This window comes from Fundulus heteroclitus, chromosome 16, assembly GCF_011125445.2.
Source record: "Fundulus heteroclitus isolate FHET01 chromosome 16, MU-UCD_Fhet_4.1, whole genome shotgun sequence".
Classification (NCBI taxonomy): domain Eukaryota; kingdom Metazoa; phylum Chordata; class Actinopteri; order Cyprinodontiformes; family Fundulidae; genus Fundulus; species Fundulus heteroclitus.
In genome coordinates, this window is record NC_046376.1 from 20,596,357 (window position 1) to 20,713,471 (window position 117,115).

At 38.3% G+C, this 117,115-nt stretch overlaps 2 protein-coding genes and 2 long non-coding RNA genes across 9 annotated transcripts in view; 3 read left to right on the forward strand and 1 right to left on the reverse strand.

The window, feature by feature from the left end:
* LOC110366964 overlaps nt 1–5,409 on the reverse strand; it is a 5,469-nt gene extending 60 nt beyond the window's left edge. The window contains exons 1-4 of one of the 2 annotated variants that reach the window (XR_002427129.2): nt 5,132–5,409; nt 4,980–5,040; nt 1,936–2,064; nt 1–1,777 (exon numbers count right to left, since the gene is read on the reverse strand). The exon at nt 1–1,777 is cut by the window's left edge and continues 60 nt beyond it. This is a non-coding gene — a long non-coding RNA (uncharacterized LOC110366964). Of the gene's footprint in view, nt 1,778–1,935; nt 2,065–4,947; nt 5,041–5,131 lie in introns of both variants that reach the window. The other variant, XR_002427128.2, reaches the window with a different exon arrangement.
* Nucleotides 5,410–39,268: 33,859 nt separating this feature from the next.
* LOC105923088 (nuclear GTPase SLIP-GC) lies at nt 39,269–79,140 on the forward strand. Its single transcript, XM_036148633.1, has 23 exons — nt 39,269–39,354; nt 39,478–39,559; nt 41,009–41,121; nt 41,322–41,366; nt 41,483–41,521; nt 42,246–42,273; nt 42,375–42,473; nt 43,111–43,204; nt 70,748–70,964; nt 71,052–71,267; nt 71,609–71,815; nt 71,902–72,077; nt 73,885–73,975; nt 74,072–74,159; nt 74,271–74,392; nt 75,068–75,241; nt 75,320–75,474; nt 76,493–76,610; nt 76,732–76,840; nt 76,921–77,054; nt 78,194–78,275; nt 78,361–78,442; nt 78,547–79,140. Exons 2-22 carry the CDS (start codon nt 39,493–39,495, stop codon nt 78,423–78,425), a joined length of 2,439 nt encoding a protein of 812 aa, XP_036004526.1. The 5' UTR covers nt 39,269–39,354; nt 39,478–39,492; the 3' UTR covers nt 78,426–78,442; nt 78,547–79,140.
* A 13,831-nt stretch (nt 79,141–92,971) lies between these two features.
* Nucleotides 92,972–110,760, forward strand: LOC105918264 (nuclear GTPase SLIP-GC). Of its 3 annotated transcripts, none has more exons than XM_036148631.1 (23): nt 92,972–93,165; nt 93,346–93,427; nt 94,000–94,112; nt 94,307–94,351; nt 94,464–94,502; nt 98,174–98,198; nt 98,300–98,398; nt 99,991–100,084; nt 101,756–101,972; nt 102,070–102,294; nt 104,552–104,758; nt 104,846–105,021; nt 106,668–106,758; nt 106,849–106,936; nt 107,049–107,170; nt 107,830–108,006; nt 108,085–108,239; nt 108,443–108,560; nt 108,678–108,786; nt 108,867–109,000; nt 110,027–110,108; nt 110,185–110,266; nt 110,367–110,760. In XM_036148631.1, exons 2-22 carry the CDS (start codon nt 93,361–93,363, stop codon nt 110,247–110,249), a joined length of 2,448 nt encoding a protein of 815 aa, XP_036004524.1. In that variant the 5' UTR covers nt 92,972–93,165; nt 93,346–93,360; the 3' UTR covers nt 110,250–110,266; nt 110,367–110,760. The 3 variants fall into 3 exon arrangements, 2 of the variants coding, with proteins under 2 accessions (XP_036004524.1, XP_036004525.1); XM_036148632.1 differs by having other exon boundaries at nt 94,470–94,502; XR_004933031.1 differs by lacking the exons at nt 108,443–108,560; nt 108,678–108,786; nt 108,867–109,000; nt 110,367–110,760.
* Nucleotides 110,761–111,837: 1,077 nt separating this feature from the next.
* LOC105918266 lies at nt 111,838–115,701 on the forward strand. Of its 3 annotated transcripts, none has more exons than XR_004933069.1 (4): nt 111,838–112,141; nt 114,104–114,161; nt 114,560–114,669; nt 114,818–115,701. It is a non-coding gene; the product is annotated as an uncharacterized LOC105918266 (long non-coding RNA). The 3 variants fall into 3 exon arrangements; XR_004933068.1 differs by lacking the exon at nt 111,838–112,141 and adding an exon at nt 113,403–113,472; XR_004933067.1 differs by lacking the exon at nt 111,838–112,141 and adding an exon at nt 113,508–113,922.
* Nucleotides 115,702–117,115: the final 1,414 nt, after the last annotated feature.

Consider the following 117,115-nt stretch of genomic DNA (forward strand, 5'->3'; position numbering starts at 1 on the left):
AATGCTAGTTATAGACATATACCCTAGGTTAAATTGAGAAATAAATTGCACAAATTATTGGCTATTACTAAAACTAAAAGTAGTTTTTAATATAATGAACCATATAACCCTGGTGATATTTTCCGTTTCTTTTTTTGTACCTTTTGTGGATTATCTAAAATTATGACACATTTATCCCTATGAGAATACATAACTTGTAATTTTTTAGTCTGACACCAGCACAACAGCCACCTAAAACCCAGCCTGAGGCATTTCTGTGAATGTCTGAGCATGTATGGTGTTTCATTAAAGAATAGTCATTTCCCAGCACCCCCTTTTCCTTTCCTCGTCTGCTGTTCGAAAGATGAGTGGAAAGTCCATAAGCACAATTTGGAAACTACAACCACAACCAGCAAATGCACAGGACACTTATTCATTGCTCTCCACACACTGAAACACACACATTTGGGGTAGGGGGGGAAGGAGCAGCAGCAATGGCAGTAGCAGTAAATTGGTACAGGCATCTGTCAGAAGCCCCATGAGTCACCCACTGGAAAACGTGCAGCTCTCCAAAGCCAGAGTAGATATCCATCAAAAGTGACTGCGGCCAGCACGAGCTCCTGCAAAAACACAGCTTGATATATACACTCAAAATTATGTCACTTACACATATGCCAACCTGCACACATGACAGCACATGTTAAATGCATATCCATGCGTGCACACGCTCACACAAAAGAGGGGGACTTTTGTGGGGCTGTTGGTAAGATTGGAGCAGGATAACGAGGGGGCGCTTTCCGGAGAAGCAGGGGAGTTTGGGAAGCCATGTGCAACCGCTGAAATGCCTTTGAAGGTTTTTAGTTTTAACCAATTTTATATGTGAGGTCACCTGACAATATATACACAAGATTAAGTACATACTTGCAATAAATCACTTATTCTTTGATATTTTAGTGAGCTCAGGTTGCTAATTGAGAACACAGACAGTACAGCCTGTGGGAACTCTGTGTCTAGCCTGGCGTGTCCTAACAAAGGCAGAAAAATATCTTTTACAAAACTCTTCCAATTTAATTTGTTTTGGATGAACTTAATCTGAATGAAGCAGTCACTTGATCTAAATTTTGGGGTGTTCTTAAGAACTACATAATGAATTGTAGTGGCTACTGTTATACGTGGGCACTAATTACGGGGATCACAAGCAGACGCATCCAAATAACGTTTGTATATCCAAACAACTTCATCTGCTGTGCAGATGTAGATGTACTGTGGTATCAGGTTTTGGAATTCAATAATTCAGAATATCATCATAGAGCTAATTTCTTGCAGTGATTCAATAAAAAAAAAAGTAAAACATGTATTGCATAAACTGATTGCACAGTAAGTGACATATTTCATGTATTTATTTCCATACATTTTCATGATTAGGGCTTACAGCTCCTTATGTTCTGTGTCTCACAAAATGTGAATATTCCAAAAAGACCTACTGAATGGCATGTCCATGTAGTGTACATGAACTTAAAATCTGAAAACCTATATTTAGACAGAAATGAATTGCAGACTTTGTTGGGACTAATTTGATCTTTTCTTAGAGGTCTTAAAAATGTCAGCATTATGTCCTGTGTTGTTCCTGTGTGGTCAGACAGAGCAATGCTGCTTAGATTCCTGAAACGTCTCACATTCTGGTGTTGGTGGGCGCAGCGGCTGTAGTCCTCGCCTCACACATGACCTCTTCGGAGTCAGCAGGTCAGATCCTGATATTCCTGTCTTCTAGCTCCACAGCGGGCCTGCATTTATCTACCTAGTGACACAGGTTCAAGTTGTTGAACTCTGGTGAAGTTTTTGTGTTATTCTTACCCAGTTAGTCACGTAATGGTTAATGAAGATGTGTTTCTCCCCCCCCCCCCAGACAAAGATGGAAAACACACTTCTTGTTTCATAAGACAGATGGCTTCCTACCTCATTTCTCCTGTAGTACATGCTCACGCTAAAGCCTTCATGTGGGCGTTTGAGAAGGAATGAATGTGCAATTTGTCTCAAAGGAGTTTTCGAAGGCCCACACCTGCAGAGGATCTGCAGAGAGCATCACTGTCATGTGAAGAAGAAAAAAAAACAGAAAAAGAAGAGATGAAACAGAGAGCAGAGGGTCGTACTCCTCCCCCAGACATTGTTATTTCAAGCTTTTCTCATCATATTGAGGAAGGGGGGGGAACAATGCACAACAGACAAGCTCACATGGTGCTTGCACAAAGGACCAGCACTCTCAGCTCTTTAAGGAGGTAGAAGAAAGAGAAAAATCAAAGAGCAGGAGAGCAAGGAGGAGGGGGGACTAGGTGGAAGATATAGACAGCACAGAGATGAAGTAGCTTATCCACAGAGGCTTTACTCTTCCCTACTTCTCTAGGAACCGTGTATTGACACATGTAACGACATGACATGAGCTAGAGGCAGTTTTTTCTGGTCTCTTTTAATTTCTGCATTTCATTTTTTTTTCATTTTACATTAACCAGTTATTTTACACACAGGATAAGAGAAACAAGACAGGCTGAGAAACTGGATCTTAAAAAAAGAAATGCTTGGCCACAGTCATAGAAAAATAAACAGACGAAATTTTCACTCACAGGTTATTCTCAGCTAAACTAACTTTTCTCTTCTCTTTTGCTCGGAGTAAAAACATGCCCCTTTCCAGTCACACACATATATTTTCCTCTTTTCAGCCTGAAGGAATATCTCTCCTGGATTTCTGAAAGCAGCTTGCGACAATTGATCTAGCAGCAAAGCCACTGCAGCCGCGATGGCCGATAGTTTATATAAAATGGGTACGCATCTGTATTTGCATGTGCAGGACGTATGTCACGTACTTAACTGTATCACTGTGCTTGTGGTTACACGGTGAGTGTACACAGTTTGTTTACACAGGCAAATTCTTTCTATGCTCATGTGTTGCTACCACCAGGCTATTTGGCTGTAGTGACCCAACACTTGACCCAGTAAACGCCAGTGATGGTCACACTAAAGAGATGCAGTGAGAATACAGCTATTTTAGCTTTAATCAGAGCTCCTAAACGATGGGGTTAGCATTCTCAAAGGGATGCAAGATTGTAGTGTCTTGAAAATGTATCCCTGCCCTGTGAATGTTCCCACATTTTGTGATGTTACAACCACAAATTTCTATGTATTTTGATGGGATTTTAAGTAATGAATCAGCATAAAGTACTGCATGGTTGTGAAGTACAGGAAAAAAAGATACATGGTTTAAAACCACACACTCTGTTTTAGCTGCAACTCTCCTGCAGCATGTTTCTGCCATCTTTGCAGATAAAGTGACAAAAATGCTTTCAATTCTTTGAGAAACAGCTCAAGCCATGTCCGATTGCGAATAGATCTTATTTTAACAGCCATTTTGCAGTGTTGCCCCTGGTTTTCAATTGGATTTAGGGTTTGACTTTGCCTTACACATACATATGATCAAAACCTATTGCTGCTCCAACTGCGAGAACCTCTGTCTAAGTCTCAGTTTTTTTTTAGCCTCAAAGTCCTCTTCCAGGATTTCCCTGTGTTTAGCTATATCAATATTTTCATCAGCTTTGACCAGTTACACCAAATATAGTGTTTTGCATGTAGTAAAGTTCAATGTTGGTCTCATCTGGTCAACTTCTTCAACATAGTAGAAGCAGGGACTTCAGCAAGTCCCTGCTTCTACTACCACACCCACACAATGAAATATACATCCATCAGCTCCACAAAACAGCAAAAAAAAAAAGAAATGTCCATGTTGATATCGAAATTGCAAATTTCAAAATTTTTCGGTGAACCAATGGTTAATGTTTTTCTCTTGGCTTTATGCCTTCCATGTTTGACCACCTAAATGCCAATGAAGCAGGTTCTGCAAGAAGTCTAGTTGATCTACTTCCCCTTTGTGTAAAGTTTAGCTTTCAATATCCTAGTTATTATGTAATAAATAATGGCCAAGACCCATTCAGTAAAAATAATGTCATAATTTATCAACAAGGATGTGTGATTAAAGTTTTTAAATACAAAGGTGGATCTGAGAGAGTCTCGTCTGTATGAAGCATTGGGTTACTTTGAGGCTTAATAGAGCTAGAGGTACATAAATAAAGCCCTCCTGCAGTTTCCCCATCCTCCTTCTTTTTCTTGTTCAATTTCTCCTTTTCAGCTCCAGTTATTTTCTATCCTTTGGGCGGTTAAGCTGGGTCAGCAAGCCAATCTAATGAGCCATCAGCTGAGGGCCCAGTAGTTACAGAGAAAAGCTTTATGACTCAGGTGCATCCCACCCACAAACACACAGCTGATGAGAGCCCATTTGTTTAGCCTGGGTGGAAGGCCTTTGGGACATCAAGACCTGTGCTTCAGGACATTGTGATTGGCTCGCAGTTAAAGAGGCCCAGATCTGTGTTCCTCACTTCGACTCCGGCTGAAGGCTTTTATTGCAGGTCGTCAGTGGATCTCTTGCTCTCAGGTGCCCCTGAAGAACGAGATAGCTGAGACACTTGGAGTGAAAAATATCTACTTTAGGGATGCATAGGAGTGATTGTGTAAATAAGAATGAGAACAACATTTTCTATTTATATCTGAATGGATTTTTTTTCAAGATAGTAAAAAAATGGGGGGTTGGGGTGGGTGGTTGAAAATCCTAGAATTTCTCCCAGCTATAAAACAACAACAAAATGACTCAGTGCAGATCAGTCAGGCATGCTCACCTGTCTCCTCATGCCACACATGTTAACCAGTATCTGTCAAAGTTTAAAGATAGTACAGCCAAGAGGAGAAGGGGAGAGGGGACAGGCAGGTACCAGGTGGCCACAAGCTCACACTTATACAGCAAGGAACTCAAGCGCTGGCACTACAAATATTGATACTATCCATATGTGCGTGCTGCTGTGTTTTCACGATACTAGCGGTAAGATCTAGGAAAGGGTGGATAAATTTCTAAAAGAGGCCATCTCTCACCTCAGACACTCTGTGCTTTAATGGCGCCATACCTTCTTGTCACACTATCGTGTTTAGTTTTCCAGCCAACATTTCCAGTCTTCCCCGGTCTTTCTGCAGCAAAAGGGAACGTGGAAACTGAATCAATCGATTGCTCTTCCCTGCGGTTACCAGTCTGTTTGTGGAGGAGCCGGTAGGAGGATACCAGTTTGCCAGTGGAGCCTCCAATAACACTGCAGCTCCACAGTAACAGCCAGAGAGGAGCTCCCACAGTCAGATATAGCTTTAATATGTTTGCACTGGGAAGATAGAAATCATTTAGCAGTCACTGGAGAATTCATGTACACAAACTGCCAAGGAGAGACGTGTGCAGTCTTCTCTATGTTAAGAACAACGTGTACAAATGCATAAAGGTAATAGGCTTGTGTCCTTTACTTTATTACTGCTGTTATTTTAATCAGCATCTTAAACAAGTGGTTGAAATCAAATGTTATTAAAACTTTACTTTGTCTCACAGAATTTTTTTTCCTATAATAGAAAAGATACCTCCAGAAAGGTTTCAAAGAAGTGGAACGATGTGGGTAGCCGATAGTCTTGGTATGGCGAACAAAACCAAAAAAAAAAAAAAAAAAAAAAAAGTGGCTTGTTTGCTATTAAGAATAATTATTATTTTGCCGAATTCAGTCTATATACCATTTACCATAAATTAAATGGCCTCTTAAATTCATGTTACTAAAACATTTTATACATATCAGACCAACTTTGAAGTGAAAACTGAGTTGCTTTGACCTTCCCACAAAATGCCATGCGTGGTAAACTAACACTGCACATCACCTTATACATACTATCCCCACGATGAAACATGATGGTGACAGCATCATGCTGTGGGAAAGCTCGTCTTTAGCAGGGACAGGAATGCTGACCATGTGGACAACTGTAAAGAAAGCCGTTATTGAAGGAAAAACATACAAATCTTTGCTTAGAGTTGGAAATCAGTCTTGCAGGGAACACAGCAAACATGCAGAAGAATTATCATGCAATGGGGATGCTTTTCTTCTACAAGGATGGGGAAAATGGCTAAAATGAAATGGCTCACATCAAATCTACACAAAACACAAATGAAAATCTTATCCAACATTTCAAATGTACTTTTCATAGAGGTTCTGCAAGCCATTTTAACTGAGCTTGAACTGTCTCAAAGAAGAATGATTTAAAAAAATGGTTAACAGGATTACAGAGCTGGTTGAGACAATTTTCCCAATAAAATTCAACTGTTATGACTGGGAATTGCGCCAACAGCCCCTAACCTTAATAGCAGTACTTTTACTTTCTTACATGCAGACGCACTAACAAATTGCACATTTACAGTTTTGCCTGAAGTTTTCAAATGATTGCCAGACGTTTTGCTTGATAGCTGGTTATCTTGCGCCATCTATTGGTCATAAAAGCAGGTCCTGGACCTAAATTCGTTGCTTCCTCAGTGTTTCTAAGTGACTCTGATTAGAAGGAAATCTTATCTTGAATTGTCCAGATACAAAATATAAGCAGACACAGGGGCTTAGTGACAGTTGCATATAACTGTCTGCATTGTAAACGTCTCTGTAAGTCTTTCCGTTCGCGTGTTGAAGTTTGCATGAAATACAGAAAATTAATTCTGTCTCCTCCAAGCCTTCTGCCTTTACACCTTTAATAATTCACAGCCAGTTTTCATTTTTCCTAAAACACATAGCAGGCCAATGGAAAGTTTCAAATAAAGTAAATGAATGCAAACGCAGCCTAGCCCACAAAACAAGGATTTCTCTCAGAGCACTGAAGCCAACACATTGTGTTTTGTGTGTTGCATTCAGCAGTAAAGTTCCATATACTTGTGTTTTCCCACTGAATAATTTTGGATTTGCTTTCTGTGTTAATGGCAGGAGGAAGGGAATGACAAGAGGGAGGGAGGGAGGAGAAAAGGTCAGACCATGAATAGCCTTCTCAAATACTTTGCTCGGTTTCACTGCTAATAATAAAATGTGTTCTCTTGCCCCATAAAAGCATGTTTTCACTTTGGTGGATTTACGTTTTTTAATAGCCCTCAATAACGTGTCTCATTTTGTTTATGGGGAAAATAACTCTCCCTTCTTTCCTTGCCAGTCCCCCCAACTTTCCCCATATCCATGTGCCAAAGGTGCAGATTAATAAAACCATCACTCAAGAAGGCTTATTGAGAAGAGGTATATTGACAAATGCAGGGACGGTTTCACTCTGATGAGGACAAATACAGATCAAGGACAGTACAACAAACGAATTTAAAATATTTTATTGAGAGTTTATTTGACAGACAAACTCAATGTAGCACATCATTTTAAAGAGAAAGTTAAAAAAATGCTTTTTTTCTTCTATTTTTTTATAAATAAAAATCTAAAAAAAAGGTGGAACATTTTTGAATATAACCCCTATTGATGTTTTTGATCTATGTGTGTCTTAATTCTAGTATGACTACAGCTCTTCTGTGAAGGCCCCATTAGTTTGAGAACATTAGTAAACTAACACCATGGATATTATGTTGTGGGTTTGCTTTTCTTTAACAGAGACGGCAAAGCTAGTCAGAGTTGATGGGAAATTGGAAAGAGCTAAATACAGGTCAATGAATATGTCTCATCATCCCAAACATGAATACATAAATGCAGCTATGAACATGGTGGTGGCAGCTTCATGCTGTGGGTATTACTATTTTTACCAGGAGCAGGGAAGAGGAATGGGCAGAAATTGTCTCTATTTGTGTGTTTTTCAAAAGACCATAATCACCCTAAAAGGGGTTTCAAGGAGTATTGACTCGGGGAGGCTGAATATAAATGAACACCATAATTTTCAGAGTTTTATCAATATATAAAAATAAATTATTTTTGATTTTGCTTTCACTTTACATTTACGCATTTCTTTGCATTGGTCAGACACAAAGTGCTTGTAAAAATGTTTTTTGTGGTTGTAAAAAAAAGTTTAAATGCTTTTGCAAGGCCCTGTATTTGGCCAGGTATGTTCAGTTTTTTAAACAAGCATGTTTCTGTTTGGGATGTCTGGAACAAGATAATGCAGAGTTTTGGGACAAATCTGATAATGAATACACAATCTACTCAGAAATGACAACTGAACTTTGCAAACTTTGACTTGAGGCACTAATAAGTCTTTAACAGGGTTATTTCCACAGGTGCAGAACAAGTGTAAAAAGAAAAATCTTACTTTGTAAAACTTAATGGTGTGATATTGTTTACGCCACTGGTTGAAAAACTGTATCTGAAATACAACAAATCTAACATTGCTGGTAACAATAAGCAAACAGTGACATTGTTAAACAATAGAACTTGAGCTACACACATTTATTCAACACATTAGATGATGTCTCAGTGATGGTTGTTGACTTTCACACATTGTGAGACCTGAGACGCAAAAAGCTATTAAAGAAGATATTAGAAAAAAATCCACACTTCACAGGATCAAATACACTCTTGAACAGAATATGGATAAATTCAGATCAACAGAATCAATCTCCTCAATTTCCATATATTATAAAAGGGAAAAGTTTAACCTTGTCCATTTCCCAATCTGCTCCCTGTTACAACTAAGCTAAAAGTTAGAGTTACCTCCACCATGGACTGGAAATCAAAGTGAAACATTATTTTGATCTTCTCTTGATGTTGAAAGAACAACATAATGATGGATGAGGCGGCAAGGCATTATCTTAATTAAGTGCAGGTATGCACTACATCAGTGTTGTCAGGATAAGTGTTGAGTATTTCAAAAGCAGGAATAACAGGATGTGATTCTAAGTCTGTTAAGTAGGTGTCAATCCTCTCTTGTTGGAAGTGACGAACAATGCAAGATAAATCTCAGCAGTGTGATGTAATGTAATGTGGGATGGATGCTGTCGTTCTGCCAAACACGGGATGTCTGAAACCTGTTACTAAAATGATCCGGTCCCAGGCTAACCCATTAAAAGCGGAGGAATTTCGTTTTTATAAGGCAACATGGACTCTCAGTACAAACCTGACAGCCGATGAAAGTGAAAGAGGTGGGTAAAAATGGAGTCTACTGATTGAGCTCTTACACTGAGGAGACACGGTTAAAGAATAGAATTATGTTAGAGAGACGCACCGAAACTCAACTTTATTCATACCCTCATGCTACTAGACATAAACAAGTCAATCACTAATAGATAAAAATGAAAAATATTTAAAAAGGAAATTTAAACCAGTTACTTCATTATAGTCACTGATTCAAATAAATGTTTTTTTTTAAGGAATCTGCTTTTAAAACACTGACTGGAAGACAAGAGCCTAAAACCTCCTAATTAGATGACAGTAGGACAAAGTAGCAAACTAAGGAAAAGTCGTCAGCAGTCTAAGCATGTAGGTGCATAAATAGCTCTGGAAAACCTAAGCCATTACATCTATAAGCATTATCACAGAGAAAGGTTTTATCAGTATTTATGGGTAACCACTATAGCTGAGTATCAGCAGCACAATAATGAACAATTTATTCTATGCAGTGGGGTAAAAGTCAGGTCTTGGTTTGTTAGGTTTTTAGGTTCTTCAGTTTTGGGTTTCGTTCAAAATAAATATTGGAAATTCATAAATTACTGTCTTAAAGACAAGTTTGTAATGTTAGTGGTGGACTAGCTTCCTAATGAAATTGGGTGTCATCAGCACAACACTGAACATGTTTTCTGGCAGTCAGGTTGAGGTTCTTGGAGATGGACCCAGATTCAAACAGGCAGGCAGAAGTAGCACAGAGTTAAAAAGAGTTTAATAATCAAAAACCAAAAACTTTCAGCTCAACAAGAGCGGCAAAGCAAACAGGCATGGACATGGGTTGGATAGGCATGAACTGAACAGTATAACCAAGCCAGGAGAAAATGAAAAATAGGAGGTTAAATAGCAGGGGAACCAGGTGGGAAGCATGAGTGTGATGAACAGGCAACAGGTGGACCAAATTTGCTTAATAGGATGCTGGCTATGGTTGAAATAGTGAAATAAACATGAATAAGTTGGACAGAACTTAAGGGAAAACCTACAAAACACAAGGAAAACACAGAGACCTAACAGGAATTATTCACAATGTATAAAGAATAAAAAAACTAGGAAGTTTAAAGAATAACTTAATAAGGAAAAGTCAAAATAATAATGAACATTGAAATGAGAACTGAAGAAGACAACACTAGACAGCAAGGAAAATCCCCAACAAATAAAAACAAAAAATCAAGGACCTCTAAATCATGACATCTGATAATGTTTTCAATTAAGGAAACTGTTACAATTTTGTTAGGTTTCTTGAGCTTCATGGAAAAAAACTAAGAAAAAAAGAAAATCTGGACATCAACAGCAAACCAACCAAACATGTTTTCCAATAATATCTTGCATTAGAAATGTAAAGAGTGTGCAGAAGCGGTCCTGATCCCTGTGAAACACCATTCATAATTTTGTTATGATTAGAAGATTTCCATACAAGCTGCAATTTATCAAATACGTATGATATAATCCCAAAATTTTGTTTATGTCAGGACAATAATAGAAACAAAACTTTTTGTCGGAGCCACTGTGGAGGTCTTTTGTAAATTTGACTACTATGTATAGTACAAGGAGCTTGATCTTTAGAAAAAGGTTTTATAAAAATTAAAGGCAAATATAAAAAAGCAAAAGGGAACTGTGGGTAAAGCTGACCTGGCAATAATTCAAAATAATGATTTTGACAATACTTTCTTCTATGTTTTAGTCACAAACTCTGAAAGTAATGCCCATTTTCTGACCTAATATAACACTAAGCTTACCTTATGAACAAAATAAAAATAACCTGAGATTTCTAATTTATGTGCAGAACTTAATACTTAAAATGCATAAATAGCAACAATTTATGTTTGCTTTCCAATCTTTCTTTGTTTGCTTTACAATCTTTGTACCATTTTTTAAGTGTGCTTCCCCCTTTTCACTTGTCAGAACATTCTGCCAAATATTGCTGATAATCATTTGTCTAATTTTTTCTGATTGGCACCTAAGTGGATATTTTTTTTAAATCTTACCTTTATTTAACAGGGATATATTCCCATTGAGATTAAAAAAATATTTTTTTCAAAGGAGTCCTGACCAAGAGGCACCAACAAATTGACACACAAAAAGTTACATGGTTAAAAGAAAACAACAAACTATAAAAAACAGGGAGATGTTACTGAACCAGCCTGAAGAATCTCAATCTGTTCAATTCTCAATTCTCATTGAGATATGTTACTGGCTACTGGATGTATGAGACATCCAGTAATGTATGTAAATGAAGAAAGGCTGCTGATATTTATGGCAATGATGATGAGGCAACCAGTAGTGGTTGGAAGTGGGTTAGGAAAGGAAAGATGTGGAAGGAAAGAGGGGGTGGAAGAAGAGCTTTCAGGAGCAAAGGGGACATTGTTAGTTCTCCCAGAGCCCCGCAGAGTGGTGGGACAGCCACGGCTCCATCAACATTTGTTAACGTGTGGGTGCGGATGTGTGTTTTCCCTGTATGTTCAGAGCTGGCTTTTCCATGCAGTGAAACACTGGCTGTCAACAGGGCGGCTCTCACTTCACGCCTGGCCAGATTTATTAGAGCGAGTAGTTTTTGATTCCACTCAGAATAATAAAGTCGACCAAGACTCTCTGTTTACGCATTAATTGCTGCATAAAACATGCCTCAACTGTCAATGATGTATAACCTAATATTTTTTGTATGTTTTCATTAGGACCGAAAAGCACATTTGGCAGATGAATGAAAATGAATAATGGCCATGAAAATAAACTTTCAACATTTTTGGAAAACCATACATTTGGTTTTCATGAGAGGAAAACATCACTGAGTTTTATCAGCGAGAACGTGATTATAGCTGCAGAGTTTTGGATGATGGGCCCCCTGGCACGTTTGGGTTTGGTTGTTAAGGAGCAGTTTGTCAAACACCATAAAAATATAACAGGGTTACTAGGTCTGGACCTGACGACAAGCGAGGGGTTTAGGGAGACAGGCAGGATGTGGTGCTTTAGGCCGACAGGAGAGGGGTTTTCCCTCATGCTGTCATTTGTGAATGAAGCTAAAGACGAGGCTACAGCAGAAGCAGAGATCAACACCCCAGAAGCCTGTTCATTCAGAGGATCTGCTGCAGTTCATCAAGCAACATTCCTGCCTTTTAAGGGCTGAAATGGAGGAGAAGAATGAGAAGAATGTATGTTTTTTTCCCTCCTGACAGTTTGACCGGCTGGCTTTGTTTACCAGGTGACAACATGAGACGTAATCCCATTTATTTGGATCATACAGGGAGCCTCCTAAGTTCTGCTCATCTTCTTAGTTTATTGAAGCATCATTCCATGGATGCCTCAGTCAGACGCTGGTATACTCCATCATATCTCTTCCAAAATGAGTGGTTCTTGGATCTATGTACACTGAGCTAATCTCTACACCAGGCAGAGATTTGTATTTCCTCCAGTTGCCAGATACAAATCACTAACAAAACAGCTTTCTTGGCCGAATGAAGTGTTTACCTGGTGCAAGAAGACAGATAAAGTTGGCCAAATGTCTGCTCACACACACACACACACACACACACACACACACACACACACACACACACACACACACACACACACACACACACACACACACACACACACACACACACACACACACACACACTCACATACATGGCTGTTTGTTTCTATATCCCCATGGAGACAGTCCAGAGACACACTGCAGTTTCAAGCCTCTTATTCTCTTTCAAGCAAACTCAACACCCAGCCCAAGACCTTTCCCTAAACCTTTGGCCCTAACTTAGAACCAAATTTTCTTTGACCTTATGGGACAGAAATTAAGTACCATCAGTGGTCGTTTTGGTGGCATGGACCACATTTGGATGTTTGAAAAAAAGATGTAAAAAAGACCAAAATGTTAGATCACTGTGAAAGTATTACTAAAAACAAAGAAAATTCATATCAAGGAAAACGAAGAGAAAGAAAATACAGAGAATACTATTACTTTTTCTTACTCAGTAATTTCACCTTTTTTCCCCTGTATTTATCACAGTTTGTTTACTAATCTTATCTAACAAACCTCGGAGGCCTTCAAAGACCAGCATTATTTATGCTGAGATTAAATTAGACGCAGACTCAATTGGCTAATTAGATCATATCTGATGGTAATTAGTTATACTGAGGTTTATACAGAAGCATGACAGTAAATGGGGCTTAATCAAACCATCAGCTATTTTTTGCACATGGTTACTCAGACAATGGCAGGTTCTACTAGAGTTAAAGGGGAGTTAACTTGGTTAACAGCTGACAGTATCTGCATGCTGGGGCATCGGCCACTGTCGCAACATGTTTGTCCTGGAGGAGTGAACGTTGCAGTGACTAGATGCATTAAAGCTGTTTATATAATTGGACTGAATTGTTCATATATTTATTACATACTATGTATATAAATTGTGTGTTTTTTGTTGCTTTGTAGTTTGTTTTTTGAAAAGTGGGTTAAGGCAACATTTGATGTGAAATAAACCAAATTAAATTAAATATATACAGTGCTGGGAAAAAGCTTTTTTTTTTTTTACATATTTCCTATGTTTTTGTTTTGATACATTTTGAATGAAACACATTTAAACATTTGAGGTAATCTAAGAAAATAGAAAATATGCAATTGAGGAAAAACAAAATTAAATTTATTAAAGTTTTTGGTTGAGATGGGACAAAATATGAAAAGTTTAAGGAGTGTAAATACATCTGCAATTATTCATTTTTTAAAGCAGGTCTTTTAAAACACAGTTCACTAAATTTGTGCATGCAGGTATTTAAACTGCAAAACACTACCCGGGTTGTTTCAACGCTCAGACAATGACTTAATTCAATCTCAGTAGTTCAGTAAAGAAGTGCTGTTTGTGTTACTTTGATTAATATTTAGGTGATGATAGCCAGAGCTGCATTTGTTAAGATGTGCAAAGGATAAGATGGAAGTCATTTAACTGGTAAATTAAATCATTGAGATAAAAATCAACATTAGATTTAATTTGGTTTCTTGTTGCTTACAGCAGTTCTTAATAAGTCATGCTCTGAAAATGACCTTTTCTGAGGCTGTTTGGGAGAAGAATACGTACATACACACATGGACTGAGCTGAACAAACAGCCAATAGAGGTACTCTGAAAAGTTACCATTTACATTGTTTTGTTCCACTTGCGCTGTTTACTGTAACTTTTATGGGTTTCCCGTATGCCCTTGTTCTCCTATGACATTCGCTTACACAGAGTGAAAGTGGCCTCTCATGTTTTTCTATCCTTTCCAATGTTTGAGAATCACCTGACAACAGGAAAACACCCTCTCTGCTCAGCACACTACAAATATAGTCCATGGAAATGAAGGGAAATGAGGTAAAATGAGGTAAACAGGTGACACATAGAGGAGCTGTTGTGCCGGGGGAGCATGACACACCTGGGTGGCTTCGGCTGAGTCAGCTTCTCATCACGATCGGGCCTGGCTGGATGTCTGCCTGGGGGGACCTAGTCTTGAAGGAACCATTGTCCGGTTGGTTCTGGGGAGGCGTGCTGTTCCGTAGTGGCTGTGTACCGCTGTCACCACCGAGCGGGTTCATGGAAAGGTCTGGTCAGCTGGGCCTGCCCAGTAGAGGCAGGTGAACAGAGGTGCTCATAAGTGGAGTCATGCTGAGGTTTCAGGATGTCGAACTTGGTACAGTCAGTACAGATGGCCCTTGAGTGTGAAATCTCTTAGGAAAGACACTTTACTGAATCCGACTGTGAGAGGATCAGAAGGAAACAAAACCAGAAACAAAAAATTCAAACCAAGGTCAAATGCACTCTTTGGCTTTTAGATCTCTTTGTGGACCTTACCTGTGCATTTATGCACAGGGGAGTTACTACAATGTTTAAAAACATTGCAATGATCTCTGAGAGGCTTTTAAGTAAATACATAAACAGATAAGTAGGTTTTACATGTTAATCTCAGTATAGTTTTAGAAATGCTTTGAACTTTAAACAGACATATGGCATATGATCACTAGAATATTAAACTGTGTCCAATTGATGTGTTTATTAACTGTTATGACAATAAATGGTTTACAAAATAAATACATTTATGTCAAATAATGCTGTTATCTTTTTCTGTTCTTAATACATGTTGGTAACCCTGATTTTGATTTGTCCCTCTTGCCAGTAATCACCTGACATTAAAGATGTTGGCGGTGGGAGTGGCACAGGTGGTCTGAAAGCTGTCCTGGGGACTGGGGAAACCTATGGAGAACCATGTCAGTGGGTCAGCCAGGAGACTGCAAGAATGGATGATGGAAGGTCTATTAATGGAGCTTGGGGACAGAAAGTCAGAAAGAGGTGAGCCCATCTCGACACCTCATTGGAGAAGTCAGTAACAGGAACATGAGGTTGGACCATCTGGACACTCTCCTTAGAGAACCCAGGATCAGGAGCAGGAGGGGGGTCTTCCTTTACCTGACTCCGCCAGATAGATTTGCTCCGCATATCCATCTGGAAACCTTCCGTTGAAGTAATTTTGGGAAGGGGCGAAAATACTGGTTAGCTGATTGGCCTATGTTGGTGATAGACGGGCCAAATAAACCAATCAGATTCGTCGTCGCTCTGTTACGAGCGACGACGAAAACACAACCACAAGCCAAGCTACTCTTGCTGCTGCAGGTAAAGGCTCGTTAGCTCAGCAAAGAAATACTCTGTAATTCCGATAAAACTTGCTCGATAGCCACGCTAACGCTAGTTTCATCAGCTGAAACCGCCATGTTGTTTAGACTGAACTGACGCGCTTCCCGTTGCGTCACACCTCAACCCGCCTCAAAGCCAACGCTGATTGGACGTTCGTTTGGTGAACGGCTCCAAATTTTCTTCAACGGAGAGTATCCAGACTGATCTGCGAGTGAAACCTTGAAAGCTCGCGAGATCAGGATGGTCTCACGAGGCTAGGTCTTCCTTAACCCTCTCAGAGAATTTGGGAACAGTAACATGAGGTTTAAGTGCAGCCACAAGAGGTGCAGGTGGTGGAAATGAGGGTGATGACAAGGCAGGACCTTCAGATAACAATGATGATGATGCTGATAGGTGAGCAGAGTAAGCCATAGAAGCTGCAGCTGTGAACATGGAAGAACTGCTGCTACAGCTGCCAATGCGACTGCGGACATGGGAGAAGGTGCCCTCTGTACGGCATCACTAACCAGTGTGGGAATGGCTTAGAGATCAGATAAACAGTACATGGCAAGATCTATAGAGAATAATAACAGGGAAACAATGAAAGCACAAACACAACTGAAACCAATAACACCCAAGGATCATGATATGAACAGTCTCCTCTAGAACATAAATAAAAACATTTGAGAAAATTGTGGATGTTGTGGCCATTTATATATTTTTTGGATTGTATTTTCTAACAATTTAGTTTTCTTCTTTTGGGTAGTTGGAATATATTTAAGTTAGTTTAGAACCAAAATTTGTAATTAATTTTTAGATTTGAAATGTTTAGATTACGTTGTTAATTGTTAGACCCTCCCATTAATTTAAGTAATTAAGAACACACCGGGTGCTTGGTGGAGATGTATCGTTTGGTAAATGTCTGGTGTGGACGGGAGGTTTTGTAAATGATTTTTTGACCACTTTTAGAACTTCAAACGGCAAATTTAGATTATTTTTCGTTTTCAACAAGTTGTAAGACATTTTTTAGTCTTTATTTTGTCTATATTTAAAAAAAAAAAAAATCCCATATTTTTGCAAACCAATGAAGTAAGAAGTGCGTACAAATCAAACCACCTGTTACCACCCACGGCCTATATTGGAATTTTGGTTTTTTGGAACATGGAAGGCCGCGACATTTAAGTCAAAAAATCATTTTTTGGACAAGCTTGGAAGATTGGATGATCGCACTTATGAGGCTGAAACTTCACGGAATGGACTTGGAGAAGACGCACAAAGTTCGTGAGTAAATGCGATACTTTGATGGAAAGAGCAGAGACGCTAAACTGTAAAGAAAAAAGTTTGTTTTGGACAATTTTCTTTTGGATTTGGAGTAACGAAATTTGTGTTGAAAATGGATGAACAAGATGAAGGATTTCAAAAGGAAAGAGAACTCTTAAATTTAATTAAAAGGCACAGAGCCAAACTCGGCGTGCTGACAAGAAAAAGAAAGGACATTCATGCTTTAATTGATGCTGGAGAATCAAAATCCTCCATAGACGAGCATATGAAAACTTTTAATAATTAATTAGCGGAGTTTATGGACTTGCAATCTTCAGTTCAAAGACTGCTGAGCGATGAGGAAAAAGAAACCGATCATGGTGATTGGTACGAACCAAAGCTGATCAGTTTTAAAGAGTTCTTGGATGACATTGAAACTTGGATGGATGGAGATCCTGATGCACAGAAGAGCCAAGTATGTTCAGCGTTTGATGTTGAAACCAAGGCGGCATCTCATGACCATAACGTTGATCCAGATGACAGCGTCTCACAGATTGCGCAACAAATCGACAAAGATTCTGAAAGGCTATCTGGGTCCGCAGCTAAACCAGTCAGCAAAGCGCCCAGTATAGTGAGTAAAGCTTCAAGTGCGCGCAGTAAGAGTTCCCATGCAGCGTCAATGGCGCTGATGGAAGCCGAGGTGGAAAGAGCCGCTCTGAAAGCGGAGGTGGATGCGCTGCAAGAAAAACATGCGCTCGAGTTGGAAGAACTTCAGTTAAAAGCAAGAAAAGAAGCATTGGCTTTGAGAACCAACCTGGCGAAGGCGGATGCAAAGAGGAAAATCTACAACTCTACGCAAGATCAGAAAAGTCATGTTTCCAGCGCTGGTGTCGCAAACCAGGATGCATCAGTTTCTGCCACATCTACGGAGTTCATACCCGCTGCTACAGCTCAAAAGGCTCCAAGAACACAGAAACGATTGTCTACTCTTGCACCTTTGCCAATGCCCCAAGAGACACCTAATAATAAAACATTAAAAGTGAAATCAGAAAGGGGAAGCCTAAGACAAATATCTTCTCAGGTTGATGTTCATAGTAGTGCTTTAACAGAGATTATGAAGAAGCAGAATGAAATCACTGAGATGCTTGTGAAACAGCAAAGAATGTCACTCCTGCCATCTGTAGAAATCCCTGTTTTTAGTGGAGATCCTTTGCATTTTAGGTCCTTTCTTAAGGCATTTGAGCAAGGAATAGAAGCTAAGACGCATAACGTGCAGGACAGGCTTTATTACTTAGAACAGTTTACCACTGGTCAGCCTAAAGCTTTAGTGAGAAGTTGTATGCATATGAGTCCACAAACTGCTTATTTGGAAGCAAAAGGACAGCTTGAGTGGAACTTTGGTAACAGAGCAAAAATAACATCTGCATTTATAGACAAAGCTGTAAGTTGGTCAGTTTTAAAGTCTGATGATGCTGCAGCTTTAAGAGCTTATACATTCTTTTTAAGAAGTTGTTTCAACACCATGGATGAAGCTGGGTTTATCGATGAGCTTGAAAACTCAACCAACATGAGAATTCTTGTTTCAAAGTTGCCTTTTAGACTTCGTGACAATTGGCGACTGATTGTGGTTGACATAGCAGAAAAGTATAACCGTAGAGCAAAGTTTAAAGATCTTCTTGATTTTCTGGAAAAACAAACAAAAGCTGCATTAGATCCTGTTTTTGGAGAAGGTCAAACTGCAAAAGAAAAGATGGCTTTAAAACCATCAAAGGTTTCTTTTAAAACTAAAAGTAGCAGTTTTGCCACTTCTGTTGCTGTAGTTTCTAAACAGAACAATGACAAACAGGTCCAGTTTAACCATGAGGTTACAAAGGTAGTTCAAGCTCGGTGCTTATTTTGTGATAGAAATCATTGCATAGAAAAATATGACTCATTTAAGCAGAAAGCCAACAAAGAAAAGGTGACATTCCTTAAAAATAAAGGTTTATGCTTTGGTTGCTTACAGAAGGGGCATATGAGTAAGAACTGTCCACAACGTTTAACATGCCTCACCTGTAATAAAAGTCAGACTACTGTTCTGCATATTGAAATAACAAAGCAGCAGTACCAAGCAGTTAAGGCTGTGGATAAAGAGTCACTAGTCTCAAATGCTCTTGTATCTTTAAATGTTGGTAGTTACACTGGGGCCGGGTCTAATGAGTGTGTTCTGTCAGTCGTCCCAGTAAAAGTAAAGTTGGAAAAGGGGACAAAGATTGTGGAGACTTATGCCTTTCTAGATCCAGGCAGCTCTGCAACATTTTGTACAGAGGCTTTGATGATGCAGTTAAATGCGTCTGGATAAAAAGTGGAAATCATGCTAAAAACCATGGGTCAGGAAAAGCCTGTAAGTAGCTATAGAATATCTGGTTTGGAAGTAGCTGCTTTAAAAGAAAATGAATATTTAAAGTTGCCTGATGTTTATACTCAACAATCCATTCCTGTTACTAAAGAAAACATCCCTAAAGAGGAAGACTTAAGAAAATGGTCTTATCTAAAAGTTGTTGAGTTGACACCAATAGATGCTGGCATTGGGCTGCTCATTGGTGTAAATTCTCCCAAAGCATTGGAACCTTGGAAAATAGTTAACAGTGAAGGTAGTGGGCCTTATGCTGTGCTAACACGCCTTGGTTGGGTTGTTAATGGTCCACTCAGTCAGGGTAGTGAAGAAAATGGACATGTTGTTGGTTCTATGCAGGTGAACTGTATCTCTATAAGAAGTTTGGAAGAAATGCTGGTCAGTCAGTATAACCAGGATTTTGTAGAGCACAAGTGCAATGAGCATACTGAAATGTCTGTAGAAGACAAACAGTTCATGGACATCATGTCAAAGTCAGCGGTGCTTAAAGATGGTCATTATTACCTAAAGTTACCCTTTCGTAATCCTGAAGTAAAAATGCCCAACAACAAACAGGTTGCCCAGCAGAGGGTGCAATATCTGTTAAAACGATTTCAGAAAGATAAGCTATTCTTTGACGAGTACAAAGAATTTATGCATAATGTTGATGTGGAAGGGCATTCAGAAATCATACCACAAGATCAAATGGAACATGAAGAAGGAAAGGTGTGGTACATACCTCATCATGGGGTCTACCACCCCCCGTAAGAAAACACTGCGTGTTGTCTATGATTGTGCTGCAATGTATGCTGGAACATCATTGAACAAAGAGCTGTTACAGGGACCAGACTTGACTAGCACCTTATTAGGAGTGCTCCTTCGTTTTCGGCAAGGTCCAATTGCCCTTATGACAGACATTAAAGGCATGTTCCACCAAGTCAGAGTTGCTCAGGAACATGTAAATTACCTACGTTTTCTCTGGTGGCCCCATGGTGACATCACAAAAGAGCTTGTTGAGCATAGAATGTTGGTCCATATTTTTGGTGCAGTCTCTTCCCCTAGTTGTGCCACATATGCACTTTTAAAGACTGCTGATGACAACCAACATCTGTACCCAGAAGAGGTTATTAATACAATCAGACACAGCTTCTATGTAGATGACTGTCTCAGGTCTGTCCAGACTGTTGATCAGGCCATTTCTCTTTATCAACAACTCACTGAGGTGTGTGCCAAGGGGGGATTTAGGCTCAATAAATGGGTGTGTAGTGAGCGCTCTGTCCTCTCTCAGATCCCTGAGGAAAACAGAGCAACAGGTGTAAGGATGCTAGATCTTAGCCGGGAACAGCTTCCCACTGAAAGAGCCCTGGGGGTGCAATGGGACGTTGAACAGGATGTTTTCACCTTTAGCATTGTAAACAAGCACAAACCACTAACAAGACGTGGTATTTTGTCCATCGTCAGCTCTATTTACAACCCTTTGGGTTTCTTAGCTCCAGTTATTCTCACTGCTAAACAGATTCTTCAACATTTATGTAAACTGAAGTTTGGCTGGGATGAGACAATTCCACTAGAAATAGCACAAGTTTGGGACAAGTGAGTCAAAGATTTAATTCTTCTTGACAACTTAAGTATCAGAAGATGCATCACACCCAAAGGATTTGGGGAAATAAGAAGTGCACAACTGCATCACTTTAGTGATGCCAGTGAAACTGGGTTTGGTGCTGTGTCTTATCTTAGGCTATCTAATAGTAAACAGGAAGTGTGTGTTTCCTTTGTTATTGGTAAAGCAAGGGTAGCACCAGTAAAACAAATTACTATACCACGACTTGAACTTGCTGCTGCAGTTTTAGCTGTGCGACTGGACAAGATGCTGTCAGTTCAACTTGGACTCAATATGAGTGAATCAGTCTTTTGGTCTGACAGTACAACAGCAGTGGTTAAACAAATACCTGTCCATTTGGAAGCTGATCCAGAGGTTAAAGAGCAGGTCTTGACATGTGCAGCTGTGCTGGAAGAAGTGTGTCCCACCACCAAGCTGCTAATGTACTTTTCCAGTTGGACAAAGCTAAAAAAATGTGTAGCATGGATCCTGAAACTAAAAGAAATGCTACGAACAAAGAAATTGCTAACTGCACACTGTGGAAATCAAATGTGTGACAAACAGGACAATAAAACAGATGCTCAGCTCACAACTGATGATCTGTTCAAGGCTGAGGAAGCCATAGTGAGCTTTGTGCAGAGAAAACATTTTGGTACTGAGATGGCTGCCCTGAGTCTGGTGCAGTGAAGAAGTCAAGTCATCTGTACAAGCTTGATCCTGTTGTTACTGATGGTGTGTTGAGAGTGGGCGGCAGACTGAGCAAAGCAGCATTACCTGAAAAAACAAAACATCCTGCAATATTGCCCAAAGAAAGCCATGTTTCAAAGCTCATTCTTCAACACATCCATGAAAAAGTTGGACACAGAGGAAGAAATCACATGCTTTCTACCCTTTGGCGACAGTACTGGATCCCTCATGCTAATTCAGCAGCCAGAAAGATCATCAGAAACTGTATGGTGTGTCAAAAACAACGACAAAAGCCAGGTGAGCAAAAAATGTCAGATCTTCCTATTGACAGAATCTCAACTGATCTTCCACCATTTACGTATGTTGGTGCTGATTACTTTGGACCAATAGAAGTGAAGAGAGGGAGAACTATTGTTAAAAGATATGGAGTTCTCTTCACATGCCTAACCTGTCGTGCAGTTCACCTTGAGGTGGCACATTCTCTCGACACAGATTCCTGCATAAACGCCATCAGGAGATTCATCTGCCACAGAGGACAAGTCAAGGAAATCCGGTCGGACAACGGAACCAACTTTGTCAGCTCAAATCGTGAGTTGAAGCAAGCCATGTTGGAGCTAAAGCAAAGCAACATCCAAAAATGCTTAGCACAAGATGGCATAAAGTGGACTTTCAACCCTCCTTATGGAGCCCATCATGGTGGTGTATGGGAGCGCCTGGTGCAGGAAATAAAGAGAGTACTGTGCTCCATCACAAACCAGCAAGTACTAGACGATGAAGGCTTGCACACAGTTTTATGTGAGGTGGAGGCTATATTAAATGATCGCCTGATTACACCTTCTTCTGAAGATCCCAATGATTTAGAGGCTCTTACTCCAAATCATTTGCTCCAGTTAAAAGGTAAGCCTGTGCTGCCGCCAGGTTTGTTCAAAAAGGAGGACCTGTACATATGGAGACGTTGGAAACAAGCCCAATACATTGTGGATCTGTTCTGGAAACGGTGGGTGAAAGAATATCTCCCCATGTTGCAAGAACGACGGAAATGGAACAAGACTCGCAGGAACTTTGCCATTGATGATGTGGTGCTAATTGTTGACGAGGCTGCTCCAAGAAATTCTTGGCCTATTGGACGCATCACAGAAACCATGGCCGATGCATGTGGATTGGTACGACGTGTTCGGGTCAAGACGAGAACAAATGAGCTGGAAAAGCTGATTAACAAGATATGTCTCCTGCTGGAGGCTGTGTAGAGACAACAGCAAACGTTTGTCTCCAACTGAGCTAAGTTCTAGAACCTCTGGCTCTACATTTACACTGATACTCATTTACTGACATGCTGAACATCTCATTCTGCTACATACACTTTTTTATACACACACAGACCATACACATGGACAAGAGAAGAACATGGAAGTCATGGAACACTGACTGTTTTTGCTTTATTTATTTATTTTTTCACTAAGAAGACATATGGACTGCAAAAATTGCTTTATTTTTTATTAAGAAGACATATGGACTGCAAAAAAAAAAAAAGTGTATCATGGACTGTTGCATAAGTTTGTTTAAATAATTTTTGTAAATAGAAAGATATTGAAGAGCTAATTCTGCTAATGTTGATATAAATTTTGCATTGGTTATTGGCCACTTATGTAGATATTAGACATAATTCTTGTACATGAATTAGGGGCCGGGATGTTGTGGCCATTTATATATTTTTTGGATTGTATTTTCTAACAATTTAGTTTTCTTCTTTTGGGTAGTTGGAATATATTTAAGTTAGTTTAGAACCAAAATTTGTAATTAATTTTTAGATTTGAAATGTTTAGATTACGTTGTTAATTGTTAGACCCTCCCATTAATTTAAGTAATTAAGAACACACCGGGTGCTTGGTGGAGATGTATCGTTTGGTAAATGTCTGGTGTGGACGGGAGGTTTTGTAAATGATTTTTTGACCACTTTTAGAACTTCAAACGGCAAATTTAGATTATTTTTCGTTTTCAACAAGTTGTAAGACATTTTTTAGTCTTTATTTTGTCTATATTTTAAAAAAAAAAATAAATCCCATATTTTTGCAAACCAATGAAGTAAGAAGTGCGTACAAATCAAACCACCTGTTACCACCCACGGCCTATATTGGAATTTTGGTTTTTTGGAACATGGAAGGCCGCGACAGTGGATTTAATTTAAGCCTTGGGATGACATGCGTATTCCTCCCCATCTGCAGACATAATGATTGTAATGCTGTTTGCACTCCTGAGTTAGATAAAGAAGACAACCAGGGTATGATGGGGTGACAAACACACCAAATAACATCATCTGGTTCTATAGCCCCGGCTTAGGAGTTCTTGAAGTATGTTCTTGACATATTTAGGGGTCAGATGTGATGTCCCACTATTATTGACAAACTGGTACCTGTGAGGACTTACCAAATACTCTGCACTGGTGTTTGGGTGCAGCATGAAATGTCCTGGCTAGAAAAAACTGTGCTTTTGTTCTTGCAAGAGAGTAAAAATCAAAACAATCAGTGAATAGGCTCAATGAAGTTTATCAAGACTGACCCCTTTTCTTAAAATTTGACTGCAGTGATTTATAGACCATAACAATGTTGCTTTGTACAAAATCTAACCCACTTTAGAGTTTCACCACGTTTTGCTTTCATGTGCCAGTAGTACAGACCGTATTCTGAGTTGTACTTGTGTCAATCAGAGTTATTTCTCGTGGCGTTCTGCAACTCGTTTCTGAATTCCAAAGAGAGAAACCAATGAAATCCAACACCCGCGGCAGATGAAAACAGCCAGTGTCTGCCAGGAGAGACGACCTTGATGCCTGGTTAAGCAAATACGTCCCTGAAACCCAGGTTCTTCTCCAGGTGACACAAGACCATGGTTAAAAGTAAGGCGTCTTTTTAAATATATACGTTCTTATTTAATGATCATTCAATAAATGATTTGCTCCTAAAGATTGATTATATATGTTAAAACTGATACAATTTTTTATGTATTATATAGTTATGTTGCTATATTTCATCGTCTATCATTAATAAGCCATAATCACTTCCCTACATATTGTTGAACCCAGTTTGTAATATTTAGAAGGCTATTATCCAGTCTCTACATGAACAACATTCTGCTTCAGAGGTTGCTTGACTTTTCTACAGGTGATGTTTTATTGAAAAATTCGTTACATATTACATGTTTTAATTTTGGTTTCAAAAACAAATGAACAAACAACATAAAAAAACAAACAAAAATGAAAAACAATTAAAAAAACGTGGTTATTTCTTCATATTTCTACAAACCTGTTTACACTGGAACCTTAACATTGAAGTGAAGCAGAAAGGTTCTGTCCACCTAGACCACATTCTGTAAAAAACTATCTCTTTGCAATCTTAGAGAAAGAGACAACCTTTCTATTGTGTAGCTATCTTGGACAATATTTATCCACTCATTAATAGTTGGTGATTCTTGCTTAAGCCATCTCCTTGTCAGAGCTTTTTTACTTGCAGCCAGCAAAATCTTCAACAAGAGTTTCAACAAAAGTTTCATGTCTTTAGAACTGGACCAAAGAAAGATTAAATATTATCCACATGTATATTTCCCAAGTATATGGTTGCAAAGTCTAAAGGAAAAATGAGAGTAAAAACATTCCGTACATGGTCATGGATGCAAGACCAATGCTGGGGAATGAATTGGCCCCATTGATGTTATTGTACACTCCAGATTTAATAAGATAAGCAAACATCTCCACAAATCCAAGATCATTTAAGTTCACTTTTACATACTGGTTGAAGTAATGTCTGACCTGAAGATATCTAAAAAAAGTCATCTGCACCTAGTCCATGTTTTCTTTTCAGAGTTTTTAAAGCTTAGCAATGCCCCCTTGTGCACAAATCAGTAATAATTAGTTAGGCCTCTAGAAATCCAGTTCCTGAATCTACTATCTGTCTTAGTTTAGAATTATTCAGTGGTTCCTAGATTCCTTAGTGATCTTTAGTTCCTTTCTTGCCTCTTGATTTCTAGTTCTGCTTTAGTCTCTTGCTCTTGTTTTAGTATTGTAGTTTATCTCAGTCCTGAAGTTCTTTTTTTTCTCTTAGTCCTGAAGTTTTTTGTCTTGGTTCTGTATTTTAGTTCTTTAGGTTCTGTTTTTTTTTTTTTTTTTTCTCCGTGCTCTACAGGTTCCTGCACGGTACGGGTTCCTGGGCTATCCTGGCGCTCTATAAGGTCGCGGCGCTCATTAAGGTCCCGGCGCTTGTAAGGTTCCTGAGCTCCCTAGATAAGAGCTGTGTTACGCTTCTTTGTTTTGTCTTGGTCCTGGTGTTCGTTATTCTGTCTGGTTCCCGTGTTCTTTGGTTTTATCTTGTTCTTGCCCTCTGTGGTTTCAGTTTGGTTCTGGCTTCCCCTGGTTCCCCTGTTTTAGTTCTCCTGAGTCCTCCTAGTTCCTCTGTTTCCCTAGTGATTTAGTATTCTAGGTTTGCCTCTAGTCTTGCAGTTTGCTTTAGTCTTTTGGTTTTGCTTTAATATTCTATTTTTCTATATTATCTTTCCCGTCTTTGCTTTTGCTTTCTTATTTTAGCTTTAGTTCTCTAGTTTTTACGTAGTGTATTTGTTCCAGCCCTAGTTTTCTTGTTTTGCTTAATTTACTAGTTTTGCTGAGTTTTATTGTTTTACTTTAGTGTTTTATTTTGATTTTCTAGTTTTTGCTTTTATGTTGTTATCCCTGCCCTAGTTTTTTTGTTTTTGCTTCATTGTTTAGTACCTGAGCTCTATGGGTTCCTGCGCTCTATGGGTGCCAGCACTCTATGGATTCCAGCAGCAACAGCGCTCATTATGTTCCAGTGCTCACTAGGTCCCAGCGCTCATTTAGGTTTCTGACCCCTGGTTTTGAGCTGCTTCACGCTCCTGAGTTTTGTCTGGTACTAGCACTCCTTAGTTTCTGTTTTTGGCTTCTCCTAGTTTTCTCCGTTGTTCTGGTTCTCCTGTATCCTCCTAGTTCCTCTGTTTCCGGTGTTTAGATCCGCCGGAGCCCTCTGGTGCATCCGTGCTGCTTTCTGTGCCCTCTGGCGCTCCCGGTCTGTCGCTGCCCAGCGTGCCCTCTGTTCTTGTTCCCTGGCGTGTTAGGACGCTCCCCGATCTTGTTCCCTGGTGTTTTAGATATCCCCGTTGTCACACGCCTGTCCCTTCCCTCTGGCGTTGTCGCACGCCTGTCCTTTCCCTCTGGCATTGTCACACGCATAGACATAATATAAGAGTAGACGCGTCGTTGGGCGGGTTCTGCCTATGCTGCGATGCGTCAGAGCGTCCGCCATCTTAAATGTGGCAAATCTGCAGTTACTCAGTCACTTAAACAGTATCAGAGGGACTTTAATCTCTGAATATACTTTGTATTCGTAGTATTTTTTTTGTAATATTACAAGTTTATTTTCGTATCCCTTTAGCTTAATTCTCCTGAATTTATTCTCGTAAAGAATAAAAATATTTAAAATAATCTAACCTGGCCCTATTACTCCAGGAGTGAAATAATTCTGCAAACTGTGACTATTCTGGAAATGTTCCCCCTTAATTCTCATAATATGATGTTTTTATCATAACATTATCACTTTTGTGTTTGTTTGTTTATTTTTACTTTATTCACCTAGGACTTTTTTTCCTCATGTTATTAATTTTACCTCTTTAATACTCACCCAAAAAGTCTGTTCCTAAAGGTTCACATGTGACATGGTTTTATGAAATAATGAAGACCACAATTTTATATTTAACAAATTGATCCTTATATTCATAACACATACACACAAATATATATATATATATATATATATATATATATATATATATATATATATATATATATATATATATATATATATATATATATATGTGTGTGTGTGTGTGTATTTATTGCAGCACAGGAATGAGGCATCTTCTCTGATCCACGTTCACAATAACAGAACTCAACTTTTTTCTGCCACATACAAAATGGCGGTGACGTTGACGTGCGAACCTGCGCCCAATGACGCGTCTACTCTTATATTATGTCTATGGTCACACGCCTGTCCTTTCCCTCTGCCATTGTTGTACGCCTGTCCCTTCCTTCTGGCGTTGTCACACACCTGTCCTTTCCCTCTGCCATTGTTGTATGCCTGTCCCTTCCCTCTGGCATTGTCACACGCCTGTCCTTTCCCTCTGCCATTGTTGTACGCCTGTCCCTTTCTTCTGGCGTTGTCACACGCCTGTCCTTTCCCTCTGGCGTTGTCGTACGCCTGTCCCTTCCCTCTGGCGTTGTCGCACGCCTGTCCCTTCCCTCTGGCGTTGTCGCACGCCTGTCCCTTCCCTCTGGCATTGTCACACGCCTGTCCTTTCCCTCTGCCATTGTTGTACGCCTGTCCCTTCCCTCTGGCGTTGTCGTACGCCTGTTCTTCCCTCTGGCGTTGTCACACGCCTGTCCTTTCCCTCTGGCGTTGTCACACGCCTGTCCTTTCCCTCTGCCGTTGTTGTACGTCTGTCCCTTCCCTCTGGCATAGTCGTACGCCTGTTCCTTCCCTCACTCCCCTGCCGGTCCGTCATCGTACAACTCCAACTCCTTGCCTGTCTACCTGTGTGCTCTCTCGCTGCTGGAATCCTGCCACCTCTGCTTCTCTTTTACCTCAGTTTGCCTTGGATTATTCCAGTTTCGTCGGTGCAACTTTCCTGTTGTGACTCAGACCTGCTAGTATTCACCCTGCCAAGCTAATCCTATTGTGCCTCAGACCTGCAACCAGTATTCTCCCTGCCAAGCTAAATCCTGTGGTAACTCCGATCTGCTACCAGTATTCATCCGGCCAAGCGAAGCTCCTGTAAGGACTCTTACCACCCAATATTCGTCTCTGCTGTGCTGTGGGTCTCTGCCATGCTGTGGGTCCGCTGCGTTGCTCTGCAACTCCTCCACTATGCCTGTCTGCTCCAGTCCTCCCGTCTTGGTTCCCGTTTTGGTTCTCATGCGCAGCACCTCCGGTTCATGGACTGTTACTCCGTTCTGTACCTGCCAGTCAGCTCCGCCTGGTTACAGACTCTGGTTCATCATGTCATCATCATTCACTTTTACAATAAATTTTCTTAAGACCAGCTCTGTGTTTGCGTGCTATGTCCGGGTTCATTCAAAGACGAATCCTGACACTATCATATTGATTAAGGGTGAAATCGGTGTCATGTGCACACTATCATATGATTTTTGAAGCATGTTTCAGGCTGCCAATCTCAATTGCTTAATTCCACGCCATTATAATAATTTCTAATATGGATTCATCCTTTCTTTTGTTAAATAATTAAAAAGCTGATGTTAAGTAATGCTCCTAAACTATGAAGAACAAGACTAGTCAAGTCAGCTGTTGATTACTGGTGCCCCCCAGTGCCCAGAGTAAGAAAGTGGATGGAGAGATGTACTTCATGTGATAGTAAAGAGAAGCAGAGAACCTTTGCTGCTTGTTCTTTTTAACATCCTCATAAATAGTTCAGGCACCTGCCCTCTTGTGCTCACAGTGTGAATCTGACAATAAAAAGGCTCAATGTTTTGATCATATTGGTGCTATTGATGGTTATGGAGGTAAAGTCAAATACTGAAAATTACCTGTAAACACTCAGTTTTCTGGAGCCTCTGCAGATTCACTGTCTAATCAGAGTTATTTCTGTTGTGCAAGCAGCCAAGGGGAATAAAATCAGACTGTAAGTGAAAGCCAAATGAAATGTGAGTTTTACAGGCCCCCAGGGGACTGCTCATCACAGCACGGGGAGCCAACACTACTATGTACCAAGCCCCCTCAGCACAGTGCAGAATTGCAGCTAAGTAAAGCCTGCTGTTCAACATTGGAACCTAAGCAATGGAAACAGGCTGGTTGTAACCATTCCTCAGCTTTTTCTGAGAAAAGCTGAGCAGCTGTGCAGGGAGCCTAAAAACGGCATGCTAGGAAGGCCACGCTGTGAGTGCGACCTGACCACCCTTCACAGGCCAAATGCAGACCACAGGAGGACCAAACAGGGAAGCTTCATCCTAGGCCGGGTTTCACAAGGAGGGAGAGTTGCTTGCTGCACCGAACCAGCTCCACCCTGTTCCAACTGCTTTCTTTCTTTAAAATTGTATTTCCTCAAATAGTGTTTTGTCTAACTCAGGACTTGCCTTGTGAATGGAATGAAATGTACCAAATATTGTACTAAATTAGTTATGCTAATTTAACCTCATTCCATATTATTTAAGATGAACTTTGGTTCTTTAACTTAGATCTGCAGTAAACCAGGATTTACTCAATATTTCTGATGATGCCTATCAACTATTTTATTTTGGTCTTTTGTTTATTTTGTATGTGGGTCAATGACGTGACGCTCATTTTTTTGTGTACATATGGGTTAGATACATTTAAAATGGTTAAAATTTGAAAATAATTTGATACATTATTTTCAAACATAATTTTTATCAAACCCTAATCTTAAAGTTTTGGATTTATTCAATTTTGAGAGTGTATTAAGAGAATTTGGGTAAAAATGTCAATGCGGTGTAACCACAAAAACATGAACCAAATAATTTCACTTGCTGAAAAAAATGTCTATTTCTCTCCAAAATCCCTTCCAAAATTATCTGGCATGATCTTGCACTAGAACTTGTCTATATTTAATAAAAGTAACGAAACCCCATTATTCTGAATGTTTTTATTAATATGGGGAATCAAGTCTGTCACATCAAACACTTGAAATGTCAACTGGTGTAACCACCATTTAAGGAGCCATTTTGTCAGTATTATGTCAGAGGATAGTGTGACAAGAAATGATGTCACAGAGAAGGACCCTTTAAGACCCTGTCTGCCGTGTGTCAGGTTAGTAGCTCTCTTAAAAATGTAACATAATTAAGTGTTTTTAGGCCATGGTCAGGCAAGCTAAGGTTGCATGTCAAATGGTATGACCTCATTAAAACATTGATAAATCATAATGATCATAAAATATTTAATTTAATGCAAAATCTGTGTTTGAATATTCACATAAAGGTCAAGTGTGTACATAATTGTCCATAATAATGCCTGCAAATTTTGATTTTAGATAGAAATGTCAAATGGTGTAACCGGTTACACCATTTGACGTATTTCTGTTTGAGACCAATTTGATCAGATCCAGGGCCAAGAGTATGTCATATTTGGTGCCAGTTATATTAGTTTTATAATTTAAATAGATTAAAAACTGTTTAGCATGAACAGCAGCTTTATAGGGTTTAATTAGATTTTAATTTATGTGATTTTTTTGAAAAGTCAAAGTTTTTTATTTTTAATTTAAACTTCCATAATACATTTTTAATATTATATTATGATGTATGTAAATAGTATGTTGAAATTATAAATAAATAATATAAATACATTTATTATAGATAAAGTGTACCTCTTGTCCCCCAACAGATGCCACTTACAAGCAAGGAAAAAGTGTCTCGCCATAGAGCGCGAGTGAACACACTCTATGGCGAGACACAAGGAAATTGTATGAAAACTTAACTGAAATCACAACACAAGTCAATCCTGTTTGTTCATGGTTGTTAAGAAATGATTATACCCACTATTCACTCACTCTTATTCCCTCACACACACACTATATCGCACTCTCTTTGAGCTGAATGAGCTGAAATCAAAATGGAACACAAGTTACTGTAATCCTGTGTCTTCATTGATGTTATAAAATGTTTATTGATTTGGAATATGATGAATTACATGAATATATATTGAAATATCCAGTTCAGTTTACCTTGATGCCTATTTTCTGTGTCAATTTCTTGCCCTATTGCTGTAGACATTATATGGTCAGTTGGTGTAACCGATTTATGTCAATTGGTGTAACCAGTATTTTGTCTAAAAGACTAATATTGTACAAAAAAGTTAATATGGATAATGATTTAATACTCTACTACACAGCATTAATGGGTGTTTAAACCATTTTTACTTAAATGGTCAACGAATAGACAAAAAACAAGATGTTTATCAGCATATGGTCTTGCTCAGTACAATGAAAAACTCATATAATTTAAATTTAGAAATAAATACAATAAAACATATTCTCATAGGATATTACAAAATAAACTAATAATTTCATCCGAACAATTGCATGACCTCTAGGAGGTGTAAAATATTAGATATTTGTCATTTTTTGTGGTTACACCATTTGACAATTTAACAGGCTGTTAGTTCTATTTTTTGTTAAAAAATAGTATAAACGTCATATTAAATAATATGAATACATCAGAAATACAAAGTATACACTTTAACAAACCTCAGGCATGTTTTGTTTTAAAGGTTTAAACATATTTTTGATTTGCTCATTTTACCAATCCTTATCCGTCACTGACCCATGTACATAGGCAAGGCAAGGCAAATTTGTTTATATAGCACAATTCAGTACAGAGACAATGCAAAGTGCTTTACATGATTAAAATATAGGAAAATAAAACTGAACAAAAGCAAGTAGGAATAAAATGTAGAAACAAAATAGAACATTAAAAACAGTTGGACTAAAAAAAGTTGAACTAATGATGTTTCAGAAAAGTTTAACTAGAACAGTCAAAGGCAATCCTAAACAAATGTGTTTTTAATCTTGATTTAAAAGAACTCAGGCTTACAGCACTTTTACAGTTTTCTGGAAGTTTGTTCCAGATAAGTGGAGCATAGGAACTAAATGCTGCTTCTCCTTGTTTAGTTCTGGTTCTAGGTATGCAGAGCAGGCTGGAGCCAGAAGACCTTAGTGGTCTGGAGGGTTTATACACTGATAACAAGTCTGTGATGTATTTAGGTGCTAAGCCATTTAGGGATTTATAGACTAACAGAAGTATTTTAAAGTCTATTCTCTGAGATACAGGGAGCCAGTGTAATGACTTTAGAACTGAGGTTATGTTCTTTACTTTCTTAGTCTTAGTGAGGACACGGGCAGCAGCGTTCTGGATCAGCTGCAGCTGTCTGATCCACTTTTTAGGCAGACCTGTGAAAACACCGTTGCAGTAATCAATTTGACTAAAAATTAATGCATGGATTCGTTTGTCCAGATCCTTCTGAAACATTAGTTCTTTAATCCTGGAAATGTTCTTCAGGTGATAGAAAGCCAACCTTGTAATTGTCTTTAGATGCTTTTGGAGGTTCAGGTCTGAGTCCATCACTACACCCAGATTTCGGGCCTGATCAGTGGTTCCTAGCTGAAGCAGCTGAAGCTGTGTGCTAACTTTTGATCTCTCCTGTATTGGTCCAAATATTATTACTTCTGTTTTTTCTTTTTTTTTCAATTGAATTTTTTTTTTGGCAAATCCAGGCATTGATTTCTTCTAGGCATTTACTCAGTGCCTGAACTGGTTCATAGTCACCTGGTGACATGGTGATGTAAAACTGTGTGTCGTCTGCATAGTTAGGGTAGCTGATGTTGTTTTTTATTATCTGAGCAAGAGGGAGCATGTATATATTGAAGAGGAGGGGACCCAGAATGGACCCTTGGGGAACACGACATGTGATTTTTGTCATCTTTGATGTAAAGCTACCTACTGATACAAAAGATTCCCTGTCTTTTAAGTAGAATTTAAACAAGTCGAGTGTTGTACCAGAGAGGCTAACCCAGTTCTCCAGGCGTTCTAACAGAATGGAGTGATCAACAGCCTCAAATGCTGCACTGAGGTCCAATAGAACCAGCACGGTGGTTCTTCCACAGTCTGTGTTTATATGGATGTCATTAAACACCTTGATAAGGGCGGTCTCTGTACTGTGGTGAGCACGGAAGCCAGACTGGAAAACATCAAAGCGGCTGGTCGTTGTTAAGAAGGGGTTTAATTGTTGAAACACAACTTTTTCAGGTTTGAGATGGGCCTGTAGTTTTAGAGTAGAAGTTTGTCTAAATTGTTCTTTTTCAGGAGTGGTTTGATAATTGCTGTTTTTAGGGACTGGGGTAAAACACCTGACAGAAGGGATGTGTTTATTATCTGAGTCAACTCAGACATTATGACAGGTAAAACTTTCTTAAAGAAAGCTGTGGGGAGAACATCAAGGCAGCAGGAGGAGGAACTTAGCTGCTGAATGATCTCCTCTAAGCTTTTGTGGTTTATTTGGCTGAATTGGGACATTTTGTCAGGGTAAGTTCCAGCTGAATACAGCTTTGGTTCTGGTGTTAATATGGAAGTACAAACTGATCCTCTAATTTTTAGGATTTTCTCAGTAAAGAAGTTTGCAGGCCCTGGTGGAATGGAGTTCGGAAGTCACGGACACAGGAGGATTTGTTAACCTGTCGACTGTGGCAAATAAGACACAAGCTTTTTTAATGTTCTTCTTGATGATCTCAGAGAAGAAAGATTCTCTTGCATTTTTCAATTGTAAGTTATATCTGTAAAGTCTTTCTTTATAGATGTCATAGTGAACCTGAAGTCTGATCTTTCTCCACCTGCGTCCAGCTTTTCGACACTGCCTTTTTTCACCTCTAACTGCTGGAGCATTTCTTCAAGGAGATTTTTTCTTCCCGGAAATAACCTTCACTTTAACTGGAGCAATGCAGTCAATGATGTCTGAGACTCTAGAATGAAAGTTATCTACTAGCTCATCTACTGAGTTGCAGCCCAAGGTTGAAGTAGCAGAGTAAGCTTGAATAAAAGTTTCCGTGGCATTGTCATTAAAGGTGCGTTTTCTTACGATGTCCCATTAGCTAAATGAGTCACTGGAAATTATGCTTTCAAAAGTAACAGAAAAGTGATCTGATAGAGCAACATCAGTTACATTGACCTGTGAAATCTTTAGACCTCTAATGATGATCAAGTATAAAATATGTCCCTGTTTGTGCGTTGGCTGTTTAACATGTTGAGTTAAACCAAAGTTTCTAAGTGTGTCACACAGTTCTTTTGCACTTCTGTCTTCAGGGTTGTCAACGTGAAAGTTGAAGTCTCCAACAACAATAATTAAACAGTAATAATCAACACATATCACAGCGGGAGGTCACTAAAATCCTTAAAAAAGTTTGATGTGGACTTAGGAGGCCTGTACACATTCAGAAACATAGTTCGTACCGAGCTCTTTACCTGGAGAGCCAAATGTTCAAAAGTCAAATTTTCCCAAAATCACTTTTTTACACTTTAGTGAATATTTAAACAATGTTGCCACTCCTCCACTTTCCCTTTGCTGTCTGCTCTCACAAAGAAAACTGTAGTTTGGAGGTGTTGACTCCAACAGAATAGCTGCTTCATTAGATTCATGTAACCATGTTTCTATTAAAAACATTACATCAAGATTATTGTCAATAATTAAGTCATTAATTAAAAGGGATTTTCCTGACAAAGATCTAATGTTTATTAAACCCAGTTTATATGTTTTGGTGGTTGATGATGTCTCTGTGGAAGGTTGCATCTGACAGTTTATGACTTTTAAGTATTTGTTCCTGATTATCCTTTTGTTTTTCTTATTTCTGCCATGTATCATCACAGATATTCCATAATCTCTGGCAAAAGGCCCAAGCTGATGCTGTAAACTGTCATGACTGATAAACGTGTTGCCAGGGCCGATCTGTATCACAGCGAAGTTATCTGGAGGTCCTGAGCATCAGGATGTTCCGTGATATGTAGAGGAGGAGGATCTGAGGCTCTGAGTCCTTTGGAAAATGCTGGTTTAGTCACAGCAGAATGGCTATGTGGAGAGGATGTCAACTGTAGGCCAATCTTAAATACTTTGTTCATGTTGTGAGTAAATTCCATAAAAGGAACTTCTGGGCTTTGTGGAGAAGAAGGGGAGACGGGTGCAGTCTGGACCAGTGTTCGTGACGATGGAGGTTTTCTGTCCTCTCTTTCTCCTGCTGAGATCTTGGATGAATCCTTCTGTTGTTCTGGCGTAGCCTCTTTCTGTGTCATCTTTCTGGCCATCTTTGTCTTGGCTTGTTCGGGCTTTACTGGGCATATCATTTGTTTTGGCACTGGTTGAGCTTTGTTTTGGGACAAAGCTGATGTTGCATGGTTCACAGAATAGAAGATGTTTGAAATCAGCCGTTTTGCATCTGACCTATTTAGATGGAAACCATTGCAGCTGAACAGATGTCTCCTCTCCCAAAAGATGTTAAAGTTGTCTATGAAGGTTACAGTTGTTTGTTTGCATGTTTTTTCCAGCCAGTTGTTTAGCATCAGAATTCTGGAAGAAATATCTCCACAATTAACGGGTGCCTGAGGGCCGCTGAGAAATTGACATTAAGGCCATCAAGTTCAACAGACAAATGTAATCCTCGTTCAATACTTCTGATTTTCTTATCCGGGTGACGTCGCCCAGGGCTTCAGTTTGTATTATGAGTTTTTCCAAGGTCGGGCGTTCTTTCAAGATCCTTGGAAGGATGTCTGATACATCAGACACCAGGTCACAGTTCGAATCGTGATAAAACAGCACCTCTGTGTTTTTCTTGTTACAGAAATGTTTAATCCCACTTACATATCCATTGAATAATATCAGGGTCCTTGGCCCTGTGGCATGTCTTTTCTCTGGTAGCTTAGAGAAAAGTTTTTTGACATACCTCTGATTGTTGTCATGATCCTCCTGGGTCACATTTTGTATGGTTTTTATAACATTTTTTGCTCCCTTCTCCTGATGGATAATCTTATGCAAGGCAAAGGAAAGTTAAGGCAAATTTTTATGCATAGTGATTTATATGATTAAAACAGGAAAATAAAAACAGAATAAAAGTTGGAATAAAATATCGAACAATTTAAACAAAATAAAACATGGGAAAATGGGAACTTAAAACAAATATTAATGATTTTAAAACATTTGGACTACAAACTTAAACTAGAACACTCAAAGGCAATCCTAAACAAATGTGTTTTTAATCTTGATTTAAAATAATTCAGATTTTCAGCACTTTTACAGTTGTCTGGAAGTTTGTTCCAGATAAGTGGAGCATAGGAACTAAATGCTGCTTCTCTGTATGATTTAGTGACATGCGATAGGGTTCATCGCTGGTGAGGCACCGACGTCATCAGAGTCAGATTTACAAATATATACACTCTACAGAGTAGACTCATTGCAAAGTGCCTAAGGGGACTGATTGAGCCAAATAAATTCACCAAGAGACATGGAAAAGTATTGATTCTTTGATGAAAAAAATAAATAAAACTAAATAATTTGTCATTTGATTGGTAACAGTTTATGAGTTATGATGGATTTCTGCATTTGTAACACATTCAAAAACTATAACCCACATTATGCATATTTCATTACAAAAACAAAACATGAATAATTATCGCTGTCTTACCTGTCTACTTATAAATTAAATCCATGCAGTGCTCTTTCTGAACAAAAATATTGGTCATTTTCCACATACATTTAATTACAGAAAATCGTTTCATAACTGTTTTAACAATTGAATTTATGATCTACAGACAGGAAGATACATTCACAGAATGGAAGCCAGCGCAGTCAACGTGGGATTGCACAATCCCAGGGGAGGCCAAGCTCGCTGCGGCCTCACCGGCTTCGCTATCAAGCGCCACCAAGGATTTACATGGAAAATAGCGAAAAGTCTGCGATTTTAAAGAAAATATGATAAAAAATTAGGAATTTAAATTAAAAAATAACTTTTTATTACAAATGACTGAGTGAATCACAATTTATACTATGTTATCATCATTATATATTTTCTTTCTCTCCAGTAGGCTGGAGTCAAAAGACCTGAGTGGTCTGGAGGGTTGATACACTGATAACAAGTCTGTGATGTATTTAGGTGCTAAGCCATTCAGGAATTCATAGACTAACAGAAGTATTTTCAAGTCTATTATCTGAGATATAGGGAGCCAGTAGAGGGACTTTAGAAATGGGGTGATGTGCTCTACTTTCCTAGTCTTAGTGATATTTGGAAAAATATCCCAAAAGCACTTTTGTAATGTTCAATTTGTCCTATAGTTTCAATGTATCATGGTGTCAGTATCAAACCATGGATTTATTTTTTGCTTTCTTCCCCTGATGGATACGCTTATGCAGTGAGTTTGTTTGATCCATTGCTGTGTCTTTGCAAACTATGCTTTTAACTAAAAGGCATAAATAAGCGAATGCCAGGAAAAAAATCCCACTTGGACCGCTGAGTTTTTTTTTTTTTTTTTTTTTTTTTTTTTTTTTTTTACATTTAATCAGATTTAGTATGGTTGATGGCAGATGTCAACTCAAAGAATAATAAATCTTAAAATTGAATCAAAATGTGTTTAATGAAGTATTAGATTAAATATATGCACATTTAAGTCGATGCTTTTTTTTTTTTTTTTTTTTTTCCCCCCAAAAGATTATTTTTGTTTTTCAGTTGAGCCATGCAGGATAAAGGTCACATTGTATGTGAAAAGTGTATAAAAATTATTTACCAAAGGATAATTTCAAACATCACATTTAAACCAGGATTTTCTGGAGAGCCACTGTTTCCACCTACTACAGTATAACACACCCGGTACATAAACAGAAAACTTCCTTTACCTTCTTCGTTATAGAAGGATATTACATATCCTCTTTTGTTGTGGGTTCTAAGAATTTTTCTTAATCTAACAGTTACACCCTCCAGTTTTCTGTCTTCCCAAAACACAAAACAAACAAAAATAATGGAAATGTAAGCTGCTGTATCACAACATTTCCAGCAGATGGGGCAAGAAGCATTAGATAAGCCCGGCCACATCACTTCAGTTTTCCAAGTTTCTACGGATGCTTTGGTGCATTTTTTAGAAAATTAAGTACAAACATCAAAATTTTCTAAATCCAGTCCCCTGTTATGAATTCTTAGTCAGTCAGGTAAAAGTAAATGCCATCCATAATACTTTCAAAGAAAATAAATTATTGCCAGTGGAACAAACAACAAAAAGCATGAAGCCATGTGTTGCTGTGTTTCAGCAGTGGCTGGAAAGCTGGTCAAATGTTATGGTAAGATGGAAGAAAACGAGTTACGTTTAATATTAGGACAAACAAACGACATGCTGAACCGGTTCATTCTCCATATTTAGAGAATACATGGTCCATATAAAGCATTTTTACAGTGGTCCAATATAAAATCATTGCAGCAAAACAACAATCAAAATATCCCGTACTTTAGCCACTGAATTACCTGATAGTTCATGTTTATTATGATAATGTTCAGTCTAGTTGCACTGAAACAATGTTTCTATGGCTAAAGCAATGGCATTTTGTGTCTTAAACAACACTTTATGATATCCCTGCAATGAAGTTGTACTCTGATGCAAGTGTTCAGATTTTATTGTTGTTTGCCTTTCAAATCTTCCCTGTAACTGCTGGAGAGGGAAACGAAACTTACAACCTTCAACACTCTGATAAGATCAGGATATCAGTTTACAGGTTTCACGCTGCCCAGTTCTTTTTTTCCATTGCAAATTACTCTTTCTCTCATGTTCATATATGACATTTTACAACCATATCTCTGTTTAAGGTCTCTTTGGTGATGCCATATTACTTAAAAGGTAATGTAAAAGCACTATTGAAACTAGTGATGCAAATGATTAACAAGGAAAAAGAAGAAAACAAAAGCAAAACTTTATAGGAGGTACGAAGCCACACTTGCATATTATTAAGCCACGCCTTTCTAACACGTACAAACCTTTTCGCTCCTTTTTTGACAAAGGTATTATAGTCCATATCTTACTGTTCACAGAAACAGGGAAGAGTTTCTTTACAAATAATCTGGTGGAATTTCACTTGACTTTTGTTGCAAAGTTACTTGGATCAGTGATAATTTCTCATTCTGGGATGGTTTTACAAGCTTGATGTTGCTGTATTTTATTTGATTGTGACCTTTCTGATTTAACTCTGTTTACCTTCATCATCTTCAGTAACAGGTAAGACTATTCTTTTTGAAGTTTTAATTTTCATTTTAAAGTATATGAGTTTAACTATATATATATAAACTATTTCATATTAAGCTATATTTGCTGATTCAGACATTATGGTTTCTCTTCCAGTTTCTTGTTTTGGCGATGGATGAATTTGTTTGCATGCTATTGATTGAGTGGGGCCTGGAGGACTGGATAGAAACATTTAGAGGTCAAGTATATTTACTTTCTTGTCAAGAGAAAATACAAGACCTGTATACTGCAAAGCAAGTTAGACAAAAAGCAAGTCAAATTAATAGATAAACATATTAATATATAAATATGGAGCTTAAAGCCATGGTTATTCCAGCCAGCACTATCCATATACTCCACAATGCCCTGAAAGTCAAGGAGAGCTGAAATAAATCTGAAAGATTAACCAATGCAATGCAAAGCAATACTCACAGCAAAGTTAATGTGGAGCACATATCAGCTAACATCACAAACGACACCATCCCAGATAACTTCACACATGAATTATTACAGAGTCAGGTCTCCTGGGCATACCAATTGTGGCTGGTGTTAAATAGGAAGGTGGCCATAAAAGACCAAACAAAATTTAAAAAAGTAGTTATCCCACATTCACAAGACACACTCAGGTCTTCTGATCTAAAGTTCGAGCAGACTAACAAAAAACAATTTAAAAAAACCCCAAAATCAACCCAAAAAGGACAGCAGGACACAGTACATCTAAAACTCTAAAAACGTGAAGAAAGTGAAATTAATAACGAGAAACTTTAACATACAACGTGTTGAATGACTATTAAAATACAAACCAACAATTGACATTTTGCAGGTGAATGAAATACAAGCACCTTCTTAAACACATTGGAATATCCATAAATACACAACATTAAAAAAGTGTAACTGAAAAATGTTCTGGATAATCGTCTCCATTAGACTTTCGAAGCAAGTCAAGTCATGTTTGCCTTGCCCATAAAACTGGCTTGTGTGGTTATTTTATGCTCGTGTTATTTTATGTTCCTCAAATGTTCAAACCAATTCAAATCTATGTTTTGCGTGCTCCAAAAAGAAATGTGAGCACATAAACACCTGGATGTCAGTCTGGGGACTAAAAAGATAGCCATGGGAAAGCACAATTTTGTCCTCTATATTAATCATCTCCATGATTATTTGGGTGTATATTTTGAATCATTATACAGCGGATGCATCTCTTGATTGCCAAAAGCCACCACATAATAGTTAAAATCTTTAGTTGAGTAGTTGGACTCTAGCATGGTTAAAGGTTGTAGGTTGTTATGATTACACGATGTGGCTTAGATCTCACTTTTAGGTGCAGTTTTCGTTCAGTGAGAAAGAAAACCCTTAGCATCATTGCTCATTGGCTACAGATTAAAAGTCGCTAGACTATTCAAAAAGTATAGATTTGAAAAATACATGAGGTAAAATTTAAATATGATTTGTATTGGTGCCAACAATTGCAAAATCTGTGATTTGGTAAAAACAAAAACATTTCTTGATATCGTATCGGTGAGTTTTTAATGCTCAGACATTTGTCCACCATTCTTATTAATTTATTTATTCTTATTAATGAAACATCTGTGTCAACTTTAAAAATACATTTCCCATATATTGTTAACAAAACACCTTTTTGTTACAGATCAAGGCGTTGACATGAAATATCTGTTCGAGCTTGAGGATCAAGACATTAAAGAATTGATTTCCAAAGTGGGCCCAAGATCACATTTCAGAAAACAACTGAAGCAGCTAAAGGTAATTTTCTGCGCTATATGACACACTTGTATGTTTTAGCCATCACATTGTATTTAAACATATGAGTGTGCAGTGCAGCTTGTGGTAAAACTATGATTTTGCTTATTCAAAAAAAAAAAAATCTTATAAACACACACCACTCGCCATAATTTTATGGATTCTTAATTACTTGCTAATTAGATAAATCTGCTTGTCAACAGGAAGAACAAAACGCAATTCCGGGGACATACCCATTCCCTGTACAAGTAAGATAAACATATTATTGCTTTAATTGTCACATGATCAAACAGAAATTTTAGAGTTTGCTTGACATTTCACATTAATATTTGATCTATATTTTACTACTTTATTCTTTTTTTAGACTAAACAGGTGCAGCAAAACACAACTGATGAGGCTGAGGTAAGTGTGACATTTTTAATATTTATTTTTCTGTCAGTAGCTAAGTTCAGCTTCTTGGTTAAATACGTCCCCCAGGGTCTCTGCAAATCAAAGCAGATAAAGACAAGGAAGCTTATTTATTCTTGCCTGGCTCCCTAAAGTAATTATTGAGATTCCTACACTGTATATGAAGCCAAATAACATGCTGCCTATTCTTAGAAATTAATGTTTTGATGACTGATTTTCTTTGGAGGAACAAGCAGTTTTATCAAATCATTTTTTTATCAACATTATCAGAGTGGATCTGTTGTTTTTATTATTGTTGCTTTAAAGTGACATTGATGCTTCTGGTCAGCCTCAAATTTAGAATTCTGTTTTCTTTGAAAAGTAAAGAGCAGATCTGCTCCATCTGTTCTTTTCCCAGCAAAAATAGAAACAAAGGGAAACTTGTATTAGTAATCAGAACCTGCATCTGTAACAATAAAGTCAATCTGTGTATATTAATTCAAAATAAAAAAAGAAACAACTAACCAACCAAACAGACAAACAAAAAAATCAAAGGAATGGTATTATGTGCTGCGATACTCTCCTCTGCCACTCATCAATACTCTAATCTAAGGGTTTAGGAGGTGTGAAACTTTCAGAAGGACTGGGTTACGAGAACTTTATGTTGCATTAATGACTGAAAGCAAAAGGGGTACATCACAATTTGTGAAGAAGGTGAAATAAACATTTTCATTCTCAGGCACTACCATCCACGAGTGAGGTGAGAGGTGAGAAATATATTTCCCTATATTTTAATAAAATTTGCTTGTCAAAAGAACAAAATGTAGTAAAGCAACCTATTTAAAACTTTTTGTCTTTATTTACGAAGATTTAAAAAAACTAAAGCGGAAGCTGGATGAGGAGGAGTCTGACGAAGGGCGGCGAACAGCAAAACGGCCTCGCAGGAGTGTGCCAAAATCTTCTCCAGGTAATTCTTTACCAAAACTGGCAGTAAGCTTATACTTTTTAAAGATAAAATTATTCTCAATAAAATGTATACGGCAGTATATCGAGTAAGGAGAGACACAGATCTCAACAGCAAATCTAATATTTTTGTTAAAAAACTGACATTCAACCAAAAAAAGACAAAAAAAAAAGAATTTTTCATTAAATATGATTAAATTGATGACATAGGTTTTTTCCCAGTCATCTAATCCAAAAATAAATAATTACTCAACTAACAAAACAAAACTTCCAACCATGTGTGACGTTGTGTGAGAGCAAACTCAAATGACGATAACTGAAACCTCCCCGTTTAAATAGAAAGGAAACATTGGGTCCAGATGATCTCATGTAGAATTCAATGTTATACCACTACTACCATATCAGAAAACATAATATATAACATCAGGGTTAGGGTTATCATGGTTGGTGATGCATTTGTTGTCTAAAGTAATTTCTTTGATACAGAGAATGTTTTATTAAAATGTCTTGGTTGGTTGGTTGATTATATTCAACTATGTATCACTGCTATGTGGAGTATCAATGTCCTGGTACCCAAAATCCTTTGTTTACATTAATGGTTCATGCCAAAATTTCCATTTTCTCTTATTTTTTACTAACAGAACTAATGATACTTTCTGAGGTGAAAAATGTAATGACACACGTTCTTGCTAAACTACGAAGTGAAGAAAAAACAAAGCTGAATGAATTCCTGAGGTGAGTACCTACATTTTATGTCTTCATGCACCATTTTTTACAGTGAAATCAGAAAAGTTCTCTCCCTCCCATTGCTCCCGTATATTGAGTTCATTCCATAAGTACGGAGCTCCATTAATACCTCCCATCCATCTCAATTCTCTCATTTGTAACAGAGCACAAAATGTATCCAAATCTTTGCTGGACCACTGTATTGTTTTGAGAGCTCCATTCAGTATCTATCGATTTACTCAGAATCTGCTGCGGCTATTGTATTTTTTTTAAACATGGCACGTCTGATTCTAGTTATGGAGTCGCTGTTGTTCTGCAAACAGTGACTCTACTGCTGTCTCTGGGCTGCTGTCCCTCGGTTGCCTCTACCTAGACTTTTTTTTATTTGACGCACCGTGATGTAATGTCAGTGATCTCGGTCAATGATTGAAAGATGGAGAGTAGAAAGAGCAGGTTGTTGTGCTGGAGAAAGCTAAAATTAAAAAGAAAAGCTCTTAAACTGACACTGCAAAATATGCTAAAAAATTTGCAGCTTTTTTACTAAAATGAGCTTGAGGTTTGTAACGTCATGTTGTCATGTTATATAGTCTAAATAATAGCACGATGTGATGCTACATAACTGGGAATTCTTTTACCTACAGCCTCTCAGAGGGAGAAGCATCAAGTGCCGGCAAAGAGCCCAAAAGTCCCTTGAGCCCCTTGATATAACCCTGTAACTAAAGTGTGAAGCACTTTTGAGGTCGTTAGGCTAGTAAAAAGCGCTTTACAAGTACAAGCCATGTACCATTTCACTAATACTGTCATTAAAAAAAAAAACATACATTTTCTAACACCTATCCCTTGTGAGGATGCAAGGAGTGCTGGTGGCTATTTCCAGCTGTCAATGGGCGAGAGGTGGGGTACACCCTCGACAAATTACAGTATATATATATATATATATATATATATATATATATATATATATATATATATATATATATATATATATATATATATATATATATATATATGAATACAAAATTCAAAATATGCTTAATCAGGACTGTAGTATATACTCCACTTACATATTCAAGTGTAATTTTTCTATTACCAAACTACACACAGTAACTGCATTTAAGTATATTTTTATATTTAAATTTAAATTACTGTAATAAGTGTTTTGCAGTAACTATGTGCAATAATGTGCTGTGGTATTTTGTCAACATAAAGGTCATTCATTCCTGCTACCTGATCATACTTCGCTGCTTTATAACTGTAACCATTATAGTAATTACTGCAACCATGCACCATAGCTGCAACAATAACTGTAATAACTATGTGCAATAAGCTATTTAAACAAGGTGCTATAACCCGTGCAATAAGCCTGTGCAATAATCATGCATAAAGTGTATAATAACATATGTGCAATAACCTATTTAAACATAGGAGTGTATAGAATTGTATATAGCTGTATAACTGTATCTAACTGATTCTACTTACCTACTTTGGCACCTTCTTTTGACTTTTGACTATTGAGCCGATGGGACGAGTCAATTTCTCCATTGTGAGATCAATAAAGCTTATCTTATCTTATCTTTATTGATATTTATCGATGCTCTAAATAAACCAACAGTGGGGAAAATACCTAAAATCACAGTCCTGACAATACTGGCAGTTAGGGGGTTTTTCAGGCACCACAAGTTGGATTTTATATTAGTATAAAACTATACATTAAAGGCCCAGGCCTATTTAAAAAAAAGTGATTTAATGTCAGAAGCAGAGCCAGTAGTGATGAGGGGATTGTTCCTGTTAGTCTGGAAGAAATAGGTAAACTGTTGTAAAATAGTTTGTAAAAAAGAAACATTAGTTCCAATATGACTGATTTCTATACACAAACAATACCAGTGACCAATTTTTTTTATCATTAAAAGTAAGATAGTATATACACACAGCCCACAAGTGAGGGCTTAGGATTAAATATTAAATAAATCTGACAATTTTTTAGAATAATAATAGGTTACTATTTTAAATGGGTTCGTCTGAAGCATGGAACTCTAGGGCTAAAAATTAGTCCCACTCCGGCCATGCACAGCGCCACTTTCAGTAACATTTGCGTACTGCACAAATCAGTTCGTTCACGGCGTACAGGGTTCACAGACTGAGTCACGTTCACGCTGAACAAATCAGTTCTAGTGTTGTCCAGTAGGTTTGTGAACCTTGACTCGGTGACAACGTGAACAAAACACCACTGATTCTCATGCAGTACAGGAGTGAGTGACTCACCAGCCAATACTGTGCTGGAAGTGGTGGCGATGTATCTGCCAGTCACTGATATGAATCAGGACTTGAATGAGCATTATATGTGCACACATATCCAGTGAAAGAAAAAAATGTAATGTGATTAAATGTATGTTTTTTAAATTAGATTTATTGCATTCAAATGAAAGCAATACATCAAAACAATAAATGTTTAAAGTGGAAAATAAAACAAAACAAAATAAGAAACCAATAAATATGAATACTGTGCATTTTTATATTGAAATTCATACGAATTCCAATATGGATCTTGGATACCAGGACATTGATACTGGCTTCCACATTTTTATATGAAATGTAATAATAATAATAATAATAATAATAATAATAATAATAATAATAATAACTAGAATCGTTCAACTTCTGAAGAAGTTGAAGAAGGCGCCCGCCTGGTGGTGCGCATAACCGTCAAAGGCAAAGCTTTCTTAGTTCCTTGGTCGTAGGCTCTCATCGCTTGAAGATTTTAAATCAAATCTTCTGAATGAAAAGGATTTGTCTTCATCAAAACCTGCCGATCGGGAAAACTTTGTGTCTGCAGAGATGCAAACTGCGTATATCGATCTGAGACGCAGCTAATGAGCAAATTGGCGACAGCCGACAGTCAACGTTTGCCATTCATTTGCTATGGTAGTCCTAAACCACTACTGACATAATACACTTTTTGGCCACAAGCGTCATTTTGGGGGCGTTGTTTCCACCTCTTCTCTTAGAGCCGTTTCTAATAGAAAGAAGAAAAGGCAAAAACGGTCCAAACAAAAGGTTGTAACGTTTACATTTGTAAACTCTGCCTTAGATAAACACTAGAATTAAATCTTAATAAATAAAAGTATAGACAATTATTTCAGTAACTCAATTCAGTAAGTGAAATACACCATATACAGGGGTTGGACAATGAAACTGAAACACCTCTCATTTTAGTGTGGGAGGTTTCATGGCTAAATTGGACCAGCCTGGTGGCCAATCATCATTAATTGCACATTGAACCAATAAGAGCAGAGTGTGAAGGCCCAATTAGCAGGGTAAGAGCACATTTTTTTCTCAAAATATTGCAATGCACACAACATTATTGGTGACATGGGGGAGTTCAATGGAGGACAAATTGTTGGTGCACATCTTGCTGGATGTGTCAAAACTTTCTTCAATTGAATAAAAACAAAACTGAAGTAATAATATTTGGACCAATAGAGGAGAGATCAAAAGTTAGCACACAGCTTCAGTGGCTTCAGCTAGAAACCACTGATCAGGCCTGAAATCTGGGTGTAGTGATGGACTCAGACCTGAACCTCCAAAAGCATCTAAAGACAATTACAAGGTCGGCTTTCTATCACCTGAGGAACATTTCCAGGATTAAAGGACTAATAACTCAAAAGGTTCTTGCTGTTGCAATTTTTTCATCATTCATTCATTTATATCAGTTGTTCAAATTATTTATTTGTTACTTGTAAAAAAAAAAAAATATTGGGTACCCCCAGCAGGTTGTGAACCTGTGACCTTTGGTGCACCAGCCCAACACCTAAACCACTGTACCAAAAAAAAGTGCCATGCTGAACTCTGCATTATGGAGAGGTCAACTGTGTCTAGGAAGTGGTTTTGAGAAGTGGTTTTTGGTTAATTTTGTCACCACGGTAACTTTAAATGGCGTCAAGTACAAATAGCACACTTCGCGGCATCAAGACGCACTTTTTGATATATAGTTTGTGGGGGTACAGCCTACGGTTTGGGCTGTATTAACGGTGACGGAAGAATAAAAAGGAATTTTAAAGAAACCCTTATTAGGTGCACAGTATAAGGCCTCCGCCATATATTTTCAATGCAGAGGCGGGCGCCTAATAATAATAATAATAATAAATTTTATTTCAAGCACCTTTCAAAACACTCAAGGACACTAGAGGTAAAAACAATAAGTGGTAAAAGCAACATCATCATAACTAGAATCGTTCAACTTCTGAAGAAGTTGAAGAAGGCGCCCGCCTGGTGGTGCGCGTAACCGTCAAAGGCAAAGCTTCCGAGTTCCTTGGTTGTAGGCTTTTAACACTTGGGGATTTTAAATCAAATCTTCTGAGTGTGAAAAGGATTTGTCTTCGTCAAAACCAGCCGACAGGAGAAGGTCTGCATCCAAGCAGCATGGAAAATTGGTGTTATTAAAACATGATTAAATACTTCAATGTAGCATGAAAAAATGAAATATGTGAATAAAAATGTTAAAGGCATTACAAACTACTAAAGGAAGTACCAGACCTCTCAACTTTTATCAAAAGTTAGGAGTGAGATTATGTTAATTTGGGGGCGGGGCTAACCGGACCCTGGAAGAGCCGGTGGAGTCATCTCCATCTCATTTTTATCCCACCAGACAATGAAGTAGACATGTATTACTTGTGTTAAAAAGAGAAAGAGACATATTAATACTTTACAGTTCAGTTAATGGATTAAAACCTAAATAATACACAATTGTTCAAATAATACTGAATAAAATTAAGTAGATTTTAATTATTGACCGAATTATTATACTGTTACACATTCATCAATGGGTTGTTTATCATTGTAAATCTATAACCTGATTGGTGAATCAGGCTGAGTTTCATCAAGCCTTTATGATCCCCCCAGCAGCAACACTGAAGCACACAGAGGTTCCCGCTGCGTCTTTACGCACGATCCAGCTGCTGATGTCTCCCTCTTTTCAGCTCAATGCACTTCTAGACTGTTACAGTTTATAACCATTATCACCTTTCACAGTGACATGTTTCTCAGTCAGTCGCCGCGCTGACCAGACAAATCTCTATTGCTCTCGTCAGTGCTTTCTGGGCACACTGACGCCCAAAGCGCACCTGCTCCGAGGGAGAGGAGGGGAGGGAGAGGAGCAAGCGCGGAGGCACAGAAATACGGTGCATGTAGTTAAAAAATGCAGAATTAATAAAAACGAAACTTATAAACTGACCAAGTGGCGTTTTAAACTGCATCTGGTTAGCAGAACTGTTTTTATGATCAGCGTGCAGCCATGACTGGTTCTGAATGAACCGGTCATCTCGCAGCAGCTCCGCCCCCTCCCCTCCTCCTGTGTACGCGGTACAGGACCTTACCGGCTCACTTTCACCACTGTTAAGACTAAAATTATTCATAACTCTGATCACTCTTCCTGCTGCTCTGTTAACACGAACTGCAGCAGGAATTACTGATGGCCACAAGCTGTGAAAGAAGCCGAAACAGCTCAGCAGAAGGCGGAGTTTTGTCGTCCGCAGCCCAGATGGGCTTTGTGATTTTTATGCGTGAGAAATTCCATGTTTGCGTGTGAAATGCCATGTGTTGCGTGTGAGCGTGTGAAGTTCGTGAAATGCGTGTGTCACACGGTCAATGCGTGAGAGTTGAGAGCTATGGGAAGTACAAACTCTGTGAAGCAGAAGTTGGTGAGACCTTCCTAGAGCTACTTCCGGTTAGCAACATGCTAAGCGTTAGCCGCTAACATGGTTGTGTCCAGTATCACGGGGTGATTGTACTCTGTTAGTTTGGTCCAAATCCTGTACTGGGAAGTTCCTCAAAAAGGGTGCCAATACTTAATGTCACCAAAGCTCACCAAAGGCCATGTGTCAGATGCTGACACCCCACTCACAGAAAAAACTCAGTTAAATAGACGGAATGGTTAGTGCTTGGTTTGTGCACGTTTGTGCCGTTAAAATTAGCGTTTGTGCTGTTTTGGTTTTGAAGATATTAAAGAATATTTGTTAAGTTCATCTAGAGTTCACCATCCCATCATTTTGCTTTGAATCCAACCAAGCTGGTCAACTTCTTTAGTGCTTCGTTTGTGCAGGTTTGTGCCGTTAAAATTAGCGTTTATGCTGCTTTGGTTTCGCAGATAATATAAGTTTTAATTCCGGCCGGTGACGTCACCACAGGTCGCCGCTGCAAAATAAAGCGCTACATTGTTATTCCTTTGCTGGTGCTGAGCTGGAGCCAAAGCAAACCAGAGTGGTCAACTTCTTTAGTGCTGTGTTTGTGCATCTTTGTGCCGTTAAAATTAACGTTTGTGCTACTATGGTTTCGGAGATATTATGAATTTTAATTTCAGCCGATGACGTCATCCCAGACCGCCGCTTCAAAATAAAGTGCTACGTTTTTCTTTCTTTGCTGGTGCTGAGCTGGATCCAAAGCAAACCACAGTGGGCTACTTTTTCAGTGCTTTGTTTGTGCAACAACAACCTTGGAATAAAATAAAATAAAGTTTTCATTAAGATTTGCAGCCCAATAGTTTTTGGGGAGCGTTAAGTTTTTGATATTTTGTGCTGAGCTCAATACACAACAAACCAAATTGGTCTATATTTTCAGGCATTTCTAATTCAATCTATATGCTTTATACTTTCAGCTGATAACAGTCAATATATTCATAGTTGAACAATATTTCCCACTTCATGCATAAAGCCAATAAAAAGTGGAATGGTCCTTCAGCCTAATTAAAGGTTTAAGCTTAGGTGGACAAAGGAACGTTTTAGGAGATCGTTCCTTACAGTGTTGTTATACCTTATAGGCTGACCAGTGTGATTTATTTTTTGCAGTTTTTCTGTTATTGATTTTAGTTTTGGTATGTTTTCTGCGTTATATAAGCCTGTATACTTTAATTGCCCTTTTGTTAGGTGCAGACACCCCCAAATCTCCCTATTGTAGAGCAATAAAGGTTTGCTATTCTAATTAATTCAGAGGAGTAATGAACTATGACTACTAAGATCAACTATAACCAAGTTATTGTTTGAAAATGTTATAAACATTATACTCTCGAAGAAGAATAAACCCTTCTGATTAGGAAAAATAGACTTTATGAAAACAGTTGAACATTCTAATAAATGAAATGCCTTTTTTGGTGGCTCACTTGACATTGCTATCTAAAGTAAAGTTCTTTAAATGAGACAAAATAAATCGCAATATTTATTCAGGAATAAAGTACAAAACAATATAACACACATTTTACAATAGCAGCTAAAACAACTTGCATGATAAAAGAAAAATATAAAATTAATAACTGCTTTCTTGAGAAAAGTGTTGAGACCAAACGGTAGATCTGACCACATCTTTTTACACAAATGAGGAACATCATTAAGGACGCCAGCCATCCCACTGCATGAAAAGTGTGATTTTCGTCACTATGCGGCACTGCAGATTGTCGTGGAAGTTCAGGTTAACGGCTGTTCACGGTAATTTGCAGGCAACACCGAAAACTGCCGTGAATTGTCAGAAATTGATGTGGGCCTTGCTTGGCGTGGTCCCCCCATGACCCCCCCTCCTCCTAATTCTAGGGGAGGCTTTAACATGTAAATGAAAATGCTGTGAGCTATACAAATGCAAATCAGGGTTGCAGGGGGAGTTTACCCATGTCTCGCATTCAACTCCCCTTCAACTCCTCTTGGACGCGATCTACAACTTTCAGCCAGTCCGCAGACTGACGAGAAGAAACTGCTGATTGCTATCAGTGGACTGTCTGATATGAGTCAGTCGGTACTGAAGCAATGCCAAGAGCGTGGAAATGTTCAAGTCAGAAGTTTAGGTTGGGTCATTCAGGTTAAAGTAAATGAAATGGGGTTTAATGAACTAAAAATAAGTCCCACTTTAATGGAGAGGTATAGTGAGGATTTAACTATATATACAGATGCATCTAAACTAACTGATAAAAGAATGGGTGTTGCTTATGTCATTCCAAAATTAAACATTAAAGTTGGAAAAAGAATGAGTGATGATTTAGCAGTTTACACAGCGGAATTGATTGCTGTGTGGCTAGCTTTGCTTTTGGTGGAGGTCAATAGGCCAAGGAAGGCAGTAATTGCTTCAGATTCCAGCTCAGCTTTAATCAGTATTAAAACATTTCAGTCAAAATCCAGGCAAGACATTGTGTATGATATACTGCAAGCTGCAAATAATCTAATAAAGTCAGGAATTAATATAACTCTGGTATTGTACCAGCTCATATAGGAGTAATAGGAAACGAGTTAGCAGATAAAAGTGCTAAGCAAGCAGCTAGACATTCTAATATAGATGTTGAAGTGCACTACAGCAAAGAAGAAATTAAAAGTATGGTCAAAAACAGGGGGTTAAGGGTAAATGGCAAACATTATGGGACGGTGGGCAGACTGGAAGACAGTTCTATAACATTCAGAATAAAGTGGGAAAGAGCAGAAATACAAACAGAAGCAAGGAGGAGGAGGATGTATTTTCTAGAATGAGGTATGGACACACACGTCTAAATAAAACTTTGTTAATAATGAAGAAGCATGCTGATGGCAACTGAATTCTGTGGTAGTCCAGAGACTATAGAGCATGTTATTGTACACTGTAATAAATATCAGGAAGAAAGACAAAGACTAGTCTTACAATTACAAGGAGAACAGATGAGGCTAAACTTAGAAGAAATTCTGCAAAAAAACACAGGGGAAATGAGTGTAAACTATGTAATTGGCTTCCTGAGGAATACAGGACTAATTAAAATAATTTAGTGTGATCTTTTTGTTTGTTTTGTTTTGATTGGTTTGTTTCGTTATGTTTGTTTGTGTGTTTGTTTTATTTGTTTGCAACCTATTAGGGAAGGTTAGACTCCAGTACCACACTCCAGTCCAGTTGGTGGCGGTAATGCACCATTAAAGTTAGTTGCCAACCGCCATAAAAACCGAAAGAAGAAGAAGAAGAAGAAGAAGAAGAAGAAGAAGAAGAAGAAGAAGAAGAAGAAGAAGTGGACCGTCTCGTCAGCTAATAGTGCCGATATGAATGAGCGGTTCACTTAACTGCAGAATTCGGTAAACTCCAGGTTGCTGTCCATAGAGGACAAGTTGGCGGCTCTGCAGTCGAACAACTGTGCGGGAGAGACTAACTCCAAGAAGAGAAGACGGGTGCAGAATCCCAAGCTTAGGTAAGAATATGTTCGGTGACTGCTAGCTAAGCTAAAAGTAGCCTAGCCTACAACCAAATCTAAGATTAGCCTAGTAGCCTTGCAAAAGAACAAGCTTTATTAAAGTGTATTTTCATTCACAGGTAGCAGTATGCCGTCTTCACAACTCAGAGACAAATTGCAGGCGCTATGAACCGGAGCGAGGCGGTGACCTCCTATTTGCTCGGAGCAATGTCTGCAATTCCAGATTTACACGATGTTGATAAAGACGACATTGTCTGTAAGTGACTGGTTTTTACTGCTTCTCCTTCCTTGTTTAATGTTATTGTGACTTGCGTTTGATTTTTATTCATACCACTCTCATTTAATTGTTTTCCAGCCTGGCGAAGAAGATGGCGTTGTTGGCGTGGTCTCTGGATGGATTGGACGGCCGCCGCCATTTCGTAGGCCGGTGTTGTGCGCAATTCTGTTTCCCCCGTGTCGGGGGCGCACTTTGCAGCCGTTTTCCCGGCGCTTCTAGTTGATTTCTCGGTAAAACAAATCCTATAATCATGTCTAGGTTGTAACATTCAGTTTAATCGGCAGCTGTTTACAAAATTGTAAAATAAAAATAAATAAACGGTCTTTCAGACATCTCCCGAAAACTTTGGGAAATAAAGAGCAAATGTTTCTAAATTCTCAAAAATTATGTGTGATAGGATGTAGTATACTAGAAATTTCCTTAATCCAGTAAACTATCATATTTTATATTACAAAGGGATGTACTGGGAAGTCTACACTCTTGTGTTTTCAGGAAGTCTTAGGCTGTTTCTCAATTCACGAGAACGCGCTCACATTCTCGTGAATTGAGAAACAGCCATAATGTTTGTGTCCTGCTATCAGCCATCCCATCCTCCTCTTTCAGCAATGTAAAATCATAAATACACAGTAGGTGCTGGAATAGTGTTTTATGGCTTACTTTTATTTGTCAGGTTAAAGTGACAAAAGTTGGAAAAAGACCATTTATCTTGCCATTTATAATAACACAATACAGCGTAAGAAGACAGTTTATTTATTTTTATTCTACAATTTTGTAAACAACTGCCGATTAAACTGACTGTTACAACCTTGACATGAATATATGAGTTGTTTTACCGAGAAATCAATTAGAAGCGCTGTGAAAACGGCTGCAAAGCGCATTCCCGACACAGGGGAAACAGATTTTCACGGGGGAACAGAATTGCGCACAACACCGGATTTCTCTGAACTCTGTGTGAAGCTGCAGTCCCGGTTAGAGGCGACGCCGAAGTACAGAGCCACGCACAGGAGGCGTCTGCACATCGGACCTGCCTCAGAAAGAACGCCGCCAGCAGTTACCTACAACCCCGAGGAGGCAAACGGACAGTTCACGGGGTTGTAATTTTTGGATCCTCGCGTTGTATATAGGTGTTTGTTTTAATAAAGCTCTTTCTTTGCATAAACATCTTCCTGGCAAATGTTCATTTCCTGTATAAATTCATTCATGTCCTTGATGGTAGCCTAATAATAGTGTAGTAGCCTACATAGGATAACATGAATATACAGCATAATATGAATGAATAAATAAATAAATATATATATATAATAAATAAATATATATAAATAAATATATAAATATAAATATATATATGTAAATAAGTTATTGGGGATCTGCGAACCAATCAGGAGTGATTTTACTTGTTTGAAAGAAGTGATTCCATCCAGTACTCAGTAAGAACGTTCAAGCCTGGCCTGGCCACGTGTGGTTTTGCTGCCAATCAGGAGCGATTTTACTTATTTAAAAATAGTAGTTTCAGCCAATACTGAGTAGGTTATTCAAGCCAGACCTGGCCAGCCGCGCGGGTTCGCTGCATTCATATGCTAATTAGGGCCATTAGTACAGCTGATCGCTCTCCACATACGTCAGAGTCCGGTTCCGACAATTTGTGGCACTGACAAACGGCGACAAGCGCGGGTTGCAAATTGTCGTTAACTGCCGAAAAGGAGGGAGATCTGCGGTAGTTTACGGGGACGAAAATCTCACTTTTCATGCAGTGTCCTGCACAGAGACTGTTCCAGCCTCTCCCCTCAGTCAGGAAACTAAAAAAACAAACAAAAACATGTGTCCCAAGAGATCTTTGCCAATAAGCAGGAATATATAAATCATTTTATAAGAATGCTGTGGGGGGGGGGGGGGGGGGGGGGGCTCGGTAGATGACACAACTTCATAGTAATTACTGATTTATCAGTAGAAATATATTAAAAAGACTTACGTTTTTTCCAGTGACGGCAATAACATATGATTTACCGTAGCACTTTATTTTGAAGCGGCGGGCTGGGATGACGTCATCGGTTGAAGTTAAAATTCATAATATCTCCGAAACCAAAGCAGCACAAACGATAATTTTAACGGCACAAACCTGCACAAACGAAGCACTAAAAAAAGTAGCCCAGTTTGATCGGATTCGAAGCAAAATGGGGAGATGGTGAATTCTGGATGACCTTAACAAATATTCTTTAATATCTTCAAAACCAAAACAGCACAAACGCTAATTTTAACGGCACAAACCTGCACAAGCGAAGCACTAACCATTCCGTCTATTTAACAGAGTTTTTTCTGTGGGTGGGGTGTCAGCTTCACGCAGCTCTTTACCGGCGCTGCAGCGCAGGAGAGATCGCGCTGCTGTTAGGCTTTTACTGCCATCCCTCAGTGCCGTGTAGCCTAGCCACCGCATTTCTACCATAATATAAAACCGACATTAAATAAACGACTCACCGTCACGTAGTTGCAAGGAAAACACCCAATGGAACACCCTTCGTCTGGGTAAATTGGACTTGATTCAACAATATCCTTGAGTAATTTAGGAAAAACGGCAGCACAGCACAGCAAGCCACAAGATGGAGGAGTTCACCTCTGACCCGGAACTCAAAGAGTACTGCTTGTTGTCTGCTCTGAATAATACACAGCGCCCCTCGAATTACGGCCGCCATCTTGGGGCGGTCGACCTGCTACCCTAACCTGCTGATTCAAGCTGAACACACTAACGATACCCCGGCACTGTGCGGCATATTTTTGTTTAAATCGACGGACTATTGACGTCAGGGCTCGAGGGATAACTTTTCATATGTAAGATTAAAGAGATTGTGATAAATTTGATTGTTTTATTGTAGTATTTGGTATATTTAAGATATATGCTGGATAAATTAATCTGGCTATTGATTTAAATAAAAAAATCGTTGTGAAAAAAATGTAACTCTCTGAAATTGGCACAGCTTGGAGTCGAACCTACGATCTTCTGCTTTGCAGCTCGACACCTAACCCACTCCCCCACAACACCAGTGCCATGCTCAGCCGCGCATTTTCAAAGGTCAACTGTGTTGAAGAAGTGGTTTTTGGTGAATTTTGTTCCAACCGTAAGCCGAAACGGCGTCAAGTACAAAAAGCCCTGATCGCGGCGTCGAGACCAACGTTTCGATATATGGTATGTGGGGGTAGACCCTACGGTCTACCCCCACATACCCCCACAATCTACAATCTATCATTGTGCACTTGTGAAATAAACTCCTAGTTTACTTAGAGACTTGCACTACTTTTTCTGTTTTGTTACATTTGTTGTTTATTTGGATTTTTAAGTTGCTTTCCTTGTGGTTTTCCCATAATTTAGCATGTATATTGTAATATATAACTTTTTGCAATGGAGTACTGTCGATCACAGATCAACAGCTTTGGTTCTCCTGAATGCACCATAGCTTTCTGACGCTCGCGAACGCATCACACTGGTCTGAGAACCAGCGCTGAGTAGAGGCACGTTTCTGCTTAAAGGAGAAGTCCGGTCAAAATCAGAAATCAAACTGCTGAAAGTACTTTAAATATAAAACTACTACATACTGTGCAATAAATTATATGTTTTTTTTAGTTAAGAATAATTTTCTTTTAATCTTGTTTATGTGGAGGAACCCATCTTGTTCCAGAATAGTACTGTCACCTCCCATTTTGTGATGTCACTCAGCGGACCCGCTGTTGAGCAAGTCCCAACGCTCTGTTTGTCACGATGCACTATAGACCAGTTCACGTGTGACGTCATGCGTGACGTCCGCGCTACATCCGGTCCCGCGGGTAGGCAAAAGCAGAACTGTTCCCGTCTACTATCATTACAAAACGGGTGTTTAGAACGTACTTTTAGTTAGTTTATTTTTGGAATCTAAACAATGTCTACGACTTGTTGTGCTCCCGGTTGCACACAGAGGCATTCCAAATCGTCGGATGTACGTTTCTGTCATTTATCAAAGGACGAGGAAAGAAGAAAGAAATTAATAATATCCAAGAAAAGGATGCAGGCAGACAATCTCAATGGACTGTGGGAGCCATCATACTACAACAGAATGTGCAGTCTACACTTCGTCTTCGTAAATAGAACTTAATTTTGCACTGGTCATTGTTCTACTTAAATAGCGGCGGAGGGGAGGTGGTGATCGCTAGACGGTGCCGGGAGAAGCTGAGTCAATGCGCTGCAGCAGCAGCACGCCACATCATTTTAGTTTTCTTTGCGCTATCAGTGTGCAATAATGTTCACCCGACAGCGGCTGCATTACGCCCCTGTTTACGCTGCAACGTCGCCGACACCCCAACCAATTTTAATAAGACAAAAAGAAAAAATTATTTAATCTATTGATGTGGTTGCATAATTAATTTAATATAGGCCTTTACATATCTTAAAGATTAATCTGCTGTTCTTTAATAGTCTTACTAGTATATCCCAAGAGTATATTAATATGTTCTCATTTCAATAATGAAATGGACAACCACTCATGTGACAACTCAGTCTTGGTGTCACTAATCTTACTTAAAGTACAGTATTGGGTCCTCCATGCTCCTTATGTATTAAGATTTACTGCACATTTAAAATCTCACTATTGTTAGGGAAATAATTAGTTGTCTGAGAGGATGTAGGTAAGGAGAAGCTGTTATCTACACTTCAGATATATGATGTAAGAAATGTGTTTGGAATGTTAAGATAAATTACATGAAATGGGCTAAAAAGAGTAACTACATTGCAGTTGTACATTTGTTGAAGTTTGAATTTAAAATTTGAAATGCTGTCAGTGTCAGTGACACTTCTACTTCCAGTGCAAAGTAAATACAATACATTTATTTGCAGTCCCTTGAATGTATAATTTTGCTGTGTTTTATGATGCTGACAGAGTTTCTTAGATTTAAAAAAAGAATAAGGGTGGGGTTTATCTCTGCACATTTCTATATCTTCAAAATAAAATACAGGATATATCTAGACAACAGACATATTTTGAATATATTTGGTTTAATAGGCACGTATTTACCATCTGTCTCTGTTGCTGGTAAGTTCAAATGCAAACTTTTTCAAAGTGGGAAAAAGTCCCAATTCGACATTGATCAGATCCTGTGATGCTTTAAAGATAAACAAACAGCATATAGTGTGTGTCGTGCTTATAAAATTTGTATAAATGTAGCAAATAATGCTGCCTTTTCTTTTTAGACAGGCAAAACGCATCCTAATGCTCAAATCAAGCATCAAAAAATAGGAGCATGCATATTGTGTAGGACCAATGAAGCTTTGGACCAATAGTGTCCCTACCAAAGTTCAAATCAAACCTACGCCCTTGATTCCATGTTACATTCTTTATAGTAAGGGTTGGTACAGTTCAGCCGGTTGTATAGCAAGGTATGTTTCTGTATCGTGTTTTAAATCCGTGCCCCATGTTCCCTCTTTTAACTTTGAGCACCTGCCCCTCCAACAGTCTCTTCACGTCCTTGCGTGGAGCTATCATCATCTGATAGCGATATGGATTTTTTTAGAAGAGTTTCTTGACAGAAACCGGACTTTTGACGGAATCCAGCCGTACTTATTTCCAGGGCAAACTCTGTCGGGTCCTACAGTTTATATGTATACGCGTGCGTGCGTGTGTGTGTGTGTGTGTGTGTGTGTGTGTGTGTGTGTGTGTGTGTGTGTGTGTGTGTGTGTGTGTGTGTGTGTGCGCGCGCAGCGGAGGAGAAATCAACTTACCGAAAATCCTCACTCTCATGTCATGTTCAAAACATTCTTCTTCGAAATGGTCACTGCGTGTTGAAAAAGTAGCCCACTGTGGTTTGCTTCGGATCCAGCTCAGCACCAGCAAAGAAAGAAAAACGTAGCACATTTTGAAGCGGCGGTCTGGAATGACGTCATCGGCTGAAATTAAAATTCATAATATCTCCGAAACCAAAGCAGCACAAACGATAATTTTAACGGCACAAACCTGCACAAACGAAGCACTAAAAAAAGTAGCCCAGTTTGATCGGATTCGAAGCAAAATGGGCAGATGGTGAATTCTGGATGACCTTAACAAATATTCTTTAATATCTTCAAAACCAAAACAGCACAAACGCTAATTTTAATGGCACAAACCTGCACAAACGAAGCACTAACCATTCCGTCTATTTAACAGAGTTTTCTCTGTGGGTGGGGTGTCAGCTCCACCCGGCTCTTTACCTGCAGCGGAGGAGAGATCGCGCTGCTGTTAGGCTTTTACATGTAACATATAGCTCAGTGGCGTGCAGCCTAGCCACCGCATTTCTACCATAATATAAAACCGACATGAAATAAACGACTCACCGTCACGTAGTTGCAAGGAAAACACCCAATGGAACACCCTTCGTCTGGGTAAATTGGACTTGATTCAACAATATCCTTCAGTAATTTAGGAAAAACGGCAGCACAGCACAGCACAGCAAGCAATAGCAGCCACAAGACGGAGGAGTTCACCTCTGACCCGGAACTCAAAGAGTACTGCTTGTTGTCTGCTCACACAGCGCCACTTGTGGACAGTATAGGAACTGCAGGAACGAAGTACGTCTTTTTCAGTAATCATTGTTGAATGATGATAATGCATTTTTCTAGCGATGATTTCTGTCACGAGGACATAATGCAGTGTTGTGCTGGCAGCCATCCCAACTAATAAAAATAAGATTTAAGATTAAAATAGTACATTATAGTAGTAAAATAAATACAATTATTGTGGTTTAAGGACAAGTTTGGTACCTGCATTAAGGTTAATTTCAAAAGGTACTTGTCATTTTCAGACTAAAAAACATTCTAAAAAGATGTTCTAATTCAGTGAATATGACTGGATATTTAAACAGAAAATAATAATGAAATTAATTATTCTTTCAACTAGCAGTTTTTGAGTATGACTAAAATTCAAGGCAGTGAAGGAGGGTAACTGATAAGTGATGGCTGATGGTGGAGAGCTTGCAGGCCTGGCTTCGGTGGAGAAGCAGCAAACAACTGTGGCAGGAAATGTGACTTTCATTTCAATGCAATGCAATGCAAAACTGGAGAACAGTAGAAATCAGTAGAGTGAGAAAAACTTGCCCCGATGTCCTCCAGTAGCCTAAGCCTGATTGTAGGATGTCCCTGAACTCTCGTTACATTACAAATTTTACAATAATAAGGAGAGCCAGCGAAATGCTTGAGGCAGGATTATACAGGAAAAGGAGGAGATTAAGTATAATATAAAATAAATTAATAAACAATACATAAAATACTTTAATGTTTTCTTAAAACGTCTGAATACAAACTGTCCCAAAACATGTTAAATAAATTCCTTTATCATCATTCATTTATACCAGTTGTTCAAGTTATTTAATTGTTACTTGTAAAAAAAAAAAATATTATTGTAAATTAGAAATGTCCCATGCTCCTGAATGCACCATAGCTTTCTGATGCTCGCGAACGCATCACACTGGTCTGAGAACGCAGCACGGAGTAGAAGCACGTTTCTGCTTAAGACAAAGCTTTGCTGTTGGTAAAACCCATGTTGGCTGGCACGGTTTATTGTTCTGTGTGAATGACAAGAGACCACAACAAATGAGGCTGCTAATGAGCCAACAGCCAACAGGAGAAGGTCTGCATTGAAGCAGCATGGAAAATTGGTGTTATTAAAACATGATTAAATACTTCAATGTAGCATGAAAAAATAAAATATGTGAATAAAAAAGTTAAAGGCATGAGGTGAACTGTATTGATTTAAATTGAAAAATCGTTTTTTAAAGCCAAAGGGAAATGAAATATTGGGTGAAAATGTAATTCTCTAAAATTGGCACAGCTTGGATTCGAACTTTCAATCTTCTGCTTTGCAGCCCGACACCTAACCCACTCGACCAAAACACCAGTGTCGTGCTCAGCCAAGCATTATTGAGAGGTCAATTGTGTTAAGAAGTGTTTTTTGCTAATTTTGTTCCAACTGTAAGTCGAAACGGCGTCAAGTACAAAAAGCCCTGATCGCGGCGTTGAGACGCATGTTTTGATATATAGTTTGTGGGGGTACAGCCTACGGTTCGAGCTGTATTAACGGTGACGGAATATTAATAAACAATAATAATAACTAGAAACGTTCAACTTCTGAAGAAGTTGAAGAAGGCGCCCGCCTGGTGGTGCGCGTAACCGTCAAAGGCAAAGCTTCCGAGTTTCTTGGTCGTAGGCTTTTATCACTTGGGGATTTTAAATCAAATCTTCTGAGTGTGAAAAGGATTTGTCTTCGTCAAAACCAGCCGACAGGAGAAGGTCTGCATCCAAGCAGCATGGAAAATTGGTGTTATTAAAACATGATTAAATACTTCAATGTAGCATGAAAAAATGAAATATGTGAATAAAATGATAAAGGCATTACAAACTACTAAAGGAAGTACAAACTCTGTGAAGCAGAAGTTGGTGAGACCTTCCTAGAGCTACTTCCGGTTAGCAACATGCTAAGCGTTAGCCGCTAACATGGTTGTGTCCATAGACATAATATAAGAGTAGACCCCGCATTGACTGTCGCTGCGCAGGAATTACGGGCGCCACCTTGGGGCGGTCGACTTGATACCTAATCCTGCTGATTCAAGCTGACACACTAATGATGCCTCAGCACTGTGCGGCTCATTTTTGTTTAAATCGAGGGATTATTTATGTCAGGGCTCGAGGGATAACTTTTCACAAGCAAGATGAAAAGACATTGTTTATATTTTTGATCAGAATGTAAGTTTTCTAATACTAGGAGATACAAAGTTGTTGTTAGACATTAGTGAATAAACAGCATATATATATATATATATATATATATATATATATATATATATATATATATATATATATATATATATATATATATATAGTGAACCCTCGCTATATTGCGGTTCACCTTTCACGGTCTCGCTGCTTCACGGATTTGCATTGATGAGCCGTTCATTACAGTTCTCATCAGGTGGCGTGTCGGTTTATAAGAATCTTTTTTGAAAAAAGAGTGACAACTACCGATAAAAATGTGTTCTTCTCCCAAAAAAAAAAACTCACCTGCACCGCGGGCTTTAGAAGAAAAAAACGCTACAGAGCGGAGTCACGGATGCAGCGCCTCAGTCAAAAGAGCAGTGAAATACACACGAGTCACTATTTGTCCTACTGTACTTTGTATTTTTTTATAATAATTTTTAATTTTCTCCCGTTCTAATCCAATGACTCGGGTCGCGGTGGGCCACGCTGATCTCAGTCAATATGTTCATAGTTGAACAATATTTCCCACTTCATGCATAAAGCCAATAAAAAGTGGAATGGTCCTTCAGCCTAATTAAAGGTTTAGCTTAGGTGGACAAAGGAACGTTTTAGGAGATCGTTCCTTACAGTGTTGTTATACTTTATAGGCTGACCAGTGTGATTTATTTTTTGCAGTTTTTCTGTTATTGATTTTAGTTTGGGTATGTTTTCTGCGTTATATAAGCCTGTATACTTTAATTGCCCTTTTGTTAGGTGCAGACACCCCCAAATCTCCCTATTGTAGAGCAATAAAGGTTTGCTATTCTAATTAATTCAGAGGAGTAATGAACTATGACTACTAAGATCAACTATAACCAAGTTATTGTTTGAAAATGTTATAAAGATTATACTCTCGAAGAAGAATAAACCCTTCTGATTAGGAAAAATAGACTTTATGAAAACAGTTGAACATTCTAATAAATGAAATGCCTTTTTTGGCAATGTCACTTGACATTGCTATCTAAAGTAAAGTTCTTTAAATGAGACAAAATAAATCGCAATATTTATTCAGGAATAAAGTACAAAACAATATAACACACATTTTACAATAGCAGCTAAAACAACTTGCATGATAAAAGAAAAATATAAAATTAATAACTGCTTTCTTGAGAAAAGTGTTGAGACCAAAAGGTAGATCTGACCACATCTTTTTACACAAATGAGGAACATCATTAAGGACGCCAGCCATCCTGCACAGAGACTGTTTCAGCCTCTCCCCTCAGTCAGGAAACTAAAAAAACAAACAAAAACATGTGTCCCAAGAGATCTTTGCCAATAAGCAGGAATATATAAATCATTTTATAAGAATGCTGTAGGGGGGGAGGCTCGGTAGATGACACAACTTCATAGTAATGTTACTGATTTATCAGTAGAAATATATTAAAAAGACTTACGTTTTTTCCAGTGACGGCAATAACATATGATTTACCGTAGCACTTTATTTTGAAGCGGCGGGCTGGGATGACGTCATCGGTTGAAATTAAAATTCATAATATCTCCGAAACCAAAGCAGCACAAACGATAATTTTAACGGCACAAACCTGCACAAACGAAGCACTAAAAAAAGTAGCCCAGTTTGATCGGATTCGAAGCAAAATGGGGAGATGGTGAATTCTGGATGACCTTAACAAATATTCTTTAATATCTTCAAAACCAAAACAGCACAAACGCTAATTTTAACGGCACAAACCTGCACAAGCGAAGCACTAACCATTCCGTCTATTTAACGGAGTTTTTTCTGTGGGTGGGGTGTCAGCTTCACGCAGCTCTTCCATCCCTCAGTGCCGTGTAGCCTTGCCACCGCATTTCTACCATAATATAAAACCGACATTAAATAAACGACTCACCGTCACGTAGTTGCAAGGAAAACACCCAATGGAACACCCTTCGTCTGGGTAAATTGGACTTCATTCAACAATATCCTTCAGTAATTTAGGAAAAACGGCAGCACAGCACAGCACAGCACAGCAAGCCACAAGATGGAGGAGTTCACCTCTGACCCGGAACTCAAAGAGTACTGCTTGTCTGCTCTGAATAATACACAGCGCCACTGGAATTACGGCCGCCATCTTGGGGCGGTCCACCTGCTACCCTAACCTGCTGATTCAAGCTGAACACACTAACGATACCCCGGCACTGTGCGGCGTATTTTTGTTTAAATCGACGGACTATTGACGTCAGGGCTCGAGGGATAACTTTTCATATGTAAGATTAAAGAGATTGTGATGAATTTGAATACGGCCGCCATCTTGGGGCGGTCGACCTGCTACCCTAACCTGCTGATTCAAGCTGAACACACTAACGATACCCCAGCACTGTGCGGCGTATTTTTGTTTAAATCGACGGACTATTGACGTCAGGGCTCGAGGGATAACTTTTCATATGTAAGATTAAAGAGATTGTGATGAATTTGATTGTTTTATTGTACTATTTGGTATATTTAAGATATATGCTGGATAAATTAATCTGGCTATTGATTTAAATGAAAAAAATCGTTTTTTAAAGCCAAAGGGAAATGAAATATTGTATTTGGTATATTTAAGATATATGCTGGATAAATTAATCTGGCTATTGATTTAAATGAAAAAATCGTTTTTTAAAGCCAAAGGGAAATGAAATATTGTATTTGGTATATTTAAGATATATGCTGAATAAATTAATCTGGCTAATGATTTAAATGAAAAAATCGTTTTTTAAAGCCAAAGGGAAATTAAATATTGGGTGAAAATGTAATTCTCTGAAATTGGCACAGCTTGGAGTCGAACCTACGATCATCTGCTTTGCAGCCCGACACCTAACCCACTCGACCAAAACACCAGTGCCGTGCTCAGCTGAGCATTATTGAGAGGTCAATTGTGTTAAGAAGTGTTTTTTGCGAATTCTGTTCCAACTGTAAGTCAAAACGGCGTCAAGTACAAAAAGCCCTGATCGCGGCGTCGAGACGCACGTTTTGATATATAGTTTGTGGGGGTACAGCCTACGGTTCGGGCTGTATTAACGGTACTATAATAATAATAATAATAATAATAATAATAATAATAATAAAGAAACCCTTATTAGGTGCATAGCATAAGGCCTCCGCCATGCATTTTCAATGCATAGGCGGGCGCCTAACTAGAAACGTTCAACTTCTGAAGAAGTTGAAGAAGGCGCCCGCCTGGTGGTGCGCGTAACCGTCAAAGACAAAGCTTCCGAGTTCCTAGGTCGTAGGCTTTTATCACTTGGGGATTTTAAATCAAATCTTCTGAGTGTGAAAAGGATTTGTCTTCGTCAAAACCAGCCGACAGGAGAAGGTCTGCATCCAAGCAGCATGGAAAATTGGTGTTATTAAAACATGATTAAATACTTCAATGTAGCATGAAAAAATGAAATATGTGAATAAAAATGTTAAAGGCATTACAAACTACTAAAGGAAGTACAAACTCTGTGAAGCAGAAGTTGGTGAGACCTTCCTAGAGCTACTTCCGGTTAGCAACATGCTAAGCGTTAGCCGCTAACATGGTTGTGTCCAGTATGACCGGGTGATGGTACTCTGTTAGTTTGGTCCAAATCCTGTACTGGGAAGTTCCTCAAAAAGGGTGCCAATACTTAATGTCACCAAAGCTCACCAAAGGCCATGTGTCAGATCGGCCTCCTTTAGCAACTAAGCCTCCCCAAAAAAAACAGTCGACAGGAGAAGGTCTGCATCCAAGCAGCATGGAAAATTGGTGTTATTAAAACATGACTAAATACTTCAATGTAGCATGAAAAAATGAAATATGTGAATAAAAATGTTAAAGGTATTACAAACTACTAAAGGAAGTACAAACTCTGTAAAGCAGAAGTTGGTGAGACCTTCCTAGAGCTACTTCCGGTTAGCAACATGCTAAGCGTTAGCCGCTAACATGGTTGTGTCCAGTATCACCGGTTGATGACCCTTCTGGACCATCACCAAAGAAAGCAAGGGACTCGATTGCTCCCCAGGCGCCGCACAGTGGCAGCCCACTGCTCCCCAAGGGGATGGGTTAAGATGCAGAAGTGAATTTCTCCATTGTGAGATCAATAAAGTTCAATTATTATTATTATTATTATTGTGCTCTGGCTGATCTTTTTGGAAGCGCATATACAACTCCAGTAGCAGTGTCCAGAACCACAGATACCAAGGCATTGGATGAGGTGGTGCGTTACAAAGGGGTACAACCACTGCCACTCTCAACAAATCCACTCAACTGGTGGAGAGAGCACGAGGGGGAATACCCTTTGTTGTCATGCCAAGCTAAAAGGTACCTTTGCATCCCAGGCAGTAGTGTACCTGCTGAAAGGATCTTTTCCACAGTAGGTGACATAGTCACAGCCCAGAGAAGTGCATTGAAGCCTGAGCATGTGGATCAGCTGCTTTTTCTAAACAAGAATCTCCACGTGCCTACTTAGTCTGTAACCAGAAATGAAGAACTGTACTGTTACAGTACAATTCTTTATTTCTGGCTACAGTACTATAGTTCAGTTTAAGATATGTTTAAAAATTAGAGGTTAATCACTACATATTGAAAAGCTAAGAATGTTTATAAGCACTAAACTTATTCAGTGTAATTCAGTTGAATACAACCCTATGATTTGTGTTTAAATCTGCACACATATGCACAGATGTTATTGAAATGCATTTTTATTTATATTAGACTTTCAAGAGATAAGCTATGCCTAATTTTATTTTACATGCACTTTATTTTTTATTGTTTATTAAGAACAGTTTTCTACTTTAAGCACATTGCATTAACAAGTTTGTTTCTTTGCTCAGAAATGTGATGTTACAGAAGTTTGTATGAAAATAAATATTTTAAAAATGTCAACATTATATAAAATAATTTGTGTCTTCACAACTTTAAATCAATATCGAATCGAATCGCAACAGCAATAATCGAAATCGAATCGAATCGTGAGGTTCCTAACAATACCCAACCCTAGTGCCAATACTTAATGTCACCAAAGGCCATGTGTCAGATTGGCCTCCTTTAGCAACTAAGCCTCACCAGAGAGTAGGGAGTAGCAAGATGGCGGCCAAATCCTATGGGATTCTGTGAGAGTAGGGACTAGAAAGATGGCGGCCAGGGACTTCAGTTTTTCGGCAAAATCCGCACTCCAGTGTATAATCGAAATCAGTGAGACAGAACCAAGCAAACGGATTAACAAACGATCGAGTGCACACCTGGCGTTTAGCCTGGAAGGAGAGAAGGTTGCGCACACGAGCAAACAGAGCCGAGCGCGAGGGTAGTGTTTGAGCACAGTTTGAAAGTTGAGCGCGCATGTGATGTTTAAACGCTGAATACCTGTCTCGCTGCGCGCTCAGATTGGTTCCGACGCGCTCAATTCAGAAGACTTCATATGCTACTATGCTAAACTGCAGTCTCCCCCCCTCCCAACCACCATATTATAAAGACCGCGGGGCGCCTGGCTTTTATTCCCCCCAAGACCAAGCGTTGTTTGTTTATTTCAAATACCTCTATGTTTTAAAGCAGCGCAATAATAACTTACCTGAAGAATGACTGTCGTCGGGACCACCTCTTGCTCTGCGTAATCTTGTAACGTCTTTAGTCGGACTCGGAGCAAAAGCAGTCCGGCTGTGAGCTACAGTGCGCATGCGCTTGCGACCGTTTCGAAACGCAACATTTTTTTAGTAAAGTTTATGCAGTATTTGTAGGTTTATGTGTTTAAACGCTTAATACCTGTCTCGCTGCGCGCTCAATGCGTGTGTGTGTGTGTTCGTGGCGCGCTCCGCGCAGCACGGATTTGCCGACAGACACACACACACACACACACACACACACACACACACAGCGGAGGAGAGATCGCTGAAGTGACTTAAGTTATATATTTGCCCCCCCAGGTGGTAATTATTCTATAAATATTAAAATATAAAAGCTTTCAGCACATGCTGGGGCGGAGGGACATCACATCACATGTGGTATCCCTCCGCCCCTCTGGTCGGTAAAATCCCTGCAAATTCTAATGTAAAAATTTAAAAATAACTTACCGAAAATCCTTGCTCTCATGTCATGTTCAAAACATTCTTCTTCGAAATGGTCACTGCATATGACATGTTTTCTCTCTGGCCAGCTCTCTTCAAGATGGCAATCCAGCTACGAGCCCGGTTAGCTCATGGAAAGTTGAAATAAGCAATGTTTTTTCCAATTTTACCAGTTGTGTTGGAACATCCAATGGCCATGTACGTGGGCTTTGTTGCTTCAGCAATAGCTCCTGCGAATGTCAATGGTGAAGTCCTCTGGAAATCCGAAAAAATTGTTGATGATCAGCTGTGTAAAACGGCTCCAACTCGGCTGGTCAGATCGACTCGGGCGCTTCCCGATGACGTCATCATAAGGCAAATCCATCCAAAACAAACTGCCCGTGGTCCCCATTTGTTACAAATCAAATTTATTTTGTTAATTTACGGTTATTTTCCAGTAACTTAATCAAGACATGAAAACTTTTAACATATTTTTGGAATGCTTCTGTGGTAGTCTGACAATTTAATCGGTAATTTTGCCGGATCAAAGTTACATCTTAAGAGAAATTCCTTCCTCCAATTTTTTTTTTAAAGTTGTGAAGGGAAAATAAACCATAAATTCTTTTAATTTTTAATAAAAGTCTGCAGCCATTTTAATTTAATCACGACATTAATCACTTTAAAATCAATAACGTTTGTTCCTCCTTTTTCTACTGATGAATTTGATTATGTTTTATTGTAGTATTTGGTATATTTAAGATATATGCTGGATAAATTAATCTGGCTAATGTGAAAAAAATCGTTTTTTAAAGCCAAAGGGAAATTAAATATTGGGTGAAAATGTAATTCTCTGAAATTGGCACGGCTTGGAGTCGAACCTACGATCTTCTGCTTTGCAGCCCAACACCTAACCCACTCCCCCACAACACCAGTGCCGTGCTCAGCCGCGCATTTTTGAAAGGTCAACTGTGTTGAAGAAGTGGTTTTTGGTGAATTTTGTGTTGAAGAAGTGTTTTTTTGTGAATTTTGTTCCAACCGTAAGCCGAAACGGCGTCAAGTACAAAAAGCCCTGATCGCGGCGTCGAGACCAACATTTCGATATATAGTATGTGGGGGTAGACCCTACGGTTCGGGCTGTATTAACGGTACTATAATAATAATAACAAAGAAACCCTTATTAGGTGCATAGCATAAGGCCTCCGCCATGCATTTTCAATGCATAGGCGGGCGCCTAATAAAGAAACCCTTATTAGGTGCATAGCATAAGGCCTCCGCCATGCATTTTCAATGCATAGGCGGGCGCCTAATTAAAACAAACAACTACACACAAGAAAGTAACAGAAAATCATAATGAAGATGTGGGTTTTGATTTGAATAAGGATAAAGCTCTTCTCCCCAAGGTGCTAAGACAGGTGGAAGAACAACTATGCGAGTGGTAGAAGAGGATCTAAATGTGCGATAGGGAGTTGAAATTTGAAGTAAGAGAGATATGGAGGGGAGATATTGTGAATAACTTTAAAAGGAAGTAGGAGGATCTTGAACTGAATTCTGAACTTGACAGGTAGCCAGTGGACCTGTTGTCAGACTGGGGTGATGTAATGAAAAGAGGGGCTTCCAGAAATGATACGAGCTGCTGAGTTTTGCACTGCCTGAAGCTTGTGAAGGGATTTTTGAGGAAGACTATATACAGTGGTCAATTTGCAGATTTAAAGGTATGTATGTGTGGCCTACATTAAAATACAAAACAATAACAAAAACAAATATAAAAAAATCAAGATACTAAGCAAATAAAGGATAATGTGACACGCACAATATTTAATCTCTCATCCTACCTGCTATTCTTCTTTCCTCTCATGTCTCATCTGCCCTCAGTTTCATTGCTCTTTGTGTCTTTTAAGATAATAGGGGGTGCAGTGACAGGCTTGTGTGTGCATGTTTGTTTTCATGAGCTTGACTGATGATTGTTATCTTGAAAAAACAGATACCATTCCCTGTGGCATGACACTGTATCCCTCACAAGAGGAAATGGTAGGCTGAATCACTCTAAGTGTTCTGATTTACGGGCATGACAGAACACGGAAGCTCCTCTTCAATTATACTGAGAAATATATAAATCAGCTAATGAAGTGATTCAGTTCAGTACATTCACCGCTCACGCAAGTTTAATTCAAAATAGAGGAATTCAAAGGAGCAAGTCCGCCTGTACTGACAAAGAATGGCACAGAAGTTTCAAGCGGCACAATTTAAATAAATACTATGTTGTTACTGCTTATTCTGTGACTGAACACATCATACATATATTATTGGCATACTTTTAGGGGTAAGTGTTTTGCCCAGGTTTGTGGATTCTGTTTCCATCACATGCAGCGTAAATCAAGTCTAAAACAGCAAACCACATTAAGTAAAGTAATCAGCAAGGGTACCGGTCCGTTGTGGTAAGAACCTGTAGTAACCTGTAGTCCACAGGTGTCAAAGTCCAGTCCTCAAGGGCCGGTGTCCTGCAGCTTTTAGATGTGTCCCTGGTCTGACACACCTGAGTCAAATAATCAGGTAATTAGCAGGACTCTGAAGAACCTGACTGCATATTGAGGAGCTATTTGTGCCATTTGATTCAGGCGTGTGGGACCAAGGAAACCTCAAAGTCTCAGGACACCGGCCCTCGAGGACTGGAGCTTGACACCCCTGCTGTAGTCCGTCATTGCCCGAAGTCGCCGAGGGATTTGTTCTGCCCCCTTCCACGTTCCCCGAGGGGGTCCGGGAGGACCCGCCTCTGCCCAAGCCTCAAGAAGAGGTCCAGGAGGACCTGCCTCCGCCCGAGCCTCACAAGGAGGTCCAGGAGGACCCGTCTCTGCCCGAGCCTCACGAGGAGGTCCAGGAGGACCCGCCTCAGTCCGAGCCTCACGAGGAAGTCCAGGAGGACCCGCCTCAGTCCGAGCCTCACGAGGGGGTCCAGGAGGACCTGCCTCTAGCCTCGGTTTTCGCCGAGACCCATAGCCTGGTACCGCCTCCGACTGATCTGTTTGGCTGGAGCCGCAGACTGCGGTCTCCGAGCATCCAGACTCTGCCTCGTCGTGGTCGACCTCCTCGACGTTTGTCTCTGACTTTTCTGCTCGGCCGGAGCCGCAGATTGCGGACTTTGAGCCGCTCGACTTTGCCTCGTCGGGGCGCCCTCCAAGAGGGTTTAGTCGGGCGATGCTGCTCCGCCGCCTGCCTTGTCCAGGATGACCTCCACGAAGACTTTTCCTTTAAATGAATATAACAGATAGTTAACATAAATCTAACATTAATTGCTAGATTTAAAAAGTTGATTAATTAACACCTCTTTAATTGTTTGATAGGAATAAAATCAGAGACCTGGAGACAGACAAGAGAGAACTGGTTGGTGTTTTTGGTGAAACTGGAGCTGGAAAGACCTCTTTGATAAATGCTGTCATTGAAGAGAGGACACTTTTGCCTTCTGGAGACATTGCTGCATGCACTTCAGTCATGATTAAAGTGGAGGCAAACATGTCCAACACAAACTATGAGGCACACATAGAATTTATCACAAAAGAGGTAAAAGAACTGAAAATATTTACTCCTGTCTCCAATAAACTGTTTCTCATGTTACTTACTAAAGGTAATATTATTTTTTATATTTAGGAGTGGAAGGACGAGCTGTGGTCAATAAATCAGTATCATGGAGATACTGCAGAGCAAACAGATGATGATGATTATCAAGATGTTGCTGAAAAGATGTCAGCATTTTATGGAGAAGAATGGGAAAATAAATCCTATGAACAGCTCATGGACAACAAAAACTTCAAAGAAATTCCAGAATTTCTTCAATCCACAACAAAGATACTGGCATGTGAAACAGTAAGAACAGAACTGTGTATATGTAGCTATGTAATACTCAATTTTATGGAAGACCACAAATGCCAAAATCTGGAGTAACTGGACAATAAATGAGAGATTTAATTAATTTTTTACCACAAATAAGAACGTGAATGGACTTTTCATTATACTTTATTAATCTATGAAGTGACGTTGCATGTTATCTCCATTACTCCCGCTTGTTCTGCGTTCTGCTGGTCATTCTGTGACTACTTCTCAAGGTGGATGAGTTCATTAGATGCAAATGATAAATGTAGATTGAGAATGAAAATTAATCATTTTGATTCCAAAATAAAATATGCTATTTTTTCAATTTTCTGCAGGCAATGGAATTATCTGCTAAAATAATTAAATACACAAGAACTGATTCAAACCACGGGGCATGTAATGGCATAAAGAGGTGGTATTGGCCACTTGTGAAATGTGTAACTGTCAGGGTGCCACATAACAGTTTTCTCCAGCATGTCACTCTTGTGGACCTACCTGGAAATGGGGACCGTAACAAGAGCAGAGATGCCATGTGGAAAAGGGTAATTTATTCAAATGTGATCAAAACAATAACATGCATTTTAAAAAAAGATGATAAATCATCAATATGTCTATATTGCATTTACAGATTGTAGGACAATGTTCCACCGTCTGGATTGTGACAGAAATCAAACGAGCAGCAACTGACAAAGAATCCTGGGAGATCTTGAAAAGTGTCAGTAGCCTCATTGGAAATGGTGGCGAGTGCAGTTCTATTCACTTTATCTGCACAAAGTCTGACATAATTGGATATTCACCTGATCAGTAAGTGAACTGAGGCACTAAAAAAAGTACATTTAAATTAAATATTTAGAATATACTGTGAAAAAATATATTTTTAAAAGCATAATTTAAGGAGAGTGTGTGCTCACAAATCTTTTCAGGGCCTTAAAAAACCCTACACAATCCCACTAGGAAGGTACTTTTTCACGTTATTGAGATGCCTGTCAGAAGTGTGTATTATTGTTTGATATTGACAAAATTACAAAAGATTCTGTTTTCAAGCTTTCAGGAAAAGGAAGCTGCTGGGTGTGTGTGAGTGAGTGAGTGAGAGAGAGAGAGAGCTCATGGCGGCACTCACTGCGGCCTCAAGGCAGTTACTATAGATTGGTGCTTTCACGTGAAGTCGCTAGTAGCCAATATCTCAAAAAAGGTGGTTGAATTTTTACTAATCGCTTTTGAGAAAAAAAGTCGCTGGATGGCTCCAAAAAGTCGCTACATATAGCGACAAAGTTGTTAAGTCGGCAACACTGATGGTGCCTCCAACATTTTTATTTGATACCATGATTGGCTAATACCAACCTTTGGTAGGAGAGCACTAGGTTTTGCGTCGCCCAATCAGCTCAGAAAGTTCTGCTGAATTTCTCTTGTTTCCCTGAAAGGATTTAAAGGGAGCAGTCCCAGATTGATAATGTACAGAACAAAACTGATATTGCTACACATTATCAATATGGCTTGCAAGGTTAACGATCCATCAAAGGAACTAGTCACAAGTCAAAAGCTTATTAAGTGAAGTTATAACAATATTCCTAAAATAACCATAAAATGGAGGGACATTAATGGGATCACAGAACGGTATAATCAAACCATACTACAAGGTGGATGCACAGCATTTTTTTTTTCATAGTTTGATTTTAGCAGCAGTTGGAGTAGAACATTTTCCACGTGCTTTGCCTCTTGAAAGTTGTATTTATTCTCTTCCATGCAAAGTAGTTTTAGGAACCTTTCTCCTGAAGGGTTACGTTGGTCAATAGTCATTTTTAAAATCATACCACAGGTCAGTGTAAAGGTCAGGATTTGAATCCTTCCTATGAATCACTATTTTCATAGCTGCATGACTAAATTTATTTCACATGGGATCCCCTTGCAGTCAGAACCCACAGGGGAGAGAGACCCTGTGCGCTCTGTTTTCATATACAAAATGTATAATGCGAGCACAAAGCTGCTGGTGATTCCACTCTGAATTACAAAACGGGATGCAAATATACTTTTTAATCTAGTCTTTTTTTTTCTCTGAAACTGTTGCACTAATATATTTCCCTGAATTTAATTCACGCACAGCTTGAATCACTTATTCACCTCATTCACTGTGTGCCTCTAATTACTGTCTTTTTGGTAAAATGTGATGTATGTAGTGTGGATTCAGGACATGATGTGATCTAGCGACTCTTAGGACAGCCAATAGCTACTTTCCTTGCTGAGGAGTTGGCAACAGTGGGCGCCATGAGAAAACCACAACAAGTTACTCTGGTCAAGGCACCTCTTTCTGTTCTTTTTTCATAGATGAAATTGTGGATTCTGACAAAACAGATGTGAGAGCAGCAGCTACATGTGCATCCTCTTGCACTGCCATGTTTATTTTGATTTAGCCGTGGGCTCCTTCAGTCTGTATGTCCCGCATCAAACCATTATAGTGCAGCGCAATTCTACTTCAACCTGAACGGTTGAGGCAGAATTACAAGATGGGTTCTTGTGTGTCAGTGAATGCTGGTTAATGGATCTGGACTTTTTAGGGAAACAACTATATTCGGTATAAACAACTCTCAAGCATCAATATTTCTTTTTTTTCCAGCTCAGCGGATGCTCAGGCCTCAATCCTTGAAAGAAACACGGCTGCAAAAGAAGCAGTGAGAAAACAATTCGACAAGCTAAACAAGACTAAGGTTAGCTTTGAATTTTCAGCAGTACAACAAACAGATAAAACTAGAAAACCAAAGCATGTGAAATAAAAAGAACCAAAATCTGTTTTATATACGTAGATACATTTCAGTGATGACTGCTTCAAAGTGTTCACAGTGAGCTCCAAGGAGTTTCTGAAACAAACGGTTCTAAGTGAAGAGAATACTGGTACGTTTTATTCCCAATTATTCTAAATATCTTGTTGCTGACAAAGAACTGTTCAGCAACCTGGCTGCAAAACTGTTGGACTAAAATAAAACAAGGTTTTTACTTTTACAGAAATCCCCAAGCTTCAAGATGTTTTGCAAAAGCTCAATGACCGTCACTCTGAGACGCTGAACTATGTTTCTGGAGCTCATGGGATTCTGTCTTTGATTCAAGGAGCCAAGTTGACAAAAGTAGTAAGATTTAAAGAAAAAAAATTCTGCTCAGTTGCATGCATGTCTTTAGACAGAAAAATCATAATATAATCAAAGCAAGGCACATTTTAAATGTGAGCCCAAAAAGGTGTTTCCTACTGATCTACTTCTACTTTCTTAGAAGGAATCTTTCTGCAGATTTGTCTGCCTTATTCTTCCTCTTATCCCTGAGTTAAAAGCTGTCATTTTTATTGCTCATTAACTTTCGAAAAAGAAGTCCAGTGATGTTGGCTAGTATGCAATCTACCCCTTATGTATTATTAGGCAGATACCTCCATCATTGACAGATATAAATACTGCTAATCTTATATAACCTTGGGTTTAATCTCTTACTGCAATTCTGTCCTTGCTGGTTTGCTTATTCATTGACTTCAAATGCTTGGGTCATGACAAGAACTCCTTCCATTCAGCATATTCATGTTTTCTTCCTACAATTTCCTTGGTCAACTGTTAAATACAGCATTGAGTTTCAGGTGTTTCTTCAATTATTTATAAATTTAATTATTGGGCAGAAGGTATTGAAAGCTCAGTTTGAATAACCTGATTCATTATTATTATTGAATAATAATATAGGTTTCAGAGGCAAAAGCAATTATTGTATTAACAGTTACTAGGCTTTATTGCCGGCATTAACAAGGTGTTTGTCTTCCTTTTTAGCCTGAAAATAACGAAGATGTATACAAAGAGCTTGAGAGGAACATGGTCCTTCATCTTGACACAGTCAAAAAAGCGATGGGAGAAGCCTGCCAAGTTTTTGAAAGACACCTTTCTGAAGGAGTTGAAAAGTCCAAAAGAGAATGTGAAAAAATGTTGCATAACTTCTTATTTTGGGTATGTTGTCTGGTCGTAAAGATTAAATTAGTTAATATTGACTGTTAAATGTGTTCAAAATGTTTCTTTATTTCTAAGGGAAAGAATGGTGGAGGATTTCACAGAACGTTAAAGAGTGTTGTTAAACATGGTGGAGTCCACAAAACTCAAAAGGGAAAAGAAATAAACCTCAACAGGAAACTCACTTCGTTCCTGACTGACAGCATTGATGAGGAATTCAGGAAGACCTTCCCGTAAGAACTTTATAAGCATATAATATTCTTTCCAACTTTGGTGAACGTATACAATTCTTCCAACTAGTGATGGGTCCGACAACACCGATGTGTCGGCGCATGTGTCGGTCTCATAGAGCGAAACCCGTGTCGATGTGTGTATTGCTACCACTGCGGAAAAGTCACGTGAACGATACAGGAACTGTTTCGGTCACGTGACCAATACAGCACCTGTTTCGAACTGACTGACGCGCCAAACTGTTTCTGTTCCCTCTAAGCTGAGCGCGTGTGCATTCGCGCACAACAGCGCGCACAGCAAAGCTATGCTGCGCAGTAAATAAAATCCAAGCTGAACTGTAAACAAAATAACGGTTAATAATGGTTCATTTTTAACCATTGTGTAACTCTGGTGTGATGGTGTACCACAGTCTCGCTCAGTGAGCGTCAGGTGCTGATCGGAGCGCACCACTGATGGATGGGTTGGGCAGACGCCTTTATGGTTGGGCGGGTTGCGCTGTACGTCTTTGTTCTGAGCGTCGTTTCAGAAAAAACGGCTGATCTACCCTTAGTAGAAAGCTGCTACTCTAGTTCTTCCTCCCTTTGTCATTCTCAGCATGTCCGATTTCAGAACAGATGATATCAGTCAGGTAACTAAACACAGCGCCAGTCCACAAGCATCCTCCTTCACATTATTTATTGACTGTATCTAAAAAAAAAATCAAATATATGTTTAATTCAAATGAAAATATAAAATAATACAATGCAACATACAATGATTTAAATTGTATTGTGTATTGTGGTCATCAAATCAGTGTCAGTTAACTCTGTCAACCAGGTTGCCTGTAAGGATTTTTAAGGTCCAGCAGGTGTCAGTATTCAGTGACACAGTATCAATACAGTTTGGCAATGTGTCGAAACGCTTCATGACGCCTCATCGACCCATCACTACTTCCAACCACAATAGAAATGTTAGTTTTTTAAAAGAAATAAATAATAACATACCACTTTTGAATGACTTCAACATGTCCAAATGTTTCAGAAATGAACGAAAAGGTGGTCCATTTAATGGTACCCTTAACAAGTTTTCACTTGGCACTGAAAGTCTGAAGCAGAAGTACAAAGATGTGGAACTGCAGCTGAGATTTCTTAAGACCGAGGTAAAACATATAATTAAACACAATCATTTATGACAGATTTTAACGAAACCAGTAGATTGTCTTTGCTTGTCTTGGATTTTAAATTAAGCTGTAGTGATGAAATGTGTAATGTTCCTCTTAGGAGGATAACATTAAGGTTAAGCTGAACGCAAGGATTAGAGACCAAAAGAAGATAATTTACAACAGTCTGACAAAGACAATTGAGGAACTCATGGAAGAGTGCTACAAGAGTGAGAAATACCAAAATCACATTAAATCTAAACTCAAACAAGACATCTTTATAATCAATCTCTAATCATCTGTTTTGCAGCGGCAGCAGGGTTCTCCGGTTCTGGTATGCTGGAAAAAATGAGAGAAACACTAACAAAACATGTCCATGAATCAAAGGACACCATGTTCATGAAGGCTAAAGATGTCATGATGAACCACTTCCAGAGCTTAAGGGTTTGTCCTTAGATTGATACTGAAACAGCATTTATGTTGCTTTATCAGAAAAAAATATGAGCTGTACTTAATGTTACAGTCATTTCAGAAACCACCACAATTACTGCCAAAGACTAGAAATACTAGAAATGTATATATATTTTGCAACTTTATTTCAAAGCATTAATGATGCCTTGCACTTTGATAAGGTTCCAAGGATCTTCAGAGGTCCACAGAATCACAGATCCTTCACCATGCTTAATAGTGGATATGAGGAGCATTTATTGCACGGTCCTTTCTTTTACCACAATTGAACCTGGAGTGTTTGTTGCCTGAAAAACACAAGCTACATCGGACAAAATTACATGTTTTAGCAAACTCCTGACACTATGGTTTGTGATGGAAGGACAGAACATACTTTGTCCCAGCATGGCTTGCAAGCATTATAGATAGCCTATAGTAATTTTTAAACTCCAGACCTCAAAGTACCACTCATGGTTGCAGCTCTACAAAAATGAGCTTTGGACCTGTGAGTGGTCGTAAGATAAATCGACTCCAGTCTTGTTTCTGCCTGTTTTGTTATTGGTCTAACTGCAAATATGCCAATTTATTGCCAAGGGGCTATTTTCTTGTAATATTTATCTCACTTTGACACATATCTACCTTACTCCAATTACAAAATGGCAAACACATTTGTTTTTTCTATTTAGCAGAGTGGAAAAGAAAAAAGGGCACATAGTTCATGACCTATTTATACCCCAGTGAAACAGGAAGTGATACATTTGTAGATTATCATCCCAGTATAACTTTAACAAATATATAAATTACAAATTTATAGGGATTTTCTAAACAAAAAAGAAGAACTGAAAGATACTCCTAATTTCTGTGTTTATTCACAAGCATGTCAGAAATGTGGATAAAATTAGGACTGGTGACTGTTTTTTGAGGTTCTTTTTCTCCCTATTGAATTAATGTACATTTAAAAATAAGATTTTTCACAAATTTATAGTGTGAGATCATGGTATTGCACCAAAACAGTTTTTTAAGATTTTTATTTTACATGTGCGAGTGATTGGAGAGGGTGTGAATGTGTAAATTAATTTGCCTTAAATTCAGTTTTCAGCTTCCATCCAATAATGAAGGTTTTATTGCTAAATTAGGGGGAGATCCTGGAAACAGTGAAGGACACTTTAAAAACATCCATTGACCTCTCCCTCAGGACAGACAGCTGCTCAATTCTAGGTAAAGCAGGACTCACTAGTGTTTAAAAATATGAACTGAGAGGCATTTATTAAAAACTACCTCTAACCATAAAATGCTTTTTTAGATGTATCAACAGAGCTTGTGATGGTGCAGAAAATCTACAATGATCTGGAAAACAGCTCAGATTAGGAAAACTTATGAAAAGGGTAAAGCGTCAAGAATTTAACTTTCAGACATGACTGTTAATACATGTGTATTTGCTTTGACCAATTGTCTATGCTTTAATTATCACTGTTTTTCAAACCAACAGCTTCCCAGAAGAAGACATGAAAAAGGGTCACCATGATGAATACTGAGCAAGCTTTGATTCATGATTATTATTGATGTAAAACTAATTTACTACTATTGTTATATCTTTCTGGTCTCTGACCCATTTTGTGTGAAATAAAAGTTTATTTAGAAGTCTTGATAGTTATTGCAAAAAGCTTTCTTTTTTTACTTTATTTTAAAGGGCTTGAGTTTTTATTATTTTTGTTTGGCAACAGAATTCTGCTTGTTAGAAAAAAAAGACCCCAAAAGATTTAAGATTCAAAAAAGGAACATGAGGTGAACGAAATTGGATTCCCTGGTCCTGGTATAATCCCGGTGAGAAGTAAAACAAAACAAGATAAAGAAAAGTTTATATACAGAAACAGCAATGTGCAATATAGTATATATACAGAATGGAACGTTGTGCAAGGAGAGTCTGTGCAGACAGCTGCAATATGATGTGTATATGTGTGTAAAAGTATCCTGGTTGAAATAAACCAGAGTTTTATATTGGGAGTCAGAAATCTATAACTGTGTAATGAAAATAATAGAGATAATTTTAGCTATTAATTATGTTTTTATTTTTACTTGTTTGTTGTTGGTGGTACAAGTTGAATAAAATAAACAATCTCTTGGATATAATTGCTTTTATTTCTCACTTTTTGTTATTTTTTTCAATTCAGTAAAATGCTAACAAATACTCTATATAGAAATAATGAAAAAAAAAAGCATCTGACAAACAATAATTGGCACAAAATATATCTTGTAGTGCATCCTCAGCATTAGGAGCTACATCCCATCTTGGCCAACTTACACTTGGCTGCAAAGCACTCTTGGTGTGTTAGTAGATCATGGATTGAGGACAACAACAGAACCCAATCTGAGCAGAAACAAAAATGAAATCCTCAAACCAGACACCTTACTCTTTCCTACACCTTCAATCCATGAACACCAAAAATTATCTGTGACAGGTGCCGCCTTGACAGAATCAAGTCCAGGCTAGGCACAAGCTTGATTTTGAGGAGAGGATATGCAAACAACTTTCTCATAGTTTTTGAGGAATATAAATCTTATTCAGAAATGGTGTTGTCTTGGAAGTCTGAATTTTGGTAAAAATCGTGGAAACATATTTTCTTATTTCTATATAGCCTGAGTATCCTTTTGTTAAGAATGCTGCTTGAGAACCCAATATTCAGCCAGACACAGAGCTTTGTTTCCAAAACGTTTATTGCAGAACGTGAATAATGGCAGTTGACATAGGCAAGCAGTAATGGTCAGGAGACCAGAGGATGCAGGTGGGGTGACTAGCAGAACTGGGCCCCGTTCTTCGTACGTTGCTTAAAACATCCAAGATCAAATGACACATCCAAGATGACTTTATCCGGCTAATCATGATCCGGCTAATTGGATTCTTCAAACACACCTGTTGTTTATGATTAGTATGGCTGGATTGAGTTATCTGAGATAACTGCGCGTTCATGCGTTTGTTTAAAAGGGGAAATGTATCGATAGTAGAAACAATGATCAGCAGCGCTGCTATTGGCTGTTCAGCATTGCCAAAGAACGGCAACAGTTTTTCTCCCAAGCAGAACAAGAGCTTTTAATGGAAGGTTATGCCGAATTTGAGTCATTAATTAAAACGACAGGAAACACCTCAAAGTCTGCTAAAGCCAGGAGAGAGGGCTGGCAAAATGCAGCAGACAAATTAATGCGTAAATACTGTCCATGGTAGATGTTTCTATCACTTTCTACAGTATGTATTTTTGCATTTTAATAATTTCATATTTACTTTGTTCTTTTATGTCAGAGCCTCCACGGGACCCACTAGATCATGGGGAAAAAAGTGAAACACAAGAATATTCTACAAAATGTTAGCCTTTAATTATTATACTGTATTTTAAAAAGTAACTTTTTCCTCTTTTTTAAAAGCCACTGTTAAACAATGTGCTTGTCTGTTTATAACAGCCACCAACAAAAAGGCTGAAAAAAAACAGGTTCTTTTTGCTTCTGTTGAGTGAAGCATGTTTCACCCTTTCTTTTTCTTTCACAAATGACGCATGGTGCCATCCGTTCCCTATATAAATGACTTCTTCAACAAACAAAAAAATAGTATTGTGATCTGAAAAACCACAAATTAAGAGGAGAAATTGAACTCCTAATACACCATTTGACAGTAGTATTGCTGACTTTACATAACTATCTCTTATTGCAGGCAAAAGATGACTGTCTTTTCTTTATAAAGAATTTTTTAAATAAAACGACAGGAACTAAACATTATTTGTTTTGTCTTTTATTAAACATTAAATAATGGTGTTCCACAATTCTGTCCCGTCCTCTGCCACTAGGTGGTCCAAGTGCACTGGCTGGATAGACTTCCCTATCTCCTCCGCTTAGAAAGCTGCGATCTAATCCTGTTTACATGAAATAAGCCTGCTCGTGAGCAGGCTTAAGTTTGCGCACATGTTGCTATGACAGCTAAGTCCAGGATAAGTTTCGAAGAACCAAACGATCCAAGATCGTGCCAAATCGTCAACAATCAAATCCAGCTAACTGAGTTAGTGACGTATGAAGAACGGACCCCTGGACTACAAGTGGTGTAGTAAACACTGACAGACACTGTCACCATACAGCAGTGAAGGATTGACACAAATAAAACAGAAGAGAGCATCTGGCTGGGCACACAGAAACTGGTAAATGCACTGCAGCAAACTATGTGACGCAAAATGAGATGTTCTGCCAGGAATAAGTAGGCTGAGGCAGGTATATGTAGACAGGTGAACAGAGTTGACTAATTAGTGGCAGCAGGTGAAGTTGATCAAGAGCAGAGTGTTGGCTGGAGGGAGACTGAGCTGATTTGATGATAACTGGTGGATGAGAGGTGACAGGGCTGATTCTAGAAAAGTGCAAAACAAACAAACAAAACCTAAATCATGACACCTTTAAATATTCCTGCGGTACTTTCCTATCTTGTTGGCAGTTAATTCCCTCAGTTATTAAGAAAAAATGGTATTCATTTCTCTGTGTCAGTTGAAGAATTTAATTTACATGTTTGTCTTTTGTATTTAATTTTTATGGAACCTGGGGAGTGTTTGAAGAAGTCACTAAGACAGAATTATCCCCTATATTTACCTTCCCATTGTGTGACATCTAGCAGATAACACTGGTACAGTATATAAGGAAGTGAGTAGTTTTGTCTAGTTTGAGTAGAATGGAGCTGGATAGACCTGACCAGACCCTGGGACATGTGTCCCATACTGTTCTCCTTACAAGAAAATAATAAATTCTTTGACAAAATCACCAATTGCTGTCTTGGTAATCAAGGAAAGTATTTTTTCCCCGGCTAAAATGAACAACAGTAACAATCCACTACATAAACTCCATTTTAATACTACCGTATTTTTTGGGCAATAAGGCGCGCTTAAAAACCTTAAATTTCCTCAAAATTTGATGGTGAGCCTTATAATCTGGTATACCTTATATATGATTACCATTGTGATTACTGACCATTTTTTATCTGGTACAAAGCGCTCAAAAATTTGTTGAAATGTGTAAGTGTGACTTTGGTAAGGAACAAAGCCACTCCGCTCAATGGATATTCAGAGCATTACGGTACAGTGTGTCACTACCTGATCGGACCCCTGAACTGTCAACAAGACTGCCTGACTGTAATGTCAAAACTAGAAGTGCATTCATGTACAGTCAGGCGTACTCGAGGTGTACTCAAGACAGACTCTGCGTGGACTCCAAGCATACAGGTACATTTCACACTATAAGCTTCTCGGAGGCAAGAAGTCTTTACATCGAACTGTTTTATATGTGACACCGAGCTTGAAACACTGAGCTGCTCCAAGAAGGTGGTGGCAATGATGCACAGTATCACAGTCCCTCTCTGTTCTCACTGAAAGGTGAGCAGTGGGAGCCTGCTGGAAAAGGAATGGCTCTAAGAGCTAATTTATGAACCAGGCTCTGGCTTTCTGAAATGTGAGAAGCTGCAGTTTGGATTTCAGCATTTGGATCTAGTTTAACCTCCACATTATGAAAATAATTATTTTTATTTCTGTTTTAAGTTAAAGAGGATAGATACAATTTCTTCAATGGGATATTATTATTTGTGGAAAATTCTATAAAATAAACAGTTTATATAACCTTGCCTGCATGCTGAATTCTCTCAGTATTTGTGCGTTGACAAACACACCAAAATCTATCTTTTACCACTCCCGCTTCAACCGTTTGTGACCAAAAATCGGTTCAGTCACGTTGCAGTGTTATGGTTTAAAGCGGGACATAGCAGCTGTGATGAAAGCAATAGCTGCCGAGCTCTTAGATGAACAAATATGAATGTTGCAGTACAGGAAGAATACAGCCCAACAAGACAAAACTTGTAGGCGCTTTATTTATTTTAATTACCTGAAAGATATCCCAAAGAATCACCTAAAGTGTCTACGTGTTGTCTAGAGCAAAAAAAAGAAAAAAAAGAAAAGCAGAACCTTAGGGCTGAACACTGCGAGGGAACAGCCAAGGTGACATACACTTAAAATATTTGCCCTGGATTTCTCCAAAAGCTCCTGAGGGTGTACCACTCCCTACACACCTGGAAAAGACAAGGAACTGCTGCAGGTTAAGGCAGGAGTCGTTACGATAAGCTTTTTCCATAACTGAACAGAAACTCCAAACTCTCATTCAAAAATATAAGAAGAGATGGTTAATGTGACTTCATGATGTGACTCTGTGTTGCTATATTGGTCCTGTGAAGACAAACCAGTTCTTGCAAGCTTTTGTAAATTTGTTGATGCCAGAAACCAGCTTTAGTCTAAGTCTATAAAGCAAGTGGGAAAACTCACTGACTACTGTATTAATTGATATGCCCTTGATATGTAGAAAACACAAATATAAAAAGGCAAAAAACACTCTCACTGGATTCGACTATAGACCAAAGAGTGCCAAATCATTATAAAAACATCATTGTCAATATCAGTATCTAATATTAGATCCTACAAAGTGCTTATTATAAAAGTGCACTGCAGCAGGAATAAAAGAGTTCCTGAAGTGTTAAGCTGAACGGACAAGGCAATACGATTCGCCCACTAGCTCTCCTGAGTTTGTTAAGGACACTCTTGAGAGGTTGTTCCTTGAGAGACAGAAAAGTCTTTTGTTTACTCATCATCCTTTTTGTCCACAATAATGTCCATTGAGTCAAGAGTTAATTCAATTACTTTTCTATCTTTAAAGACATGATTTCACTTATGTCATTCTCTATTTATACACAGGTGGAACTGAAATAATGTGCATAATTTTTTTTAATGTATGTACCGAAATAAAGACCAGGGCCCCGTTTTTCGTATGTTACTTAAAACATCCGAGATCAAATGAGACATCCAAGATGACTTCATCCGACTAATCATGATCCGGCTAATTGGGTTCTTCGAATAAACCTGTTGTTTATGATTAGTATGGCTGGATTGAGTTATCTGAGATATCTGCGCGTTCATGCGTCGCTTTAAAAGGGGAAATGTATCGATAGTAGAAACAATGATAAGCTACGCTGCTATTGGCTGTTCAGCATGGCCAAAGAACGCCCACAGTTTTTCTCCCAAGCAGAACCAGAGCTTTTAATAGAAGGTTATGCCGAATTTGAGTCATTAACACCTCAAAATCTGTTAATGCCAGGAGAGAGGGCTGGCAAAAAGTAGCAGACAAATGAATGCGTAAATACTGTCCATGTTAGATGTTTCTATCACTTTCTGCAGTATGTATTTTTGCTTTTTAATAATTTCATATTTACTTTGTTCTTTTACGTCAGAGCCTCCACGGGACCCACTAGAACATGGGGACAAGTAAAAGTGAAATACAAGAATATTCTACAAAATGGTAGCCTTTAATTATTATACTTTATTTTAAAAAAACACTTGTTATGACAACAGATCCAATATCGGTGTCATTCCTTAGACACTGGAAGTAAAAGACGCGTGCGAACTTGGAATTTTAACAAACAAAAAAAAGTTTTTCCTTTTTCAAGTCATACACAGATTACATGTCAAAAACTGTATTGCTCCATGTCTAGATAATCCATCCATAGTTTTTTTCTAATACAATATACGGCTCGACAGGAAGCAAGCCTTTCAAAGTAAAACTAAACTTCACAATATAATGGCCTGAAGAAAAATTCTTACTGAATATTTATTTATTTATTTATTTATTTATAAACCTTTATTAGAGGATCAGCCCCATGAGATGAAGCATCTCGTTTTCATGGGGGTCCTCAGTAACATTTCCAAACAATGTAGAAAAGGAAAACAACAGAGTAGATACAATATACAAGATACAAGAAAAAAACCACAACACACACACACACACACAAGCTCTCACTATCCCCCTCGACACAGAAAGAGTAAAGTAAATCACAGTAATTCCCAAACTGCAGTATTTATACCACTAAACAAAAACCTCATATAATCTTAGACTCAGCATGGTGGTGCTCTGAAAGTCAAGCATTTCAGGAGTGGTATTAAGTGTGACACAATACTCCTGAATATAACTGACAAAGTTGACATTACTAGATATGTATATTTCTACATATAGACACATTCATACAACCATAACTAACATGACACATATTACTGCTAAGTATAAAATACTAGCAACATAGACAAGTAGTCTGAAGATGTATTAACAAAGCAGTTCGGAACAGAGGAAAAGACGTAAGCGAACGGATAGATGCAGGAAGGCTGTTCCAATCACGAGGAGCTTTAACACAGAGAGCATGTTTCCCAAATTCTCTCTTAACTCTAGGGACAGTAAAGAAGATCTGCTTGTTGTGACGGAGATTATATTGTGAACTGTAAGGCACTAAATATTGGGATAAATAATATGGATATTGAAACTAAATGCATTTAAATATAAGTTGAAACCAATGATATAGTCTTCTGGCTGAGGGTGCAAGCCAGGACAGCTGGTCATACATAATACAGTGATGTGTCCTAATGGGGCAGCGAAGGGCGAATCGGCACAGGCTGTTGTAAACCACATCAAGAGAGTGTAGATAAGTGGCAGTAGTGTTAGCATATATAATATCTGCATAGTCCAGTATAGGTAGCAGCAACTGGGAGACTATTTTTTTCCTAACCTGAAAATTAAAGCAGTCTATCGATTGATATAATGTTTTAAGACGAAAGCTAAGTTTATTGTTAATTGTGTGTATATGAGCTTTGAATGAAAGATCACTTTCTAGCCAAACACCGAGATATTTAAATTTTTCAGTTGACTAAAGGAGAAGGATCCAGAAAATGCAGATTAAGATTATTTCTATCTTTCTTCTGGAAAAGTATACAGTAAGATTTTGACTTATTCAACAGAAGTTTATGATTTTGACTTATTCAACAGAGGTTTATTAAATGACAGCCAGTGCTGGACAGAATCAAAGTCACACTGCAGGGAATAATTTATGTCAGAAATATTCAATTTGGAGCAATATATGATTGTATCATCTGCATAAAGAAGAATATCACATCCTGAACAGCAGAGTGGCAAGTCATTAATAAAAATGGAAAATAACAAAGGCCCAAGTGAAGAACCCTGTGGAATGCCTTTATCTACACCTATAAAATTCGACTGACTATCCCTAAAGGACACACACTGGCGGCGGTGATGGAGATATGAATTAAACCACAGAAGAGATGAACGGGAAAGGCCAATAGAGTACAATTGGAGGAGATAATGATCAACTAAATCAAACGCTTTAGTAAGATCTAAGAAGATGGCACCAGTACTCATGTTATCAAAACTAGATAAAATATCATTCGTAAGTTTCAAATAAGCAGTAGTAGTTGAGTAGTGTTTCCTGAAACCTGACTGACATTGAGATAGTAAATTGTTATCAGAAAGATAGTTAGATAATTGATCAAAGATAATTTTCTCAAATATTTTCACAACACTATTAATTATTGAGATAGGTCTATAATTGTTCTCTGGATTGTTTCTGGAAGGCCACTTCTGTCCTGGGCTGCACTCTGGACTCTGTGGAGGAAGTGGCTGAGAGGAGGGTGTTGTCCAAGTTCACATCCATCATGGACAACACCTTCCACCCGCTGCACCAGACTGTAGAGGAGCTGAGCAGCTCCTTTAGTGACAGACTTAGACATCCTGTCTGTAAAAAGGAGCGCTACCGGAGGTCATTTATTCCTGCTGCTATAAGATTTTACAATGCTGCACTATAACTGTGACCATAACTGTAATAATTAATGTGCAATAACCAAGGTGCAATAATCTATTTAATACACTGTCCTACAACCCGTGCAATAATCCTGATGTAGTGACTTCTGCTGCTATCATCACCTGAACATAAGTCAGCCCACATGTATGTATGTATGTACAAATGTATACAATGTATATGCACATACATACGCGTAGGTGCGTATGTAAGTAGGCGCATAGATATATGTATATATTTAAGTATATAGATATGTTTATATATATATATATAGACCACTAAGAATGTAAATGAGACATCATATGCCCATTCCTATTTCCTTTTTTTTGTATTTTTTTTGGTATTCTTTCTGATCCATTGTATATATGAAGATTCACTGTATATAATTGAATGCACCTTCCCTACTCTGCACCTTCTTGTATGAGCCGATGTGACGAGTGAATTTCTCCATTGTGAGATCAATAAAGACTATCTTATCTTATCTTATCTTGTTCATATGTTGGGTGTCCCCTCCTTTATGTAATAGAATGACTTTGGTACACTTCCATGCCAGAGGCACTTCATGGGTTAAAAATGACAAATTAAAAAGCTCAGCCAATGGAAAGGAAAGGACATATGAAGACAGTTTAATAAACTTACCCTCAATGCCGTCAGGGCCCGATCCACTGCTAGAGGATAGCTTGCTAATAGCCAACTGGACATCAGCTGAGCTAACCTGTTGAAATGTAAAAGAGCTGTCGTAGGGCTGAGAATTAACATTCGACACTGGGTGAAAGAATGATGACTGTACCTGAGGTGTTTGAGCAAAATGCAAACTAAACGCATTTGAAATAACAGCTGGATCATTAACAGTTGCATTATTGATTATCATGTTACTGCTGGTACTGTTCGAGTTGTCAATTAAGGTATTCATTTTTTTCCAAAATTGTTCAGGATTATTGAAATTATGTGACAAACTATTTCTGTAGTAATTGGCTTTAGCATTTCTTGTTTGGGTTGTGCACGTGTTTCGTAGCTGTTTGTATTCCTCCCAATCATTAAGAAGCTTTGTTTTTTTATGTTTATTCCACGCTCTGTCCCTCTGCTTGAACAGACTGATAAGTTCTCCATTTACCCAAGGTAGGTGATGACCTTTAACCTTAATAGTTGTCCATGGGGCATGTTTATCAATACCTTGCACAAATTCTGTATAAAAGAAATTCCAGACAGCTTCTGCGTCAGGAATTAGGCTAAATCTATTCCAATGTATCCTTCTCACATCATTAATAAATAAATCACTGTTGAATAATTTCATGTCACGGATCCGAATAAATTTTGGAGAAAGATGGGGAGTTGAAATTTTCCAAATTCAATATATGATACAATATGATAAAACTAAAAAGCAAACCATCATACAAATAACTTAAATAACTTCTATTTATGGCTCTAACACCACTTTTTCCTCTTTAAAAGCCACTGTTAAATGATGTGTTAGTCTGTTTATAACAGCCACCAAGAAAAATATCTCTACAATTACACTGTCGCGCTGCGCTAAAGGATCCATTCTATTGCGCAATACGCGATTAATTCGAAAATCCCTGAAATTATTATTTTACCTTCCACAACAGGTTGCAGTTGTAAAAATGGACGACATGGATACGACAGACTTCCCTATCTCCTTCGCTTACAAAGCTGCGATCTAATCCTGTTTACATGGAATAAGTCTGCTCACAAGCAGACTCAAGCTTGCGCACATGTTGCTATGACAACAACTGCAGGATGCGTTTCGAAGAACCAAACAATCCAAGATCATGCCAAATCGTCAACAATCAAATCCAGCTAACTGAGTTAGCGACGAACGAAGAACGGACCCCAGGTTTCTGGAGTGTTAACAAAACAGTAAACCATTTCAGAACCTACTATACTATAACATGCGGCATTTATCTTCTACAACCAAAAAAAAGTCAGAAAGTGAAAAACAAATAAAGAAAAGGGTGCAATAACCTGGTTGTATCAACATACAATCCTTCAAACTTAGACTTTGGCAAAAGCCTAATTTTGGCAAAAGCCACATTAGAGTATGGCAAATTCTTCCATAAAGATTTGTGGGATTTTAGCCCAGTCATGATGTTTTCTGTTTTAGAATATACTGTAACTGCCTCTTAAAACCCTTCTCCTTTGACCAGACATAAATAATGCAACACAGTTAAATCACATGAAAAGCACAACAGGTGCAAGTTATTCCTTTGGCTTCTTCAATGTTACCATTTTATGTTGCATTTGTCCTGTATTTGTAACTGTCTGCACTGTACCATGGTTAGTATTAAGCTGTAGATATTTATTTATTTATTGCTCCCTTCCCCTGATGGATACTCTTATGCAAAGTAAAGTAAAGGCAAGGCAAATTTATTTGTATAGCAAATTTCAGTACAAGGACAATGCAAAGTGATTTACATGTTTAAAACATAGGAAAATAAAAACAGAATAAAGATAAGTTGGAATAAAATGTAGCGAAATTTTAACACAAAATAAAACATGGGAAAATGGATACTAAAAACAAATATTAATGATTTTAAAAACAGTTGGACTACAAACTTAAACTAGAACAGTGGAAGGCAATCCTAAACAAATGTGTTTTTAATCTTGATTTAAAAGAAATCAGGCTTTCAGCACTTTTGCAGTTTTCTGGAAGTTTGTTCCAGATAAGCGGAGCATATGATAAATGCTGATTCTCCATGTTCGGTTCTGGTTCTGGTTCTAGGTATGCAGAGAAGGCTGGAGCCAGAAGACCTTAGTGGTCTGGAGGGTTGATACACTGATAACAAGTCTGTGATGTATTTAGGTGCTAAGCCAATCAGGGATTTATAGACTAACAGAAGTATTTTAAAGTCAATTCTCTGAGACACAGGAAGCCAGTGTAAGGACTTTAGAACTGGGGTGATGTGCTCTACTTTCTTAGTCTTAGTGAGGACGCGGGCAGCAGCGTTCTTCAATTCAATTCAATTAAATTTTATTTATATAGCGCCAATTCATGAAACATGTCATCTCAAGGAACTTTACAAAGTTAAATTCAATCATATTATACAGATTGGGTCAGATTATACAGATTGGTCAAAAATGTTCCTATATAAGGAAAACCAGTTGATTGCATCAAAGTCCCGACAAGCAGCATTCACTCCTGGAGAAGCGTAGAGCCACAGGGAGAGTCGTCTGCATTGTACATGGCTTTGCTGCAATCCCTCATACTGAGCAAGCATGAAGCGACAGTGGGAAGAAAAACTCCCCATTAACGGGAAGGAAAACCTCCAGCAGAACTGGGATCAGTATGAACGGTCATCTGCCTCGACCTACTGGGGGTTACAGAAGACAGAGCAGAGACACAACAAGGGAGACAAAAAAGTACAGAAGCACACATTGATCTAGTAATCTGTTCTACATTAGATGGTAGTAGCGGGTGAGCCGTCTTCTTTGGATGATGTCACATTTAACAGAACGCCAGACCAGGTGTACCTACTATGAAGATAAAAGAGAGAGAACAGAAAGTTAAAGCAGAAATGACAACACGTAATGCATAATTGAAGAACAGTAGAACTCTATAGAGTGAGAAAATTAGATCCTGATGTCCTCCAGTAGCCTAAGCCTATAGCAGTAAAATTATAAAGGTAGCTCAGAGTAACACGAGCCACTCTAGGTATAAGTTTTGTCAAAAAGGAAGGTTTTAAGATTAGTCTTAAAAGTAGACAGGGTGTCTGCCTCACGGACCAAAACTGGGAGTTGGTTCCACAGGAGAGGAGCCTGATAGCTAAAGGATCTGCCTCCCATTCTACTTTTAGAGACTCTAGGAACCACCAGCAGACCTGCAGTCTGAGAGCGAAGTGCTCTGTTAGGAACATACGGGGTAATCAGAGCTCTGATAAATGATGGAGCTTGATTATTAAGGGCTTTATATGTTAGAAGAAGAATTTTAAATTCTATTCTTGATTTAACAGGAAGCCAATGAAGGGAAGCTAAAATTGGAGAAATATGATCCCGCTTGTTGATTTTCATCAGAACTCTTGCTGCAGCATTTTGGATCAGCTGAAGGCTTTGAACTGCATTTTGTGGACTTCCTGATAGTAAAGAATTACAATAGTCCAGCCTTGAAGTAACAAATGCATGGACAAGTTTTTCAGCATCACTCCTGGACAGAATGTTTCTAATTTTGGCGATATTCCGGAGGTGAAAAAAGGAAACTCTGGAAACCTGTTTAATATGGGATTTAAATAGTACCATTTTATCTTTAGAACATATTTGGAAAAATATCACAAAAGCAATTTTGTAATATTCAATTTGTCCTATAGTTTCACCGTATCATGGTTCTAACACGCCTATCTCTTGTGGGGTCGCGAGGGGTGCTGGTGCTTATCTCCAGCTGTCAATGTTCGAGAGATGTGCACACCCTGGACAGGTCGCCTGTCTATCGCAGAGTATAAAGCCTTTTTTGCTCCTTTTTCTTGATGGATACTCCTATGCAGTGAGATTTGCTTGATCCATTGTTGTCTCTTTGCATGTTTTTAACTAAAAGGCATAAATAAGCAAATGCCAGGAAAAAAAATCCCACTTGGACCGCAGAGGTTTATTTACATTTAATTAGATTTAGTATGGTTGATGGCAGATGTGAACTCAAAGAAGAAGGAATCTTAAAATTGGATCAAAATGTGTTTAATGAAGTATTAGATAAAAGATATGCACATTTAAGTCGAAGCTTTTTAATTTTTTTGTTTTTTTTCCCCAACAGCTTTTTTTGTTTTCCAGTTGAGCTATGCAGGATAAAGGTCACATTGTATGTGAAAAGTGTCTACAAATTATTTATCAAAGGATCATTTCAAACATGACATTTAAACCAGGATTTTTGGGAGAGCCACTGTTTCCACCTACAGTATAACACACCCAGTACAAAAACAGAAAACTTTCTTTACCTTTTTTGTTATGGAACTATATTACATATTTTGTTTGGGGTTCTAAGAATCTTTCTTAATCTAACAGTTACACCATCCAGTTTTCTTTCTTCCCAAAACACTTAACATAACATGATAGTATTAAAAACCTAGTGGAAATGTATGCTGCTGTATCACAACATTTCCAGCAGATGGGGCAAGAAGCATTAGATAAGCGCTGCTGTGTAACTTTAGTTTGACAAGTTTTTACTTATGCTTTGGTGCATTTCTCAGAACATTAAGTACAAACATCGAAATTTACTAAATCCAGTCCCCTGTTATGAATTCTTAGTCAGTCAGCTAAAAGTGAATGCCATCAATAATACTTTCAAAAGAAAAGAAATCATTGCCAGTGGAACGAAACAGAAAAAAATCAACAAAAGTCATGAAGCCATGTGTTTCTGTTTTTCAGCAGTGGCTGGAAAGCTGGTCAAATGTTATGGTAAGATGGAAGAAAACCAGTTACGTTTAATATTAGGAAAAGCAAACGACATCCTGAACCGCTTCATTCTCCATCTTTAGAGAATACATGTTCCATATAAAGCATTTTACAGTGGTCCAATATAAAATCAGATCAAAATAATTTTCTTTTTAGGATAAAGGAGACATCATTGCAGCAAATCAACAACCAAAATATCCCCATACTTTAGCCACTGAATTACCTGATAGTTCATGTTTATTATGATAATGTTCAGTCTAGTTGCACTGAAACAATGTTTCTATGGCTAAAGCAATGGCATTTTGTGTCTTAAACACAACTTTATGATATCCCTGCAATGAAGTTGTACTCTGATGCAAATGTTCAGATTTTAATGTTGTTTGCCTTTCAAATCTTCCCTGTAACTGCTGGAGAAGGAAACGAAACTTACAACCTTCAACACTCTGATAAGATCAGGATATCAGTTTACAGGTTTCATGCTGCCCAGTTCTTTTTTTCCATTGCAAATTACTCTCTCATGTTCATATATGACATGTTACAACCATATCTCTGTTTAAGGTCTCTTTGGTGATGCAACATTACTTAAAGAGGTAATGTAAAAGCACTATTCAACTAGTGATGCAAATGATTAACAAAGAAAAAGAAGAAATTGAAAGCAAAACTTAGTCTTAAGTTATGTTTTAAATAAACATTACACACCCTAATGTTTCACTCTAGTAAAAAGGAGGTACAAAGCGAAACTTGAATATGATTAAGCCACGCCTTTCTAACATGTACAAACCTTTTCCCTCCTTTTTTGACAAATGTATTATACTCCACACCTTACTGTTCATATAAACAGGGAAGAGTTTCTTTGCAAATAATCTGGCAGAATTTCACTCGACACTTGTTGCAGTTAGTTGAATCATTGAAAATTTCTCATTCTGGGATGGTTTTACAAGCTTGTTGCTGTATTTTATTTTTGTTTCATGGTGACCTTTTTGATATAACTCTGTTTGCCTTCATCATCTTCAGTAACAGGTAAGACTCTTCCTTTTGAAGTTTTAATTTTGATTTTAAACTATATGAGTCAAACTATATATATATATATATATATATATATATATATATATATATATATATATATATATATATATATATATATATATATTTCATATTAAGGTAGATTTGCTGATTCAGACATTATGGTTTCTCTTCCAGTTTCTTGTTTTGGTGATGGATGACTTTGTTTGCATGATATTGATTGAGTGGGGCCTGGAGGACTGGATAGAAACATTTAGAGGTTAAGTATATTTACTTTATTGTCATGAGGAAATGCAAGACCTGTTTATTGCAAAGCAAGTTAGACAAGTCAAGTTACTCAGTCAAATTAATTACAGATAAACATATTGATACATAAATGTGGCATTTAAAGCCCTGGTTTTTCCTGCCAGCACTATCCATATACTCCTGGGCATACAAATTGTGTCTAGTGTCAAATGGGGGGGTCAGTACAAAACATAAAAAAAGGGTAACTGAAAAATATTCTGCATAACCTTTGCCATTACACTTTTGAAGCAAGTCAAGCCATGTTTGCCTTTCCTACTGTACTTGAGCACTTAAAACTGACCACAAATATTTGTTTGGTTATTTTATGCTTGTTCTTGCACTAACCTCCTAAAATGTTCACTCCAATTCAAATAGATGTTTTACTTGCTCCATAAAGGAGCATAAACATAGAAATCGCTTGTTTTGATTCCATTTCCCTTACAATCATTGCTCACTGACTACCGTTTAAAACATTCCTGCAAAGATTACTATAACAATTTTTCAATTTCCCAAATTTACTGTTAACAAAGCACCTTTTCATTACAGATCAAGGCATTGATAAGGAAAATCTGTTCTTCCTTGAGGATCAAGACATCGAAAAATTGATCTCCAAAGTGGGACCAAGAGCAAATTTCAGAAATAGATTGAAGGTGTTGAAGGTAATTTCCTGCGACACACTTGTGTGTTTTAGCCACACCATTTGTAGATATATGGGAGTGCAGCTAAGTTTTTGCTAAAACTTTGGTGTTGCTTATACGTAAATGAAACAAAATATCTCATTAAAAGTCACAACACAGGTCATCTTTTTATTTACTCTTAAATTTGCCAATTAGATAAATCTGCTTTTCAACAGGAAGAACAAAACAGAAATCCAGACTTAAAGCCTTCCCCTATACAAGTAAGAAAAATATTTGATTGCTCGTCACAAAATCAAACACAATTTTTTACAGTGTGCTAAAATTCTTACATTAATGTTTTGTCCGGAATGTTTTTTACACTACTTTATTGAGATGAAGCAAGAACAGAAAAACACGACTGGTCAGGCTGAGGTAAGTTTTTAAAATAATTTAGCTGTCAGTGGCTAAGTTTCATTCATGTATGTTAGATGGGTTGTTTTTTTTTATTAATTTTCAAATAAGTAACCTTTCATCAGGTTCTTAATCAAATATACCCTCCAGGGTCTCTGCACGTTACAGCAGATAAAGGAATCTTATTTATTCTTCAGGGTCTCTGCACGTTACAGCAGATAAAGGAATCTTATTTATTCTTCAGGGTCTCTGCACGTTACAGCAGATAAAGGAATCTTATTTATTCTTCCCTGGCTCCCTAAACTAATTATTAAGATTACTACAATGTGGATGAGGCAACCGTATGTTTCCTATCCTTAGGAATGAATGTTTTAAAGCCTTAAACCCTGTGTTATAAAGGATTTGATGAATGATCCTCTTTCGAGAAAGAAAGATTTTTCATCAGTATTATCTGCTCTGATTTTGCTTTCATTATTGCTGCTTTAAAAGAGACTTTTCTCAAACAGCAATCAAGTTTACTTTTTAACAAGTTATTTTAATGTGGACACCCTCTATGCTTTTACCTCTGATCCTGATTTTTTATTTTTTTTAGTTTCTTTGCTTTTTCTCTGTGGTTGCCATTTCACTATGAAAATAAAAAAGATCAGCTGACTCATTTTTAATACACATTAACATTCAGCTGTGAACTATAGAGGGAAGTTGAGTGCTGGTGTGAGGGTACATGTTTTTATAAATCTAAATTTGTTTTGGTGTACACCATTTTTGTTTTTTTGGCTTACATACACTTTTAGTATGGATCCTACGCAATGTTGTATAAGTCAGACCCCAGGGGTCCGTTCTTCGTACGTTGCTTAAAACATACGAGATCAAATGACACATCCAAGATGATTTCATCTGGCTAATCATGATCCGGCTAATTGGGTTCTTCGAACACACCTGTTGTTTATGATTAGTATGGCTGGATTGAGTTATCTGAGATAACTGCGCGTTCATGTGTCACTTTAAAAGGGGAAAGGTGTCTATAGTAGAAACAATGATCCGCAACGCTGCTATTGGCTGTTCAGCATGAACAAAGAACGCCCTCAGTTTTTCTCCCAAGCAGAACAAGAGCTTTTAATGGAAGGTTATGCCAAATTTGTCAAGAATCAAGGACAGACGGACCCAGTATTCAGCCAAAAACAAGCGAGGTACGTGGAATAACCAGGTTTTAATAAACAGAACTGGTTAGTGCAGGAACAGACAGTCTCAATAGTCAAAACGGGAATCCAAAAACCGGTACACAGGGAGGCAGTCCAAAAACGGGCAGGAAAATCAGAAACAGGTATCAGGCTGGCTCAGAACTCCAAAGGCTAATTGGGTCAGGTCTACAGGCAAACAGAGTACGGGGAAAGCTGGACAAGACTCACCAATAGGCATGGAAAACAATGATCTGGCCGAGTGCAGGAGACAGAGGAGTGGAGTGAGCAGGTGAACAGAGTGAAACTAATTACCAGAATGGGTGGAGCTGATCAGGGGGGAAAAAAAGTGTCTGGTGCAGACTTAAGCCTGCTCCCGAGCAGGCTTAAGCTTGCGCACATGTTTCTATGACAACAAGTGCAGGATGTCTTTCGAAGAACCAAACGATCCAAGATCATGCCAAATCGTAAACAATCAAATCCAGCTAACTGAGTTAGCGACGTACGAAGAACGGGCCCCTGATTGGTAGTATATAGCACTCTCTGCTCTGCACATTATCAGTCTGGGACTTCTCCCATTGCATTTGTTGGGGAAAGGACAGACATTCAGCAGAGCTCTCTGAGCTGATGGGGTGAACCAACACCTAGTGCCTGCCTACTAATGGTTGTTTTAGCAGATCACTGCAGGCATCATGCTGTGTTTTGCAGCACACGCCAGGGATCATAGGAAACCACAGAAATCTCGCCAAGGCACTTCTTGTTCTTATAAAATAATTTCTGACAAAACAGATGTGATAGCAGCAGGTACACATACGTCCTCCTGCGCTGCCATGCTTATTTTGTTTCGTCTGTGGGTTCGGCAGCTCTTGCTTTCGTTGCTGCGCTATGTCCCACAATACTGCAACATGATTGGCCTGAACTGTTTTGGTATGGTTACAAGCGGCTGAAGCGGAGGCGATACAAGATGGATTGTTGTGTGTTTGCGAACGCAAAAATACCACGTGAATTCAGCTTGCACGCAAGGTCATCACAGAGGCTTCCTGTTGATATACCTCTGATGGTGTGTGTACATATAAACAAGAAAGAATGAGACTGCCACCCACATTGATAAAGAAACAGCATTTAAGGAAGCTGATGTGAAAGGGTTCTCACAAAACAACGAGCTGACGTTATTTGTTTATGAAATTCTTTAAAGAATTTGTATATGCAGCAATATCAACTATATGAAATGGTTACTACAGTGATGTCATGGTACCTTCAAGACTTAGGATGGCTTATGGGATTCTTTACAATTTATTTGAGAGGTTCTTAAGTATAATTGTGTGTCACCAGCGCAAGCATTAACAGCACAGCGGTTTTGAATGCTTATGATGAAGTCGATCTATGATCAAAGTCTGATATGAAGTAAAAGTGAACCTGACAGGAATCATCAGGTAGTTTGGCTGCAATTCATCACTTTACCAAATGTGTCGCCAATTTCTCCCATCTCCAAAATGAGCATACACCTGATTCAGAGTTACCTTGAGGACCGTATATTTACCCATCAAGTTTTTTTTTTAATTCCAACTATTGTGTGGAAAGTGACATATACAAGTTTAAGGCTCCATTTCGTGCATACACAAGCTTTATAAATGAGGTCCCAGGGGTCTCATTTATTAAGCTTGCATACATCACTTTCCATTTAAAGACTGATCTATAAAGAAAAACTTGATCTCAGAATGTGTGGTCCCTTACACAGACTCTCACCCATGCGTACGCTCGCTTTGGAGACGGGGGAAGTTGGCAACACAGATGGTAAAGTGGTGAATTACAGCTACACTGCATCATAATTCCTCTCAGACTTTCAATTTCACTCTGTATCAGAATTTAATCATAGATTGATTTCATCATAAGCATTCAAAACCGCAGTGTTATTCATGCATATACTGGTGAGCCAAATTAAAGCCATCATCCCATGCTTCAACTCCATAGGCCTTTTCTCAATCTTCTATGAAAGATTTTTGAGGGATTGTAAGTAAACTATCTCTATTTCTGATGTCCTGCCACCAAGAATATAAAAAAAACAAAATTGAAAGATTTTTTATTGTCAACGCGTGTTACTGTCGGGAAGTTAGCTTTTTACCTCTGCGGATAAGAGTACATATGAAAGACAAACAGGCAATGAACAAGGGTTACAGTTTTTTTCCCCCACATATTAGCGTGCACAGGAAGCTTTAACAGATGTAAAAAAAAAAAAAAAAAAAATCCTCTTCATGCAAGATCTGCTTTTTTTTGTTGGTGTAATAGCAAAAACCAAACAAAAAAGGAATGCTATTATGTGCTCCAGTGCTCCACATTAACACTCTTACCTAAGGGCTTAGGAAGTATGAAACTTTTACAAACACTGGGATAAGAGAACGTTATGTCTCAATATTGACTATGATCAAAAAAGCTACATTTTACAGCATTACAAAAGTTTTGAAAGATTTTTTGCATCATATATTGTGGAGAAAGTGAAATAAACATTTTCATTCTCAGGTACTGCCATCCACGAGTGATAGCGGTGAGAAAGAAGTTTCTTATATCTTTATATATTTTGCTTGTTACAAAAACAAATTCTAGTTGACAACCCATTTGAACACTTTTTCTTTTTTATTTACAAAGATTTAAAAACAGGAAAGAGGAAGCTGGATGAGGAGGAGTCCAACAAAGGGCAGCGACCACCAAAAAGGCATTGCACAAATATGACAAAATCTTTTCCAGGTAATTTTTTATTTTTTTTTAAAGTGATCATAAGCTGATAATTTCAAACATAAAACTTACAATTAAACAAATAAAAGGACAGTAAAAGGAATTAGCAGAGACACAGATCTCGACAGCAAAATACATTTTCTTGTTAAAAAGCTTAGCCTCGTGAGACCATCCTGATCTCGCGAGCTTTCAAGGTTTCACTCGCAGATCAGTCTGGCTACCCTCCGTTAAAGAAAATTTGGAGCCGTTCACCAAACGAACGTCCAATCAGCGTTGGCTTTGAGGCGGCTTGAGGTGTGACGCAACGAGAAGCGCGACAGTTCAGTCTAAAGAACATGGCGGCTTCAGCCGATGAAACTAGCGTTAGCGTGGCTATCGAGCAAGTTTTATCGTAATTACAGAATATTTCTTTGCTGAGCTAACGAGCCTTTACCTGCAGCAGCAAGAGTATCTTGGCTTGTGGTTGTGTTTTCGTCGTCACTCGTAACAGAGCGACGACGAAGCATGTTGACGAGTACGTCATATGCTTCGTTGATCTGATTGGTTTATTTGGCCCGTCTATCACCAACATAGGCCAATCAGCACACACAGGCTCAGTAGTCTCGTGTGCATCGCGAGAGTCGGTCTTGCTTTATGGCGAGAACTGCTACACGCCCCCAGTGAAAGGCATGCTCGTTGCTAGATTTGTGCAGTTATTATGGCGGAACCAGCGAGAAAACAGCGAAATCCCATGTCGGAGCATGCAAGAAAGAGGAAAATGGCTCTGGACAGAGAGAAGAGTCCTACACGGGTGAACATCGGGCAAGCTTTTTCAGAATGGCGATAACTAAAAGAAAAAGAAGGCTGCAAGGCTGACGCGGACCTCGCGTTTCTGCTGATGCGATTGTAGGGTTTCCCTCACACTACCGCCTGGCTAACATTCCAAAAAAAAAAAAAAAAAACTAACTCCATATGCGCAAAGCTTGTCTCCCCCCCGCTCTGCCGGTCGCGGAAAGCTTGTCTCCCCCACCCCCGCTCCGCTCATCTGGTAAGCAAATTCCTAGGAGAAACACTGCATTGGAATGGTTTCTCTCTCTCTGTGTGCATGTTCATACTTTCACTGTGTTAGTAGACATGGTGATTCGTTGCGTTCGCCTGTCTGCTAAGCTCAAAACAACCGCGCCTGGCTTGACGGAGAAACCAGGAGAACAGCTGAGCATATTTACGACAGTGCACTTTTCCTTTCGCCCTCTGGGGGGAGCCTCGCTGGAAAATCAACCCCGGTTGCATAGTATACCTTTAAATAGAAAGGGATCATTGGCTCCAGATGATCACTCGCAAAATTCAATGTTAAAATACTCCAACCATACATGAAAAAAATATAATACATGTTGGCAGGGTTTGGGGTATCAGAATTTATGATGTATTTGCTGTCAAAGCTAATTTCTTTGCTACAGAAAATGTTTCATTATTGAAAAGTCTTGGCTGGCTGGTAGAATATATTCAACTTTATGTATTACTATTGTGTGAGAGCCAGCATCAATGTCCTGGGACTCATAATCCTTCTCAGCTTTCCCTTATAGTTCATGCCAAATTTCCCTTTCCTCTTGTTATTTTGCTAACAGAAATAAGGATACTGTCTGAGGTGAAAAATGTAATGACACATGTTCTTGATAAACTGCGCAGCCAAGACAACACAAAGTTTACTGCTTTCCTGAGGTGAGTACCTACATTTTATGTCTTCATGCATAATTGTTACAGTAAAATCGGAAAAATTCAGTTTTAGTTTTGTATAAAAGTATCAAAGACACTTTCTTTAATTGTAGATGGTCAAACTTGTAAGAATTAGGGGGTAACTGATTTGCAGCACTCAAGAATCATTTACATCAAAGATGTGTATTGGTGCATAGATAGCATCTGATTTTGTTCCTTCCAAGTAAATATTCAAAAGATTTGCAGATTTTCTATTTATTTCTTTATTTTTAAAAACACAGCCTTAAGTGATATATTTATCCAGGAAATAATCTCTGGGAGGAATAATAGGTCATTTACATAAGAATGATTCAAGCATCCATTGCTGCGAAATGAAACAATTGCTAAAATATTGATTCATTTAAATGTATATGTGTGGACAGTATCTCAGTGGGTGATCCATTATTTTGTAATATTCTTATCTTATGGACATGGATTTTTTTGTATTGCAAATAACTATTAGAATAATTGTATTAGATGCCTTACTGTTTGCTGTGGTTTAGACTAAGTAATTTTTCAAGACTCACCTGTAATTCTCAGCACATTGATTGAATATAAATTATTATCATTGTTTCACATAATGAAAAAAAACGTTTTGCAGCTCTCGTTGGGTGATGTGAATATCACACACACACACACACACACACACACACATACATATATATATATATATATATATATATATATATATATATATATATATATATATATATATATATATATATATATATATATATATATACACACCACATACCTTGTGGAACGTTCTGCCAATAAGGCGTCTACAAGGGGAAAGGGTGATTGATTTGATCTCTGTTTTTAATTTGTTGGTCTTGTTTTTAAAGATCTGGGGCCTCATTCATAAGGATTGCTTACACACGCCTGTGCAAATTCTCAGTTATCCGAGTCATTGCAACAGCAAATAGGCTTAAATCAGAGGCAACTGGACTTTTGCTCAGTTCTTTCTGAAAAGGTTTCGACACCTATCCAGGAGTCTTCGTCAATTCTGGTGGCTCACACTTGAGCAACTTGCAGTTGGTGCACGGCTGTGTTTTCAAGGACATGGAAGCCTATGATCCAAGGTGCATTCTAAGTCAGAAGCAAATCAATGACCCACCCGTCACTGTCCTTGGTCAGTAGAAGCTATTGCTTGGTGTGAGTGGAGTACTTGGGCACCTGAATCATGACGAGACTGCTGATGCAATCTCTTTAGGGTTTACCGCAGTTTTGGAGATCCAAAGAGACTGCATCAGCAGTCTCGTGATGATTCAACATTTTAGTACAACATCCTCTATAAGGTCGTAAATGACCTCATAGAGGATGTTATACATTTTCGTGTGTAACTTTTGGTCCATAAAAGCTATCAACTTACTTTTTTGCATCCAAAACGGGAGATCTTAGCCTTTCTGCTGATACCATTGTTACAGTTGTTTCTCTCTCTTACCGGTGTGTCAAGCGGGTGATCTCAGGTTCCAATGCTAGCATGTGTCTTGATGATGCAACGCAATGTTCTCCAATCAGCGCAGAATGTGCTACCTAAAGTATTATTACTCTAAGTAGCACATTATATTATATTATTAACATTGATTGTTACATTTAAAAAGTGAATAAATTAACACTTGTTTTATTGTATAATAGGAAAAAGATCAGAGACCTGGAGACAGATAAGAGAGAACTGGTTGGAGTTTTTGGTAAAACTGGAGCTGGAAAGACCTCTTTGATAAATGCTGTCATTGAAGAGACGACACTTTTGCCTTCTGGAGATGTTAATGCATGCACTTCAGTCATGATTAAAGTGGAGGCCAACATGTCCAACACAAACTATGAGGCACACATTGAATTTATCACAAAAGAGGTAAAATAACTGAAAATATTCACTCCTGTTCCCATTAACTGAAAAATCAGTTTATCATGCTACTTAATAAACCTAATAATACTTTTTTTACATTTAGGAGTGGAAGGATGAGCTGTGGTCAATAAATCAGTATGATGAGGAAACTGCAGAGCAAAAAAAACATGATGATGATGATGATTATCAAGATGTTGCTGAAAAGCTGTCTGCATTTTATGGAGAAGAATGGAAACAGAAATCCTGTGAACAGCTCATGGACACCAGATACTTCAGGGAAATACCAGAATTTCTTCAATCCACAAGGAAGATACTGTCATGCGAAACAGTAAGAAGGAAATGGAGTATATGTAGCTATGTTGAAATTATAATTATGGAAGACCATGGACCTTCTGTAAAAAAGAGTGTGCAGCTTTCATACTAAAGGGTGGCGGGAGGGAGAAATCTTGAAACGTACGGGCACACAAAAAAATGTCAAATGTACGACACCATGTGTAGACGTGTCACTGCATGGGTTGCCTTGATAAATGGTGGAAGCGTGGAAGTAGACACACCTAGGGCAGCCTTGTCTTTCCCCCTAATTATATATGTAAATTAGTAAAAATACCTGGAAGGCATCCAGCACGTGTCCAAATAACCCTGACAACTGTGCTGTAAGGCAGTCACAGGCTGTATCTGAAAATATTTTTTGGACAAGGACTCTTGAGCTAAAGTGGAAGTGTGTCTGTGTTTACCATAAGTGCCGTCCAAATAGTGCAGTGAGTAGAGATGCAGGTACGAAAATGAGCCTGTATGCTTCCTCTCATAGTCCCTTTAGCATAGGAACATCGTAAGGTTCTTTTCCAGTGCTAAGCAGCTATAAGGAATACCAAATCCTTTAATTGACAGCCCATTTCACATAATTTAACAAAAATAGTGGGAGAGAAGAGAGTGTGCACTTTTAAGTAGCATCATCTCCCCCTAACCCTTTCACATATATGGATAAGAGGCCTCTGGCCATCTCTGTCTTTGTTTTCTACAATAAATAAGATTCGATAGATAGTGATAGTGTTACAGTGTAATGACAAATTTTTAAATCAAAGGAAGCAATAAAATAGCTAGCTGTGATGTGATGAAATATAATTGTGAAATCATACTGTCCACTGATTGACAATCAGTTTCACTGCTGTTGTGCAGATAGAATAGACAATAGGTGAAAACTAGAGGTAATTAGCAAGACACCCCCAATAAAGGAGAGGCTCTGCAGGTGGTGACCACAGACCACTTCTCAGTTCCTCTGCTTTCTGGCTGATGTTTAGGTCATTCGTGAATGCTGCCGATGCTTTCACTCTAGTGGTAAAATGAGATGGTGTCTACAACCCACACAATTGGCTCAGATAGTGCAGTTCATCCAGCATGGCACATCAATGAGAGCAATGTAGTGTCCAGAGCATGGAGAGCCTACCAGGAGACAGGCCAGTACATCAGGGGATGTGGAGGAGGCCATAGGAGGGCAGCAACTCTGCAGCAGGACTGCTATCTCTGCCCTTGTGCAAGGAGGAACAGCAGGGACACTGCCAGAGCCCTGCAAAATAACCTCCAACAGGTCACAAATGTGCATGTGTCTGCTGAAACGAGCAGAAACACACTCTATGAGGGCCTGGGGTGGGGGTTATGCTTACAGCACAATACCGTGTAGGACGTTTGCCATTTGCTAGAGAACACTAAGGATGGCAAATTCGCCACTGCCGCCCTGTGCTCTTCACAGATGAAAGCAGGTTCATACTGAGCACATGTGACAGACATGACTGAGTCTCAAGAAGCAGTGGAAAGCATTCTGCTGCCTGCAGCATCCTCCAGCATGACCAGTTTGGCAGTGGGGGGAGTCATGGTGTGGGTTGGCATTTATTTGGGGGGCCACATGTGTGTTTGCTAAAAGGTAGTCTGACTGCCATTAGGTACAGAGATGAGATCCTCAGTGTATCGGTAATTCCTGCAAGACGAAGACATTGATGCTATGGACTACCCGCCTGGTCCCCAGACCCGAATCTGAACATTTAGGCCCAAAAATATTTGGACAATGACACAAGTTTTGTTATTTTTGCTGTGAATGAAAATTATTTAGGATTTAGTATATTTATATATTAGGCTTAAAGTGCAGACTCTCAGCTGTAATTTGACAGTATTCACATCCAAAAGGTTTAGGAATTACAGCTCTTTAGTTCATAGCCGCCTCTTTTTCAATATATATATAGGCAAATGGACTTGTTACTGTTAGAACTAGAAAGTATATATAAGTTGATGCGACTTAATTTTTTGTAGTTCTTTTTTGGAAGCCTCTAAGCCCAGATTGGATTCACATCATCATGTGTGTTCCATCGTGTAATGACGTTTGAGTTATAAGCTGTCTGAAATTGACACAGCGGTACAAAGCTCCTTTCCTACATCGTTACATTTCTACAGAGATCATTTGGAACTCTTTTTAGTATCTTTGCCCTTACATAACATCAAACTTGGTTTTGTGAAAGCATATTAAACACATAACAAGCAGTTAACAATCACTTTTGATTCAAAAATAAAATACTGTTTTTCCATTTTTTTTGCAGGCAAAGCAGTTATCGACTAGAATGATTAAATACACAAGAACTGATTCAAACCAAGGGACATGTAATGGCATAAAGAGGTGGTATTGGCCACTTGTGAAGTGTGTAACTGTCAGGGTGCCACATAACAGCTTTCTCCAGCACGTCACTCTTGTGGACTTACCTGGAAATGGAGACCGTAACAAGAGCAGAGATGCCATGTGGAAAGGGGTAGTTTATTCAAATATGATAAAAACAATAACATGTCATCTGAATCAGACGCTTAATCATCAATGTGTCTGTATCTGTCTCTTACAGATTGTTGGACAATGTTCCACCGTGTGGATTGTGACTGAAATCAACCGAGCAGCAGCAGACAAAGAATCCTGGGAGATTTTGAAAAGCATCAGTAGCCTCATTGGAAATGGTGGCGAGTGCAGTTCTATTCATCTTATCTGCACAAAGTCTGACATGATTGAAGAGTCAACTGATCAGTAAGTGAACTGAGGCACTAAAACATACAGATACATTAAATATTTTGATTATATTAAAAATTATGTTTAAAAAGTTTGACAGGAGTTTTATGCTCACAAATCTTAATAGGGCCATTAAAGTGCTATGACATCAATGTATAAACCATTTCTATTGTCGATATTGGTACATATGTAAAATCTCCAAGGAAACTTCATTACAAAAAATAAAATTAGCTTGTTGTTTTGTCAGGTCAAATGACCCTCCTCAGTAAAACGGTTGGGTGTGGTAATGATATGCAGCTCTACAAAGTTGACTTCACTCTGATTGGCTACAACCAGTCAAGCACCACCCCCCCACCATCACTTTCCCTTTCCATCCTCACCTCCCTTATTGGCACAACAATCAATCACAAATCTATTATTATGGCTGGTGTCTGTGTTGCAGGTTGTTGGACAGACGAGTTCAAGCTGACCAAACCTAGTAACGCCATTAAAAAAAAAAGTAATTTCAAAATCCATTTGTTAGAAAACCCCGACTTGAATTCCCACACAGGAAACAGTCTTCAGTAAAGTCCCCATAAATTAACTTCAGCCACTTTTCTTTGTTTCTCTCATCCCTTGGGAGTAAGTGGAAACTTCCATTGTTTTTTTTGTTTTTTGTTGTTTTTTTACCCTCAGACATATCAGCTCCCCTTTTTAGTGACCGCTGTGAAGTTAGTTTGAGGTTGAATATTCAATATTTACGCTCCACGCCATCTGGCTCCTGTTCAAGGCGTCTGCTTTCCACCTCTCAAGACATGCTAGCGAGGCTCACAGCCGGGTGTTTCAGCTGCAGGGAGGAGGGGAGTGAAGTGGAAAGGGAGGAAGGCTGTTTACTTGATGGTGTGCTCTGATTGGGAAATATTAATTAGGTGGAAAGACAACCTTTGTAATCTGACCATTTTTGAGCAAAGCAACAAAGCTAGCTACCCCTGAGCAGGTCCTTCGGTGTTCACCTTTGACATTCACATGGTTGTGCATCAGTGCACAACAGATCATATTATACCAACAAAACCTCAGAAAATATTATTTGTTGTCCTGGCCCCTTTTAAAACTCTACACAAGCAAGTCAGAAGCAGAATATGTTTGTAAACTTGTCCAAATATTGGCAAAAATTACAAATGATGCCACAGGCAGTTTTCAATCAAGATGACGGATAGCAGAAACTAAGGCGCCTCATTGAGTTATAAATTGAGACATGCTGCTATGAAAATTGTGATTCATAGGAAGGAGTCTATACACTGACCCATACACTGACCAGTGGTGTGATTTTAAATAAACTTATGCCATTGACCAACCTAAACCTTCAGGAAAAAGGTTCTTAAAACTACTTTGCTTTAAAGAATAAACCAAAAAGTTTAACTCTTTCAAGAGGCAATGCTTGCAGAAAATGCTCTACTGTAACTGCTGCTAAAATCAAACTATAACAAAATATGGTGCATAGTATGATTTCATTATACCAGCAATGTCCCTCCTTTTACACTGTATGCTTTGGATATTCTTTTCACTATACCTATTACATTTTTGACTCGTGAGTAAACATGATTTGTGATGGCTCAGGACGTTCTAGGGAAGCAACAATATTGAGTAGCAACAGCTCTCAACCATATATATTTCTTTTCTTTCAGCTCAGCGGATGTCCAGTCATTAATCCTCGGAAGAAACATGAAAGCAAAAGAAGCAGTGAGAAAAGAATACAACAAGCTAAACAAGATTAAGGTTAGCTTTGAATGATCAGCAGTACAACTAACATGACTATAAAAACTCAATATAAAATAAATAGAAACAAAATCTGTTTGATATTCGTAGAAACACTTCGGGGGTGACTGCTTCCAGGTGTTCACAGTGAGCTCCAAGGAGTATCTAAAACCTAAGTTTCTGAGTCTACAAAATACTGGTACGTTATATTCCCAGTTTATCTGAATACCTTGTTGCTGAAAAAGAATCTTTCAGCAATCTGGCTGCAAAACTGTTGCGGGAAAAAGCAAATAAGGTTTTTACTTTTACAGAAATTCCCAAACTTCAAGATGTTTTGCAAAAGCTCAATGACCGTCACTCTGAGACATTGAACTATGTTTCTGGAGCTCGTGGGATTCTATCTTTGATTCAAGGAGCCAACTTCACAAAAATTGTAAGATTTTAAAGAAAAAATGTTCTGTTTAGTTGCATGCAGGTCTTTAAACAGAATATTTATGAAATTAATCGAAGCAAGGCACATTTTAAATTTGAGCCCTAAAAGGTGTTTGCTTTAAAAGTAGCTTAACTACTGATGTACTGCATCTAATCTACTTTTACTTTTAAAATTTCTTAGAAGAAATCTCTCTGCACATTGTTCTCCCTTTGTCTTTCTATGCGTGTCTATTGGAAATTGCTGCAAATCATTCTGCTGACTTTCTAAAATCAAACAGCAAGTCAGAAAAAGATGCTACATATTCACTTCTTCACAGACTGATATCCATCTCCCCTGTTGCTTTAATTTCTACCATTAGCTTGAGAACTTTCAGTTGAGATGTCTGTATGATCTTTGGGGCTCTCTACAGCATCAGGGCAGGAACACTATTTGTTTCCCTACTATAAAAAGCCAGTCAACTCTGACTTTTAAATCTTCAGTAATCTTAGTAGTCATTTTCTGTATGCTGTCAAGTGATTCTTATTATTCTTTATTATTTATTAAGTCAATTGTTGTGCAGTATCATAAAAAGTATTGAAACAATATTCCATAAACAGACAGTTAGTAGGTTTTACTGCATGACAAGGCTTTATTAACAAGGTGTTTGCTTTTCTTTTTAGCCTGGCAAAAACAAAGATGTATGCAAAGAGCTTGAGAGAAACATGGCCCTTCATCTTCTCCCAGTTGAAAAAGCTATGGGAGACACCTGGCGAGTTTTTGAAAAATGCCTTTCTGAAGGAGTGGAAAAGTCCAAAAGAGAATGTGAAAAAATGTTGCGTAACTTCTTATTTCCTCGGGTAAGCTGCTTTGCAGTGAACATTGAGTTAATCAAAATCCACTGTTGAATGCGTTTAAAATAGTTCTTTATTTTTAAGGGAAAGAGTGGTAGAGGATTTGACAAAACGTTAAAGAGTGTTGTCAAAAAAGGTGGAGTCCACAAACCCAAAAAGAGAAAAGAAATAGACCTCAACAGGAAACTCACTTCATTCCTGACTGACAGCATTGATGAGGAATTCAGGAAGACCTTCCCGTAAGAAAGTTATAAGCATATAAAATACTTTCCAACTTTGGTAAACATGTAATTTTTTTAAAACAATAGAAATGTTAGTTTATTATAATATATAATAATAATAATAATAATAATATTATTAATAATAATAATAATAATAATAATAATAATAATAATGAAAACATACCACTTTTCAATGACCTCAGCATATCCAAATGTTTCAGAAATGAACGAAAAGGTGGTCCATTTAATGGTACCCTTAACAAATTTTCACTTGGCACTGAAAATCTGAAGCAGAAGTACAAAGATGTGCAACTGCAGCTGAGATTTCTTAAGACCGAGGTAAAAAAATTAAGCACAATAATTTATGACAGATTTTAATAAAAACAATAGATTTTCTTTGGTTTTCTTGGATTGTAAATTAAGCTGTAGTGGTGATATGTTCTGTGTTCCTCTTAGGAGGACAAAATTAAGGTGAAACTGAACGCAAGGATTAGAGACCAAAAGAAGATCATTTACAACAGTCTGACACAGACAACTGAGGAACTCATGGAAGAGTGCTACAAGAGTGAGAAATAATAATATCACGTTAAATCTAAACTCAAACAAGACATCTTTATAATCAATCTCTAATCATCTGCTTTGCAGCGGCAGCAGGGTTCTCCGGTCCTGGTATGCTGGAAAAAATGAGAGAAACACTAACAAAACATGTCCATGAAACAAAGGACACCATGTTTGTGAAGGCTAAAGATGTCATGATGAACCACCTCCTGAGCTTAAGGGTTTGTCCTTAGATTGATACTGAAACAGCATTTATGTTGCTTTATCGGAAAAAAATAAGAGCTGTACTTAATGTCACAGTCATTTCAGAAAGCACCACAATTACTGCCAAAGACTATAAATACTAGAAATGTATATATTTTGCAACTTTATTTCAAAGTATTAATGATGCCTTGCACTTTGATAAGGTTCCAAGGATCTTCAGAGGAAAAACAGGCCCACAGAATCGCAGATACTTCACCATGCTTAATAGTAGCTATGAGAGGCTTTATTTTGCACAGTCATCCTTTCTTTTACTACAATTGAACCTGGAGCGTTTGTTGCCTGAAAAACACAAGCTACATCTGGCAAAATTACATGGTTTAGCAAACTCCTTACACTATGGTTTGTGGTGGAAGGACAGAAAATACTTTTTCCCAGCATGGCTTTCAAAAGAGAAAAAATATAGATAGCCTATAATAATTTTTAAGCTTGGGACCACAAATTGCCACTCATGGCTACAGCTCTCTAAAAGTGAGCTTTAAAGCTAAGAGTGGTGGTCAGATAAATCCACTTCCAGTCATGTTTCTGCCTACTTTTTTTTGTCTAACTGCAGATATGCCCATTTCTAGCCAAGAGGCTATTTTCTTGCAGTATTTATCTCACTTTGACACATATATCCCTTACTCCAATTGCATAACGGCACATGCTCTTGTGTTTCCCATTTAGCTCAGGGAAAAAACAAAATTGGCCATGACCTATTTATTCCCCAGTGAAACAGGAAGTCACTGTTTTATATTTTTTAACCAAAAAGTATAAAAAAGGGAATCCTGTTTCTGTTTATTCACAAGCATGTCAGATAAGACTAGCACTTGTGAATTTTTGTCAAATTTACAGTGTGAGTTAATTGTATTGCACCAGAAATGTCTAAAAAAAATTTATTTAAACATGTATGAGTGATTGCAGAAGGTGCTGAATGTGTAAATTAATTTGTCTTGAATTCAATTTTCAGCTTTTATCCAATAATGATGGTTTAATTGCTAAATTAGGTGGAAATCCTGGAAACAGTGATGGACACTTTAAAAACATCCATTGACCACTCCCTCAGGACTGACAGCTGCTCAGTTCTAGGTAACGCAAGACTCACTAGTGTTTAAACGAGAGACATTTATTAAAAACTACCACTGATCATAAAATGCTTTTTTAGACGTATCAACAGAGCTTGCGACGGTGCAGAACTTCTACAATGATCTGGTAAACAGCTCACATTAGGAAAGCTCATGAAAAGGGTAAAGCATCAAGAATTTAACTTTCAGACATGAAAATACATTTATATTTGCTTTGACCAACAGTCTATGCTTTAATTATCACTGTTTTTCAAACCAACAGCTTCCCTGAAGAAGACACGAAAAATGGTCACCATGATAAATACTGAACAAGCTTTGATTCATGATTGTAAAACTAATTTACTACTATTTTTATATCCTTCTGGTCTGTGACCCATTTTGTGTGAAATAAAAGTTTGTATAGTAGTCTTGATAGTTATTGCAAAACACTTTATTTTTTTAGCTTTGATTATTTTGTAATTGAATTTTGCTTGTTAGACACAAAAGACCCCAAAAGTACCCTGGTTGAACTAAACCATAGTTTTGTATTAGAAGCCAGAATTCTACCATTGTGTAATGAAAATATTAGAGATGATTTTAGCTGTTAATGTTGTTTTTATTTGTACTTGTTTGTTGTTGGTGGTAAAGGCTGAAATAAATAAAACAACCTCTTGGAATAAAGGAGTTTTTTTTTTCCACCTTACTGCAGTTTTATTTATTCAGCTGAACTGTAGAAAATAAAGCATAAAACTGTGTCAGCAAGAGGAAAATAGGTTGCACTCCAGATACCTTCTTGAATCCATTGTTTATATGAAAATCATTAATAAAAAATAAAAAAACAGGAATGGAGCAGGATAGACGTGACCAGACGCTCTCCGGGACATGCGTCCCATGCTCCTTATAAGAAATTCTTACTTTCATAAAATCAGCGATATTTCTCTTGGTAATTAAGGAAAGTAATAAGAGAGTTGTTGTTTTTTCAGCTACACTGAACAACAGTAAAAATCCACTATATAAACTCCATCTGTTTGAGATTAATACCACTCTTAATGCAAGTCTTTTTAGCAGCATTGTAGAATACAGGGGGGCTACAGATCATATTTGACAAAAAATAGGTGTTTATGCAATACACTGCTCAATATAAAATGTCAACAATGGTTTAGAATAAAGTTTTGAACGTAAAGCAAACCAAACAGGACTAATATTACCAGTTTGAAATCTTTTTCAGTTCTTTTCATGCTAATGTGGGAATGCTAGACCTTATCCTCCAGCTTTATCCTGCTGTAGCTGAATTTCAGTTCTGCATCCTTCAAGAAAGCATGAATATCCTTTTCCAAAGGCCCTTTATTATACAAAGCAGAGACCCGGGGTGAAAAAACTGAGAGATGAATTAGAAACCCAAAAACATCATATCAAAAAGGAGAACTCAACACAGAAAAAAAAAATCTAATTAAGGCATTAGATAGAGTAAAGGCACATAAAAAAACAGACAATTTGTTTTTCTGCGTGCTCAACAGGCAACATGTTTCTTCATGACATGAGTCTTCCTCTCCATGACATCAGAAACCAGCAAAGAAGACTGGAACACTTTAAGCTGGAACCAGGTGTCTTAACTGTGGATGAAATGGCAATTGCACTAGGCATAGAGGTGCATCCAGAAACGGGGATGCTTTTTGGATGTGACATTGCCAAGACATTGACAAGAGCAGCAACATGTGTGTCATGTTTTAACTTTTTTGGTCATTTTACTTTGAACATGTCTGGATTTTCCTGCCAGCTTGTTACCTCTCAACCACTGTCCAATCAGCTCACTCTCCCTCCAGCCACCACCCTACTCTAGATCCTCTCCACCTGTTGCCAGTAATTAGATTCAACTCTAGTGACCTGTTCACCAGCCTACTTATACCTGCCTCAGCCAGCCAGAACTTCTCTCTTCATTGTCTTGTCTTATTCCAGTTTTGATGTGCCCTGTCTCTACCAGATCCTGTGTGCCCTGCCAGCTGGACTTTTCATTTAAAGTTACCTGTGTCTACGTGCTGCAGTTCTGCCTATTTCCGCGTGAGTCCAAGCCGCTTGCTCTGCCTGTTCTGGTGGTTTCCCGGTCTACATCGCTTGATGTGGTCTCTACCTGCATCATCTGGTCCCCTGCTCATCCCTGCCTGCCTACACCTGCTGCCATTACCCATCTAGTCAAGGATCTGCTCATCTATCTTACCCGCCACTATTCATCCCTCTTAATAAACCTTTTAAACGTATCTCTGTGTCTGGCTGAATATCGGGTTTATCAGCCCGATCCTTGACAACGTGCTAGTTTTTATGTTGGCAGGAAGAACAACATGATGGAAGTAAGTGTTGGCTTACCATTTCAGTGGCAATTCCATGAATTGGGCAAATTACAAGACATTCATCTAGAAATAATACATAGAGAGAGCAGCTTCCATTGTGGTATCACCACTGGCATGAACACTTCAAATCTCATTATGTGGCGGGCTTTTGTAGTGAGCCACAACAAAATGTATATCCAACACCCTGCAAGATCAAATAAAAGGCTGGAAAAATATTGACAAAAAGTCGAACCATCACATGAAGTCTTCAGTCTGGTCTAAACTTTTCTAAACCAGCCTTCAGCAAGCTCTCAAATGCCACAGACACTCGAGAGAGAGAGAGAGGGAGAGAGAGAGAGAGAGAGAGAGAGAGAGAGAGAGAGAGAGAGAGAGAGAGAGAGAGAGAGAGAGAGAGAGAGGAAGTCTGTTAGAAAGTAGGCTTCCTTTCATGTCGGGATGTGCAAAGAAAAATAACCAGCTTTATAAAAATGCTGAAATAATATAAAAAAATGCATTTCCTGTCATGTAGTACCAATTTTGTGAAGGTTATAGGGTTAAAGTGTTGTTCAAACATCTTGATTCAACTCTTATTTTGGAGGACCAAAAATAATATCTTGGTATTTTGGTGATGCTGTGTAACATGTTTCAGCAGGTAATTAATGTCAGCCTTGTATGTTTAACTTAAAAATATTAAATACTCATTTTCATGGTCACCGTTTTCTTTAACGATAATATCCCCATTTGTGCTGCCGCCTCTGAGGGATTGTCTGCAAAAGATATCTATAAATCAAACTAAATTAACTGTGAATCTAACACAGCAAAAGCATAACTTCTCATTATTTCATATTGAAGGCAGTGATTCACACATCAGCAATACAAATTAATATATAGCCTCAAGCACACTAATATTAAGGAGGTATATATACTGCTTGTGTATAATATTAAAAACATTAAGTAAAATTGACCTTTTCTTCTATCCAAATTGGAAGGTGGTCGACTCCTGCTAGTGGTATGGAGCACTTCTGCTACGTGGACCTTGTTTGGAGCTTTCCCTAACCTGCAGTGGTTTGTGCTACTCGCTGCATTTTGCCATATAAAAGATAACTTTAGGTCTTCATCTGACTATTTTTTCAGTTCATTTTATTTAAACCAATGGAACTTTGCTTATTGCTCCTTTAAGTTTACATGAGTGTAACACAAACTAACATTGTTTCCTCCTTTTTCATCATACAGTCAAATTCCTTTTTTTGTTCTCATGTAGTTGCTCATGGTATTTGCCCATATCTTGTTGCTGCCTGTTCTGTTGACAAAACATTCTCCTAATCTCAGTCATGTGACATGCCACACCTTACTGCTTCTCTGTTACGCATTCAGTCACTAGTCATCTTTGCACATGAACTGACTCACTTTCAGCTGACTCTTTCCACATAGCTTGTTAGCGCTCATATACTGCTTTTGCCTTGCTTACCATCAGCTTGTGTTGTCAGTTCTCTTCTTCTTGACTGAACAATTTTGGTAAGTTTTTCAAAGAATCTGATTATAAGAAAAGAAAATTCTTACTACATTTTTTTTTATTACTACTACTACTACTACTGAGATGTGAGTTATCACATTTTTAACCGTAAGATATTTCCAGAGTCTGAGCAATAAGATTGAGCTGTAACAACTAATACCAACATTATGCTTTATTTTTCAGTTTCATTTCCTATTCATGGATAACTTTGTTTGTATAAAACTCGATCAACTGGGCCTAGGTGAGTTGATTTAACAATTTAAAAAGTAAGGTTTTAAAACAGTATTTTTAACATTTGAGTGTGGATTTATACACCTCACAGTGCGACATTGATTTTACCACAGTGCCACATAAAAGCAGTTGTACTTATTTTAATGTTGTTATGGTACATTCTGATTGCAGCCTCAACTCTTTTTGGGTATCTGTGAGCTTGGCATACTGTTTTTGTGATATTTTCTATTGTTCTCTATAGGTCCTCTCAAGCTTAGCCAGGCACAATGAACAGTGCCAGTAGACACAAATTTTGATGTATTTCCAAAGATGTTTGATTGTTTTTGTGTAGTCAGTTCAGAGCCTACAGAGCCTACAGCAGTTACTGTGTTATTGTCTCAGAATAAGTAATTAAGGTTTTAATTACAGATGAAAACAGTGACACAGACTATGTGTATTGCCTCGAGGAAAAAAATTGTGATATACGGACTCCAAAAGCTGAAGTAAGAGAATTCAGGACGAGTCCAGGGCTGTTCAAGGTAATGATCTGTAAACTCACTCTACCTGCCTTATAAATATCATGTGTCTTCATTACATTCGAATAAACCCATATATATATATATATATATATATATATATATATATGAGTTTGTGTTTGACAAAAACTCTTGATTTCTTTTTTTCTAGTACTCCAGTCTCTCCGAGTCCGAAAGGAGAAACAGCAGAGTCATTAGAGAGCGAAAAAGAATTCCCTGCTCATCGTCACCTTATCCACAGACAAAACCCAAGCTCACTGTTCACAATAATGTACCATCCATTAGTACTATCCGCATGTCTTTTGGGTTGCTAAACATACGCTCTCTAAACAAGAAGACTTCCCTTGTCTACAGACTCATGCAGGAAAAATCTTTTGACTTCTTTTGCCTGACTGAAACCTGGCAGCAGGAGGATGATATTTCACAGCTCAAGAAGGCTGTACCACCTGAATTTTTATACACCTGTAAACCACGGCCTTTAAGAAGGGGTGGTGGTGTTGCAATCCTCTACAACAGTAACAAATGGTTAGTGTCTCCTGTCAATGTCTCCACGTACAACTCCTTTGAATCTGAAATACTACAAATCCATGGACATTTCCCCGTTATTTTAGCTACTCTCTATCGGCCACCCAAACCCAGTAAGAATTTTGTAGATGATTTTTCTTCTCTTTTAAAGACCTTGCTCTCTTTATCCCCTAATATAGTCATACTGGGTGATTTCAATATTCACATGGACAAAATCAGCGAGAGTATGACGAGGGAGCTATTGTCTGTTTTAAACAGTTTTGGACTAAAGCAACATGTTGACTTTTCCACACATCGTAAAGGACACATCCTGGACCTTGTATGCTGCTCTGCTGTGTCTCCTTCAAATCTTAATGCATCACATCTAGATATCTCTGATCATAAACTCATTTCATTTAATGTCTGTTTGCCACAACACTAAACCTTGTTAACCCATGTTTTCTTAAATGTGAACTGTACTAATCCAGCTGCTCTGTCTGACAAAATAAAAGCGCTTCACTTTATAGACAACTCAGTGTAAAGTTTTATTTTCACATTTCCAGTTGTAGCATTTCGTGCCTATGATATGAATAAGCTGGTTGCCCATATGTATCAGGTGGTCTTTGCTTTAGAAAAATGTTATCCGGAGAGTAATTGCGTAATGGTAATGGTAATGGTAATGAAAAGTATGGAACTGCCAAGAGTTTTTTTTTTTTTTTTTTTTTTACAATGAATTAAGTAGTATAACCAGGCATAGCCAAGAATAGATAGATTATACAATATACCCACTTAGAATCAGTCAGTGCTATTGTTCAGAAATTTAAAATAAGACTGATCAAATTTGAAACAATTGCTTTTGAGTTGCATTGAATGCATTTCTTGCATTTTGTGCTGATTGGGTGCTGCAGGTAGCTATTTCAGCTTATTTTTCTCCAGTGTGAGGGATGTTTACATTTTGCTTGACGCTGTTTTAGGTAAGTAAGTGCAGAGTATGTTACATATGGCATTGCCTTGCAGATATGTATGCTGACATAAAGGTTTTTATTCGATTCACTTTTCTTTCTTCAGTGTAGCTACATGAAAACCCTAAAGTTTTCAAATAGTGGTGACCGGCCACAACAAAAAGAGGAACAAGTCTCCCCGGGTGCATTTTGGGTTATTTACAGATCCAGAAAGAGTGGATTCTCTTTCCAACAAAGTCAAACTTGTGGTAATAAAATCAAATTTGAAAAAGATATGACCATTTGAAAGTTGGACATCTGCAAACAAGATTAGGGAAAAACAGGCCTGAAAGTTTTTTTAGAAATACCCCCAGCCAGGGGGGTGTTAACAAAAGCTGTTAATTTGAATTATGTTGCATAGCTTTCACCCAGCCATGCCTCTTAAGAAAGGGTCTCTGTCAGCTTATTGCACTTTGATGTGAACCAGTAGCACTCTTTTTCTATGTATAGATAATTTACAGCACTGCATTCCGATATTTTTGTCCTGTGCATTCAACAGACAAAAAATCTTTTAAATTTTACCTAATTTAACACTAACACAAACAAATAAAGTCATCCCGGGAAGACTCAGAGTAGAGCCGCTGCTCCTCCACGTCGAGAGGAGCCAGTTGAGGTGGCTCAAGCATCTGGTTAGGATGCCTCCTGGACGCCTCCCTGGTGAGGTGTTCCGGGCACGTCCCACCGGGAGGGGTCACCCAGAGGGAGACCCAGGACACGCTGGAGGGACCTGGGAACACCTTGGGATCCCTCTAGAGGAGCTGGCCCAAGTGGCTGGGGAGAGGGACGTCTGGGCCTCCCTACTGAAGCTGCTACCCCCGCGACCCGACCCCGGATAGGAGGAAGAAGATGGATGGACAAACAAATAAAATAAAGTAAAAAAACTTGTAATCATAACATTTAGGGTTACTTATTGTTGTAACATCAATGATAGCAGATATTTAATG

What these genes read in the sequence shown, in the direction of transcription:
- LOC105923088 (XM_036148633.1), top strand. Translation starts at nt 39,493, where the DNA reads ATGGATGAATTTGTTTGCATGCTATTGATTGAGTGGGGCCTGGAGGAC. An exon ending in AAGCTGAATGAATTCCTGAG is followed by an intron (nt 43,205 to 70,747) that starts GTGAGTACCTAC and finishes ATTGTTTGATAG; the next exon opens with GAATAAAATCAGAGACCTGG. An exon ending in GAATTCAGGAAGACCTTCCC is followed by an intron (nt 75,475 to 76,492) that starts GTAAGAACTTTA and finishes CAAATGTTTCAG; the next exon opens with AAATGAACGAAAAGGTGGTC.
- LOC105918264 (XM_036148631.1), top strand. Translation starts at nt 93,361, where the DNA reads ATGGATGACTTTGTTTGCATGATATTGATTGAGTGGGGCCTGGAGGAC. An exon ending in ATAGATTGAAGGTGTTGAAG is followed by an intron (nt 94,113 to 94,306) that starts GTAATTTCCTGC and finishes GCTTTTCAACAG; the next exon opens with GAAGAACAAAACAGAAATCC. An exon ending in TGAGATTTCTTAAGACCGAG is followed by an intron (nt 108,561 to 108,677) that starts GTAAAAAAATTA and finishes TGTTCCTCTTAG; the next exon opens with GAGGACAAAATTAAGGTGAA.